This window comes from Scyliorhinus torazame, chromosome 8 (genome assembly GCF_047496885.1).
Source record: "Scyliorhinus torazame isolate Kashiwa2021f chromosome 8, sScyTor2.1, whole genome shotgun sequence".
In the NCBI taxonomy this organism is placed as follows: Eukaryota; Metazoa; Chordata; class Chondrichthyes; order Carcharhiniformes; family Scyliorhinidae; genus Scyliorhinus; species Scyliorhinus torazame.
Genome location: NC_092714.1, coordinates 93576430 through 93720608, shown reverse-complemented (window position 1 = coordinate 93720608; position 144179 = coordinate 93576430).

The window sequence follows — 144179 nt, the reverse complement described above, 5'->3', positions numbered from 1 at the left end:
GAGTGTCAGTCTGTAATATGTCAGTATGTAATGTTGTCAGTGTGTAATGTGTCAGTCTACGATGTGTCAGTCTGTAATGTGTCAGTGTGCAATGTCAGTGTGCCGTGTGTCAATTTGTAACGTATCAGTGTGCAATGTGTCAGTCTGCAATGTTGTCAGTGTGTCAGTGTGTAATGTATCAGTCTGCGATGTGTCAGTCTGCAATGTTGTCAGTGTGCAGTGTGTCAGTGTGTAACGTGTCAGTGTGCAGTGTGTAATGTGTCAGTCCGCAATGTGTCAGCCTGCAATATTTCCAATCTAACTGCTGTCAGTCTATTGTCAAGCTGTAATGCTGTCAGTTTTTTGGTGTATTTAACATTTGAAGACTAAATTGAGGGTGTTGGAAGTGATGTAATGACAGTCCAAGTAAGGAAAACATTCTGAAATTCAGATTTTAACACAAGAAAGGAAGAATACCTTTTTTCTCTGTAACTAGCAAACTTTTAAACTTCTGGCAATGCAAATTTGTTAACAAGCTTGTGATTCAATGAAAGGTATAGCACTTAATGTCTTTCTTTAATATTTGCATTTAAATTGTTGGACATCTTCTTATCCATAATAATGGCATGAGTATACTTGTATTCAGGTAGTACCTGGCACTGGTTATTTTTTTACTGACATTTTCTTTTCAGCTATTTACGGAATCAAATTTTTATGGGTGTGATTTTCTAGAATTAGGTGCTGCACTAGAGGTTAAATTCAGGTAACACTGGTGTCATTGTGGTTACTTCGAGGTGATATGACAATCGTGGTTGAGTTCTTTAGAATGTAAAAAAAAATGCCTCAAGGGCTGCCCAATAACCCGTGTCTTCTGCATTCAGTGATCTTTATTTCAGTCTTATCTTGTTCTGTTTCTTTTCCTCAATCAATGGACTGATGTGCCAGGGCACAATTGAGTTTTGTGGCTAAGAATCATTGAGGCATGGCCTTTATTCCTGTTTCAGTGGTCTTTTCATTCTTACAGTGCAATGCAGCAGAAAATTGTTCATCTTGTACCAGTAAAGAAGTGAATTATAGGATTAGTTAGGTGGGCAAGAAACTTCTTGTGTGACATGCCCTCAGTCAAAAGTTTTTGAATTGCTTTGATTGCTATTTTATTAATATACTGCAAGATTACTTCATTGTAAGATAGTAATTATGGAATAAAATATTGTTTTAAGGTAGCTTATCACATTTTTCAGAAACTCCCCAACATACTTCATTAAGATTGTAGTATTTTGGAGTGCAGTCACCATTGTTGGTGTCAGTGAATTTATGGGATTACATATGCAATGCAAAATTCTGCAGCGACAGCACTGGTACCAATCAGGTCAGTCAGCAGAGGCTATTAATTGGTTGTCCGCATTTTTTTACTGGTGGCTTGCTGGTGGCTACAATTTAAGATACTGTAACTGCAAATCATAACATCTGGATAACCCTGGCTTCTCTTTCTATTTATTTGTTCAGAGAAGGACGAGGAGAAGCTGAAGAACAATAAGAGGAAGCTTTACAGTGCATAGTCTTATCCACTTTATCTACAAATAGCTAATCAACAGAATCATGGAATCAGACAGCACAGAAGGGGATCATTCGCTTCATCATGCCTAAGCGGTCTCTTTAAAAGAGCTGCCCAATTAGTTGCACTCCCCTATCATTTCCCCATAGCAGTGCAAATATTTTCTTTTCAAGTATCTAACCAATTTCCTTTTATAACCTATTATTAATTCTACTCTCACCACCATTTTAGGCAGTGCATTCCAAAGTATAATAACACAGAACACAATTTTTCACTCCTTATCACCCATCGCGTTCTTCTTCGTGTTAAATCTGTGACTTCTCGTCACTGATCCTCCTGCCAGTGGAAATAGTTTCTCCATCTCTATCAAAAACCCCTCATAAATTTAAACACTCCTATTAAATTTCTGCTTAACCTTTTCTGCTCTGAGGAGAACTAATTCCAGCTTATCTAGTCTTTCTGCATTACTGAACTTCCTCATCCATGGTATCATTCCAGTAAATCTCTTCTGCACCCTCCCTAAGACCTTGACATCCTTCCCAAAGTGTATTTCTCAGGATTGAGCACAATGCTCCAGCTCAGGCCTACAGAGTGATTTATAAAGGTTTATAATGTCCTTGTTTTTCTCCTCTGTGCCTCTATTTAAAAAGCAAGGGTCCGATATAATGGCCACATTGTGCCCGACTTGGATCCATGTGTGCCGGTTCGATTGCAGGAGAGGCCGATATCGGGATCCGTGCTGAGCGCCGATCGTTCACAATCTAGCTGGCCCACTCCCGTTGGCGGGTTCTGGATCCAGCCTGGATCTGGCGAGACAACAATTGTCACCAATTAAGGGCAATCTCCATCTCATGAACAAGATGGATGCCCCAACTAACCACCTCCTAGGATCTAACCGTATCTCCACTGAGAGGTCACGCAGGCGCGTTTAGCACTCGTATTTAAAAGGCGGAAGCTAGCGCAATGGCTGCTGAGGGGTTTGGAGGAGGTGAGTAGCCATCTTCGTTTTAGGGCATGCAGCCCAGGGGCACTGGAGCTGCTGCCTCAGTGTTTGCAGGAGTGGGGGTGGGGCGGAGCCCCCGGGGGGACGGGCATAGTTGACAGCGGGCTGGGCACCATCACTCGGGGGTCACCTCTGGGCTGGTGGGGTGAGGCGCTTAGCTCCTGTGCCATCCTCTAAATTGTATAGAACCATAACGGGCAACTACAGCTGCTGTCTGTCCCACCAAACATTGCGGGACAGAGTCCTGTGTGTCGTCATATGGTGAAGGTCACTTTAACTCCCTCTGACTGTGAGCAGCAGCATCTGGCTGCATTGCTGAAAGCTATGGCTAAGAGGGAACTGACATTGTTAGTTATGTGAGCACTTCACAACTCTGAAGTGCATTCTTTTGGGGATGTGCGCCATGTCTCAGATGAGTTTTATTGCCGAGCATTCCAATCAAACGGTGAGGCCTGGACACTTTGCATGAACAATGAGGCCATCCGCACCACAGAGCCAGCAGCCAACAATCAAACACTCTACAGCTAGGCTTCAGCACTGAGGATTTCCCCGCAACCAGAGAGTGAGTCTGTGCATCTGGAGAGGGTACCTGAACTCGGCCCCCTAATGTTCCCAGCATGGCTCTGGGGTCTAGAGGCCCTTGATGCGACTGGCAGTGAGTGTGGAGGACGGGGTCCCCCTGAATAGCCGGCTCGGAGAACGGCACTCTGGAGACAAGGCAGGACATGTAAGGCTGGGGGAGGCTTGGGGGATTTGAGGGTCCTGAGGTGGAAGCTCTAGCTGATTGTGGGTTTCTCTCCTTCCCCAATTTCTTATACATATAAGAATATGGATGGTGTTGTCAACCCCCCAGTTGCAGCCCTCGCGGTGCTGGTGGCAGCCCAGGTGACCAGACACCACAGAAGGCGGCAGCAGCATCAGCGCAGGCTGGAGGCGGCCTCCCACCCTGAAGATGCAGTCACCCATCAGGCCATGGAGAGACCCAGAGGGGGAGGCCAGCGATGGTCGTTCACGGAGATGTCGGACAGCGTCTCAACATGGAGAGGCTCCCGCACCTGTGACATGTCCGTGCGGACTTAGAAAGCCGAGGAGGAGAAGGATACCTACTCCCAGTGGCCGTGAATGTCAGTGAAGCCCAGAACCTTTACGCCACCGATTCATTCCAGGGCTTGAGCAGGTACTTGTGCTGCATTTCCCAACCTATAGCCCTCAAGCATATCCGTGAAGTCACAGATGTCCTGTATGCCCAGGAAGCTGACTAGATTAACTTTGAGCTGGACGAAGCCTATCAAGATGCCCAGGCAGCAGGATTGTCCACCATTGTCAGGATGCCCCAGGTCCAGGGTGTAATTGATGGCAGACATGTCGCCTTGCATGCACCAGGACAAAAGGACACACACTTCATTAACAGGAAGGGGTTCCACTCCCTCAATGTTCAACTTATGTGCGACCACCACCTCCGGTTCATGCACGTGTGCGCTCGCTTCCCAGGGAGGCTGCATGACAGCCACATCCTGGGACACTCAGAGATCCCTGGCATTTTCGAGGACCAGTCCAGGATGACAAGTTGTCACTTGGGAGATAAGGGGTACCCGCCGAGGTCATGGCTGATGACGCCAGTATGGAGGCCGGAGACCAAGTAGAGAAGCGGTATAAGGGGGCCCATGTTACCACCCGTGCTGTCATTGGGCGATGCATCTGACTGCTGAATATGCGGTTCCGATGCCTGGACCGCTCTGGTGGTGCACTGCAGCACACCCCTCAGAGGGTCTCCTGTTTTGTGGTGGCCTGTTGTGCCCTCCACAACCTGGCACACCAGCAGGGCGATGACCTGGAGGGAGAGGAGGAAGAGAGACATATGGCCTTGTCTGAGGAGGATGAGGAGGGGCTGGACCAGGAGGGGCTGGAGGACCCGCAGGAGGGCCAGAGGAGGGAGGACCGGTGGCGCATGTCCGGCATTCCGGAGTGCCAGGAAGGCCCTCACCCTCACCCACTGCTCATAGTCCAGGGGTTCGTCTGTTATCTCACCCTCTCTCCCCCGTCCAATCCATCTAATCCTCCCAGTTCCCCCTTCATTCATCCCTCCTTCCCCATCCCACCTTTCTGCTTCCAACCTCCCCCGATCACCCCCTCCCATCCCCCACCCTCCTACCCATTTTGCCCCTCCTCCCCATTCCCTGACCCATCCTCACATTTCCCTTATTCTCCCACCCTCCCTCATACCTCCCCCACCCCTCCCAGACTACCCTGTTTCATCCACCCAGAGTCTGTGTAACATCACTCCAGGATGATGGGCCTGTTTTGGCACTGTCAGCGGGTCATTACACAAAGCAGGAGGATGATGATAACCCACAGTGAGATAAGCTCTGGCACTTAACAGTCTGTGCTATAGTGCGACTCCTGTCTTTCAGCTGACAGCATGCTCATACCCATCACCTGCATGTGGTATGCATCGGAGGCTCCTGATCCAGGACCACTGTGCCTGTGGGCCAGGGGGTGAGTGGCGTTAGCAGAGGGGACCAGGTGGTGGGGCTGCAGGCGCAGCTTTGATGTATCAATGGTCGCATCCTCTCTGAGGTGTTCCCTTTGATGGCAGGGTGGGGGGATGGGGTGACCCTGGATGGCCCAGCACCATCAGATGGTGATCCTACGAGAGAATAGGCCTGTGAGATGGAAGGATCATTTCATCTGCCATGAACAACTCATTTGAGACAGGTCCTCTGGGTGAAGCGGCAGTGGATCAGTCGGTGACTGCTTTATCCTCATTCAACCCTGCGATCTCCAGGGCCTGCTCCTCATTGTGGCTAAAGGCTCTGATGTCCTGCACCCCGCCGCCCGACTGGGCCCTCTTCCGCCTATTATGTGCTAACTTCTCCTGCAGAGACAAAGAGAGGGCATTGTGAGCCGCATTGTGAGGGGCGGCAAATCCATTTTGGCGCCCAAAACCGGGGCCGGTGCTGCTTCCCCGATTCTCCGGGTCCTGAAAAGCGGTGTATTGGGAGAATATGCCACGTCGCAAAGCACCTACCTGCGGCCACTGCTGGAGGCCCGCCCCGCCATTCTCTGCCCCAACTAGCCAAAGTCCCGACGCCATGGATCTAATATGGTCCTGCTGGTCGGGATACTTGCGTGGCGGTTTCAGACTCAGTTGCATCTAAACTGGAGAGGCACCAATATCCTGGCTGAGAGGTTTGCTGGAGTCACTCGAGAGGATTTAAACTGGTATGGCAGGGGGGTGGGAACCAGAGCATTAGATTTGAAGGTGTAATAACTGAAGGGGGTATAGAGAACAAAAATAAGGGAACAACAACATCACCCTGTCTGCTCAAATGCAGTGGTCTGAAGTCTATTTGTTTCAAGGCCAGAAATATAGTAGGTAAGGCAGATGAATTTAGAGCACTGATTAGTACTATGTGGCTATCACAGAAACATGGTTAAAGGAAGGGCAGGATTGGCAGCTGAACATTGGGGGATATAAATGCTTCAGGAGAGATAGATGGGGATGTAAAAGGGGTGGGGGAGTAGTAACATTACTGGTTAAGGAGAATGTTATAGCCTTACTATGGGAAGACACATCAGAGGGCTCATTTAATGAGGCAGTCTGGGTAGAGCTCAGGAACAAGGGGCAAAATTCTCCCCCAACGGCGCGATGTCTGCCGACTGGCGCCAAAAACGGCGCCAATCAGACGGGCATCGCGCCGGCCCAAAGGTGCGGAATGCTCCGCATCTTTGGGGGCCGAGCCCCAACATTGAGGGGCTAGGCCGGCGCCGGAGGGATTTCCGCCCCGCCAGCTGGCGGAAATGGCGTTTGTTGCCCCGCCAGCTGGCGCGGAAATGCGGTGCATGCGCGGGAGTGTCAGTGACCGCCGACAGTTTCCGCGCATGCGCAGTGGGGAGAGTCTCTTCCGCCTCCGCCATGGTGGAGGCTGTGGTGGAGGCGGAAGGGAAAGAGTGCCCCCACGGCACAGGCCCGCCCGTGGATCGGTGGGCCCCGATCGCGGGCCAGGCCAACGGGGGGGCACCCCCCCAGGTCAGATCGCCCCGCGCCCCCCCCAGGACCCCGGAGCCCGCCCGCCGCCTGGTCCCGCCGGTAAATACCAGCTTTGATTTACGCCGGCGGGACAGACAATTTCTGGGCGGGACTTCGGCCCATCCGGGCCGGAGAATTGAGCGGGGGGGGGGTCCCGCCAACCGGCGCGGCCCGATTCCCGCCCCCGCCCAATCTCCGGTACCGGAGACTTCGGCGGGGGCGGGGGCGGAATTCACGGCGGCCAACGGCCATTCTCCGACCCGGGCAATCACAATGTTGGGAGTTTATTACAGGCCCCTTGACTGCCAGCGAGAGATAGAGGAGCAGATAGGCAGAGGGATTTTGGATAGGTGCAAAAGTAACAGTGTTGCTTTGGTAAGGGATTTTAACTTCCCCTATATTGACTGGGACTCACTGAGTGCTCAGGGCTTGGATGGGGCAGAGTTTGTAAGGTGTATCCAGGAAGGCTTCTTGAAGGCGGCATGTGGCGCAGTGGTTAGCACTGGGAATGCGGCGCTGAGGACCCGGGTTCGAATCTCGGCCCTGGGTCACTGTCCGTGTGGAGTTTGCACAATCTCCCCATGTCTGAGTGGGTTTCACCCCCACAACCCAAAGATATGCTGGTTAGGTGGATTGGCCACGCTAAATTGCCCCTTAATTGGAAAAGAAAAATAATTGGCTACTCCAAATTTATTTTAAAAAAGAAAAAGAAAGGCTTCTTGATGCAATATGTAGATAGTCCAACTAGGGAAGGGGCAGTACTGGACCTGGTATTGGGGAATGAGCCTGGACAGGTGGTTCAGGTTTCAGTAATGGAACATTTTGGGACGTAGTGACCACAATTCCGTAAGTTTTAGGGTAGGGATGAGGGTAACCCTCTCGTTAAGGTGCTAAACTGGGGAAAGGCAAATTACGATAACATTAGACAGTAATTGAAGAATTTGGATTGGGTGCGGCTGTTGGAGGGTAAATCAACATCGGACATGTGGAAGTTTTTCAAGAGACAGTTGATTAGGTTTCAGGAAAGTCACGTTCCTGAGAGAACGAAGGATAAGTACAGCAAGTTTAGGGAGCCTTGGATAACGAGGGATATTGTGAACCTCGTGAAAAAGAAAAAGAAGGCATTTGTATGGCCTAGAGGGGTGAGGACAGTCAAAACCCTTGAGGAGTGTAAAGAAAGTAGGAAGATACTTAAGCAGGAAATTAGGAGAGCTAGGAGGGGCCATGAAAAGTTCTTGGCAAGTAGGATTAAGGTGAATCCCAAAGCATTTTATTCATATGGAAAAAGCAAAAGGATGGCCAGGGAAAGGATTGGACCACTTAAGGACAGTGGGGGGAATCTATGTGTTGAGCCAGAAGAAATGGACGAGGTACTAAATGAGTACTTTGCATCAGTGTTCACCAAAGAAAAGGACTTTGTGGAAGATGATTCTTGGATAGGGTGTGTAGATCGTCTGGGTCATGTTGACATCAAAAAGGAGGAGGTACTGGGTGTTTTAAAAGACATTAAGGTAGATAGGTCTCCTGGGCCTGATGGGATTTACCCCAGAATATTGAGGGAAGCAAGGGAGGAAATTACTGGGGTCTTGACTGATATCTTTGTATCCTCATTGGCTACAGGTGAGGTCCCACAGGACTGGAGAATAGCGATATGATACCCCTGTTTAAGAAAGGAGCAGGGATAATCTAGGAAACTATTGGCTGATGAGCCTCACATTTGCAGTAGGTAAATTATAGGGGAGAATTCTCAGGGACAGGATTTATTTGGAACTCATTTGGAAACAAATGGACTCATTAGCGATAGACGGCATGGTTTTGTGAAGGGCAGGTTGTGTCTCACTAACTTGATCGTGTTTTTTGAAGAGGTGAAAAAGATAATTGATGAGGGGGGGTTGGTGGATGTTGTTTACATGGACTTCAGTAAAGCCTTTGCCAAGTTGCCTCATGGCAGACTGGTACAAAAGGTGAAGTAATATGGGATCAGAGGTGAGGTGATAAGATGAATACATAACTGGCTCGGTCACAGAAGGCAGACGGTAGCAGTAGAAGAGTGTTTTTCTGAATGGAAGGTTGTGACTTGTGGTGTTCCACCAGAATCAGTGCTGGGCCCTCTGTTGTTTGTAGTACACATAAATGATTTGGAGGAAAATGTAGCTGGTTTGATTAGTAAGTTTGCGGATGACACCAGGTTGGTGGAGTGGCAGATAGTGTTGAGGGCTGGGATTCTCCCATACCCGGCGGGGCGGGGGGTCCCGGCGGGATGGATTGGCGGGAACCACTCCAGCGTCAGACCGCCCCAAAGGTGCGGATTTCTCCACACCTTTAGGGGCCAAGCCCTCACCTTGAGGGGCTAGGCCCGCGCCAGAGTGGTTGGCGCGCTGCCGGCCGGCAGGAAAGGCCTTTGGTGCCACGCCAGCCGGGGTCGAAGGAACCTCGCCGGCTGGCGGAAGTCCGCGCATGCGCGGGAGCATCAGCGGCGGAGAATTGGCGGGGGGGGGGGGCGCTGACCGGCGCGGTGCGATTCCCGCCCCCACCAAATTTTCGGTGCCGGAGAATTCGGCGGCTGGCGGGGGCGGGATTCACGCCTCCCCCCGGCAATTCTCCGACCCGGCGGGGGGTCGGAGAATCCCGCCCGAGGACTGTCAGACGATACAGCAGAACATAGATAGGTTGGAGACTTGGGCAGAGCAACGGTAAATGGAGTTTAATCCAGAAAAATATGAGGTAATGGATTTTGGTAGGTCTAACATAGAGGGGAAATATACAGTAAATGGTAAATGTACAGGTCCACAAGTGGAAACACAAGTGGACAAGGTCGTCAAGAAAGTACATGGAATGTTTGCCTTCATTGGACTGGGCCTCGAGTATAAAAATGACCGGTCCAGGTTTGGAGGGCCGAAGGGTCTGTTCCTGTGCTGTGATGTTCTTTGTTCTTTGTTCACTAGGCTTCAAGGCAAGGTGAGCACATACCCCTTGGAATAGAGCAGGAGCAGCAAAACAGTCTGAAGTTTAGGGCTACATATCATAATCTTCAGGCATTGAGAACTGCAAGTCATGGACAACCTTTACAGACAAATGTTTATTACTACAGAACCATAGAAATGTTACAGCACAGAATGCGGCCATTCAGACCATCGAGCCTGTGCAAGTTGAAAAAATACCAGCTGCCCATTCTAATTCCAACCTCCAGTACCTGCTCCATAGCCTTGCAGGTTACAGAACTTCAGGTACTGATCAGGTTCCTTTCAAATGAGTCCAGGGCTTCTACCTCAACCACTAATCCAGACAGCCAATTCCAGACACCTACCAGCCGCTGGCTGAAAACCTGTTTCCTAATATCCCCTCTAATCGTTCTACCAATCGCCTTAAATCAATACTCCTTGGTAATTGATAACTCCGTTAGAGGAAATAAGTCTTCCCTGTACACTCTTTATAGGCCCATAATTACTACTGTACACACTTAAATGACAAACAATAATATAGGTCCAAATAGTATAAAAATATATATACTTTATTAATGTATGTACTTATTTATCTTTATATTTTCTATTATCAATAATTAAAGTGCATATTTCACTGTTTCAAAATCTGAATTGTCATATTTTACCTTTATTCAATATCTCACTATTTTCACAAATAAAATTTCACATTCCAGTAATATCCCTTAAGTAAGATCTAGTTATCGTTACTAGGGATAATCGCTTGCTAGAGGTAGAGGGCTTTATGAGTCGCCATCCTGGATACAAGTCCTTGAAAATCCAGATGATATGTTGTCAAGGTGGTACAAAGGAGATTTGTCAGCTATTGATTTGAGAGGGCTGTACAATGCTTCGACTTTACGAATTTCATTACAGAGTACAGCGAATGCTGTGCCTGAAATCAAGAAAAGTCACAAGTCTCCTTGAGTCGAGGATACTTCACTCCTCACACTTGCTTCCAGAACTCTGTTGTAGATTAGATTTATGCATCACCTTTAAACCATGGTTCTCCTATAATTCCACCAGTTGAATTTCTACAGTAGAGGTTTCTGTAAACCAAGAGTTTGAGAATCCATCCTGGGAAAGAGTACCTGCCCATCCACTCTATCCATGCCCCTCATAATCTTGTAGATCTCTACCAGGTCACCCCTCAACCTCCGTATTTCTAATGAAAACAATCTATTGAACCTGTCCACATAGCCAACATCCTCCAGACCAGGCAACATCCTGGTAAACCTCCTCTGCACCCTCTTCAAAGTCTCCACATCGTTCTGGCAGTGTGGCGACCAGAATTGTGTGCAATATTCCAAGTGCGACCTTATCGTGGTTCTATACAACTGTAGCAGGACTTGCCAGTTTTTATTCCCGATGCTCCGTGCAATGAAGACAAGCATTCCGTATGCTTTCTTTTTTTTTAAAATTTAGATTAGCCAATCATTTTTTCCAATTAAGGGGCAATTTAGCATGGCCAATCCACCTACTCTGCACATTTTTGGGTGTTGGGGGCGAAACCCACGCAAACGGGGAGCATGTGCAAACTCCACACGGACAGTGACCCGGAGCCGGGATCAAACCTGGGACCTCAGTGCCGTGAGGCAGCTGTGCTAACCACTATGCCACCGTGCTGCCCTGCCGTATGCTTTCTTGACTACTTTGTCCACTTGTGTTGCCTTGCCACCTTCAAAGATCTGTGGACCTGCATATTCTTATGAGTTTTGCCATTGACGTTATATTTCCCCTTTATGTTCGACATACCAAAATGCATTTCCTCACATTTGTCCGGATTAAACTTCATTTGCCATTTCTCTGCCCAGGTCTCCAACCTATCTATGTCCTGCTGTATCCTCTGACAATCCTCAACACGATCTGCCACTCCACCAACCTTGGTGTCATCCGCGAACTTACTAATCAGACCAGCTGATGGTGGGGTTTCTCTTCCTGCCATCCAAGGAGTTGGTGGCAAACCCATATATCATTCCATAGTGTTAATTGGTTCAAGGCAGGGCATTTTTCCCCCCTGTCAGGAGTAATTGCAGCCTCAGAGAGCTACCAAGTAATCTGATTAGCTGGCAGCTCTCTAGTCCCAGCAGCGCCAGAAGCTGCAATGGGCAAGATTAGGACAGCAAGCAGGGGCAACACTGTGGCACAGTGATTAGCACTGCTGTATCACTGCATCAGGGACACGGGTTCAATTTGGACCTTGGGTGACTCTCTGAATGGAATATGTATTTTCTCCCAGTATCTGCGTGGGTTTCCTCCACGTGCCCGGTTTCCTCTCACAGACCAAAGATGTGCAAGTTAAGTAGATTGGACATTCTAAATTGTCCCTTAGTGCCCAAAGGTTATGTGGGTTATGGGGTTAGAGGGATAGGGTGGGGGAGTGGGGCTAGGTATTCTGTCCTTTCAGAAGGCCAGTGTAGACTTGATGGGCTGAATGGCCTCCTTCTGCACTGTAGGGATTCTATGATTCTGAGAGCCTATACCACATGCATCTGGAACCAGGAAAGCATGTGGGTCTCATGGTGGGCTGGGGGGATGTAGGCCTAGGGGTTGAGCAGAGGAAGGGATGGGAGTGTAGGTTGCGAGGCCGGGAAGCGTGGGTGCACCCGCAAGGGTCAGACTTTGTTACGGAGGGCACTCGCAATGTTGATAGGAGGCTGTTGATGGAGATGTTTCTCCCTCCCCCTCCAACACCCTGAGCAGGTTGACATTTTGTGCTTCATCACTGCTCATGAACTCATCCCACCAGCCTGCCAATTTTGACAGGGCAGGAAACAACCCTTAAGTGGTCATTAATTGGCCATTTAAGGGCCTCATCTGGGGCAAGGGCTGGCTGACCAGCCTAGCCCTCACCTGCCCCACTCTAAAATTGCAGAGAGGTCATTGTGGGCAGGAGTCTGGTGTGAAGACCATCTGAAGAAATTTATTGCTCTCCCCTCACCCGCCTGTAAACCCACTATCGGGGGAAAATGAAATTCTGTCCCAAATCCTGCACGCATTCATCACCTTGCAGTGTAGATATGGTCATTTCTTTCCTTTCACAAAAGCAATGATAAGCTCCAATAGTTCAACAAACTATTTCAGACATTGCTGTTTGATATCCACCTCACAATGCAGTAGAAAGAAACATCATTAGGCTTGTTTTCAAGATCCAGCTCTTCAATGAAGTTTTTGAACCGTCAGTGTGTTTTCCATTTGAACAGATGAAATTGACAATTTCTAAGATAGTTTTCATTTAATTTTTGTCCTTGAACTACCTGCTTTCTAAATGATCATGGTGAATGATGCACTGACTAGGGAGAAACTGTGGAATTTTGGGGTCAATTTGCAATAGTGCAATCCAACTTTATTCCCCACCATAGCAGTTGCTCCAGTCAAACACTGACGAGTTTATTCAGCTTCTGTCAATATTTTGTCAAGTGTGTTCTTTATGTCAATACCACGGGTGTTTTTTCTTCATGGCATAAATCCAACAGTTCTTCTTTACCATTTGCATTCGCGGAAACATAATGAACAAATATCACTGGTTCTGGGTTATTTTGTGTATCTGAGGATTCATCAAGAGCCAAATTCTTCAGGTCATGTTACACCGTGTTTGCAAGATCAGCATTGACCGGGGTAATATGTCTCTCTGTGGTGTGGCATGAAATTGGAATATTTGCTATTAGTCGCTGAAGTTTTATGGTATTTGGATCAAAAATTGCAACAAAGTCAGCAATATTATTCTTCACACCTTCTCCTTTAGAGTATGAACGCTTAGCATGAGTTATGCTCCATGTCATAGTCAAACGAGCTTCAGTCATTGAGTCAGCTTCCTTATTGAAAGTTGAATGTAGTTGCTGTCTATTAGGGCAATATTTTAACCATAGATAGCTTGTTCCCCTGCAATTCAGACTTGCAAGGATATTCAGAAGAAAAGATTTGTGGTTTGTTTCGGAGTGATGTTTCAAGTTTCTAGCTTTGCAGTGAGTGATGAAACATTGCAGATAAGTCATATTGGTTTCTGGCTTGTTACAGTAAAGACACAAGTTTCCTTTTGTTCCGCTTTGGTTCTCTGCTTCCATACATCCGATTCTTACAATTTGATATTGCCACTTCTATCCATGAAGTTTACGAAGGATTAATGTTCACCTTATACTTTGATCACAAATCTCCCTTTCCATTGCCCCCTAGTGGTTTGAATGCCAGAGGCGGAATAAGCAAGGTTGCTACCCCATTGATTTTATCGCGATGGAGTGGAGACATGGCCTGACCTGGTGTACCAACATATTGAGTCCATTGTCTGATTGCTGCAGTCAGGGATTTGTTACCAAGAGATTACTGGTCAGAAAGGCATGAAAACAGGGGTCCAGGAGAGGGAATAGCAAGTGGAAGAGTCAAGAAGGTTCAGCAAGATGGAAGATCAGTGAGGGGGCGAGTTAGGGAGTGGCAGAAGCTACAAGTTGGAGGGCCGGCAGTGAAAGGGTGGGTTGGGAGCCAGAGGGCTACTCCAAAATTCCATTGATTGAGCCACCCAGCCCTACATCAGACCGGCAGGAAATGACATTAACAGGAATCTTGCAATGCTGAATAGGAATACAGGCCTAATTAACTGACCAACGTTAAAGTGAAACCATATGAAGTGGGGTGACATTAAATGCGGACTTACTGTCTATTACTTTAAGTAAACATATCAAAGACCTCAGCATTTCCCTGAATGAGATGAGTTCGTAACCTAACCATCCTGTATCTCTCTAGCTTGTGGAGGGTACAGTGTGCAGAGTTTAAGGGTGACTTACTCCCATATTTTCCCATGAAACCCCCCTTTATGTATAAAAGAGAGCTGTGAGCCATGGTTTGGCCATTCCTGGAACATGACTGGGAGATTGAACAGGGCACGGACTCGGCTCATTTTACATGAAAAGAGATTTCCTGGAGATCCCTTCCATGGGGGGAAGTGATGTTACCATATACTATTGTGAAGAATTTAATCCAATTGTAGCTTTATACAATGTTAGGCTGGAAAATCATCTGTGAACTGCTCTTGCTCTGGGATCTGGAGGACAGGGAGAAGTTCCACAGGGGATCTGCTTCTATTACTTAGACAGGTGGGGAGGAGAGATCTCCTAACTTTGCCAGTCCTGATGCCTGATCTGCAACCATCTTCTTGGTCTTATTTGCCTCTACCACTGGTTGTGAAAGTCACAGCTGTCTGAAACTGTAACACAACTGCTTCCTTTCAACTATAATATCTTGGTGTGGTCCCATCACCAAGACAGGGGTTTCGAACAGTTGCCAGACAGAATCAGCATCAGTTCATGCAGATGGATGTGAGGTAGCCTGGAAACTACCAAGATATCTTTATCCTCTGTCGGTCTATACTACCCTCAGCTACTTACAGGAGTATTATAGCTCGGTGGATACATCGTGAGACGAGGAAAAAACTCTTGACCCATAGCTCATGATGTTAATCTGCAACCCACAAACCATGTCTGAAACCAGATGAAGAGTATGCCTCCATAAGGATACAAAAACAATATATCATCGCCATACTGATGCAAAGGGAGGAATTCTTCCATTCTTCCCATGACTGTTTTCTTGGCAGACGGGAGTGGAGAATCGAGCAGGAGGTTAAAAATTGGAAACCTGCCGGCCTAAAAACAGTTTACAATTCTCTCAGCAAGTTAGTGGCAGGTTGGGTATTCCGCTAAGCAGTGGCATGAACACCATTTGCATTCATAATCACCTCATGAATGCTCACTACATTAACTTCTTGCTAGAATACGTGCTGCCTTCCAATCTTGCATTGCTCGAGCAGGAAATAATACTAATAATAGCTTATTGTCACAAGTAGGCTTCAATGAAGTTACTGTGAAATGTCATTTGACAAAAGGAAGCATGCACAGATCAAACCTCACTTTTCTGGTGGCTTTGAGGTAAGTACAACATAAATAGCCTACCTTTCACAGTGCTGCACCGATCGTGCTGCAATGCCAACGGAATGCCACACTGCTGGGGCTGTAGGGTTGGTCTGCTCCCTGTGGTTGCCTTCTCCGTCAGAAGGATACTACTATGCAGCAGAACTCATTTAGGGCAGAGCATGCCCAAATCATCTTTTCAACTGGGGAAGCGGTTGTGGGGGGGAGGATGATTTGGGGAAGTAGATACTCAGGGGAAACTGTGGAAGGAAGGTAGGAAAGGAGGGGGATGGGGAAGGAAGGTTTTGTAAGGTGAGGGATAAGGGCCCACGAGTGACGGCAGAGGAGCAGGAATGCTTTGCAAGGAGGTTGACAAGGGTGAACAATGGATGCCAAAGGGTAGACAGAGGGGTGGAAAGCTGGAGGCCAACAAGGATAGATGAAATGCTGACAAATAAACGGGTGAAAGGAGTACCGCAAGAGGGATGCATCACATGCAGACTCACAAGTGTGTGTGTTTTGTGTGTTGTGGGGTGGTGGGGTGGGGGGGGGGGGGGAGGGGGATTGGGAAGGGAGACAGTATAGTCTTCAGTCAAAGAATAATGAGGGAATCTGTGAAAGTCAAAGTCCTTAGTCTGGGGTATGCAGTCAGAGAATAGAGACACTCGAGGGGCTCTGTAGAAAGTAACAAGAGAATAGAGACAGTCCTGGTTTTCTGTGAACCTCAATGTCGAGAGTCACAGGGTGGAGACAGTCATGGGATACTGTGGACATGCTACAGGTGTAATCATAGGGAGCACGGTGTAGTTCCATCAAGGGGCAAGGACTAGGTGCTCAGTAGGAATAATACACAGTTTGATGCGCAGGACTGTCACTGTCTATGGGCTTATCATTGGGAAACAAATGGTATGGTTGTCATGATATTCATATATACATATCATGGTGCAAACACACACACACACACACACTGATGGACAGATCAACGGACCAATCAACACACACGCAACATCACAGCCAATCACCAGTGAGAGCACACACACTATAAAACGGGGAACACCACAGTTCCCGTGCATTCCAGCAGGAGACAGCTCAGGGCACAGAGCTCACAGCGTGCCACTCAGACATACACCATGTGCTGAGTGCCTCTCTAAGATAGTGCAAGGGCTGGGTCCACGGGTTAACGGGTAAAGTATGAACCACAGCCAGAAGTATACAGTCGATGTTATCAAGAATAATAAAACAAAGTTGTACCATCTACAACCGTGTTGGTTCATTTGTATAGCGGGACACCCAACACAACAATGGTGATGGTAATGGGAGGCATTTGCAGCCTGTATCTGGCGAAGATGATAAAAGGGGCAGTATATGAAGCTTCCCGGTGGGGTGTTCTCCTCGACCGTCTACACAGCCTCCAGATAGGGAGGGCAGAGGTCCAGATGGGACAGGGGGCTTCAGTAGTAACGGCCTAGGAGCTGTTGGGCAGTAAGTTTGAAATGTTTTAAAAAATATATATTTTTATTCAATTTTAGCAAATTTTCAATAATTACAGAAAAACGAAAAGCATAAAACACACAGATCAACATCGTACCCTTATATCACGAATTCCCCCAATGTACAAACCCCCTCATGAAACATTAATAAACACATACCCGAACCCCCCCCCCCCCCCCCCCCCCCCCCCCCCCCGCCGGGTTGCTGCTGCTGACCCCCTCCTAATATTCCGCTAGAAAGTCTAGTAACGGTTGCCACCGCCTGAAGAACCCTTGCACAGACCCTCGCAAGGCAAACTTTACCCTCTCCAATTTAATGAACCCTGCCATGTCATTGATCCAGGCTTCTACGCTTGGGGGCTTCGCATCCTTCCACTGTAGCAGAATCCTCCGCCGGGCTACCAGGGACGCAAAGGCCAGAATACCGGCCTCTTTCGCCTCCTGCACTCCCGGCTCGTCTGATACCCCAAATAATGCTGACCCCCAGCTCGGCTTGACCCGGGTGCTCACCACCTTAGACACAGTCCTCGCAAAGCCCCTCCAAAACCCTTGTAAGTTTGAAATGTTGACCACAACATCTATGTGATCCAGTTCTAATGAGGAAGATTGGACAATAATAGGAGTAGCTCTATCTTCACATTGTGAGGTTCCAGCTACATTTCTAGGACACAGACAGTAAGAAAGGGAGCATCAAAGCTCGTTTTGAAATAGTAGCGCATTGGGCAGCATGGTGGCGCAGTGGGTAACACTGCAGCCTCACGGCGCCGAGGTCCCAGGTTCGATCCCGGCTCTGTCACGTGTGGAGTTTGCACATTCTCCACGCGATTGCGTGGGTCTCGCCTGCACAACCCAAAGATGTGCAGGGTAAGTGGATTGGCCACGCTAAATTGCCCTTTAATTGGAAAAAATGAATTGGGCACTCTAAATTTATGTAAAAAAAGAAATAGTAGTGCAGAACAACCATCTTGCTCCACTGGAGTTATGGGACAGTTATAAATCAAAAGTGAAAGAGAGTCTGAATGGGATGGATCTGAAGAGTGTGGGAAGTGCGCACTGCTGGAGTAAGGGGCCCTTTCTGAGGTGCGTTCATACTTATTGGTTCTGCAAAGTAAGATATTGGAAAGCAGCGCCTTTATCAGCACTGTAACAATACTCATAAGTCAATTGTTAACATCATATTTGCTGCATATCAGCATTAACACATTGGAATATAACATTTGGGAATTCACAGTGGGAGACGATCACTGAATGGGAGAATGCTTAAAACTCAAATTAAAAGTATTCAAATGTACATAATCAGAACACCTTTAGTTGACCAACTCATTTACATAAACATCAAATGTATTTACAAAAGTGCAACATTTTTATGGTAGCTCACCTACGACCCAAAAATGAATCAAAAATGTCTTAATTTTTCTAATGCTACCACTATGTCTGGGTGCAGCCCTGATATCCTCAGAGGTGCAAGCAAACTGCTGACTGCTGTGTCCTGAAGTCTGTGATGACTTTGGCAGACAGTCTCTGGTGGTCTGAGGCCTGGAGGGCTTTGGTCATTTAAGGGTCGCCTGCCCGGGGGCAGATAGTCCATAACCTGAGCAGCTGGAATGGATGGGGTCGCAGTAGAGGAATTCTGAACAGCTAGACATCCTTGGATTGTCCTGAGAGGTATCCCCCAATTCGTCTGGCTGGTGCTTATCCTCTCTGTGGGTGTTCGAGGGCAATGCCCTGACTGAGTGAGAAAAATGAGCAACTGGTGGGAGGTCAAAGTGCCTCCCCTCCCTGTCACTTTGATGATGCCGACAGGATGTGTTGTCATGGAGTTCAGGCTGAGTTCAAATCTGGCAAAACCTGGTGGACCAACATGCCCATAGTAGTCGTAAACCTTCCCAGACTGGCCTTGAGGTGCTGGCATGTCGGTACAATGACATCGGATAGAATGCAGAAGGACTCCTCCATCATTTGCTCTAGTCTGCTGACTGTTGAACCTCTGCCTGATGTTCCACCACCTGTTTTTGCATCTCCAGCATTGATTTGGAGGAAGCTCGCAGAGGCTCATCATCTGACTCGGACAGAGCGGGTGTCTGGTTTGCAGCAGCCCTCCGAGTGCCTGACTCCTGAGCTGTCTCTGCCTCTTACTGCTGGCACCTGTGTGTGGTGAGCCCTCTCAAGCAGGTCTGAAGATGGAGAGTGCACAGCATGATGGATGGGATGGCGACGATATGAAACATTCCATTAGCCAATCAGTAGTGATATGTGTCTCCTGCTAATGGCTGTGTGAGATCCCTGAAGAGAGCAACCCTTTTTGTACATAATGTTGAGAGTTTGATATTGAAAGGATTTGACTGATGACTTTCCTGGTGGAGCAGATGGAATCATTCATCCCCTTCCTGCACTGGATCTCATTTTGGGCGCTGTTGCTCGCCAGGTTGCCCCGCTGTGCGATGGCCTCCCAGGCTGGAGAGGTGAAGCTGGTGTGCTTCATGGAACTAGCCCTGGGATACATGACATCCAAATATACTCTGCACTCCTCTGATCAAGGCCTCGAGGACCTGGTGGTGAAACAAAGTGCACATGTCTTCTTTTGGCTCGATGGCATCTCTAGTCTTGGGGTGGGCTGAGAGAGTGAGATATGTGTGCTCCAGTGGTGTTTAAATATAGTGCCTGGACCTTCGACCCCATCAGGTAATGGAGGGGTGGACAAATCCGTTCCTGGGCCACCAGGTGGTTCAGAGATACTCACCTATGTGCAATTAAGCTTCCATGGTGCAATTTCCCATCAAAGCAGTGGGATACATGCCACAAAATTCACCCGGAACCCCTCTTCATTTCAAAAATAGAGAATTCCACCTAAATTTTCTGCTGATTGGACAATTCTGGGAATGCTCTAGGCGCAAATCTGCTATTGGAAAGAGAGTCACCATATAATAAATGAAACGAGAAGGTTAGGTTGTCTTTTATCTTTGATAATGACAATGGCAATCTAAGACTGAAGATCACCTGTTGCAGTGGAACTACAGCTAGGAAGACAGCTGAATCCAACAGATCAATGTTAAATGTCAAAGGAACCTAATACAAGTATTGCTAAAACATTTATCCTATTGTGTTGGCCCTGCAAGAACCATGCCTACTATTATTCCCTATTTGACCTTTTCTCCCATGTAAACTCACCCATTCATCTCCTGCCAAAGAAATCTGCCCTATTGGAAATTAAATGTCAAAACAGAATAGGAATGTAGATTGGATATTACAGTGATCTTTGTTATCCTTTGTGGCTGTGCTGGACAATAATGTAAGGTCGCCAGTTCATGGAATTCAGTGAGCGATCTCTGGTGAGGGGTGGTGCATTAACTGTTTCTCTCAAGTCCTGAGATGGCTCTTGCAAATATTATTGTCACATCTTGAATGGAATTTTTTGTTTCTGTTTTCATCTGGCTGGATCGGCGAAGGGAGCGGAAAATCCCGTGAGAGGCCCAAATCACATTTTAAGCTGATATAAAGGCACACCATGATTGTCCCCACTCCCTGCCAGTGACTTCATGGGAATACCACCGTTCATTGTCAGGAACCACATTACAATAAATTTGCATCTGATTATCAGGTCTCTAAGCATGATAATGCCCTCCCTTTCCATTATCCATTTCCTCACTCCAACGTGAATTACGACAGGTCTCCCGCAGCGTGCACCAGGTGAGCAGAACCCACCAGAGGTGCTCAGGTGAGTGAATCGCTCAGGGGGAGAGGATCATGCCCTGTCACTGCCCTTGCCACAGCTCCCTGGCACTTCCCTTGCCAGGGTGCAGTGCCAAGGGGCAGTGCTGGGGAGGTGGTGCATGGAGGGATGTTCTATTTTTAATTCTTTCTATCAGGGTGATCTTTTAAAATAGCATCCCAATCGTTAAAAAAAACCAAATTGACTGGTGGGGTGGCTCAATCAGAGCCCACCCTGCCAGTGTGATCTCGTGGGACCCACCCCTTTCTGTTTTTGTTTCAGTCAGTCGAGCGATACGGTGGAGAAAGCCACTGTTGGGGTCGGTGGCTTCCACACTGCTTTTCCTGCCCGCTGTGGCACTCTGAACATTTTTGGGAAAACTCCGCCCCTGATTTGCAACACATCAGATAATAAAGCAATGTGTGCCTGCATGCAGCAGGACCAGGACAACATCCAGACTTGGGCTGATAAATGGCAAGTAACATTTTCACTGTACAAGTTCCAGACAATGACCATTTCTAAGAAGAGAGAGCCCACTCACCGCCCCTTGATATTCCAACAGCATCAGTATTGCCAAATCTCCAACCATTAACATTCCGGGTGTTCACCATTTATCAGACTGGACCAGCTGCATAATTACTGTGGCGACAAGAGCAGAGGAGGTTGAGAAGCCTGCAGCGAGTAACTCACCGTTGCAGTGTCAACATCCTGGAACTCACTGAATAACAGCTCTCTGGGTTTACCTACACCACTTGGAAAGCAGTGGTTCAAGAATACAATTTGCTACCACTTCACAGGGTAATTAGTAATGGGTACTAAATGCTTGCTTGTGAATGATATCCCTATCCAATGAATACATTTTTAAAATGATGCTGCGCTGACTACAAAAAGCTACGCTTTTTGGCCCACTAAGTCACTTTCAACAGCGCAGATGCATCCGGCACAGCTGTTTGCCATGACTCTACTTCTGGGTGTTCCTTCAACAAAACTTGGGGGTCTGTACTGGTGACCCATGTCAGAGTATATTTTACTGATTCTCCAACATTAGAGCACAAAATTGAGACTATTTGTGCCTGTTGTTTGGGTGCCATAATCTTAGAGCAGTGGTTCTAAAATTGGGGTCCATGGATCCTTGGGGTCTGTAGGGACTTTCTAGGGCATCCACAAAATAATCTCTCTCACGGACAAGAAAAAGAGAGCTAAACATAATGGAGGGTGGCCAAAGAAGAGAAGGAAAAACAATTAAAAATCTTCCCACATGTATAAATTAATTATAGTGTCAGAGCCTCACAGCTACCATAACTGGCAAGGTGCCCACCCCTGAAACTCCTGAATTCTCACTCTTCTTCATAATGATGGCTGCCTCAGCTGCCATGGTTTTCAGCAGTGAGTTTTGAGGCAGGGAGGGGAGTGGGAGGTTAACTATTGCTGTGATACTTGAATACATTCAATATAGACTCATGCAGTGAGCAAGTGCCATTATAATGTTGCTTGGCTTGCTGTGTATTTCCAGCAGTTTCTGTTTATATTAATTACTTCTTGGTTTGATTCGTGTAATCGTGGTAATGCTGTCAGTTTGACATTCTTAAATCTCTATCATGTTGCAATAATGTAAGTTGTTTCTGTGATTAAATACCACTGATAAATTGGGCTGGCTTTGCATAAGTGTGTAAAATATTCCCAATGAAGTCATGGTCAAGTGCAAATTTGAGAGCTGGAAACTTTTATGTTAACAGGAAGATTTTTCTTTAATTAATTAGTGACCTACTTTTATCCAGTTGAACATCTAAATAGTATGACACTACTGTTGATACTTATTTGGCAATAGCTATTTGTATTGGCTTGTAACCTGTGAACTGAATGTGTATGCCTGCTATTAAGAGGCAACCATTAACCACCATTAAGTTGCCATGCAGTAGAACGTTAGCAAAATTGTACTTATTCATTATCTCTAGTTTAAATGGCCTGTTTCATCACCCGCTATAACAAACAACCCTCAAATTGCTATTCTTAATAATTAGCTTGTTTTTAAAACAAATATTTTAAAACCCTTATACTTGCAGCACTTTGTATTATGAGTATTATATAGTATTATAATTTAGACTGGGGGTCTGTGATTACTAATCCATTTGGAAAGGGGTCCTTCAGCCACAGCCATTTGGGAGATGGTATCCACCATGTGAAATGAGCAATAGCTGAGACGAGTGGGAGTTGGGAGGATATTACAATTGAAGATGCCTGACCTTGACTACTTGAGTGATGTCACTGAGGTATTTTGGTACTGCACCCTGGGGCGAAATTCTCCGTTATCGGCGGAAAGTCCGCCGATCGGCGCAAATCCGACTTGCGTCACGTTGGAAAAATGGGTCGAATGTCTCCGGCCCGAAATGGGCTAGCAGCGACGTAACGGGATCCGCGCTTGCGCAGTGGTTCACGCCGTGCAGCGTCATACACGCTGCACGGCATGACGGCTCATAAGGCTCCCCCCCACCTGACCCGACTGGATGGCTGGCTGCCGCTCAGCCCCGAGGTTCGAGTCACGGGATGTGGAGGCGCTCCTGGACGCGGTGGAGCAGAGGAGGGACGCCCTGTATCCCGGGCACGGCCGCAGAGTTGCCCCACGCCACAGCCGGCGTCTGTGGAGGGAAGTGGCAGAGGCCGTCACCGCTGCGGCCCTGACACCACGGACAGGCACCCAGTGCCACAAGAAGGTGAACGGCATCGTCAGAGCAGGCAGGGTGAGCCTCCCCCATATGCCCCCCTCCCCCATATTCCCCCCTCCCCCATATCCCCCCTTCCCCATATCCCCCCCTCCCCCATATCCCTCCTCCCCCATATCCCCCCTCCCCCATATCCCCCCTCCCCCATATTCCCCCTCCCCATATCCCCCCTCCCCAATATCCCCCCTCCCCCATATCCCCCATGTCCCCCCTCCCCCATATCCCCACTCCCTCATATCCCCCATATCCCCCCTCCCCCATATTCCCCCTCCCCCATATCCCCCCTCCCCATATCCCCCCTCCCCCATATCCCCATAATCCCCCTTCCCCCATATCCCCATATCCCCCCTCCCCCATACCCCCTATAATCCCCCCTCCCCCATATCCCCCTCCCCATACCCCCCTCCCCCATATCCCCCCTCCCCCATATCCCCCCTCCCCATATCCCCCATATCCCCCCTCCCCCATATCCCCCTCCCCCATATCCCCCACAATCCCCCCTCCCCATATCCCCCATATCCCCCCTCCCCCATATCCCCCTCCCCATATCCCCCCTCCCCCATATCCGCCCTCCCCCATATCCCCCCTCCCCCATATCCCCCATATCCCCCTCCCCCATATCCCCATAATCCCCCCTCCCCCTTATCCCCCATATCCCCCCTCCCCATATCCCCCCTCTCCCATATCCCCCCTCCCCCATATCCCCCCTCCCCCATATCCCCCATCCCCATATCCCCCCTCCCCATATCCCCCCTCCCCATATCCCCCCTCCCCCATATCCCCCCTCCCCATATCCCCCCTCCCCCATATCCCCCCTCCCCCATATCCCCCCTCCCCATATCCACCCTCCACCATATCCCCCCTCCCCCATATCCCCCCTCCCCATATCCCCCATATCCCCAAGTGAATCCAGCCCTAACCTTAACCTCTGCAATGCACGCGCAACCGATGGCGTGCATTCATATACCTGCCTAACAGTGTTGCCTTTTAGCCCTGCCGCCCCCCTCCCCCCCCCACAGGATAAGCGCGCACACAACAATAGGGAGCATGTGAGGACTGGAGGAGGCCCCGCTGATGAGAGGCCACTGACCGAACACGAGGAAAGGGCCCTGGAACTGGCTGGCGGACCTGACGACCGGGAGGTTGCTGATGCAGAGGTCGGGGGCGTAGTAGCAAGTGAGCCACCGACAGCCCATCCCCATATCCCCCCCTCCCCTATATCCCCCTCCCCCATATCACCTGATCACTGCCTGATGTCTAACCATGCATGCTTCATTGTGTATCGCAGGACCAAACGTCCAGGCACCCATCCCCGCAGATGCAGACCGCCCGCAGGATGCCCCTCGGAGGCGACGGGAGACGGAGAGACCCGGACCCTCCAGCATGCGACGCCCGCAGGATGCCCCTCGGAGGCCACGGGAGACGGAGAGACCCGGACCCTCCAGCATGCGACGCCCGCAGGATGCCCCTCGGAGGCCACGGGAGACGGAGAGACCCGGACCCTCCAGCATGCGACGCCCGCAGGATGCCCCTCGGAGGCCACGGGAGACGGAGAGACCCGGACCCTCCAGCATGCGACGCCCGCAGGATGCCCCTCGCACACCATGGGAGGCGGAGAGACCCGCACCCTCCAGCATGCGACGCCCGCAGGATGCCCCTCGCACACCACGGGAGACGGAGAGACCTGGAGCAACAGGGAGACGACACCCCCGTCACGTGCGGGAGCGACCACCCAGCGACGAGGGGGGCAGCCACAGGCCCCCGTCACATCCGAGCCAGGACACCACTACCCAGGACACCACTACCCAGGACACCACTACCCAGGACACCACTACCCGGGACACCACTACCCGGGACACCACTACCCGGGACAGCACTGCCCAGGACACCCCTACCCGGGACACCACTACCCAGGAAGACGAAATACCGGACAGTGACTCAGAGTGGATGGGTGGAGACGAACCCCCACCACAAAGTGCCATGGACTCAGAGTGGGACGAAGAGCACGACACAATGCCACTGCTGTCACCAACACCCTCCACCATCGCAGAAACACTCACCTCGGTTGGGCACTTTAGTGATGAGGCGTCTGGTACACTCACTGGTGCGCACAACACAGCCGTCCTGGTACAGCAGGTGGAGGTAGGAGCAGCAGAGGGGCCGAGCGGTCGGAGGGCAGCCCAGCCCAAGCGAACATCTGCCGCCCAGATGGATCCTGGGTTCCTGGAGTTACCACACCCACACATAGATCCGATGCAACCACCGACCCGGAGACGAGCGAAGAGGGTGACGGGCGGCTTGCGGCGGCTGCAGTCGCACGTGGAGGAGTCCACCCGCGTCCAGGAGCTGGGAGTGGTGCCGGTCATGCGTGCCACCCAAGCTGACACCACACGGGTGGCATCCGCGGTGGAGGCAATGGGTGCGACGGTGTCAGACATGGGGAACGGTTTGCGAGGCCTGGGGCTTTCCGTGCAGGCGGCGTCTGTGGCCCAGGAAATGGCTGCCCTCTCACAGGAGGCCATGAGCCAGTGCCAGCGCCAGATGGCAGAGGTGCTCAACGCCATAGCCCAGTCTCTGCAGGCCATGGCCCAGTCTCAGCAGGCCATGGCCCAGTCTCAGCAGGCCATGGCCCAGTCTCTGCAGGCCATCGCTGAGGGCATCGGCGCCAGTGGCCATGTGCGAGCCGGCGTCGCACTGTCACAGACAGGGTTTGCCAACCCCCTGGGCTCCATGGCTGCAAACCTGCAGACCCCTGTCGATACCAGCATGGGCCTCCAGGACTGGCAGCGCCAGATGTCGGGGGGGCGTCGGATGGCCAGTCCGTTCGCATCCCCCACCCATGTAGAGGCCTGGGGGCCATCGGGCACCCCGAGGGAGGAGGAGGTGGTGTGGTCCGTCCCGGCTCCCCCTGTAGGGGAGGTCCCGGTACACCGCGACACCTCGGACTCCGCCCCTTCCGTCCCAGGTGCATTGGGTGGGCAACGGGCAGGACAGGCTGGCAGCTCGCCATCCCAGTCGCCCGGGCCGCAGCCTGGCCCATCTAGGCCAGGACGCCCCAGGAAACGGCCGCCAAAGGGATCCAGTGTCCGAGGGCAGGAATCACAGGAGTCCACCTCCAGTTCTGCTGTACCGTCTGGGGAACCACGTAGACGTAGTCAAAGGGCCCGTAAGGCCAAATAATTAGACACTGAGTAAGTTGGCACGGGTGAAGGGCACAGATGAGTTTTAGGGGCTCGGGCACGTGCATGAACTCCTTTGGTTATTAAAGTCAATGTTACACCTACAGAAGCTGCCTTTGTGCTCTGTCCAAAGCGTGCGGGGGTGTCATGTAGGTTGAGCGCAAGTGTGTGTGTGAGGGGTGGTCTTACCTCAGCCCCAGGTGAGACTGCCCCCTTCCCCCTGGGCCGCCATCAACATCCCCCGGGCAGAGGACGGGACCGTGCGCTGCAGTGTCACAGCCGCATGCAGGGATGGTCCGGGTGGATGGTGGTACTGTGGCCATGGGTCAGACATAGTCCAACGATGTAGAGCCAGGAGCTCACCGCAGGGCGGGTTGTCATCATCCTCCATGGCCTGCAATAGACACGCGTCCACCCGCAACTGTGTGAGCCCGGCCCGTTGTGCCACAGGTGGATCGGCAATGGGGGGGGCTGGTGTGCATGCGGGTGGGGTGAGTGAGGTTGGGGAGGGGGGTGAGGGTGCTGGGTGGGTGGATGGGTGGGGGGTGGGTGGTCGGCTGTTGCCATGGTGTGCGGTCTGTGGCCATACTACCCAATTCCCACGCCCATCTAGTGAAGCGGGCGGCTATCAGTCTGTCCCGTGCCCGCTGGGCCAGCCGGTAACGGTGGACAGCCACCCGCCTGTGTCTACCCCGTCTGCCCTGACCATTACCCCCATCCCCCTCATCTGGGGAGGACTGCGCCTCTTCCTGCTGCTCCTCCACTCCGCCCTCCGCTGCCTGCGGCACATTGCCCCTCTGCTGGGCTATGTTGTGCAGGACGCAGCACACCACAATGATGCGGCCGACCCTATCTGACCGATACTGGAGGGCGCCCCCAGAGAGGTCCAGGCACCTGAAACGCATCTTCAGCACGCCAAAGCACCTCTCTATCACTCCCCTTGTCGCTACATGGGCATCATTGTAGCGGTTCTCCGCCTCATTGCGTGGCCTCCGTATAGGCGTCATCAGCCACGATCGCAATGGGTAGCCCCTGTCGCCCAGCAACCAGCCCCTCAGCCGGGGATGGCGTCCCTCGTACATGCCGGGGATGGATGACCGCGACAACACGTATGAGTCGTGTACACAGCCTGGGTAACGGGCGCAGACGTGCAGGATCATCATGCGGTGGTCGCAGACCACCTGTATGTTCATCGAATAGGTCCCCTTCCTATTGGTGAACACGGCCCTGTTATCTGCAGGTGGCCGCACGGCGACGTACATCCCATCGATTGCGCCCTGGACCATGGGGAACCCGTCCACGGCAGAGAGGCCCACGGCCCGGGCATCTTGGCTGGCCCGGTCCATGGGGAAGCGGATGTAGCGGTGCGCCATGGCATATAGGGCATCTGTCACTGCCCGGATGCACCGATGCACCGATGTCTGCGATATGCCGGACAGGTGCCACTCGGTGCCTGGAATGACCCCGTTGCTAAAAGTTCAGGGCCACCGTAACCTTGACGGACACGGGGAGAGGGTGTCCCCCGCCAGTGCCACGCGGTGACAGGTGTGCCAGCAGGTGGCAGATGTGTACCATGGTTTCCCGCCTCATCCGGAGTCTCCTCCTGCATTCCCGGTCCGTGAGGTCCTGGTATGACTGCCGGGGCCAGTACACACGGGGCGCCCTCGGGTGCCTCCGTTGCCGTGGGGCCGCGACGTCCTCCTCCCCCTCCTCGTCCTGTCGGTCAGGTGTCCCTCCAGCCTGGGCGGCTGCCGCCTGTCCCTCTGCGGCAGCCTGCGCCGCCTCTCTGGCACGCTCCTCCTCCTCCTCCTCCTCATCCAAGGCAACATAGACATGAGCGGCTGCCGCCACGGCGGCCAACATCGCTGGATGATCGGAAAACATGACGGCCTGGTGGGGGGGAGGGGAACGACGACATGTCATCATTGCCCATATCCCCTCCTCCCCCCAGCCAGGTGGCATGGACCGCATGGGTCCAACTGTTGGAGGCTGGCACCTGGCCAGGTGGACCAACACACTTGCCCTCGCATCCCCCTCCCCGGCACGGACCCGCCCCCACCCCCCCCCAACCTCCACCCCGGCACGGACCCCCCCCCCCCCCCCCAACCTCCACCCCGGAACGGACCCCCCATCCCCCTCCCCGGCACGGACACCCCCCCCAATCTCCACCCCGGCACAGACCCCCCCATCCCCGGCACGGACCCCCCCCAACCTCCACCCCGGCACGGACGCCCCCCCCAACCTCCACCCCGGCACGGACCCAACCTCCACCCCGGCACGGACCCCCCCCCCCAATCTCCACCCCAGCACGGACCCCCCATCCCCCTCCCCGGCACGGACCCCACCCAACCTCCACTCCGGCACGGACCCCCCATCCCCCTCCCCGGCACGGACCCCCCCCCCCCAACCTCCACCCCGGCAAGGACCCCCCATCCCCCTCCCCGGCACGGACCCCCCCCCCAACCTTCACCCCGGCACGGACCCCCCCCCAACCTCCACCCCGGCACGGACCCCCCATCCCCCTCCCCGGCACGGCCCCCCCCCCCATCCCCCTCCCCGGCACAGACCCCCCTCCCAGCACTCCCCCGGAGCCCAGCCTACTCTAACCACCCCCCTCCCCCGCCGCACACACACACACACACAACCCGAGACACACCTCTCCTCACGCATTCAGACTGCGGCCACGCCATCGCCTGCCCAGAGCCAACCCCCCAGGCCGTCACTCACCTCCACGCTGGTCGGCGTGAACCTGGAGCACAGGGTCACGCCGATGAAAAGGAGGTTTAATTTACGTCGACGTGAACGGTCATCACGTCGACGGGACTTCGGCCCATCCGGAAGGGAGAATTTCGGCAGGCCGAAAATCGGCTGCCTTGCGAAGACCCGTGACATTCTCCGGCGGCAGCGGCGACATTAACGTCCCGCCGACTTTTCTCCCTTCGGAGACTTCGGCAACCGGCGGGGGCGGGATTCACGGCGGCCAACGGCCATTCTCCGACCCTCTGGGGGGGTCGGAGAATGACGCCCCAGGTCCTTGCAATTTTGCATTCAACCCCATAGCTATCTGCTCCCACTGCATTCTGCTTCTGCTCACCCTTTGCTGATACTGGATATCCACCTCCAACAATAAGACCTCCAATGCAGCATTTGAAAATCAAAGCCAGCTCTGCCCTATGTTGTGCCATTCTTGGCTGTTTCCAGGGCAGATTGATCTCACGCATGAGTTCCAGCATCCACTCCTGCTTCAATGCACCTGCCTTTAAGAGTTGCAGGTTAGCTTTAACCAGTGCAAGCTACCTGGAACTGGTGCCAATAAGTTACAATTTTGGGCACCCTGCTGATACCTGCAGCCACTAACTGGTAGAGTCGGTGCTCAAACTTGGCATGGCGCCTGCATTTCTATCAACAGGCAAGGTTCAAGTGAGCATCGTGATCCCAGTGCCTGTTTTCAGGAGCAACATCATGTACCCATGTAATAACATCTTAAGTGCAAAGAAAGCCAACCAAAGGGCAAATTAATTAAACTGCAGAACTGATTCTGCAAATGGTTTAAAAAAAACAGTAAAGTGCAAAGTGAACAGATGATCAAACAGTTCTTGAGAAACTCCTAAAATTACTGATTATAGAACATAGAACATAGAACAATACAGCGCAGTACAGGCCCTTCGGCCCACGATGTTGCACCGAAACAAAAGCCATCTTACCTACACTATGCCATTATCATCCATATGTTTATCCAATAAACTTTTAAATGCCCTCAATGTTGGCGAGTTCACTACTGTAGCAGGTAGGGCATTCCACGGCCTCACTACTCTTTGCGTAAAGAACCTACCTCTGACCTCTGTCCTATATCTATTACCCCTCAGTTTAAAGTTATGTCCCCTCGTGCCAGCCATATCCATCCGCGGGAGAAGGCTCTCACTGTCCACCCTATCCAACCCCCTGATCATTTTGTATGCCTCTATTAAGTCTCCTCTTAACCTTCTTCTCTCCAACGAAAACAACCTCAAGTCCGCCAGCCTTTCTGAGATTTGTTCAACAAACACCGCCAGTGACAATGACAAATCGAAAATATGCTGCATCAAAAATATTGAATAGAACATAAAAATTAAATTCTAACTTGTGTTACGTCAAACAATTTTGATTCAAATAACTTGAAGGTGACTATGAAAGCTTTCAAAATAGCAATGATTTTTTGTTCCAAAAGAATGGGAATGTAAAGTTCCAGAAGAACGCTTTAGGTGTGGCAGTACTTGGAATAGAATTCTAGAATTCCTGCAGTGCAGAAGGAGGCCATTTGGCACCGACCCTTCGACAGAGCACCCAACTCATGTCCACTCACCCATCCACCCACCCAGCATTTGTGGTAGTATAGTGAATACTATACTAGTAGTATAGTTGTAGTATAGTGAATACGTCCGCCATAGTGAAGGCAGCAGGGGCATGGGAACCTGGATTGTAGTTTTAGGGTAAGGGAGAATGAGAGTATAGAGGTCAGGAGCACAGATTTGACGTCGCAGGAGGGGGCCAGTGTTCAGGTAGGTGGTTTGAAGTGTGTCTACATCAATGCCAGGAGTATACGAAATAAGGTAGGGGAACTGGCAGCATGGGTTGGTACCTGGGACTTCGATGTTGTGGCTATTTCGGAGACATGGACAGAGCAGGACAGGAATGGATGTTGCAGGTTCCGGGGTTTAGGTGTTTTAGTAAGCTCAGAGAAGGAGGCAAAAGAGGGGGAGGTGTGGCGCTGCTAGTCAAGAGCAGTATTACGGTGGCGGAGAGGATGCTAGATGGGGACTCATCTTCCGAGTTAGTATGGGCTGAGGTTAGAAACAGGAAAGGAGAGGTCACCCTGTTGGGAGTCTTCTATAGGCCTCCAAATAGTTCTAGGGATGTAGAGGAAAGGATGGCGAGGATGATCCTGGATAAGAGCGAAAGTAACAGGGTAGTTATTATGGGAGACTTTAACTTTCCAAATATTGACTGGAAAAGATATAGTTCGAGTACATTAGATGGGTCGTTTTTTGTACAGTGTGTGCAGGAGGGTTTCCTGACACAATATGTTGACAGGCCAACAAGAGGCGAGGCCATGTTGGATTTGGTTTTGGGTAATGAACCAGGCCAGGTGTAGGATTTGGAGGTAGGAGAGCACTTTGGGGACAGTGACCACAATTCGGTGACGTTTACGTTAATGATGGAAAGGGATAAGTATACACCGCAGGGCAAGAGTTATAGCTGGGGGAAGGGCAATTATGATGCCATTAGACGTGACTTGGGGGGGATAAGGTGGAGAAGTAGGCTGCAAGTGTTGGGCACACTGGATAAGTGGAGCTTGTTCAAGGATCAGCTACTGCGTGTTCTTGATAAGTATGTACCGGTCAGGCAAGGAGGAAGGCGTCGAGCGAGGGAACCGTGGTTTACCAAAGAAGTGGAATCTCTTGTTAAGAGGAAGAAGGAGGCCTATGTGAAGATGAGGTGTGACGTTTCAGTTGGGGCAATGGATAGTACAAGGTAGCGAGGAAGGATCTAAAGAGAGAGCTAAGACGAGCAAGAAGGGGACATGAGAAGTATTTGGCAGGTAGGATCAAGGAAAACCCAAAAGCTTTCTATAGGTATGTCAGGAATAAGCGAATGACGAGGGAAAGAGTAGGACCAGTCAAGGGCAGGGATGGGAAGTTGTGTGTGGAGTCTGAAGAGATAGGCGAGATACTAAATGAATATTTTTCGTCAGTATTCACTCAGGAAAAAGATAATGTTGTGGAGGAGAATGCTGAGACCCAGGCTAATAGAATAGATGGCATTGAGGTACGTAGGGAAGAGGTGTTGGCAATTCTGGACAGGCTGAAAATAGATAAGTCCCCGGGTCCTGATGGGATTTATCCTAGGATTCTCTGGGAGGCCAGGGAAGAGATTGCTGGACCTTTGGCTTTGATTTTTATGTCATCATTGGCTACAGGAATAGTGCCAGAGGACTGGAGGATAGCAAATGTGGTCCCTTTGTTCAGAAAGGGGAGCAGAGACAACCCCGGCAACTATAGACCGGTGTGCCTCACGTCTGTAGTGGGTAAAGTCTTGGAGGGGATTATAAGAGACAAGGTTTATAATCATCTAGATAGGAATAATATGATCAGGGATAGTCAGCATGGCTTTGTGAAGGGTAGGTCATGCCTCACAAACCTTATTGAGTTCTTTGAGAAGGTGACTGAACAGGTAGACGAGGGTAGAGCAGTTGTTGTGGTGTATATGGATTTCAGCAAAGCGTTTGATAAGGTTCCCCACGGTAGTCTATTGCAGAAAATACGGAGGCTGGGGATTGAGGGTGATTTAGAGATGTGGATCAGAAATTGGCTAGCTGAAAGAAGACAGAGGGTGGTGGTTGATGGGAAATGTTCAGAATGGAGTTCAATTACAAGTGGAGTACCACAAGGATCTGTTCTGGGGCCGTTGCTGTTTGTCATTTTTATCAATGACCTAGAGGAAGGCGCAGAAGGGTGGGTGAGTAAATTTGCAGACGATACTAAAGTCGGTGGTGTTGTCGATAGTGTGGAAGGATGTAGCAGGTTACAGAGGGATATAGATAAGCTGCAGAGCTGGGCTGAGAGGTGGCAAATGGAGTTTAATGTAGAGAAGTGTGAGGTGATACACTTTGGAAGGAATAACAGGAATGCGGAATATTTGGCCAATGGTAAAGTTCTTGGAAGTGTGGATGAGCAGAGGGATCTAGGTGTCCATGTACATAGATCCTTGAAAGTTGCCACCCAGGTTGATAGGGTTGTGAAGAAGGCCTATGGAGTGTTGGCCTTTATTGGTAGAGGGATTGAGTTCCGGAGTCAGGAGGTCATGTTGCAGCTGTACAGAACTCTGATACGGCCGCATTTGGAGTATTGCGTACAGTTCTGGTCACCGCATTATAGGAAGGACGTGGAAGCTTTGGAGCGGGTGCAGAGGAGATTTACCAGGATGTTGCCTGGTATGGAGGGAAAATCTTATGAGGAAAGGCTGATGGTCTTGAGGTTGTTTTCGTTGGAGAGAAGAAGATTAAGAGGAGACTTAATAGAGGCATACAAAATGATCAGGGGGTTAGATAGGGTGGACAGTGAGAGCCTTCTCCCGCGGATGGAAATGGCTGGCACGAGGGGACATAGCTTTAAACTGAGGGGTAATAGATATGGGACAGAGGTCAGAGGTAGGTTCTTTACGCAAAGAGTAGTGAGGCCGTGGAATGCCCTACCTGCTACAGTAGTGAACTCGCCAACATTGAGGGCATTTAAAAGTTTATTGGATAAACATATGGATGATCATGGCATAGTGTAGGTTAGATGGCTTTTGTTTCGGTGCAACATCGTGGGCCGAAGGGCCTGTACTGCGCTGTATCGTTCTATGTTCTATGTTCTATGACTGGGGGTATTACGGTACCTTCAGAGGTGAGCTGCCATTGGTGCAGAGGACTCGCTGCCCATTGGCCCAGGTAAGTCATGTGCCTCTCAGGATATAAGAACCCGTGTTCCCCGGCAGTCGGCCATTCTTCTGTACGTCTGCTGTCAGGCACACATCCTGGGCGGGATTCTCCCCTACCCGGCGGGTGGGGTTTCCGGCGTAATGGAGTGTCGGGAACCACTCCGGCGTCAGTGAGCCCCAAAGGTGCGGAATTCTCCGCACCTTTAGGGGCCAAGCCCTCACCTTGAGGGGCTAGGCCCGCGCCGGAGTGGTTTCCGCTCCGCTGGCTGGCGGAAAATGCCTTTGGCGCCACGCCAGCCGGCGCCGAAAGGTCTTCACCGGGCGACTCATGTGCGGGAGCATCAGCGGGGAGGGGGTCTCTTCCACGTCCGCCATAGTGAAGACCATGGCGAAGGCGGAAGAAAAAGAGTGCCCCCATGGCACAGGCCCGCCCGCGGATCGGTGGACCCCGATCGCGAGCCAGGCCACAGTGGGGGCACCCCCCGGGGCCAGATCGCCCCGCGTCCCCCACAGGACCCCGGAGCCTGCCCGCGCCGCCTTGTCCTGCCGGTAAGGTAGGTGGTTTAATCCACGCCGGCAGGAGAGGGTTGACAGCGGCGGGACTTTGGCCCATCACGGGCCGGATAATCGCCGGGGGTGGGCCCGCCGACCGGCGCGATTCCTGCCGACCGGCACGATTCCTGCCCCCGCCGAATCTCTGGTGGCGGAGAATTCGGGACACGGCGGGGGCGGGATTCACGCCAGCCCCCGGCGATTCTCCGACCCGGTGGGGGGTCGGAGAATCACGCCCCTTGTGGGTGAAAGCCTTTTGTTTGGATCGCATCTTCGCCTCGTGTCCAATTGATGGTGCATCACCATTTTTGCATATAGTCATTTCACCATGATATTTGAGTTCTGTATGTCTTTTAGTGATGCCAAAGTATGTGCTTCTTTTGATTAACCAAATAAACTAAATCAATAAAACTGTGGGACAAATGAAAATGCAATTCCTTGAACGGATACTGCATCAAAGTAAATTAAAATTCAAAGGAAACTTTAAACATTAGAAAAAATGTGAATGAAGGGGTCAGTCAATAATGCACCCCAGTGGCCATTGAGCATCAAGGCCTCAATGATGCCGGCAGACACTGCAACCTCTCTTTCCACGGTCGCACAGTGGTTAGCCCTGTGGCTTCACAGAGCCAGGGTCCCAGGTTCGATTCCCGGCTGGGTCACTGTCTATGCGGACCTGCACGTTCTCCCAGTGTCTGCGTGGGTTTCCTCTGGGTCCACCAGTTTCCTCCCACAACTCCCGAACGACTTGCTGTTAGGTAATTTGGACATTCTGAATTCTCCCTCCGTGTACCCAAACAGGCGCCGGAATGTGGCGATTAGGGGCTTTTCACAGTAACTTCATTGCAGTGTTAATATCAGCCTACTTGTGAAAATAAAGATTATTATTATTTTCAGGGACACCCAACAGTACACAGAGCCGCAAATGAAGGGCAAACAGTCGGGACGGGCGAGTCCCTCATCTGTCTGACAAATGCAAGCCATGGGACTTGTGATAAGATCCTCTATTACAGGTTAGGTTGGGGCACCTTTTGTTGAGGAGGAAGAAATCACTACTCATAAGCCAGGTGTATGCCATTGACAAGTTGTGAGTTGGTTCAGATCTTCAATGCAAAAGAGTTTGATTATGATGGAGTAAACGTTATAAATGATGACACTGAACAGGCATGCCATCAGTAGACCATCAGTTTGGTGAGGGGCAGTGGAGAGGGGGAGTGGGAAAATGAAAGTGGAATGGCGAGAAGGTTTTTCAGTTTTCAAGTATTGAGTTATCTCGAAGCAGCACATTGTAAGAGAACAAGTGATGGATGCTTTGATGCAGCAGGGAATACCAAGGTTGGAGCAGAACGAGGTTACATGCTCATCTAAAAGAGTACCCAGCCTCTGAAGGCGAAAGGAGAAGTGGTTGTTTGGGACGTAAAATTGGAAGAGGCATGGGGTCAAGAGTGAAGCGTAAAGAGAGTAACTGGAGGTAACGAGAGTGGAACAGGAGTATTGGAGAAGTTGATGTTTAATTCCTTCCCAATTTGATGTCCTTTTCTGACTCAGAGATTTTCCTGCAGCTCTCCACAGATGTGAAAAAGCTACCATGGAATTGCACAGATTGTTCTGTAAAAATATCTGGGGCGGGATTCTGTTTCTGGGACTAAGGTTTGAATTCTCCGATTTTGCAGCTACATCCGGCGGAAGTGTCTGGTCTTACGATTGAAAAGTTAGCGCCGCTCCCATACCAATGCTCCGCCCCGTGGGGGGCTAGCAGCCGCACCACGTAAAGCCCTTCCTGCAGATATGGATGGAGAATGGCCGAGTCCATGGCCACGCATATGCATGACGGTGACCTGTGGAGGCCGCGCTGTACAACATGGCGTCGGCTGCGCATGGACCTGGCCAGCCAGATTTTGCCCCCCGTAACACCCCTCACCACCACCAGACCACACCCACCAGTCCCCCCAGCCCCCATCGAAGCCCCCCCTGCCAGTGGAACGGCTCCCCCCCACCCCGACTGTGGCGGCGCTGGACACAGTCCGCAGCCGCCACGCGAGGCCCCGGAAAACTGAGAGGACACGTGACCGTCGCCGGGATATCAGCCCATCGGGAGAAGAGCATCGGGGGAGGGCCTCAGGTGACGTCCTGAGGCTGTCCCAATGGCATGCGGCATACTCAGCGATTATGCCGTTTTTGAGGGGTTGGAGCATAAAAACGGATTCTCCAGCCAATCGCCGAACGCAATTGGAGAATCTAGCCCTAAGTGTTGACGCCAATGCAGAATTCATGGATTTACACGACAACTAAACTGGTGCCACACCTGGACCGATTCTGCTACTGTTAAGGGGCTAGAACCAGCACCGGCTGGAACACAATCAATTTCAATGAAAAACAGTGTGGTGTTCACTAGGTCCATGATTGACACTCGGAAGGCTGACAAGCTGTAGCTGCATTTACACATTACAATCCCCACACACCCACACACACCATCCCAGACAAAAAAGATGGCAGTGGTTTTAGAATACTCATGGGCAAAGACGAGAGTGGTCCGAAAGGAAGAGTGCTAAATTGGGGAAAGGCCAAGTCCAACAAAATTCGTCAGGATCGAGGGAATGTGGATTGGGAGCAGCTGTTTAAGGGTAAATCCACATTTGAAATGTGGAAGTCTTTTCAGGAAAGGTTGATTAGAGTGCAGGACAAACATGTCCCTGTGAAAATGAGGGATAGAAATGGCAAGATTAGGGAACTATGGATGATGGGTGGAATTGTGAGACCAGCTAAGATGAAAAAGGAAGCATACATAAGATCTAGGCGACTTAAAACTGATGAAGCTTCGGAGGAATATCGGGAAAGTAGGACAAATCTCAAACGCGCAATGAAGAGGGCCAAAAGGGGTCATGAAATATCTTTGGCTAACAGGGTTAAGGAAAATCCCAAAGCCTTTTATTCGTATATAAGGAGCAAGAGGGTAACTAGAGAAAGGATTGGCCCAGTCAAAGACAAAAGAGAGAATTTATGCGTGGAGTCAGAGGAAATGGGTGTGATTCTTAATGAGTACTTTGCATCGGTATTCACCAAGGAGAGGGACATGACGGATGTTGAGGTTAGGGATGGATGTTTAAATAATCTAGGTCAAGTCGGCAAAAGGAAGGGGGAAGTTTTGGGTATTCTAAAAGGCTTTAAGGTGGACAAGTCCCCAGGTCCGGATGGGATCTATCCCAGGTTGCTGATGGAAGCGAGGGACGAAGTAGCTGGGGCCTTAACAGATATCTTCGCAGTATCCTTGAGCACGGGTGAGGTCCCGGAGGACTGGAGAATTGCTAATGTTGTCCCTTTGTTTAAGAAGGGTATTAGGGATAATCCAGGGAATTATAGATCTGTGAGCTTGACGTCAGTGGTAGGCAAACTGTTGGAGAAGATACTGAGGGAAAGGATCTATTCACATTTGGAAGAAAATAGACTTATCAGTGATAGGTAGCATGGTTTTGTGCAGGGAAGGTCATGTCTTACAAACCTAATAGAATTCTTTGAGGAAGTGACAAAGTTAATTGATGAGGGAAGGGCTGTAGATGTCATATACATGGACTTCAGTAAGGCGTTTGATAAGGTTTCCCATGGCAGGTTGATGGAAAAAGTGAAGTCGCATGGGGCTCAGGGTGTACTAGCTAGATGGATAAAGAACTGGCTGGGCAACAGGAGACAGAGAGTAGTGGTGGAAGGGAGTGTCTCAAAATGGAGAAGAGTGACTAGTGGTGTTCCACAGGGATCCGTGCTCGGACCACTGTTGTTTGTGATATACATAAATGATCTGGACAAAGGTATAGGTGGTCTGATTATCAAGTTTACAGATTATACTAAGATTGGTGGAGTTGCAGATAAATAGGGGGACTGTCAGAGAATACAACAAAATGTAGATAGATTGGAGAGTTGGGCAGAGAAATGGCAGATGGAGTTCAATCCAGGCAAATACGAGGTGATGCATTTGGAAGATCTAATTCAAGAGTGGACTATATGGTCAATGGAAGAGTCCTGTGGAAAATTGATGTACAGAGAGATCTGGGAGTTCAGGTCCATTGTTCCCTGAAGGTGGCAACGCAGATCGATAGAGTGGTCAAGAAGGCATACAGCATGCTTGCCTTCATCGTAAGGGGTATTGAGTATAAGAGTCGGCAGGTCATGTTACAGTTGTATAGGACTTTGGTTAGGCCACATTTGGAATACTGTGTGCAGTTCTGTTCACCACATTACCAGAAGGATGTGGATGCTTTAGAGAGCGTGCAGAGGAGGTTCACCAGGATGTTGCCTGGCATGGAGGGTGCTAGATATGAAGAAAGGTTGAGTAGATTAGGATTGTTTCGTTGGAAAGACGGAGGTTGAGGGGGGACCTGATTGAGATCTACATAATTATGAGAGGTATGGACAGGGTGGATAGCAACAAGCTTTTTCCAAGAGTGGGGGTGTCAATTACAAGGGGTCACGATTTCAAGGTGAGAGCGGGAAAGTTTAAGGGAGATGTGCGTAGAAAGTCTTTTCCACAGAGGGTGGTGGGTGCCTGGAATGCTTTGCCAGCAGAGGTGGTGGAGGCGGGCACGATAGCATCATTTAAGATGCATCTGGACAGATATATGAACGGGCGGGAAACAGAGGGAAGTGGATCCTTGGAAAATAGGCAACAGGTTTAGATAAACGATCTGGATCGACGCAGGCTAGGAGGGCCGAAGGGCCTGTTCCTGAGCTGTAGTTTTCTTTGTTCATTGGTTGTGTTGGAGCGTGCTCATACATACAGTTGATGGATCAGCTTGGGCCAGAGGGATCTTAGGGTGGTGCCCGGGGGGACACCAATATGACCCCTGGCACTAGGTTCAAAGTGGGCTTTTAGCTGCATGCGCAACTGCATGACTGCCTTGCTGGCTGCAGCAATGGTGTTCCATGTCCGTCTATCTCCACCCCACAGCCCACCTACTGTCACCTCCCGCTACTCCCCCCGGCCCCGGCAGATGCCCCGCGGCCAACGACACAACTGTCAGCAAACAATGTCCGTTGGACAATTTCCGTACCCCCTCACTTTCCCTCAACAGCTGACACACCGGTTTCACAATTGTTAAAATCACGAGTGAATCGCGCTGTCGGGAACTTGGCCCATTGGAGGTGGAGAATCGCAGCGGCCCTGGAGTATACCGGGTCGGGCCCCGTAATAATATACAAATGGTGTTTACTGTACGTGCATTCCGGAATGCATTGACGCCATCGTTCTGCTGATGGAGAACTGCGATTTGGTGTCAAATCAGCGCCCGCTGCAATTTTGGCGTCGGATCCTATTCTCCACCCAATCGCCTTTCCCGATTTAGGCGTGGCCAACGGAGAATCTTGCCCCAGATCTCTTCCTCTTTTGTTATGTAAATACTCTTGTACTGATTTCAGAAGAAGTAATGGGGAACTGAACTTATCATTCGACATCCTTCAAACTATACAATTTCTAATGCCAATATCTTTCTGAAAGAGGTTGAGACATTCCAGTAGGATGATATCGAAGCAGATGCATTTTTAAATTAGTTTTCTCACCAAATTGCAGGAGATTCCATTTAATTTCAGCACAATTAGTTATTATCAATTTTCTCACTAATGGGGATCAACTGCAACCAATATGGTGGATATGTTGATTTTAATCAGAGTTTAATATGGGTATAACATACTAGTTAGCAAAAACATATGGCCCTGGCAATAGCAAGCCCTGGTCCAGAATGGGCAGGACAGCTGGCATGTGCAAACAGCTCTCTCCTCTTCTTTCTCTTTCCTTCTCAGTACATCACAGCTTCATGACATCTAAAACTACCCAAGAGTGTTAGCACAGATCTACTTATAGGAGGTTTTTCTCCACCGATTACAATGCCTTCCTTCACAAACTTATTCTTTAGACTTTTATTCCAATTGTGGGCCTGGGTATTGTATTGTTATTGTCTCCAAAGGTTCCCCTGAATACAAAATGCCCAATAGCATGTCACGTTCTTTGTTTAAGTTATGGGCGAAAGCTCGCCCTTATATTGTCCTCCTGCCATGAGATTCTGGAGCCTTTGCAAATACTTTCTGTCCTAATTAACCAGCTTTTTCATAATCTCCCCATCTCTTTATTTCGGTTGATTCCCATGATTAGTTCGACAGATCCCTCAGAATATTCCATCTATGACCTTCAAACTACCTTTCAGGTCCTTCATTTTTTATGCATGAACTGTTCACAACACCTGTTAATAAGCTGTTCATAATGGTTATCCAGTCCAACAATTCTCATTTCTTATCAGACTATTGGTCAATAGTGGTTTACTAAAGTAATTCCTACATGCTAACTAATTTTCACATTTCAGCAAGAATCTTATTTGATTCATAGATTCATAGAATTTACAGTGCAGAAGGAGGCCATTCGGCCCATCGAGTCTGCACCGGCTCTTGGAAAGAGCACCCCACCCAAGGTCCACACCTCCACCCTATCCCCATAACCCCATAACCCCGTAACCCAGTAACCCCACCCAACAATTTTGGACATTATGGCCAATTTAGCATGGCCAATCCACCTAACCTGCACATCTTTGGACTTGTGGGAGGAAACCGGAGCACCCGGAGGAAACCCACGCAGACACGGGGAGAACGTGCAGACTCCGCACAGACAGTGACCCAAGCCGGGAATCGCACCTGGGACCCTGGAGCTGTGAAGCAACTGTGCTAACCACTGTGCTACTGGGCTGGATACAGCAATCATCACCAAAGAATTTCATTAGCTTTTGTTTCCTGTCAATCAAAACTCTAAACAGTTTCCAGTAAAATAAAACCTGCTGACTACAAAATATATATGTTCACATTTACAATTTCTAACAATGTATGGAGAATTATTAAACATTGTTGTATATTTGGTTTCAGATTTAAGAATTGGCCTCCCACTAGATGCCATCTGAAACCACAGTTGTACAAAGCAAGCATCTGGAACGACAATTCACCTGAGATACTAATGATGATCATGAAAAATCTGATAATTTGTCTGACCTGAATATCTATTTCAGTTCATTTGGCAAATTTAAATGATTTATGAGAAAAGTCAATTATTGTTGATATATATATAATACAGATATAAAACACTAGATAAATACTTACTAGGTTTTAAATGTGGTTAATGTTGGTAACAGTGGTAATTACAAGGTACTGGTGATGCAAATGATAGTGACTAATGGTGCTCGTGAAGATTAACTGTGTTCCCTTCGGAGTGTCAGTAGAACTACAATATGTCACGCAAGGTCAACTCATTTTTATAATAAAAATAGAAAAAGCTGGAAAACGCTCAACAATTCAAGCAGAACCTGTGGAGAAACACGTTCTGCAGAAAGCAGCTAATTTCTAGATTTGGTTTACATTCCCAATGCACATTTGCCCAAGCAAGTATATTTAATGCATGGACAGCATATTCATACCATAAAGGGCTTCTGGGAAAATTTAACAGAATGTCGTTAAAAATGTATTTCTGTCTTTCCCAAGGTTTGTATTATTTTCCAGTCATAGAATCACAGAATCATTATAATGCAGGTGGAGGCCATTCAGTCCATTGTCTCTGAATGAGCATTGCACCTCAGTGCCATTCTCCTGCCTTCTCACCTTAACCCTCAACTTTCTTTCTTTTCAAATAATCATCTAATTCCCTCTTGAATGTCTTGATTGAACCTGCCTTCACACACTCACAGACAGTGCATTCCAGACCCTAACAACTTGCTTTAGCTTCATTTAAGAATTTCCTTAAATCTGTGCCCTTTGGTTCTTGATACTTCTGTCAATGGCAAGAGTTTTTATCTGTCCAGGCCCCTTATAATTTTCTATCAGATGTCCTTTCAGCCTTCTGCTCTCCAAGGAAAAGAGTTCCAACTTCTCCAAGCTATTTGCAGAACTGAAGTTTCTCATCCCTGGAATAATTCTCGTAAACATTTTCTCCACTCTCTCCACTGCCTTTACATCTTATCTAAAATGCGGTGTCCAGAACAGTATACAGTGCTGCAGCTGAGGTCTAACTAGTGTCTTATACAAACCAAACATAACCTTCTTTCTCTTGTACTCCAAACCCTATTATTATATCCTTGGACACTGTATGTTTTATTAACCGTGCTTTCAACCTGTCTTTCCAAAGGTGAATGGAAAGGGGATAAATGGCAGGGAAAAAGCAAGGCAAGGATAAACCAATGTTGAGGCATAAAATAGAGTTTTGGAACAATGATGGAGTGATGCAGGACTTAACCTTTAGATCGTTTGCTTTCAAAATGGATCTATGTTACATTAGGTGGGTGTTACAACAATTGCACTATTTAGCACTTCTTGAACAATACGTACGTGACCTGGACACAAACATGTGAGAAGAAAGCAAATTTTATGGAGATTGACAGGGATAGACGACCTAATGCTAGTGTATACCAAGGTAAATCAGAGTCCGCACGTTCTCCCTGTGCTTGTGTGGGTTTCCTCCGGGTGCTCTGGTTTCCTCCTAAACTGCAAAGATGTGCAGATTAGGTGGACTGACTATGCTAAATTGCCCTTAGTGTCCAAAAAAAAGTTAGGTGGGGTTACTGGGTTATGGAGATAGGGTGGAGGTGTGGGCTTAGATAGGGTGCTCTTTCCAAGGGCCGGTGCAGACTCGATGGACCGAATGGCCTCCTTCTGCACTGTAAATTCTATGAAATGTCTTGTCACAATTATTACCAACTGAACCGTTCCAATTTTTGTATTCTTTCATGTTAAGGTCTCATACAACCTTTCAACTCCTTTATTGCATTTCATATTTCAGCAGAGCATACAGTAAAGCTGCAAAATATAGCATTAAAATGATGCCTTGCTTATGTTGCAATTGAAGTATATGAAAACAATTACATTTTTTCTGTTATGCATAGATCCTGGTTTCCAATTTTGCTTTCGAACATTTTCCTTCTTGGCTTATCCTGCTATCAAATTCAGCTAACACAGTAGGTGCGATCTTCCGATCTTGTTACGCTCTCTCTCAAGCAAAAAGAGGCTGGTGAAGCAGGACAGACCAAAATGGGATCCGCGGCAGACACCAAACAGTTTGTGATGCAACCGGCCTGCTCCTCTAGGGGAAATTGGAATCTCGCCGTAGCGAGGCGAGAAACCAATTATCACCACTTAAGCCCCATTTCTATACAATTAACGAGAGCCACCCCTTATCCAACAACCTCCTGTCATTCAGCAACCTCACGCTGGCGCTGATTAGTACTTCTTTTTAAAAACGTGAACCTGGCAGAAGGGCTTCTGTAGGGAGCCAAGGGGTGAGTTGCCATCTTTGCTCATGGCAACGAATCCAGGGCCGCTAGGCTTGCTACCCCTGTGCTCAGTGGGGGATGGGGGACCCTCGGCTGGGCTAGGGGGACCGTCCTTAGAGGTGGGCTGCCATGGGAGGTTGGGGGGGTCCTTTGGGGGAAACCGGGGTGGGAGGGTGTGGTAGTATGCATTAGGGGTCATGTGGGACTGTGAAGCCGTGATGTCATTGGCTGACAGATCCCGGGTCCTGGTTGGCTGTTGACCTCTAGCTCCGCCCTGAAGGCGGAGTATAAGAACCAGGAATTCTCCCCCGCAGGCCAGTCTGTTACTGAACTGCGGGGAACAAGTCACGCTTAATAAAGCCTCATCGACTTCATCTCTATTTGTCTCTCGTGAGTCTTTGTGCGCTACAATTTATTAAGAGTGCTTAAAGGACTATGGAGCTCAGGATCATCCCGGAATGCCTGAGGATCAGCCCCAACGCAGTGAACTCAGCAGCAGTTTTCAAACACTGGCAGACTTGTTTCGAGGCCTACCTCCGAACGGCCCCTGGCCGGGTCACAGAAGACCAGAAACTACAGGTCCTGCACTCGAGGGTAAGCCCGGAAATTTTCCCTCTCATCGAAGACGCAGAGGATTTCCAGACGGCGTTCGCAGCACTAAAAAGCATCTATATTCGCCCAGTGAACCATATCTACGCACGCTACCAACTCGCAATGAGACGGCAAAGTCCCGGAGAATCGCTGGACGAATTCTACGCCGCGCTCCTAATTTTGGGACGGGCCTGCAGCTGCCCGCCGGTAAACGCGATTGAACACATGGACATGTTGATGCGCGTGGCTTTTGTCGCAGGTATGAACTCTCCCCAAATCCGCCAAAGACTTTTGGAAAAAGAGTCGCTGGGACTCTCAGAGGCACGGGCCCTTGCAGCCTCCCTGGATGTAGCCGCGTGAAACGCCCGCGCGTACGACCCCGACCGCGCGGCAGCCCCTTGGGCTCCTTGGACCCCTGTCGCGACAAACCCCCCCCCACCCCACAGGCTTGCACGGTCCAGACTCCAAGTCGTCCCGGGGGAGCCCGCTGCTATTTCTGCGGCCAGGCGAAACACCCCGGCAGCGCTGCCCGGCCCGTGCAGCGATTTGCAAAAGCTGCGGGAAAAAGGGCCATTTCGCGGCTGTGTGCCGGTCCCGGGAGGTCGCTGCTGTCCCAGGAGAAGAAGCAGTCCTGCGCGTTTCTAAAGCTCCCCAACCCCCCCAGTGCCCTATGTACGACCCGCAAGCGCAGCAATTTTGGGTCCCGGCCACCGCTGTCCCCGGAGAACAAGGAGTCCTGCGCGTTTCAAACGCTCCCCAACCCCCCCCAGCGCCCCATGTGCGACCCGCAGGCGCCGCCATTTTGGGTCCCAGCCACCACGAGGGGAGGAGAGGCGCCGCCACCTTGGGACCCCCCAGCCCTGTGCGACGCATGGGGGCGGCCATTTTGTCCACCCCCGCCGCCATCTTGTGACCCCCCAGCCATGTGCGATGCATGGGGGCGGCCATTTTGTTCACCCCCGCCGCCATCTTGGACGGCAACAACGGACCCCAGTGTCGACGGCTCCACGGGGTTCGAGGAAGATGCTCAAGCACTACGATCACGTCTGGCCTCAATGACGCTGGACCAAGCACGGCCCTGGACGCTCCAGACGACGACAACAACGGTGCTGATAAACGGCCACGAGACACCATGCCTGCTCGACGCCGGGAGCACAGAAAGCTTCATCCACCCCGACACGGTAAGACGCTGTTTTTTGACCATCCGTCCCAGTGCGCAAAAGATTTCCCTAGCTGCCGGATCCCACTCCGTACAGATTAAAGGCTTCTGCATAGTACCCCTAACGGTGCAAGGGAGGGAGTTTAAAAACTACAGGCTCTACGTCCTCCCCCAACTCTGTGCGCCCACATTACTGGGATTAGACTTCCAGTGCAATCTGCAGAGCCTAACCTTCCAATTCGGCGCCCCAATACCCCCACTCACTATCTGCGGCCTCGCAACCCTCAAGGTTGAGCCCCCATCCTTGTTTGCAAACCTCACCCCGGATTGCAAACCCGTCGCCACTAGGAGCAGACGGTACAGCGCCCAGAACCGGACATTCATTCGGTCCGAAGTCCAGCGGCTACTGAAGGAAGGCATAATCCAGGCCAGAAATAGTCCCTGGAGAGCACAGGTGGTAGTAGTAAAGACAGGGGAGAAGCAAAGGATGGTCATAGACTATAGCCAGACCATCAACAGGTACACACAACTAGATGCGTACCCTCTCCCCCGCATATCCGACATGGTCAATCGGATTGCCCAATATAAGGTCTTCTCCACCGTGGACCTCAAGTCCGCCTACTACAGGGGGCAACCGCTCGCTGCACCACTATGCCAACCCCTGGATCATGGGTACCCATTCCAGGGGCAACTCCTGTTCCTAACCATTTGCCCTACAGACCATCCATAACCCCCCACCGATTGCTGAGGCCTCTGGCCATGGGGCTGAAGGCAATAGCCTCTCGGGAATAGGCAATCGTGGTTAAGTGACCACTTCATATAACCCAAGTGTATTCCCGTGGGTGGGTGGGCCATGTAGCATATGGGAGTCTTGCATCCCAATCAGACTGCGATGCCTAGATAGTGTGTCAGAACACTGCGGGTGGCAACACCACACATGCAACAGCCAACATCTGAACACCCAGGGGATGGGGCACAGCTCTGGGGACAGGTCCATGGCTGGAGGGTGGGTGAATGACACGGGGAGGGGTCCAATGCCCGGTCCAGTTGAACTTGTGAGCGGGTGTCCGGGGTCCGGTGAGGGGGGCCCGCTGCAGCCGGGTGTGCCTGGGCAGGATGTTCTGGGTAGGGGAAGGGGTGGGGGGGTGGGGGGGGGGGGAGGGGTGGGGGCGGGGGCGGGGAGTGTATCATTGGGGGAATGGATGGTCCGGTGTGGGAACCACTGCTGTTTGTCAGTCTAACACCCTCTTCTAATTCTTTACAGACATTGAACGCTATGGCAGGGTTGTTGGACGCAGAGGTTGCCCTCATGCTGGTGCTACACGATGCGGCCAGACGCTGGAGAAGGCAGCAGCAACAATGTCTTCAGATGCTTGAGGCAGCCGCCCAGGTGCCGGACCCCGCCCCACCCCAGAGGAGGGGGTTCCACGATGGTTCAGGCAGCATTGGTCATTTGAATAGTTGTCAGACAGCGTGTGCCTCAGGAGGCTCCATGTCAACAAAGAGACAGTGCGGTACCTGTGCCATATCCTCGTGGACTTGGCACCACATGTAGGAGGAGGACACCCGGTCCCGGTGGCCGTCAAGGTCACTGCTGCCTTGAACTTTTATGCTGCGGGATCATTCCCAGGCTCGAGTGGGGACCTATGTGCTCACAGGCCACAACCCAAAGGTGCATCCGGCAGGTCACGAATGCCCCATAAGCCCAGACGAAAGATTACATCCACTTTGACATGGAACAAGCCCAACAGGATGCCCGGCCAGCAGGTTTCTCCGCCATCACCGGGATGCACCAGGTCCAGGGATGCCAAGCATGTTGCCCTGCATTCACCGGGGGCCATCTAGGGTGCCCTATGTTAACCAAAAGGGATTCCACTCCCTAAACATACAGCTCGTTTGTAACCACCAGATGAAGATAATTCATGTGTGTGCCCGCTTCCTGAGAAGTGTGCACGCCAGCTACATCTTGGGAGAGGTGGGCATCCCTGCCCTCTTCGAGGAGCTCACCAGGATGGGTGACTGGCTCTGGGGGATAAGCGATACCTGCTGAGGACCGGCTCATGACGCCAGTGTGGAGGCCGGAGACCGAAGCGAAGATCCGGTACAACGAGGCCCAGGTGGCCACCCGCAGTTCCGATGCCTCGACCGCTGCGATGGTTCCCTGCAGTAAACTGCCCGGAGGGTCGCCCACTTTGTTGTGATCTGCTGTGTCCTCCACAACCTCGCACAGCAGCGGGGCGATGAGCTGGATGTTGGTGGTGAGGAACATGTGACCACCTCGCAGGAGGAGGGGGACTGGGACGAGGATGATGAGGAGGCGCCGGACCAGCAGGGGCTGGAGGACGAGGCCAGGGAGGAACCGGAGGCCCAACCAGAGGCTGCAGGACAGGCGGCAGTGGTGAGTGTCCGGCAAGCCCGGAGAGCCACGGTGGCCCTCTTACTCACCCGATTCACTTAGGATGTGGCCTCGTCCATTGTCGTAACCTTCCCCACCCACTACTCCCATTTCCCATCCTCTCAGCGTATGTGTCACATCACTTCAGGGTGCTGGGACTGTGTCGGCACTGTCAGCGGGTCACTGTCGAGGGCAGGGGTGGGTGATGACAACCAGCATAGAGCTGGGCACTGGTGCTCCTCAATCTATGCCACGGTCTGACCCCTGCCTGTCTGCTGAGTGCTCGCTCACACCCATCACTTGCACGTGGTGATGCACTGCGGAAGAAAGTGACAGAGGTTTCCTACTGGTTGTGCACAAGGGTATTTATTGTTCAATATAAGTCCCCACTTTCCCGATGATGCAGCTTCCCCATCCCCCCAACCTAACCCATCCCCACTCCCTCTACCTAACCCCTCCCCACTCCCCCGGTGCCCTCAGTGATCTTCGCTATGCTTTGTCCTCTTAGCCCTACCACTACATCTAGGTGTTTCCCAGGATGCACATCTGAGGTGGAGGCAGCCAGCTGCTTATCTCATCCCGTGGCCTTCGATGCCCCTAGCGGGCATCCTCTGGGGTGTTTGGGGCCGGAGGGCCCCGGCTCACCAGCTGACGGCACGTACACAGCCGTGCCGCCCTGCCTCGTGTGCTGATTACGAGACGTGACCTCATCATAAGGGTGGAACTTGGGAGAGCAGGTGACCACCATCACTGCGCATGGGACGGGTCCGGGTTGGCACCCAGCGCCCCCTCCCCCAGGTCGGTGCCCTTAGGGACCCTGGGGTTCACCGTGGGAGGGAGGGGCAGCTGATTCGAGCCCGGCTGCCCCTGCATCATCTGGCTCTGCCAGCCCTGGCTGTTCCCCATGGTCCGCACCATCGTATCGACACCCTCGGCGATGCTCCTCAGTGACCGGGACATGCTCTGCACTGCCTCAGCAATGCCCGTCAGCAACTGGGACAAGCCCCGCAGTGCCTTGGCTATGCCCATCTGAGAGCAGGACATGTGCCGCTGAACCTCATCAAGGTCGGCCTGGTACTGGGTGACATCTCCCAGTGAGGCAGACATACTGCCGAGACCTCAGCCATGGCCGTCACCGACTGTGTGATGCCTTGGACACCTTCACTCACGGTGCCGACATCGTGCATCAGGCTCTCTACTGCGGTCACCCCGCTAGCAGTGTTGGCCTCAGTGCCACTCATTGCCGGCACCATCTCCTGCACCCGTCGTCTCTGGGACTCCTCCAAGCTGCTATGGATCCGCTGGAGTGACATCTCATCAGAATGTCCCAGCCACTCCTTATCATCTCCATCAACTCCGGGTAACCCTGTTCCAGAGGCTCAGCATCAAGCTGCGACCCAGCTGGGTCCTGGGATCCAGCAGACCTTTGACTACTGTATTGCCTGGGGGTTCTTACCTCCACCTGATGTACAACTGCAGCAGTGTGGTGCTCATCAGATTGTGACCCAGAAGCCTGACCACTCGTATTTCCCAGCGAGGTGTGTGTATCTGCGCTGGTGGAGGATGGGGATGGCAGCTGTGCCGCGACTATAACAGTTGCATCCTCGGAGCTCTCCTCAGAGGTGTTCTGCTCGTAGTCAGGAGAGGGTGCCTCCCGAGATGGGCTGTCGCGGTCGGCTGGTGGACCTGCGGGAGAATGGTTATGTGGTCAGTGGGAGGGATGGGTCAGTCAGTAAGACCATTAGTACTCACGTTTGACAGGTCCTCCGGGTGAAACCTGGTGGCTCCTCACCTCTGCGGTGTCCGCCAGCCTCCCCATTGGTGACCGCCCTATCCTCGGCCACACCATTCACGTCCAGGGCACGCTGCTCGAAGGAAGTGAGGATTATTAAGTCTGGTACCCCACCGACAGCCTGGGCCCTCTCGCTTCGATTATGGGAGAGCATTTCCTGAGGTGACACAGAGAGGGCATCGTTAGCCACACGCATGGTTCACAGTTTTTTTTGGGGGGGTGAAGGGAGGGTTGGGGTGGAGGGTGGGTTGAAGTGGTGGGTGGAAGGAGTGCTGAAGGGGATGGACGGAGGATTGGGGTCACCTGGGGAATGTTCCCTTGGGGGGTGGGATGGGTGGCACGTTGGTATCTACTCACTCTGGCTGCCCGGTGTAGGTCGTTGCCCTTCTTCCAACACTGGAGGCCAGTCCTCCTGGTCACACTGCCCGAGCTGACTGCTGCCGCCATCTCATCCCAGGCAGCATTGGCTGCCCTGTGGCTCACCCTCCGGGACCCTCAGGGGAACAGCACATCCCTCCTGGCCTCAACCGTGTCCAGGATCCTCCCCAGGTCATAGCCCCGAATCTTGGGGCCGGTCTCCTTGGCACCATTGTTGAGAGCTGGCTGTGGTTGGCCCAGCAAGTGCAGCATAAATGCTGCTCGACCTTGTTCGCGGGCGGCTGGCAAGCGCAGTCCCAGCAAGTCAGTTGGTGAGCGGCATTGGGGGTGAAAAGCCCGTGAGGCCTAATTAAATGGGCTAATTGTGGTAGTCGGTATTAGGGGTATTACGGTACCTAGGTTGAGGCTGTAAGATCATTGGTGTGGGAGGTACCTGAGACAGGAAGATCATTGGTGAAGCCTGCCTGCTGGTTCCGCCCAGTAAGGCGGAGTATATGAGTCTGTGTCTCCCTAGCAGCCGCATTCTGTACGTGCGCTGCTGGGGGAAACATCTAGTCCAATAAAGCCTTCAACTGTCAACCAATCTCACTTCTGGAATTATAGATCGAGCATCAATTTAATGGACTAGATTTTAAAGAATGGAGCTCCGAATCAAGCCGGAGTGTCTGCAACTCAGCCCCCACACGGCAAACTCAGCGGCAACCTTCAAACAATGGCTGGTGTGCTTCAAAGGGTACCTCAGGACGGCCATGACTGCACCCACGGAGGACCAGAAACTGCAAGTTCTCCACTCGAGGATGAGCCCAGAGATCTACATCCTCATCGAGGATGCGGACGATTTTGAGGCTGCGATGGCCCTGTTGAAAGGACATTACAGGTTTACGCCTGACATCTGCTAGCGACAAGGCTACAAATCCCGGGGGAATCGCTGGATGAATTCTACCGCGCGCTCCTGGTACTGGGTAGGAACTGTGACTGCCCGCAAGTTTCAGTCAGCGACCACACAGAAATTTTAATCCGGGACGCATTCGTTGCAGCTATGCTGTCCTCCCAAATCCGTCAGCGGCTGCTAGAAAAGAGACACTAGGCCTCAAGGAGGCACGGGCCCTTGCTAGCTCCCTGGATGTGGCCTCCCGAAGTGCCTGCACGTACGTCCTCGGCCGCGCGGCAGCCCCTTGGGCAGCGTGGAACCCACCCGTGGCCGGCCCCGATGCATCCCCCATCCCACCACAAGCTTGTGCCACGCGGCTACCAGGCAACTCCGGGGGACCCCGCTGTTATTTTTGCGGGCAAGCCAAGCACCCCCGGCAGCGCTGCCCGGGCCGCTCCTCCACCTGCAAAGGTTGCGGCAGAAAGGGCCATTTTGTGGCGGTATGCCAGGCCCAGGCGGTCGCCGCTGTCTCTGGGGGCGAACCGGGGCTGCCACCATAATTCTCTCCACGGGCCATTTTCCCGAGCCATGTGCGGACCCCGAGCACCGCCATCTTGTTCCATGTGCGATGCGTGGGCACCGCCATCTTGCCCACCCCCAGCCATGTGCAACCCGTGGCTGCTGCCATCTTGGCTGGAGTCTCAGGACTCTGATTTGGATAACCACACACCGCCCGAGGAAAATCTGCAACTTTTTCCACGACTCGCCTCGGTGACCCTGGACCAGTCTCGGCCCCAAACGCTTTCGACCACGACGACGACCGTGCTCATCAACGGGCGCAAAACGTCCTGCCAAATCGACTCCGGGAGCACAGAGAGCTTCATATACCCCAACACAGTAAGGCGCTGTTCTCTTCCCATACACCCAGATCACCAAAGAATCTCCCTGGCTTGCGGGTCTCACTCTGTAGAGATCAAGGGGTTCTGCGTAGCGAACCTCACAGTCCAGGGAAGCGAATTAAAAAATTTCCGACTCTACGTCCTCCCTCACCTCCTGGGATTGGACAGAGCTTAACCTTTAAATTCGGCGGCCCTATACGCCCCCTCACTGTCTGTAGCCTCGCGACACTCAAGGTCGACCCGCCTTCCCTTTTTGCGAACCTCACCCCGGATTGCAAACCCGTCCCCACCAGGAGCAGACGGTACAGTGCCCAGGACCGGACCTTCATTAGGTTGGAAGTCCAGCGGCTACTGAAGGAAGATATTATCGAGGCTAGCAACAGCCCCTGGAGAGCTCAAGTAGTGGTTGTAAAGACCGGGGACATGACAGGATGGTCATCGATTATAGTCAGACCATCAACAGGTATACGCTGCTCGACGCGTACCCTCTCCCCCGCATATCTGATTTGGTCAATCAGATTGCACAATACAAGGTCTTTTCCACGGTGGACCTCAAATCCGCCTACCACCAGCTCCCCATCCGCCCGGGCGACTGCATGTACACTGCATTCGAAGCAGATGGGCTGCTCTACCACTTCCACTTCCTAAGGGTTCCCTTCGATGTCACAAATGGAGTCTCGGTCTTCCAACGGGAGATGGATCGAATGGTTGACTGGTACAGTTTGCGGACCACATTTCAGTACCTCGACAACGTCACCATCTTCGGCCACGACCAGCAGGACCACGACACCAACCTCCGCAAATTCTTCCATACCACAAAAACCCTTAACTTAACATACAACAAGGACAAATGCGTGTTCAGCACCGAACATCTAGCCATCCTCGGCTACGTAGTGCATGATGGAGTCATAAGCCCAGATCCCGAATGCATGCGCCCCCTCATGGAGTTTCCCCTCCCCCACTGCTCCAAGGCCCTGAAACACTGCCTGGGATTTTTTTCATATTACACCCAGTGGGTCCCCAATTATGTGGACAAGGCCCACCCACTAATCCAATCCTCAGTTTTCCCCCTGTCGGCAGAGGCCCACGAGGCCTTCAGCCGCATAAAGGCGGACATCGCAAAGGCCACGATGCATGCAGTCGACGAATCCCTTCCTTTCCAAGTCGAAAGCGACGTGTCCGATGTAGCTCTGGCGGCCACCCTCAACCAAGCGGGCAGGCCCGTGGCCTTCTTCTCACGCACCCTCCATGCTTCAGAAATGCGTCATTCCTCCGTTGAAAAGGAGGCCCAGGCCATAGTAGAAGCTGTGCGGCACTGGAGGCATTACCTGGCCGGCAGGTGATTCACGCTCCTCACTGACCAACGATCGGTAGCTTTCATGTTCGATAATGTACAGCAGGGCAAGATAAAGAACGATAAGATCTTACGCTGGTGGATCGAGATCTCCACCTACAACTATGAGATCTTGTATCGTCCTGGGAAGCTAAACGAGCCTCCTGATGCCCTATCCCGCAGCACATGTGCCAGCGCACAAGTGGACCGACTCCGGGCCCTCCATGAGGACCTCTGCCACCCGGGGGTCACTCGATCCTTCCATTTTATCAAGACCCACAACCTGCCCTACTCCCTCGAGGAGGTCAGGACCGCCACCAGGAACTGCCAAATCTGCGCGGAGTGCAAACCGCACTTTTACAGGCCAGAGAAAGCGCACCGGATAAAGGCTTCCCGTCCCTTTGACCGCCTCAGTTTGGACTTCAAAGGGCCCCTCCCCTCCACTGACTGCAACACGTACTTCCTGAACGTGATTGACGAGTACTCCATGTTCCCATTCGCCATCCCCTGCCCCGACATGACCGCAGCCACTGTCATAAAAGCCCTCCACAGTATCTTTACCCTGATCAGTTTCCCCGCCTACATAATGTGGTAGTATGTATTCGGGGTCATGTGGGACTGTGAAGCCGTGATGCTATTGGCTGACAGATCCCGGGTCCTGGTTGGCTTTTGATCCCTAGCTCCGCCCTGAAGGCGGAGTATAAGAACACGGGCTTCTCCCCGCAGCTCCAGTCTGTTGCTGAACTGCGGGGAACAAGCCACGCTTAATAAAGCCTCATCGACTTCATCTCTATTCGTCTCTCTCGTAAGTCATTGTGCGCTACAATTTATTAAGCGTGCTTAAAGGACTATGGAGCTCAGGATCGCCCCGGAATGCCTGCGGATCAGCCCCCACGCAGTGAACTCAGCAGCAGTTTTTAAACACTGGCAGGCTTGTTTCGAAGGCTACCTCTGAACGGCCCCCGGCCGGATCACAGAAGACCAGAAACTACAGGTCCTGCACTCAAGGGTAAGCCCGGAAATTTACCCTCTCATAGAAGACGCAGAGCATTTCCCGACGGGGCTCGCAGCACTAAAGAGCGTCTACGTTCGCCCAGTGAGCCAGGTCTACGCACGCTACCAACTCGCAACGAGACGGCAAAGTCCCGGAGAATCGCTAGAGGAGTTCTACACCGCGCTGCTAATTTTGGGACGGGGCTGCGGCTGCCCGCCAGTAAATGCGACTGAACACACGGACATGTTAATTCGCGATGCGTTTGTGGCAGGTATGAACTCTCCCCAAATCCGCCAAAGACTTTTAGAAAAAGAGTCGCTAGGTCTCTCAGAGGCACGGGCCATCGCAGCTTCCCTAGATGTGGCCTCGTAAAACGCCCACGCCTACGGCCCCGACCGCGCGGCAGCCCCTTGGGCTCCGTGGACCCCTGTCGCGACAAATCCCCCCCCCCTCCCTCACAGGCTTGCGCGGTTAAAGCGCCGGATCATCCCGGGGGGGCCCGCTGCTATTTCTGCGGGCAGGCGAAACAACCCCGGCAGCGCTGCCCGGCCCGCGCAGCGAGTTGCAAGAGCTGCGGCAAAAAGTGCCATTTCGCGGCTGTGTGCCGGTCCCGGGGGGTCGCCGCGATCCCCGGAGAAGAAAGAGTCCAGCACATCCCAGACGCTCCCCAACCCCCCCAGCGCCCCAGGTGCGACCCGCGGGCGCCGCCATTTTGGGTCCCGGCCACCACGAGGGGAGGATGGGTGCCGCCATCTTCTGACCCCCTAGCCATGTGCGATGCATGGGGGTGGCCATTTTGTCCACCCCCAACCACGTGCGATCCGTGGGGGCGGCCATTTTGTCCACCCCCGGCCGCGTGCGATTCATGGACGCCGCCATCTTGGATGACAACAATGGACCCCAGCATCGACGGCTCCACGGGGTCCAAAGAAGACGCTGAGACACTACGACCACATCTGGCCTCGGTGACGCTGGATCAAGCACGGCCCCGGACGCTCCAGACGACGACAACAACGGTGCTGATCAACGGACACGAGACACCATGCCTGATCGACTCCGGGAGCACCGAAAGCTTCATCCACCCCGACACGGTAAGGCGCTGTTTTTTGACCATCCGTCCCAGTACGCAAAAGATTTCCCTAGCTGCAGGATCCCACTCCGTAGAGATCAAAGGGTTCTGCATAGTGACCCTAACGGTGCAAGGAAGGGAGTTCAAAAACTACAGGCTCTACGTCCTTCCCCAACTCTGCGCGCCCACATTACTGGGATTAGATTTCCAGTGCAACCTGCAGAGCCTAACGTTTCAATTCGGCGGCCCAATACCCCCACTCACTATCTGTGGCCTCGCAACCCTCAAAGTTGAACCGCCATCCTTGTTTGCAAACCTCACCCCGGATTGCAAACCCGTCGCCACTAGGAGCAGACGGTACAGCGCCCAGGACCGGACATTTATCCGGTCCGAAGTCCAGCGGTTGCTGAAGGAAGGCATAATCCAGGCCAGCAATAGTCCCTGGAGAGCACAGGTGGTAGTAGTAAAGACCGGGGAGAAGCAAAGGATGGTCATAGACTATAGCCAGACCATCAACAGGTACACACAGCTAGATGCGTACCCTCTCCCCCGCATATCCGACATGGTAAATCGGATTGCCCAATATAAAGTCTTCTCCACCGTGGACCTCAAGTCCGCCTACCACCAGCTCCCCATTCGCCCAAGTAAGTACACAGCCTTCGAGGCAGATGGGCGACTACACCACTTCCTAAGGGTCCCATTCGGCATCACAAACGGGGTCTCGGTCTTCCAACGGGAGATGGACCGAATGGTTGATCAACACGGGTTACAGGCCACGTTCCCGTATCTCGACAACGTAACCATCTGCGGCCACGACCAGCAGGACCACGACGCCAACCTCCAAAAATTCCTCCAGACCGCAAACGCCTTGAACCTCACATACAACGAGGACAAGTGTGTGTTTAGCACAAACCGGCTGGCCATCCTGGGATACGTAGTGCGCAATGGGATAATAGGCCCCGACCCCGAATGCATGCGCCCCCTTATGGAATTCCCCCTCCCCCACTGCTCCAAAGCCCTGAAACGCTGCCTGGGGTTTTTCTCATATTACGCCCAGTGGGTCCCCCAATACGCAGACAAGGCCCGCCCGCTAATACAGTCTACTACCTTCCCCCTGTCGACGAAGGCTCGCCAGGCCTTCAGCCGCATCAAAGCGGACATCGCAAAGGCCACGATGCGCGCCATCGACGAGTCCCTCCCCTTCCAGGTCGAGAGCGACGCCTCCGATGTAGCTCTAGCGGCCATCCTTAACCAAGCGGGCAGACCCGTGGCCTTCTTCTCCCGAACCCTCCACGCCTCAGAAATCCGCCACTCCTCAGTGGAAAAGGAAGCCCAAGCCATAGTGGAAGCTGTGCGACATTGGAGGCATTACCTGGCCGGCAGGAGATTCACTCTCCTCACTGACCAACGGTCGGTAGCTTTCATGTTCGATAATGCACAGCGGGGCAAAATTAAAAACGACAAGATCTTAAGGTGGAGGATCGAGCTCTCCACCTTCAACTACGAGATCTTGTACCGTCCCGGAAAGCTGAACGAGCCGTCCGATGCCCTATCCCGCGGCACATGAGCCAACGCACAAATAGACCGTCTCCAAACCCTCCACGAGGACCTCTGCCACCCGGGGGTCACTCGGTTCTACCATTTTATAAAGTCCCGCAACCTCCCCTACTCTGTGGAGGAGGTCCGTACAGTCACCAGGAACTGCCACATCTGCGCAGAGTGCAAACCGCACTTTTTCAGGCCAGATAGAGCGCACCTGATCAAGGCTTCCCGCCCCTTTGAACGCCTCAGTCTGGATTTCAAAGGGCCCCTCCCCTCCACCGATCGCAACACATACTTCCTGAACGTGGTGGACGAGTACTCCCGTTTCCCTTTCGCCATCCCCTGCCCCGACATGACAGCGGCCACAGTTATTAAAGCCCTTAGCACCATATTCACACTGTTCGGTTGCCCCGCATATATCCATAGCGACAGGGGGTCCTCCTTCATGAGTGACGAGCTGCGCCAGTTCCTGCTCAGCAAGGGCATAGCCTCGAGCAGGACGACCAGCTACATCCCCCGGGGGAATGGGCAAGTAGAGAGGGAGAACGGCACGGTCTGGAAGACCGTCCTACTGGCCCTACGGTCCAGGGATCTCCCAGTTTCACGGTGGCAGGAGGTCCTCCCGGGCGCTCTCCACTCCATCCGGTCGCTGCTGTGTACCACCACTAACCAAATGCCTCATGAGCGCCTCCTTGTCTTCCCCAGGAAGTCCTCCTCCGGAACGTCGCTGCCGACCTGGCTGGCAGCCCCAGGACCCATCTTGCTCCGGAAACATGTGCGAGCGCACAAGTCGGACCCGTTAGTCGAGAGGGTTCATCTCCTCCACGCGAACTCGCAGTACGCCTACGTGGCGTACCCCGACGGCCGACAGAACACGGTCTCCCTGCGAGACCTGACGCCCGCCGGCAACACGCACACCCCCCCGACACCGATCACCCCCTCCCTGCCACCGGCGCACCCCGCAACCGCCCCCTTCCCGGGAGGATCGGTCCTCCTCCCATGGCCGACCAGGAGTGAAACAGAAGCAGACACCGAAAAGCTCCCGGAGACGACAACGCTGGAACAAGCACCTGCACCACCACCGGGGCTGAGGCGATCGACAAGGAAGACCAGACCACCCGCTCGACTCGTGGCATCAGTGTAACACAAGAATGTTGTTGGACTGTAACGAGAATGTTCTTTTTCCTCTTACGAATATTGTAAATAGTTCACAAACCCTGTACATAGCCCAATGTGGGGCAAAGTGTAGGGCATTGAAACGACATGCCAAAATTTTTTTTCCTCCCAGGACCAGCCTTGTAAACCCCTACCACCATGCGAAGCACCACCCCGCCGGGTTCATTTTTAACAAGGGGTGAATGTGGTAGTATGTATTAGGGGTCATGTGGGACTGTGAAGCCGTGATGCTATTGGCTGACAGGTCCCGGGTCCTGGTTGGCTGTTGATCCCTAGCTCCGCCCTGAAGGCGGAGTATAAGAACACGGGCTTCTCCCTGCAGCTCCAGTCTGTTGCTGAACTGTGGGGAACAAGTCACGCTTAATAAAGCCTCATCGACTTCATCTCTATTCGTCTCTCTCGTAAGTCATTGTGCGCTACACATATGCAGCGATAGGGGGTCCTCCTTCATGAGTGACGAACTGCGTCAATTCCTGCTCAGCAACAGCATCGCCTCAAGCAGGACGACCAGTTATAACCCCTGGGGAAACGGACAGGTAGAGAGGGAGAACGGAACGGTCTGGAAGACCGTCCTACTGGCCCTACGGTCCAGGAATCTCCCAGTCTCCTGCTGGCAGGAGGTCCTTCCCGGTGCACTCCACTCCATCCGATCACTACTGTGTACCACAACAAACAAAACACCTCATGAATGTCTCCTTGTCTTCCCTCGGAAGTCCTGCTCTGGGACCTCGCTCCCAACCTGGCTGGCAGCTCCTGGACCCATTCTGCTCTGCAAACACGTGCGGGTGCACAAGTCGGACCCATTGGTAGAGAGGGTCCACCTCCTTCACGCTAACCCTCAGTACGCCTACTGGCAGGATACGGTCTCCCTACGGGATCTGCCACCCGCTGGAACCCCACCCACACCCCCACCACCACCCCCACCCTCCCTCCCAGTAAGGCGGAGTATAAGAGTCTGTGCCTCCCGAGCAGCTGCATTCTGTACCTGCGCTGCTGGGAGAAACATCTAGTCCAATAAAGCCTTCAACTGTCATCCAATCTCACTTCTGGAGTTATTGATCAAGCATCACCAATTAACGTTGAAAAGCGTTACCGGCCTCGCCGGACCGGGCACTGGGATACTCGCGACAATTTACAATCGCTAGCACACTTTGAAATTTTTAAGGAGAATCGCGCCCCTTGTACACCTTATGTTATAGTAGTACTTTTATCTTAGCATGTCACTGAAACTGCCAGACTACTCGTTGAACTGTGTCATAAACACAACCTAAGGCTATTCATGCACAGGCACTTAACCATTATTGCTCCAATATTCCTCTGATTTCTCAATTCAAAAGGAACAGATTGCAATGGGACAGCACACGCATCAGCTTTCCAGTCTGACAAATGTTCTTTTCCACTAGCCTTTGCTCCCCCAGCCATCGCTCAATCCATTTGGCTATCTTTCTCATTAATTGCATTTATGCTTTTCTACAAATTTATTTGTGCGGTTTCTTATCAAACGCATTTTGAAAATCTAATAAACCACAAACCACTTATCTAACATCCCTGTTTTCCCTTCAAACAATTCTACGATATTTTAGAGATTTATGCCAACTGGCCCTGAATAGCTAATATTTCTCTGATTTTTTTTTTGTTGTAGTTTCATTTGTATTTTGTATTTTATCTGGCCAGGTTTACCACTTCTGTGCTCGCTCCCCACCAATTTCCATTCCATTTATTTTAATGAAGGCTGGCGACTGCAGGGAAAGAAAATCTCAATCTTGGGAATTTAACAGCAATTCGAGACTGACTGACTACAATTTCTTGGCCTATCACTGTCTCCTTTTCTGAAGACGGCAAGTTTTGCCACCCTCCAGTCCTTAATGTCGATTAACTCACGGGCAGACCTGAGGGCTGTCTGGCAAGTGGGAGGAGGATGTTGTGTGCAGTGTGATGTTTGTCTTATTACATCAATTGGTTTGCTTTTGGCAATGTTTCGTAGCTTCATGATTTGCCACAACCAGTTGGATTTGACTTTGGTTCCATATGAACAAATGCCTCCGCTACACAAAAAAAATTGCAATTCTGTAGAAGTAGGAACCAGATTTTCGGGGATTTTTCCAAGTTGATGATTCATCCAGTACTGATGAGGCTTTGGGAGGAGGTTTTCTGGGGCAGGGGTTGGGGGGGGGACTTCTTGCCATTACATCAGTGACCAGTACTTCAACTAAACTTTGCACCTCTCCTCGTCTCTCACAATACAGCCCTGTCCTGAGTTTGTTTCATTCCAACTCCCTCTGTTTTTACTTCCTTTGTACTTCGGCCATGTTTTCTTTCTTCTTCATCCTTCCAGTCTGTTACCCTGCTTATATAACTATCATTATTCCAATCAGTTTGACTAGCCTGCTGCCAGGACTCAGCAAATCTGCACTTTATAATTTCAGTTCTGCAACCTTTCTTTATGGCAACCTGCCACACTACTCTCCAAGGGTCTGAGGCGAACTGCCATGCACTAACCCTTTTATAGACCATCTGTGCTTTCATTGCCACAGCCATTACCTAGGCTGTTGGTTCCTGTCACCCAGAAGTAAATTCTGAGATAATGAAGCAGAATCATCAGGATAGAATCTGGCATAATCTCACTTTGTGCCCTGACAGGAAACTCAAGAAAACATCTTTCCATCAGACCAGAAATTGAAACTTGGGAGATGTTTCACCATTTCAATGTCTTACAAAGCAATGGATTTACTTGATCACTTGTTGGCTGCGTTGCCTTTGTCTTGTGGGACGATTTTTCTTACAAATCATACTTAATTTTTTAACCGGGAAAATTGATCTGACAAAGGATGCAATTAGAATGGAATATATTGATTTTTTTTCTGGTTCTGATAGAAAATTGTAATTTTTTAGAAAGAAAGTAAAAAATGTTTTAGAAACAAACATTGTCATAAATTAACAGATAAGAAAGACTTGCATGCATAAAGTGGTTTCACAACCACAGGATGTTCAAAAGCATTTTACAGATAACTTCTGAAGTGTAGTCTGTAATATAGAAACACAGTAGCCAATGAGTGCACAGCAATCTCCCACAAACAACAACCTGATAATCAAAAGATAACCTGTTTATGTGATGTTGATTGAAGGATAAATATTTGCCAGAAGACTATGGAAAGCTCCACTGCACTTCTTTGAAATAAAGCAATGGAACCTTTTACAGCTGCCTGAGAGGGCAAATAACTTAACTCTTTATCCAAAAGAAAGGCCAGAAATTCTGACGATTGGCAATCAGAGTGGCATTGCGACTCTGCTCCTTGTTTACTACCTCAAATTTCTTTTGATCCTATCTCGCCTGACTGCTCGATTTAGGCCCCGGAGCATTGAGGACAGTTCAGTTGGATGTAAAGAGGCCAAGCCAAGGGGCGGCATGGTGGTGCAGTGGTTAACACTGCTGCCTAAGGCGCTGAGGACCCGGGTTCGATCCCGGCCCTGGGTCACTGTCAGCGTGGAGTTTGCTCATTCTCTCTGTGTCTGTGTGGGTTTCACTCCCACAACCCAAAGATGTGTAGGGTAGATGAATTGGCCACGGTAAATTGCCCCTTAATTGGAAAAAAAAATAATTCGGTACTCTAAATTATTTTTTAAAGAAGAGGCCATGCCACCTTTTTAAAGAAATCAGCTGCTGTAAACCAGGTAAGTTAAAGGTCCAGCCAAGTTTAAAGGCCCTTGACAGGCCATGGATAAGTTAAGTGTACATAGGGGAGGGGGGTCAAGTTGGTTTGTGCCTTGGGAGGGAATGTGATGGGATGGGTTGCGCCACGTGGGGAAGGTTGGGTTGAGTTGAGTTGTGGAGGGCCTTGTGAGGAGTTGAGTTCAGCCTTGGAAGGGGGTCAGAACTGGGTGGTGCTGGTCAGGTCTCAGGGGAAGTGGGGTTGGGTCAGGTCAGGTTAGGCCCCAAGGGGATGTTGGGTCGGGTCTCGGGAGGGAGGAGTGTCGGGCTATGCCTGGGGTTGAGGGATGTGGGAGGTGATTGGATTGTGTCCGGAATGCGGCTTCAGTGCAGCCTCAGGCCTTGGGTAGGGAAGGTGGGGGGGGGGGGGGGTGTCAGATTGGCCTTTGGCGGTGGGGGAGGACGTCATGTTGGCCCTTGAGGGTGGTCAGGTCTTTTCAGTCTTTCGGTTGCATTGAAAGACGGATGTCAGGCCTTGGAGGGGGTCGTAATCAGTCGGTGTGCGAATCCTGGGGGGAATTGCTTGGAAGCATGTGTTATCCCAAGAGGGAGATTTCTCTGGGGGTGGGGAGTCTTTGTGAGGGTGTGGAGTCCTGTTGGGGTGGGAGGAGTTCCGTGAGGGTTCATCAATTTTGGGGGAGCTCTGTGGGGAGCTCAGTATGGTCCTGTACAATGGTTACCCAGTGGTTAGATGTGGTTTTAATCCTTCAAACATTTTCTTTTTTTAAATAATCTTTATTGTCACAAGTAGGCTTACATTAACACTGCAATGAAGTTATTGTGAAAAGCCCCTAGTCGCTACATTCTGGCACCTGTTCGGGTACAATGAGGGAGAATTCCGAATGTCCAAATCACCTGACAAGTACGTCTTTCGGGACTTGTGGGAGGAAACCGGAGCACAAAGAGGAAACCGACGCAGACACAGGGAGAACGTGCAGACTCTGTACAGACAGTGACCCAAGCCGGGAATCAAACCTGGGACCCTGGCGCTGTGGAGCTACAGTGCTAACCACTGTGCTACCATTCCTCCCACCGGGTAACTATTGATGTAACACAATTGGAACCATCTGAATTTGATGATTTAAATGGAATTTTTGGATGATTCCAAATGCAGCGCAATTGCCGAAGAGAAGCTTTTGGGTCAGTGACAGTGAAGGTAACAATATAGATCCAAGTCAGTAATACAATAAAACATCAGCACAGCATCACAAAATCTACAGTGCAGAAGGAGGCCGTTCGGCCCATTGATTCTGCACCATCCCTTGGAAAGAGCACCTTACTTAAGCCCACACCTCCACCCTATCCCCGTAACCAAGTAAACCCACCTAACCGTTTTGGACACTAAGGGCAATTTAGCATGGCCAATCTACCTAGCCTGCACATCTTTGGACTGTGGGAGGAAACTGGAGCATCCGGAGGAAACCCACGCAGACACGGGGAGAACTTGCAGACTCCGCACAGACAGTGAACCAATCCAGGAATTGAACCTGGCACCCTGTAGCTGTGCAGCAACAGTGCTAACCATTGTGCTACCGTGCCACCTATAGAATACAACCTTTTGGCTCAGAGGTGTGAGTGCCACCAACTGAATCACAGCTGACATTGGGCGTTTACATTGTGGCAGAGATTAAGGGAGGATAGGAGGGTCATGGGGCAAAATTCTCCTACCCGCCCCGCCACATTTCTGCCCCGACCGGCAGGCGGGAGTCTCCGTAACACCGGCCGGTCAATGGGGTTTCCCATTGTGGGGCAGCCCCACGCCGTCGGGAAACCCCCAGGCGCCGGTAAAACGGAGACTCCCGCCGGCGGAGAATGACGCCCATGAAGTCAGGGGAGAAAAAATGAGTACTTAAGAAGTAGGAGCAAGAATAGCCATACAACCATTCAAGCCTGCTTTGCCAATCCAAATGATCATGGCTGACCTACTGCCTTAACTCCACTTTCCCGCCCTCTCCCCATATCCACCAAGTTGTGATGGAGTTTCAAATCGCCAATCATGCAAAGCCAGTCTGTGCTGAGGCTGAGAGAGAAAAGCAATGAGGTTAGCTTGGTGAGACAATTTTTATGGTACATTCATGCCACACAAGTCCAGGGAATGACCAGCTCCAAGAAAAGAGAATCCAACCATCTCCCCATGACATATAACTACATTACCATCACTGAATGCCCCACTATCAACATCCTGGTGGTTACAATTGAGCAGAAAATGAACTGGCATATAAATACTGAGGCTACAAGAGCAAGTCAGAGTCTGGGACTTAAGAGGGGAATAGCTCATCTCCTATCTTCCCAAAGCCTGTTCATGAATGAGTGCAGATCGAAATACACTCAAGAAGCTCAACACAAGCAACTGCTTGGTTGGCACCACATCCACCACTTGAACAATTACTCCCTCCACCACCAACACAGTGCAGCAGTGTGTACCGCATACAAATGCACTGCAAGCCTCCGTCAACAGCACCTTCGAAACCCCCAACCCCCACTATCTCAAATGACAAGGGCAACAGATACATGGGAACACTGCAACCTGCAAGTTCCCCTCCAAACCACACAATATCCTGTCTTGGAACTATAGCACTGTTCTTTCACTGTTGTTGGGTCAAACACCTGGAACTCTCTCCCCAGCAACTGTGAGGGTACCTGCATCTCATGGACTGCAGTGGTTCAAGAAGATGCCCACCACCACCTTCTCAAGGGCAATTAGCAATGGGAAACAAATGCTGGTCTAGTCATGCAGCGATGCCCCCATCCCAGGGAAGAATAACAGAAAATTAGGTGGACAGTGGAAAATTAGGTTTTTAAATGAGACAAGGGGCGGGATTCTCCCCTACCCGGCGGGGCGGGGGGTTCCGGCGTAACGGAGTGGCGGGAACCACTCCGGTGTCGGGCCGCCCCAAAGGTGCGGACGTCTCCGCCTGCGCCGGAGAGGTTTGCGCTCCGCCGGCTGGCGGGAAAGGCCTTTGGTGCCACGCCAGCCGGAGCCGAAAGGTCTTCGCCGGGCGACGCATGCGCGGGAGCTTCAGCGGCTGCTGACGTAATCCCCTCGCATTTGCAGTGGAGGGGGTCTCTTCCGTCTCTGCCATAGTGAAGACCATGGCGAAGGCGGAGGAAATAGAGTGCCCTCACGTCACAGGCCCGCCCGCGGATCAGTGGGCCCCGATCGTGGGCCAGGCCAATGTAGGGGCACCCCCCCGGGGCCAGATCACCCCGCGCCCTCCCCAGGACCCCGGAGCCTGCCCGCACCGCCTTGTCCCGCCGTTCAAAAGGTGGTTTAATCCACGCTGGCGGGACAGGCATTCCAGTAGCGGGACTTCAGCCCATCGCGGGCCGGAGAATCGGCGGGGGTGTGCCTGCCGACCGGCGCGGCGCAATTCCCGCACCCGCCCCCGCCGAATCTCTGGTGGCGGAGTCCTCTGGACACGGCGGGGGCGGGATTCACGCCAGCCCCCTGCGATTCTCCGACCTGGCGTGGGGTTGGAGAATCCCGCCCAAGATCGGTGGAATAAGGCAAGATGCTTAACAGCAAAAAGGTGGCAGAGGCATGGGGGTAGAATTAAGTATGATTTGGTGATAAAATCCACACTGTCACAATTATGGTGCAAAGAAAAATGTGAGGTAATCCACTTTGGTAAAAGGACTAGATGTGCAGTGTACTTCCTAAACAGTAATAAATTAGAAAATGTAGGTATACAAAGGGACCTTGTCCATAAGTCACTGAAGGCTAACGTGCAGGTGCAACAATCTATTAGGAAGGCGAGTGGAACATAAGCCTTTATCACAAGAGGATGTGAGTACAGGAGTAGTGAGGTCTTACTTCAATTGTATAGAGGCTTGGTTAGACCGCACCTGGTGTACTGTGTGCAGTTTTGGTCCTCTACCTCAGAAAGGATATTATTGCCATAGAGGGAGTGCAACAAAGGTTCACCAGACTTGTTCCAAGGATGGAGAGACTGTCCTATGAAGTGTAATTGGAAAAACTGGGCCTGTATTCTATAGAGTTTCGAAGAATGAGGGGTGATCTCTGTGAAACTAAAAAAATACTTAAAATAATGGACAAGATGTTTCCCTTGGTTGTGGAGTCTAGAACCAGGGGACACAATTTCAAAATAAGGCAGATGCCACTGAGGATGCTGATGAGGAGGACAGTTCTTTACACAAGAGGGTTGTGAATTTTTGGAATCCTCTACCCCCGATGGCTGTGGAAGCTGTTATTATGTATGTTTAAGATATAGACTGGGAGATTTCTGATTAACAATAACGTGAAGGGTTATGGGAATAGTGAGTATAAAAGGCACTTAATTGTCCATTCAGTCATGATCATATTGAATGGTGGAGTAGGCTAGATGGTCTGAACGGCCTGCTCCTGTGTTCTTATAGTAAGGCATGGTGCTTCCTTTGGGGGAATTGTGCCATTACCCTTGGCTAGTTTCCTGTCAAGGCATACTGTTCATAATTAGATCATGAATTGTAAGTGCCTCATCCAAAAGTCACCACCCATTCTACCGGGAGATGTAGAGAGGGACAGATGATAGCTGATTCAGTGGAAGAGTCCACAAATCCAACACTAGTTGGGCATGTTTGGCAAGAAGGAGACTGGCAAGATTAGGCTTAAGCAGGTGCACCGGGAAGGAAGTTAAACAAGAGTGCAGAATGGGATAATCAGGGTTGCAGCTCGTAAGGACGCAGCGATAAGTGGATGCTGGCTCCTTCCAAGGAGGCTAATAAAAACAGAGGGAAGCTCTGGGTTTACCTAAAGATGCAGCCAAGCAGCGACAGCAGAAGAGTAAGGAGGTTAAGGAGTGCTAAACGGCTGGGGTAGCCATTTGGGAGGACAATGTATCCAAGAGGGAAGAAAGGAAAGGAGGCATCATGACAGAAGAGAGGGTTCCATGAGGGGTAAACAGAAGATAAGTTTTTTAAAAAGGAGAAAGGAGTACAGGTGGAAGTGATGGACTCAGGTCCAAAACGGCAGCTAAAACGCACACGGAAATGGACAGTTACAAGTTGTACAGGCCTGGTTACCTCACAATTATTAGCATTCATATATTGTGGTAGCAAACAGGGAATAGATAGAAAATGATGAGAGGGCCGCTTAATTTATTCTGCAGACACAGTAGCAAATCGTACCTCTGTTACTTCATAACACATCAATCCAACCAAATATAATGTCATGACTCTAAAATTAATCTGTCAAGAATTCTCCCACTATTAAGTTGACGTGAATGCCCCCTTTACCCTACAACAATGTTAATGACAGTCCAACTGCAGTAACATTAGGGTAAGCTAAATAATGCAAACTGTTGCCTCCAGAGGTGCTGACACCTACCAAAAGAGGTGGGCTCAAGTGCCAGTATTGTTCCCAATGGTAATATAAACATCTCTGCTTGAGGCAGAGGCTGGTATTTTTTTCTCGCTGCTATAGAAACACTTTTGTTCTCACTGATCTGTATGCGGTGTGCATAAACAGTCATGAATTACAACTTTTAAACAATCATGGACAAATTGTCCACACCATTTGCACCTCTGCTATTATAGTGCAGTGTATTTAATTCCGTAATGTTCTTTGTTCTGAATAATTAAGACACAAACTTAAATCTTTCAAAACAATTGCCGATTAATGTTACTGAGTGGTGATGGCGACAGAGCAAATGACTCAAATGCAGTTCTGTATGTCCTAAGTAAACAATACATTGGCCTAGATATTTCATGCCAGACTCTACCGCGGCCAACACAGAGTCGACCCTATGACCTCAGATGACTTTCCGGCACCAAACCGGTTTAGGTACAGGAGGGAACCTCCATGTTTTTTTACTGGGCAGTCATGCCAGACGTGGGGTAGAATCTTGTGGCACAGCTCAGAGAAAGAAATCAGCTGCCGAGCTGCCTGAAGAATGTAAAATTATTCCTGCAGCTATTGGGACGTGTGTACGGTCACACTATTGAGAGCACTTGCACGGGCTCGATGATGATTGAACCTCTGGGGCAGGATCTTTGTCTCCAATGGAGGGGCGAATCAGATGGCAAAATGTTGAGCTTAGTTTTATTTTGCAGAAAAAACTATTTTCATGATCCTCCCCAATCTCACACCATTTACCTGAGCTTCTTAGCATGTCACAAAGGCCTTGGGTGCAAACCACACACACACACCTCTTCTGAGGTCAGGATCCCTACCATGAGAATCACTGGAAAATGGTATTTCCTCCCAAGTACAATTTTTGTGTGCTGGTGTGGCCTGAGTTTCTGAAACCTTGCCCCACAGTTTGTGACTGTGGGGGCAGTCTGCTGAGGAGTTGGAACATTCAAGGCAAGTGTAAAATGTTTTGACACCTTCAAATGTTACTATTAGATGCTGTATTGCAATGCATCTGTGTTTTTAACACTCTGATTCGTCATTAGAATCAGTCCTGCAAAGATAAATTGACCATTACATTAACTAACGTTCTGTAATTTTTGTAATGCATTTCAGTAAGTTTCCATTTTTATTCTTTTCACATCGGGGTGCCCTTCAGTATGGTGACAGGGCGGGCTCATTCAGAGCCCATCTTACCAGTGTGGCAGTGTGGGACCCACCTCCAGGATTTGTTTTCATTCAGTGTCAAAACATATGGCGGGAAATGTTGGCAATGCAGCTACTGAGCTACATCCTGATTTTCCCTCCTGAGTTGACACTTAGTCAAAAAATGAGAAAATTCCACCCAGTCTGTTTGAATTCAAGGTTTTATTATTGTTAGAGACTTAATTTCTTTCCGTTTAATCTTGAAACATTTCCCATTGATATTGCATGGCATCTGAGGACTGTGTATGGTGCATACTGGGTGACTGACTTTGGAGGATACATGGAGGTGGCTTGAGATGGCATGGGGCGGTACGCATAGGCAATCTGAGGTGGCATGAGGTAGCATGGTCGATTTGAGGAGGAATGGAGTGGATGAACCATCAAGGTGGCACAGGCTGTCTGAGAGGGCATGTGGTAGGGTTAGGGATGAATGGCTATGGATGTGGCATGGACGATATGAGGGGACATAGAGAGTGTGAAGGGGGTGAGGTATTGGGGGCATTTAAATGATTTTGGGAGCTGAGCTGATGTGTAGGAGAACTGAGGCAAGCTTTCTCACTGGCCTGCTCTGCTTACACATTCCATTGCTTACACACTCCATTGTGGCTCCCAAAATGCATTGTGGACCTGACCGCTATGTGAATCGATAAAAATGCAGGGCAAAGTCACAAATGGGTTGGATAGGCATTTCAGAAGCCGCAAAACTGCACGGGTCGATTTTTTCTGAGCCGACAGGAAAATCCAGGACCCGATTTAATATGAACATTAGGCATAATAGTTATGGTACCATTGTAGTTCAGAAAGTGACTCTTTGACCTCTGAGTCAGTAGGTTGTGACAAATCTTGAGCAGATTTTCTATACTGACACTTCAGTGCAATACAGAAGCAGCACTGTATCCTGAGGAATCACTGGGAGCAATGAATTCAAATACAAAATGAATGGATTTCCTGGAAAAATAGTATCTTTACCCATAACTCAAGCAAGCATTAAACCCTTTGCATTTGCAAGTAAAGGGCTAACACCAGCTTGAGGTATTTTTCCAAGGTTGATTTACTCAGAGATAGCCTGTAATATCATGGACTACACTCATGGAAGCCAGTCATGCAGAAGAAAACAAACAATGTTGGAAATGCTTTGCAGGTCTAGCAGCATATGTGGAGAGACTAAAAAAGTGAATGTTTCAGGTCTGTGATCTTTCATCACAACTGGGAATCCTTAGAAATTGCTTGAAGCACGTTTAAAAAAAAAATTATGGTTTGTGGGTGACCCTGGTTAGGCCAGCATTTATTGCCCATCCCTAGTTGCTCTTCAGAAGGAAGTGGTGAGTTGCCTTCTTGAGCCGCTGCAGTCCCCAAGGTGCAGATACACCCATTGTGCTGTTAGGGAGGAAGTTCCAGGATTTTGCCACAGCGACACCAAATGAATGCCGATATATTTCCAAGTCAGAGGGAACCTCCAGGTGGTGATGTTCCGAGGTATCTGCTGCTCCTGTCCTTCTAGATGGTAATGGCTGTGGGTTTGGAGTGAAAGGGGGAAGGGTTAAAAGAACAAAAGTGGAGGTCTGGAATATGGTGGAGGACAGGGGAGATGAAATGACAAAACATTTCATGGTGCAAGGCAATAGGGCAAGAAAGAAAAAAAAGATGTGTCTATAAGAGATGTGAATGGTGGGATCCTGAATAATTGTCCCTCAATTGCACAACACAAGGGAAATAAAAGACAAATAAGAGAGAAAAAAAAGCAAAGAAAAATAGATGAAATGAATGGCTGCTTTAAACAAGGGCGTAATTTGGGTACCATCAAGGTACTGTTACGGCGCCCTGGGCACCTGCGTGGTCAATTCCAGCCCCATAGACTCTGGAGTCCCAACATAAGTGTATTAACCAATAATTCAGATATTTTCCTGAGATATTTAACCCTTGACTGCTCCAATGAGTTACAGGCACCAGATTTATAAGTAAAACATTTTTTTAAATGTTTATTTATAACAAAAGTAAAATATGCACATATAATGGAAATAATGGAACAATGGTTTACTAGTCTAACTATTCCTAAAACCTCATCCCAACCTCCACCCAGACATACACAAGACAGACACATGGTGGAGAGGGTAGGAAAGATTACAACATAACAGGGTTTAAGAGGATGAGAGATTTTAGGGCCTTTACTGCTGAGGTTGAGGTCTTTGTAGGCGGTGATCTCTTCAGAATGCGAGGTGTTTAAAACTGTGGATTGGTTTGGATCTTCAAGCTGTGTCACTCAGGCCGGATTCTCAGGCTGTGTGATCCCCTCCAGGAACATGCTTCAACTTGTGTTGAGCTGAGGAAGATGAACTTCAGGTCTGCTTAGTTTCTGATATGTGGGCTGCTTCGGTAGACTCACCAACAGCTTGTCTTAGTTAAACAGGAGATCAGAGCAGCAGTTTTTGTGAGGCTTTCAAGTGGTCTGGTAACTTTAGTGGGAGAGGAATCTGGAAAGTTTGCGCTCCTCAGCTCTACCTTCAGGCTTTTAGCACTCACTAACTGCTCTGTTCACCTGAAGGGAGTTCCAGCTAAGATTTGAGCTTAGCTCTGTGTGTCCCAAAACAAAACTGAAAGCAAATACACAGAAAATCACCCAGCAGGGCATTCTAGAAAAAAAACATCAATCCACATCCAGGATCTGCTTTGTCCCGGGATTGCAATGGAGCTGATTGGTTGCTAACCAAGTCCATCAACATGACATCATAGGCTTTTCCGAAGAGCATACTGAATCAAAGGGATCTGCCGGATCAGTCCAAATAGCAGCTTGCAGCGGGGGAGTTTGAGGTCTAAACAAAAGACTGTTATGTTGTTCAGGACAGGAGCTAAAAGGATGCAAGGATTAGTCAAGGAGGCACAAGAGGATCCTGACAGAACCCAAGGTATCATTAAAAAAAAGTTGATCCCATCTCCCAAGAGCTCGTGGGAGTCAGGATGAAGAAAACAGGTAAGTGGATGTTTGTAAAGGTAGTATTTCAAAGAAGTTAGATGAAAACGTATAGCTTTTTTTCAAACGGGTTAAACAAATTACAAATAAAACTAGAACCTAAAAGAAAGTGAGAAAGAATAGGAAAAAACATGTAGCAGTGAAAGCAGAATGTTGTTTTGAGTTCAATCAAATTAAATTTTGAAGTAAATTTCTGTAGTTGATAGATGATACTGCTGTAAAGAAAAAGCTGCAACAGACATTTAAGATGTGTTATTGTTGTATTTATTGTTTTTCCAAAATCAGGATGCAGAAACAGCAAAATAATCACAGTGCAAAATCCAAAACTGTAGAATTGCTCCTGGCAATAGAAAACTATTTTCCACGCTCTGCTGAAATAAAGGTTAATACTGACTACACAAAGAAAATTTAATGCAGTACTGATACTCTTCCATTAGATGTGACTAGTGGCTCTATAAATATGTGAAGGACACTGGGCGTTCCTCAATGAGTTACAGCACAACAATCAAATGAAAAATGCAGTAAATCATAAGAGCAAAACGCAAGCTGTTCAAAATTCTGATACAAGCTCCTTCATTAGATTACAGTTTATACTACCCTGAGAGGGATTGCCATTATTTCTAATGTGCAGTGAAAAGTGAATTTTTAATATAAAATGGATTTCTGTTTGTTTTCCATTGACAGTTAATTTCTTTGTGTTATAAATGTAAAAGAGGAAGGCATGATGTAAATCTCATGTAATGACTTTCCGGTATAACTCTGGCATTTTGGGCATAAAAATCAACCGACACTACTGTCTGACAAAGTATTTAAAAGTCATGTCCTTGGCATAACATAACTATGATAAACGTAACATTCAATCTTCTGAACAGGTCAATCCACAGCCATTGGCATGAATGGAAATATTTCTGTAATTGGAAAATGAACTAAAGCTGATTTTAGTTGCACGTGAGTTGATAGAAATGGACAAAAGGTTGCTGGATCAGCTCAATTGATAAGATAGAAATTGATAATTGCAAAATTTTTGAAGATAATTCCCTGGATTCATTTCATAAATTGTTATTACATCTATCACATGCACCCCATTTATGTTACATCTTACACTTGATCTCTTCCAGCACTCAGGGAGCTCTGGCTTTGGTTTCCGTGTCTTACCCTCCCGTTTACTCCCACCACCTCCCACCCCCCAGCCCATGTTGAATGACTGCACTGAACTATCTAATTGTGAAGGCAGCCTATTGTCCCAGCACCGTTTTGCCTGCCGATTTTGTATTCCAAATCCAAGAACTGAAATGTTAATTGTTTTTCTCTCCATGCATACTGCCTGACCTGCTGAGAATTTCCAGCATTTTCTGTTTTTATTTCAGATTTCCAGCATCTGTAGTATTTTGCTTTTGATTCCAAATTTACCTGAGCCAGATCTGCTGTTCTCACCCCAGTGAAATTAGATCTCCAATTCATTTTTTTTACTAGATTTGCGGTGATTCCTTTTTCATAGCCAATGTAAACTATATGACGTAATGACCACTATTCTTTAAATATTGATGAAAAGAAAGACACATTGCCAAAGTTTTTGTCTCGCAATCATCAAGGCAAACAGCAGAACCAGCAGGGGCTGGTTTAGCACGGTGGGCTAAACAGTTGGCTTGTAATGCAGAACAAGGTCAGCAGCACGGGTTTAATTCCCGTACCGGCCTCCCCAAACAGACGCCGGAATGTGGCGACTAGGGGCTTTTCATTGTCACTTCATTGAAGCCTACTTGTGACAATAAGCAATTATTATTATTATTGGAATGGCAAATTTCACATGATCACAAGTTATACCACAGGAACAAGAGGTGAAGTGTTTGATTGGTTGGAAAGTCAACTCTAATCGGCTGAGGCAATGGCATGCCGAAAGCATTTGAAAAATATCGGGTCACAATCGGTCTGGGTAATTCTAAAAAGGTGCAAAACATGAACATGTTCCTTTCCTTTACAGACAATTGGTCCGAGCATATGAATGTATGTTACTTCTGGAAAGTGCAAATGATCCTGTGGCCCATTTGCAAGTTTCTCTGATACAAGATGAACAATGGTCTGATCAGGATAGCCATTGTCCTGCACGAACGCTTTCATGCACTGTACATTTGTATTGAGCTTGCAAGGTGAGCAAATGGACCAAAGGCTGCTAAATTCAGACATGTAAAGTGCCCGGGTCTACGTCAAATTACCCTGGAAAGGAAAAGGACTTCAAAAATGTGAACAACAGGTTAGGCAAGCTGCTTCGCATTGCTACTTTCCAACGGCAACAAGACTGATATTTTTCAGAAATAGGGGGCGAAATTCTCCGGAAACGGCGCGATGTCCGCCGACTGGCGCCCAAAATGGCGCCAATCAGACGGGCATCGCGCCGCCCCAAAGTGGCGGAATGCTCCGCATCTTTGGGGGCCGAGCCCCAACATTGAGGGGCTAGGCCGACACCGGACGGATTTCCGCCCCGCCAGCTGGCGGAAACGGCCTTTGTTGCCCCGCCAGCTGGTGCGGAAATGACATTTCCGGGTGGTGCATGCGCGGGAGCGTCAGCGGCCGCTGACAGTTTCCCACGCCTGCACAGTGGAGGGAGTCTCTTCCACCTCCGCCATGGTGGAGAACGTGGCGGAGTGGAAGGGAAAGAGTGCCCCCACGGCACAGGCCCGCCCGCGGATCGGTGGGCCCCGATCGCGGGCCAGGCCACCGTGGGGGCATCCCCCGGGGCCAGATCGCCCCGCGCCCCCCCAGGACCCCGGAGCCCGCCCACGCCGCCTTGTCCCGCCGGTAAGGTAGGTGGTTTAATTTACGCCGGCGGGACAGGCAATTTATCGGCGGGACTTCGGCCCATCAAGGCCGGAGAATCGAGCGGGGGGGCCCGCCAACCGGCGCGGCCCGATTCGAGGAATCGAGGAATATGTGGGGTTCAATTGTGCGGGAGTGGTTTGGGAAGCTCCAAAGGCAGTGGTGAGGGGGGAGGTGATCTCATTTCAGGCAAAGGTGGATAAGGAGGAGAGGGTGAAGCGCCAAAGGATAATAGATGAGATGTTGTACACCACTAGACATATCCTGCCAATTAGAATATTTGCCCATTAACCTCATTCTCTGTCACCTGCTACACAACCAATTTCCGAACCATGTCAATGATCTGATGACAACTCTGTGAGCTTCCACCTTGGTTAACTGTTTCTTATGTGGGACTTTAACAAATGCCTTCTGGAGGTCCGTATAAATATCATCCATAGACATTCCCCTGTCCACTACCTCTTCAAAAAATTCAATGAGATTCATCCCGTCACAAATCCATGCTGGCTCTCCCTGATTGACCAACATTTTTTGAGATGTTCAGTTCCTCTGGACGAGATTCTCCGACCCCCCCCGCCGGGTCGGAGAATCGTCGGGGGCTGGCGTGAATCCCGCCCCCGCCGGTTGCCGAAGTCTCCGGCACCGGATATTCGGCGGGGGCGGGAATCGCGCCGCGCCGGTTAGCGGGCCCCCCCGCGCGATTCTCCAGCCCGGATGGGCCGAAATCCCGCCGCTAAAATGCCTGTCCCGCCGGCGTAGATTAAACCACCTACCTTACCGGCGAGACAAGGCGGCGCGGGCAGGCTCCGGGGTCCTGGGGGGGGCACGGTGCGATCTGGCCCCGGGGGTTGCCCCCACGGTGGCCTGGCCCGCGATCGAGGCCCACCGATCCGCGGGCGGGCCTGTGCGGTGGGGGCACTCTTTCCCTTCCGCCTTCGCCACGGTCTCCACCATGGCAGAGGCAGAAGAGACTCCCTCCACTGCGCATGCGCGGGAATGGCTTCAGCGGCTGCTAACCCTCCCGCGCATGCGCCGCCCGGAGATGTCATTTCCGCGCCAGCTGGCGGGGCACCAAAGGCCTTTTCCGCCAGCTGGCGGGGCGGAAATTCGTCCGGCGCCGACCTAGCCCCTTAAGGTTGGGACTCGGCCCCCAAAGATGCGGAGCATTCCCCACCTTTGGGGCGACGCGATGCCTGACTGATTTGCGCCATTTTGGGCGCCAGTCGGTGGACATCGCGCCGTTTCTGGAGAATTTCACCCTCTATCTCTGATCAGAGACTCCAGCAATTTCCCCAGCAGTAACCTGCTCATCTTTGGACTGTGGGAGGAAACCGGAGCATCCAGAGGAAACCCAGACACGGGGAGAACGTGCAGACTCTGCACAGACAGTGACCCAAGCCGGGAATTGAACCTGGGACCCTGGAGCTGTGAAGCAACTGTGCTAACCACTGTGCTACCGTGCTTCCCAGGTTTGAACCCGGTGTACGGACTGAGTCCAGTGCCACCATAGTTGGGTGGGAGCCGTTCCATGGGCAAAGGGGGGGGGGCTTTGGCGAAGGCTGGGATGGTCCGGGGGTGGCGAGCCTGGTCAAAGGGGGGCAGTTTTTGGCAGGCCGGGTCCGTGCCCGGCCGGCGCCATGATGCACTGCGTGGCTGCTGCAGGCCGCCACCGTGCGCATGCGCGGCATGGTCCCGGTAATTCTCCGGCCGTATCCGCAGCTAAACCTGGGGACTTTACACTGCAAACCTGATAGCCCCGCACCAGACGGAGCATCAGTGCAGCTTTTGAGCCATTTTTCCGGGCGTAAATTGCCAATGTTCCCACGGCGGCGTCAGCACTTAGTCTTCAAATCGGAGAATCCAGCCCCCATCTTTATCTCTCTCCCATTTGTCCAGATCTGTGCTGTGTTTTACATTTTGATAAGCCCTTGCTTTTAGTTTTATGCTGTCCTAAACCTCTTTACTTGCCAATAGCTGTTTTATTTTCTGTGAAGTGGAGCTTTTTCCTCTCAGGGGTACATATTCACGCTGTATCTCGTTAAATGTTTCTTTAAATATTCTCCAGTGATCTTCAATCATTTGACCCATTAAAAGATCTTTCCAGTTTACTGTGGACAGTCTCTGTCTCATCTCGTTAAAGTCAGCCTTACCTAAGTCTAAAATTCTAATCGCTGATTCATGCTTTTCACCTTCAAACACCACTTGAATTTGAACATGCTGTGATCACTATTTGATAAATATTCGGGCACAATTAGGCTGCTAATTAAATTTGTCTCATTACTCATAACTAAATCTAATATTACCTGTCTTCTTGTTGCATCTAGAACATATTGCTACAGCTAACTATCTCAGACACAATCCAGAAATTCACGACCTTTCTGACAGGTGCTCATCTGCCTCTCCCAATCTCCGTGTATGTTAAAATCCCCCATCAATACTACTCTGCCTTTGCTACACACTTGCTTAATTTTTGCATTTTTACTATCTAACACCTCAGAATGCTGCCAGGAGGTCTATACTCAATACCCATTACAGTTTTAGATCCTTTTCTGTTCTTCAGTTCCATCCATATGGTCGCCACTGGATGCTTTCCCCTCATTGTATCCTCCCACACCATTGAGGTGATAGTATTTCTAATCAGTAAGGCTACTCCACCCCCTCTTCCATCTTCCCTGTCCCTCCTGTAAACTTTATAACCTGGTATAATTAGTTCCCAGTCCTGACCATCCTGCAGCCATGTCTCTGTAATAGCCACTACATCATAATCTTCAATTTAAATGTTTGCCTGCAGTTTATCTAGTTTATTGCATACACTCCATGCACTAGTTAGGCAGTTGGTCAACCTGAAAATTATCCATTTATTCTGACTTTCTGTTTCTTGTTAGTTTGCCAGTCCCCTATGCACATTCATATTATCCACAATATCATGAGCTCTTTTATTGTGCAGTAATCTCTTGTGTGGCATCTTATTGAATGCCTATTGGAAATCCAAATACATGGCATTTGCTGGTTTTGATTTATCCATCACACTTGTCATATCCTTAAAGAACTAAAATCAATTTGCCAAACACAATTCCCCTTTGACAAAACCACGTTTACTCCACCATTTTGAAAACAAAAATATTTCTGTGTATTTTGTGAAGTCATAGGGCTGAATTTTCCTGTAGGTGAGGGGATTCCATACATGTCGTCATGCTGCTAACCGGCTTCCTAATTGGCTGTCTCTGACTCCACTAACCAATTATGGATGACAGAAGGGTTCGCAAGGTGGGAGATCCAGTTAGAGGGCTCAGAATAGAGGCCAGCCAGCAACAGGGAGAGTTAAGTACGGTTAAGGGTAAGATCCTGGCATGGATGGAGGATTGGCTGACTGGCAGAAGGCAGAGAGTGGGGATAAAGGGGTCTTTTTCAGGGTGGCAGCTGGTGACTAGTGGTGTGCCTCAGGGATCGGTGCTGGGACCACAACTTTTCACAATATACATTAATGATCTGGAGGAAGGAACTGAAGGCACTGTTGCTACGTTTGTAGATGATACAAAGATCTGTAGAGGGGCAGGTAATATTGAGGAAGCAGGCAAGCTGCAGAAGGACTTGGACAGGCTAGGAGAGTGGGCAAAGAAGTGGCAGATGGAATACAATGTGGAAAAGTGTGAGGTTATGCACTTTGGAAGGAGAAATGGAGGCATAGACTATTTTCTAAATGGGAAGATACTTAGGACATCAGAAGCACAAAGGGACTTGGGAGTCCTTGTCCATGATTCTCTTAAGGTTAACATGCAGGTTCAGTCGGCAGTTAGGAAGGCAAATGCAATGTTAGCATTAATGTTGAGAGGGATGTATATCTGAGGTTATATAAGACTCTGATCTGACCCCATTTGGAATATTGTGATCAGTTTGGGCTCCGTATCTCAGGAAGGATGTGCTGGCCTTGGAAAGAGTCCAGAGGTGGTTCACAAGAATGATCCCTGGAATTAAGAGCTTGTCGTATGAGGAACGGTTGAGGATTCTGGGTCTGTACTCGTTGGAGTTTAGAAGGATAAGGGGGGATCTTATTGAAACTTAAAGGATACTGCGTGGCTTGGATAGAGTGGACGTGGAGATAATGTTTCCACTTGTAGAAAAAAGTAGAACCAGGGGACACCATCTCAGACTAAAGGGACGATCCTTTAAAACAGAGATGAGGAGGAATTTCTTCAGCCAGATGGTAGTGAATCTGTGCAACTAACTGCCGCAGAAGGTTGTGGAGGCCAGATCACTAAGTGTCTTTAAGACAGGGATAGATAGGTTTTTGATCAATAACGGGATCAGGGGTTATGGGGGGAAGGCAGGAGAATGGGGATGAGAAACATATCAGCCATGATTGAATGGCGGAGCAGACTCGATGGGCCGAGTGGCCTAATTCTGGCCACTTAATGTAATAAGCAGACTCCATGATAACGTGCTCTGTATAAAATTGCCATCTCACCCCACGAGACTCAATAAAAGGTTTTGGTTTGGACAAGTCAAAGTGTTTGGTGGATTCCTTCGTGAGGTATAAAAGTGTGGAATCTTCCTTCACTGACAACTACATTCATTACCACCTCAACTGAGTTTTATTTTAAACCAGCTGCTTTACAGGATCTCAAATCCTCATATAATTTACTCTCAAGGATAAACTAAAGTAAAAATGTAATGACTCATCATTTATTTGTCTTCAGTGATTTAGCCTGCCCTTCTCATCTTTTAGAGGATCAAGTGGCTCTTTAACGGTCTGCTAACTACAAATAAAATTGAAATATTGCTTTTCATATACTTGATTTATCTCACGATGTTTTATATTTTCCCCTTGTCATTCTTAATTTTCCACTGTGAGGCCCTCAGCAGCGTTTACAGCCAGTCTTGCCTTCATCATTTCCCAATAAAACCTATCTATTAAAACTATTACTTTACTTGGAAGCCACCTTTGTCTTCATTATTCAACTAGGCTCTAGATGTTAATCTCTTGTTTTCCATTTGTTGATATTTTAGCTTTTTCATTTTCCACATTTTCCTGGGGATAGCCCTTGATCTGACCACTTAATTGCTGGGAATTTGAATCTTATTCGCAGTGACTTCTTTCATATGTGGTAAAATAATTCAATTTTAACCTTTCTCATGTCGATGGGGCAGTCTGTAACACTTGCCTATTACTAATTTACTTCCTTTAGTATCCTGAGACACACTCAAATTGAATCTGCCAGTCTATTGCTAATGATATGTCAGCTCTTGCATTGAATGTTATACTATCCCCTGGCTGGGATGCTACACCATCCTCACCTTTGGGCCTTGATTTTGCAAGTTTTATCTACCATTCCACTTGCATTTCATGCTCAGCCTCCAATTTTAGCAATGCAAATTATAAACTTGTCGCATCACTGTTTTTCTCACACTTCACAAATTGTTATGAAAATATTGTAATTTGCATGTGCTTTTAAAATCTTTTTTAAACATTTTTTTTACTTGCATGTTCATATCTCTTGTTGTTTTCCTACTGCTCTTGCCTCCCATGCTTCACTTTTTTCAATTCTCTGCTCAATTGCCTGCTGTAACCTCCCAACAACTTCACATCTTGTACCACTTGTGCCACTGGTCCCAACTCTAATAAAATGCCACCTATATTTATGTAAAACAATTACATCTGTTCCAAATCTTCTCAGTTAACAAAAATAAAAAATCTTCTTTACTGTGCTGATTGTAATCAATGATGCTTTGAAGTTTTTCCATGTTACCTTTCACCATCAAAGGACACACTAGTTTACACCAACCCAAAATTTACTTTGTCTATCTGTGTACCTCCTCCTCAATACCTTTAACAGTCTACTCAGAAAATAATTTAACCCAATTGCCTCCTTTGTCCTTTCAACATTCTATCCACTTATGACCTTACCTCACCTCAGAGAAATAAGAAGTCATCTTAGAATTGTTACCATCTTAGAAACATTAACCATAATGCCTTTGCCCTTCCAATGAACTGCATGACTTGAATGCTCTGACCACACTGTCATCTGCATTAATAACCTGTCTGGCAATGTTTAATTGTCATCTAATACTTGATATTTAAATCTGTGCTAACTTTCCTTTATATCTGCCTTTGATTTTCTTCCCTTATCTCACAATTCACACTTGGATATAATTGGCAGTAAGCAACTGTGAGCGGACATTGAATGCCAGTAGGTTATTAAAACACAACAGACATCATAACAAAGCCATTCTTGATTGAAACATAAAAGATCCTGAGGGGTCTTTATAGGGGATGGGCACGATTCAACGGCCACACTGTGCCTAAAAGTGCAGCATGGCCGACAAAAGCCAAGAGACCCCGCTCCTGGGATTTACCCGGCTTGCAACACCTCGCGAGATCCAATGTGATCTCGTGGGATGTTGCGATGTAAATCCTGCCCAGGAAGTCTCGCTCTAATGTGAAGATTCCCGAGGTCCCTGAGGCTTTGGGATTCATCCCCCTCACCTTGGAGAACGTGGGCGAGCGCCGTTCAGCACTGGTCCCCATAAATGGGGACAAGACAAAACGGCACTCATAGGGGTCTCCCAGGGGATTGATGGCACCCAGGTGCATGCCCTTTGGGCAGGTTCATCCCCTGACACTGTCAGCTGGCATAGGTACTGCCAGGTTAGCATTGCCAAGGTGCCAACCTGGCATTTTTTGCGCGTGCATGATCAGACCGTGGTGCTTGCGTGGGTGTTGGGGGGTGCCGGGGACCCTCCCATAGTGCGTTTGGGCTGTGTGGGACTGTGGGGGATTGCATTGGGGGGGGGGGGGAAATCAGAGCACCATTTTTAAACAGCGTTCCAATCACTCGCTAAACGGATTCAAAACGGCTATGTGCGGCCTTGGCTGCATGTTCCCCGCTGAGGCTCCCTATGCAATACAAGTCATGTTGAATAGCCATGTGTTTCTTGGCGCTGTGAGCACCGGGAATTACACGGCTAAACGCGCAATGGGACTTTGTTCCCATTTAGTTGAATCAAACCTAATGATTCCTCTTGTGCGAGAATCTGGAACTAGGGGTTACTGTTTAAAAATAAAGGGTCACCTATTTAAAACAGAGATGAGGTGAAATTCGTTCAGCCAAAGGATGGTGAGTCTTTGAAACCCTTTCTGAAAAGATAGTGGAAGTAGTCTTTGAATATATTTGAGGCAGAGGTAGGTAAATTCTTGTTTAACAAGGGAGTTATCAGGAGTAGGCGGAGTAGGGATTTGAGGTTGCTATCTGGTGAGCCATGATCTTATGGAATAACAGAGCAGTCTCAAAGGCCTACTCTTGCTCCTTGTTTGTATGTTTGTATGTTCATTCCCATTCTAACCTGAACACTGTGCACACTATGAGCAGTATATTCTGGGATAATTGTAGTTTTCAAGCCTGATATCAAAATATTTCTTCGAGTGAGGGTGAGGGCATGAAGAGATATGGCACAAAGATGGGCAAGAAAAATTGTTTTTATCGCATCTTTTATGATCTCAGGACATCCCGAAGTATTTTACAGCCAATTAAGTCTTCTGAAGTGCAATCGTAAGCTAGGTTCCATAAATGACAACAAAACGGTCCAGTGAAATACTGCCCAGATAATTTGGTTTGTTTTAACGAGTATAGTCGAGAGATAAATATTGATCAGATCAACATGGCTCTTCTTCAAAATAATTCCAATCACCTGAGAGAGAAATCAGAAAGACAGTAGCTCCATCACGGGAACCTTTCATCCACACTATATCGGCTATCATCCTAGATTATGTGCAAAAGAATCTGGGTTGGGACTTAAACCCATAACTTACATGATTCAGAGGCAAGAATGCTCTCAGTGTGTTAACACTGACTGTCACTTTGCAAAGGTATTTGAACTTGGGATCCATTGCCTCGTTTTTCTCCTTGCTGACCCAGATACCCAGAAAATCTGATGTACAAGCCAAGTGATTATTTTGGTTAATAGAGAACAAAGATCAAAGGCGTGCCTTATTTGCAAGTATCTGTTGATCCAATGGGAATGTAAATTCATGACAATGCGTTATTACGCTTGAGAACATCAAAAGGCGCACCGAATAATTATATAACTGCAGATCAGTTAATATCAAAAATCAGAGCAAAATACTGGGGATGCTAAAATAAAAACAGACAGTGAGGATCCAAAGATTTCTGTCAAGGCCTCATCAATTTCCTCTCTAGCCTCCTTCAGTATTCTGGGGTAGATCCCATCAGGCCCTGGAGACTTATCTACCTTAATATTTTTCAAGACGCCCAACACCTCGATTTTTTGGATCTCAATGTGACCCAGGCTATCTACACACCCTTCTCCAGACTCAACATCTACCAATTCCTTCTCTTTGGTGAATACTGATGCAAAGTATTCATTTAGTACCTCACCCATTTCCTCTGGCTCCACACATAGATAGATTCCCTTGCCTATCCTTCAGTGGGCCAACCCTTTCCCTGGCTACCCTCTTGCTTTTTATGTACGTGTAAAAAGCCTTGGGATTTTCCTTAACCCTATTTGTCAATGACTTTTCGTGACCCCCTTCTAGCCCTCCTGACTTCTTGCTTAAGTTCCTTCCTACTTTCCTTATATTCCACACAGGCTTCCTCTGTTCCCAGCCTTTTAGCCCTGACAAATGCCTCCTTTTTCTTTTTGACAAGGCCTACAATATCTCTCGTTATCCGTGGTTCCCGAAAATTGCCGTATTTATCCTTCTTCCTCACAGGAACATGCCTGTCCTGAATTCTTTTCAACTGACACTTGAAAGCCTCCCACATGTCAGATGTTGATTTACCCTCAAACATCCGCCCCCAATCTAGGTTCTTCAGTTCCCGCCTAATATTGTTATAATTATCCTTCCCCCAATTTTGCACATTCATCCTTGGATCACTCTTATCCTTGTCCACCAGCACTTTAAAACTTAGTGAATTGTGGTCACTGTTCCCGAAATGCTCCCCTACTGAAACTTCTACCCCCTGGCGGTACCCCCAATACCAGGTCCAGTACCGCCCCTTCCATCGTTGGACTGTCTACATATTGTTTTAAGAAGCCCTCCTGGATGCTCCTTACAAACTCTGCCCCGTCTAAGCCCCTGGCACTAAGTGAGTCCCAGTCAGTATTGGGGAAGTTGAAGTCTCCCATCACCACAACCCTGTTGTTTTTACTCTTTTCCAAAATCTGTCTACCTATCTGCTCCTCTATCTCCCACTGGCTGTTGGAAGGCCTGTAGTAAACCCCCAACATTGTGACTGCACCCTTCTTATTCCTGATCTCTACCCACATAGCCTCACTGCCCTCTGAGGTGTCCTCCCGTAGTACAGCTGTGATATCCTCCCTAACCAGTAGCGCAACTCCGCCACCCCTTTTACATCCCCCTCTATCCCGCCTGAAACATCTAAATCCTGGAACGTTTTGCTGCCAATCTGTCCTTCCCTCAACCAGGTCTCTATAATGGCAACAACATCATAGTTCCAAGTACTAATCCAAGTTCTAAGTTCATCTTGCTTACCCGTAATATTTCTTGCATTAAAACATATGCACTTCAGGCCACCAGACCCGCTGTGTTCAGCAACTTCTCCCTGCCTGCTCTGCCTCAGAGCCATACTGTCCCTATTCCCTAGTTCTCCCTCAATGCTCTCACCTTCTGACCTATTGCTCCCGTACCCACCCCCCTGCCATACTAGTTTAAACCCATTCGTGTGACACTAGCAAACCTCGCGGCCAGGATATTTATGCCTCTCCAGTTTAGATGCAACCCGTCCTTCTTAATATAGGTCACCCCTGACGTGGAAGAGCTCCCAGTGGTCCAGATAACAGAAACCCTCCCTCCTACACCAGCTGTTTAGCCACGTGTTTAGCTGCTCTACCTTCCTATTTCTAGCCTCATTGGCACGTGGCACAGGTAGTAATCCCGTGATTACACCCCTAGAGGTCCTGCCTTTTAACTTTCTGCCTAGGTCCCTGAACTCCTGCTGCAGGACCTCATGTCCCTTCCTGCCTATGTCGTTAGTACCAATATGTACAATGACATCTGCCTGTTTACCCTCCCCCTTTAGGATGCCCTCTACCCGTTTGGAGGCATCCTGGACCCTGGCACCAGGGAGGCAACATACCATCCTGGAGTCTCTTTCACGTCCACAGAAGCGCCTATCTGTGCCCATGACTATAGAGTTCCCTATGACTATTGCTCTTCTGCGCTTTGACCCTCCCTTCTGAACATCAGAGCCAGCCGTGGTGCCACTGCTCTGGCTGCTGCTGTTTTCCCCTGATAGGCTATCCCCCCCGACAGTATCCAAAGGGGTATGCCTGTTCGAGAGGGGGACAACCACAAGGGATTCCTACACTGACTGCCTGTCCTTTCTGGTGGTCACCCATTTATCTGCCTGCACCTTGGGTGTGACCACATTTATATAACTGCTATCTATGATGCTTTCCGCATCTGCATGCTCCTAAGTGCATCCACTTGCTGCTCCAACCGAACCGAACCAAGTCTCTGGATCAGGAAGAATATGTGGCAGATGCACCTGCCTCAGGCAAGGAAAGTGACATTGACACAGTCCTAGGCAGCCAGAACGCGAGGGCAAGCAGGTAGTAGGGACACAAAGGAAGCCCCGATTTAGCACTTATTTGGGTAGCCTGATCTGCCCTGCCCTCCCACAGTGTCATTGGGCATCACCCCTACCTCAAACACCTCACAGTGAACCATTCCATGAGACCAAATGCCTGTCTAATAAAGGTTTATACACTGAACATCCACAGCCATTTATGAGGTTGAAGCCATTCAAGCATATAGGACACTGATGGTTTGTGAGCGATAAGAATTTCGTGGTGACAACAATCACATAACTCAAAGCGATAATATTTTGCTGGATAATCTACAGAAAACAGTGTGCGCAAACCCCTGGTTGTGCTTATGTGACTTAAGTTTATGTTTTCAGGGCAGCACGGTGACGCAGTGGTAGCACTGCAGTCTCACGGCGCCGAGGTTCCAGGTTCGATCCCGGCTCTGGGTCACTGTCCATGTGGTGTTTGCACATTCTCCTCCTGTTTGCGTGGGTTTCGGCCCCACAACCCAAAAATGTGCAAGGTAGGTGGATTGAACACGCTAAATTGCCCCTTAATTGGAAAAAATGAATTGGGTACTCTAAATGTTTTTTTTTTAAATGTTTGCATGTGCAATGTTAAATCCAACAGGCTGTAAGCTATCAAAATGGAAGATAAGGTGCTGTTCCTCCAGTTTGCGTTGGGCTCACTGGAATGTTACAGCATGCTTCATACTCACCTCGCCAGCCTTGAGATGCATAGCAGATGTGTGATCTGAGACGCCCTGAAACCCACACACTTCATTACAACAACAAATGGACACCCTTCTTGATGACGTGGGTGGCCTCCTCCTTCCACCCATGGGCATAAATATGTCCTCCCTGACTGTGACTGCCTTAGCCAGGGTTCTGAGGCAGTTGTCCAGAAAATGAGGAGCTAACAGGCTGCCGGAACTCACCTCCTGCCTGCTGTACCCACCAGTGCTGGCCATTCTGCCTCACCAACCTCTGCATGACACCTTTACACTTCGTGACAGGTGCCATTGGGCAAAAATCCCATCACGCGCCTTGCAGCCAGCATGATATCACGATTCCCAGTTGAATGGGTGGGATTGGGAATTGTGGCTGCTTCCATTTCTGCCCTCTAAGCACACAGGTCACATGTGAAATTCTGCCCATAACTTTTTCCTGGTCCAGAAGCAGGCATGAAGTAGAACCGATACAATCATCGATATAGATAGGAGATTCTGTGGTCGCGAGCGAGACTCCCGGAAGGTATGTTGCCTCCCGGGTGCCAGGGCCAGGGATGTCTCGGATCGTGTCTTCAGGATCCTTAAGGGGGAGGGCGAGCAGCCAGAAGTCGTGGTGCACATTGGTACCAACGACATAGGTAGGAAAAGGGGTGTGGAGGTAATAAACAAGTTTAGGGAGTTAGGCTGGAAGTTAAAAGCCAGGACAGACAGAGTTGTCATCTCTGGTTTGTTGCCAGTGCCACGTGATGGCGAGGCTAGGAATAGGGAGAGAGTGCAGTTGAACACGTGGCTGTAGGAATGGTGTAGGAGGGAGGGTTTCAGGTACTTAGATAATTGGAGCGCATTCTGGGGAAGGTGGGACCTGTACAAGCAGGACGGGTTGCATCTGAACCAGAGGGGCACCAATATCCTGGGAGGGAGGTTTTCTAGTACTCTTCGGGAGGGTTTAAACTAATTTGGCAGGGGAATGGGAACCGGATTTGTAGTCCAGAAACTAAGGTAGCCGATATTCAGGACGCCAAAGCGTGTAATGAGGCAGTGGGGAAGGGAACACTGACAAAGGAGGGTACTTGCAGGCACGGAGATGGGTTGAAGTGTGTATACTTCAACGCAAGAAGCATCAGGAATAAGGTGGGTGAACTTAAGGCATGGATCGGTACTTGGGACTACAATGTGGTGGCCATCACGGAAACTTGGATAGAAGAGGGGCAGAAATGGTTGTTGGAGGTCCCTGGTTATAGATGTTTCAATAAGATTAGGGAGGGGGGTAAAAGAGGTGGGGGTGGCATTGTTAATTAGAGATAGTATAACAGCTGCAGAAAGGCAGTTCGAGGAGTATCACCCTAATGAGGTAGTATGGGTTGAAGTCAGAAATAGGAAAGGAGCAGTCACCTTGTTAGGAGTTTTCTATAGGCCCCCCAATAGTAGCAGAGATGTGGAGGAACAGATTGGGAAACAGATTTTGGAAAGGTGCAGAAGTCACAGGGTAGTCGTCATGGGTGACTTTAACTTCCCAAATATTGAGTGGAAACTCTTTAGATCAAATAGTTTGGATGGGGTGGTGTTTGTGCAGTGTGTCCAGGAAGCTTTTCTAACACAGTATGTAGATTGTCTGACCAGAGGAGGGGCAATATTGGATTTAGTACTTGGTAATGAACCAGGGGAAGTGATAGATTTGTTAGTGGGGGAGCATTTTGGAGATAGTGACCACAATTCTGTGACTTTCACTTTAGTAATGGAGAGGGATAGGTGCGTGCAACAGGGCAAGGTTTACAATTGGGGGAAGGGTAAATACAATGTTGTCAGACAAGAATTGAAGTGCATAAGTTGGGAACATAGGCTGTCAGGGAAGGACACAAGTGAAATGTGGAACTTGTTCAAGGAACAGGTACTACGTGTCCTTGATATGTATGTCCCTGTCAGACAGGGAAGAGATGGTCGAGTGAGGGAACCATGGTTGACAAGAGAGGTTGAATGTCTTGTTTAGAGGAAAAAGGAGACTTATGTAAGGCTGAGGAAACAAGGTTCAGACAGGGCATTGGAGGGATACAAGATAGCCAGGAGGGAACTGAAGAAAGGGATTAGGAGAGCTAAGAGAGGGCATGAACAATCTTTGGCAGGTAGGATCAAGGAAAACCCCAAGGCCTTTTACACATATGTGAGAAATATGAGAATGACTAGAGCGAGGGTAGGTCCGATCAAGGACCGTAGCGGGAGATTGTGTATTGAGTCTGAAGAGATAGGAGAGGTCTTGAACGAGTACTTTTCTTCTGTATTTACAAATGAGAGGGGCGATATTGTTGGAGAGGACAGTGTGAAACAGACTGGTAAGCTCGAGGAAATACTTGTTAGGAAGGAAGATGTGTTGGGCATTTTGAAAAACTTGAGGATAGACAAGTCCCCCCGGGCCTGACGGGATATATCCAAGGATTCTATGGGAAGCAAGAGATGAAATTGCAGAGCCGTTGGCAATGATCTTTTCGTCCTCACTGTCAACAGGGGTGGCACCAGGGGATTGGAGAGTGGCGAATGTCGTGCCCCTGTTCAAAAAAGGGACTAGGGATAACCCTAGGAATTACAGGCCAGTTAGTCTTACTTCGGTGGTAGGCAAAGTAATGGAAAGGGTACTGAAGGATAGGATTTCTGAGCATCTGGAAAGACACTGCTTGATTAGGGATAGTCAGCACGGATTTGTGAGGGGTAGGTCTTGCCTTACAAATCTTATTGAATTCTTTGAGGAGGTGACCAAGCATGTGGATGAAGGTAAAGCAGTGGATGTAGTGTACATGGATTTTAGTAAGGCATTTGATAAGGTTCCCCATGGTAGGCTTCTGCAGAAAGTAAGGAGGCATGGGATAGTGGGAAATTTGGCCAGTTGGATAACGAACTGGCTAACCGATAGAGGTCAGAGAGTGGTGGTGGATGGCAAATATTCAGCCTGGATCCCAGTTACCAGTGGCGTACCGCAGGGATCAGTTCTGGGTCCTCTGCTGTTTGTGATTTTCATTAATGACTTGGATGAGGGAGTTGAAGGGTGGGTCAGTAAATTTGCAGACAATACGAAGATTGGTGGAGTTGTGGATAGTAACGAGGGCTGTTGTCGGCTGCAAAGAGACATAGATAGGATGCAGAGCTGGGCTGAGAAGTGGCAGATGGAATTTAACCCTGAAAAGTGTGAGGTTGTCCATTTTGGAAGGACAAATATGAATGCGGAATACAGGGTTAACGGTAGCGTTCTTGGCAATGTGGAGGAGCAGAGAGATCTTGGGGTCTACGTTCATACATCTTTGAAAGTTGCCACTCAAGTGGATAGAGCTGTGAAGAAGGCCTATGGTGTGCTCGCGTTCATTAACAGAGGGATTGAGTTTAAGAGCCGTGAGGTGACGATGCAGCTGTACAAAACTTTGGTAAGGCCACATTTGGAGTACTGTGTACAGTTCTGGTCACCTCATTTTAGGAAGGATGTGGAAGCTTTGGAAAAGGTGCAAAGAAGATTTACCAGGATGTTACCTGGAATGGAGAGTAGGTCTTACGAGGAAAGGTTGAGGGTGCTAGGCCTTTTCTCATTAGAACGGAGAAGGATGAGGGGCGACTTGATAGAGGTTTATAAGATGATCAGGGGAATAGATAGAGTAGACAGTCAGAGACTTTTTCCCCGGGTGGAACAAACCATTACAAGGGAACATAAATTTAAGGTGAAAGGTGGAAGATATAGGAGGGATATCAGAGGTAGGTTCTTTACCCAGAGAGTAGTGGGGGCATGGAATGCACTGCCTGTGGAAGTAGTTGAGTCGGAAACATTAGGGACCTTCAAGGAGCTATTGGATAGGTACATGGATTACAGTAAAATGATATAGTGTAGATTTATTTGTTCTTAAGGGCAGCACGGTAGCATTGTGGATAGCACAATTGCTTCACAGCTCCAGGGTCCCAGGTTCGATTCCGGCTTGGGTCACTGTCTGTGCGGAGTCTGCACGTCCTCCCCGTGTCTGCGTGGGTTTCCTCCGGGTGCTCCGGTTTCCTCCCACAGTCCAAAGATGTGCAGGGTAGGTGCATTGGCCATGATAAATTGCCCTTAGTGTCCAAAATTGCCATTGGTGTTGGGTGGAGGTGTTGAGTTTGGGTGGGGTGCTCTTTCCAAGAGCCGGTGCAGACTCAGGGGGCCGAATGGCCTCCTTTTGCACTGTAAATTCAATGATAATCTATGATTAATCTTGGACAAATGTTCGGCACACCATCGTGGGCCGAAGGGCCTGTTCTGTGCTGTATTTTCTATGTTCTATGTACCAAATAAAGAGTTCGGAATGGGCACCTGGGTAGGACTGGAACAAGGAATGGTCAACATACCCCACAATAAGACAGGCATAGCTGGGCCCATGTGGGTACCCATAGTCACCCTTTTTATTTGCAGGAAGTGTGACAAGTTAAAGCTAAATTGTTAATTAAGAGAACAAGTTCAGCCAGGAGGAGGGATCAGGTGGGGATTGTTCAGGCCACTGCTCAAGGAAGAAAGAGCGAGCAGTCGGACCGTCCTGTTTGGGGATGGAGGTGCAGAGGGTTTGGACATCATAGTGAAGAGGGAGCAATTAGGGCTGGGGAACTAGAAATTATTGATATGACGCAGGGCATCAAATGAAATGCAAATATAGATGGGAAGAGGCTGAACAAAAGGAGGGGATGGAGTCAGGATAGGAAGAAATGGGTTCGGTGGGGCAGGAACAGGTTAACATCTGGGTCTATCGGGACAGTCCTGTTTGTGGATTTTGGGAAGGAAGTAGTGGTGAACTGTATGGGCTGGGGGCCTTTGAGGTTGGAAGCTGTGGAGGGACGATCACCAGAGGATCGGAGTTTAGTGACAGTCCTGGAAACAACGGTTTGATGTTTGGTGATTCTGGTTCAGGGAGAGGTAGGGAGGAGTTTCTGAGAGTTGTTGCCCAGCCTCCGCAAGATAGAGGTCAGTATGCCAGCCAATAGCAGCAGCACCCTTGTCAACAGCTTTGATCACAGAGTCAGGGTTGGGCCTAAGAGAACATAATGTCAGATAGTTTATTCACAAAAGTCTTCAAACGTGATGATGTTTGTGATAACCGGAGAAACAGCAGTGACTAGAAGCAAAAAGAAATTGGATCTCAGTTGGCAGAAGCAAGCTTCTAATTGAAAGGGGCATCAACCCTGTGGAGAATTGCTCAGTAAAAGTCAAAATGCATTTTTAATACAGTTATGTCACAGATTGAAGTGTACTAAGGAAAATAACATTGATTGCCTTGTCTTAAGTATTGTTGATTTTTCGGTGTGTACTTTGTTCCATATATATTTGAAGAATAAGAACAGAAATATATTATTATCAATTCTGTTGAAAAGGTTATAATGGTAATGTAGGTAATAGTCAGTGTACTAATTTGCTTTGCTTGATTAGATAATAAATGTTTCCCAGTTGTTTTAAAATAAGGACATTTCATTGCATTGTGCCATTGTTACCTTTTGCATTTTACATTACCTTCAGGTCCACTCATTCTCAACAAATAAATTGTTGTGTACTTTTCTTGCAAAACAGTGTCTGCTTGAACAATGCACTATGAATCATTCACAACAGCCTTGGTCATGACGTTTCTGTTTGCTTTTTCTGTAATTTTTAAAAATTAGTATCTAGGCACAATGTTTCCATTGGGCCAGATGAAAATAACTGTAACATTGGGTATTTAAAGAATACTCCTCCAGTGATGCAAACTGATAGGAAAAGCATTTAATTAATTTTAGTTCATAAAGCAGGGAGATATGGGTCTTGAGTTATTGGAGAGCATGTTTTTAATTAAATGAAGCATTCTATGCAAAATAAGCTTAATTTGCATAATGCATTACTTATTATTCCTAATAGCAAAGAGATTATATATTCCAAGTCTCGCAAAGCTCTGAATTTTATGGTTTGGGAAAGTCCATTATCCAATAAATCAAATCAAATGTAATTAGCGCAACTAATTAATATGTTACCCGATTTGCACAATTCTCAACAGAATTGCTTAAGATTGGATTTGTGAAGTTTTTGTTTCTGATAAATATGTGACACACCATACCAATCACCCACACTAATGTCAATGGCAATTTTGCTTCTTTTCCCCATTTGGCCTACTAAATTACTATATTAAAACTTTAATCTGTCCCAAAGACAACTGACAGTGATTATAAGGAAAGAAACTAATTATTCAGAGCAACACATTTCCAGAATTAAATGGGAGCCACTGCATTTTAACAGGAAAAAGTGTCACCAACTAATTTCAACCAACAGCTGGGACACAAATGAAAATTATTCCAATTTTTAAAAGGGTTTGGGATGTGCGTTACCTGATCAGAAGGTGGGAGCAGCAGATCACAGGCAAGAGGCCACAGCCAGGGACCGCCAGGACCATTCCCCACCATTTTGTTAAATGATAAGGCGGAGGGGAGTCTTTTTGATTTTGATTTGATTTGATTTATTATTGTCACATGTATTGGTATACAGTGAAAAGTATTGTTTCTTGCATGCTGTACAAACAATGCATACCGTACATAGGGAAGGAAGGAGAGACTACAGAATATAATGTCACAGTTATAGCAAGGTGTAGAGAAAAGATCAACTTAATACGAGGTAGGTCCTTTCAAAAGTCTGATGGCAGTAGGGAAGAAGCTGTTTTTGAGTCAGTTGGTACGTGACCTCAAACTTTGGTATCTTTTTCCTGACGGAAGAAGGTGGAAGAGAGTATATCCGGGGTGCGTGGGGTCCTTAATTATGCTGGCTGCCTTTCGGAGGCAGCGGGAATTGTAGACAGAGTCGATGGATGGGAGGCTGGTTTGCGTGATGGATTGGGCTACATTCACAACCATTTGTAATTTCCGGCACTCTTGGGCAGAGCAGGATCCATACCAGGCTGTGATACAACCAGAAAGAATGCTTTCTATAGTGCATCTGTAGAAGTTGGTGAGAGTTGTAGGTGACATTCCAAATTTCCTTAGTAGAGACGTTGGTGGGCTTTCTTAACTATAGTGTCGGCATGGGGGGACCAGGACAGGTTGTTGGTGATCTGGACACCTAAAAGCTTGAAGCTCTTGACCCTTTCTACTTCGTTCCCATTGATGTATACAGGGCTTGTTCTCCACTACGCTTCCTGAAGTCGATGACAATCTCCTTCGTTTTGTTAACATTGAGGGAGAGATTATTGTCGTCTCACCAGTTCACCAGATTCTCTATCTCATTCCTGTACTCTGTCTCGTCATTGTTTGAAATCCGACCCACTACTGTGGTGTCATCAGCAAATTTGAAAATCGAGTTGGAGAGGAATTTGGCCACACAGTCATAGGTGTACAACGAGTATAGTAGGGGGCTGAGGATACAGCCTTGTGAGGCATCGGTGTTGAGGATGATCGTGGAGGAGGTGTTGTTGCCTATCCTTACTGATTGTGGCCTGTGGGTTAGAAAGTTCAGGATCCAGTCGCAGATGGAGGAGCCGAGGTCAAGGCCACGGAGTTTGGAGATGAGTTTCGCAGGAATGATAGTGTTGAAGGCTGAGCTGTAGTCGATAAATAGTAATCTGACATAGGTGTCTTTGTTATCTTGGTGTTCCAGGGTAGAGTGCAGGGCAATGGAAATGGCGTCTGCTGTGGACCTGTTGCTGCGGTAGGCGAAATGTAGTGGATCAAGGCAATCCGGGAGGCTAGAGTTGATTTGTGCCATGACTAACCTTTCGAAGCATTTCATGATGCTGGATGTCAGAGCCACTGGACGCTAATCATTAAGGCACGCTGCTTGGCTTTTTTTTGGCATAGGGATGATGGTCGTCTTCTTGAAGCAGATAGGGACCTCAGATTGTTGTAAAGAGAGGTTGAAGATGTCTGTGAATACCCCCGCCAGCTGATCCGTGCGAGACCTGAGTGCTTGTCTGGGTACCCCATCCGGGCCAGTGGCTTTCCGAGGGTTAACTCTCGAGAAGGCTGCTCTGACGTCTGCAATGGTGATCTCAGATACAAGTTCATCCGAGGCTTCTGGGGTGGAGGGCTTGCTCTCGCTGACCTCTTGTTCAAAGTGTGCATAGAATGCGTTGAGCTCATCAGAGAGGGGTGCATTGGAGCCGGTGATTCGAGTCAAGTCATGAAGGTGATGGAGGAACAGGAGGAAGAGTCGGTAAAATTTTAGAACATAAGAAATAGGAGCAGGTGTTGAGGCATTTGGCCCAACACATTTGAATTGACATGGCCTTAACTCCACTTTCCTGCCTTCTCCACCAAATCTAGATTCCTTTGTAGATCTGGGGCGTCATTCTCCGACCCCCCGCTGGGTCGGAGAATGGCCGTTGGCCGCCGTGAATCCCGCCCCCGCCCCCGCCGAAGTCTTCGAAGGGAGAAAAGTCGGCGGGGCGTTAATGGCGCCGCTGCCGCGGAGAGTGTCACGGGTCTGCGCAAGGCAGCCGATTTTCGGCCTGCCAATATTCTCCCTTCCGGATGGGCCGAAGTTCCGTCGACGTGATGACCGTTCACGTCGACGTGAATCAAACCTCCTTTTCATCGGCGTGACCCGGTGCTCCAGGCTCACGCCGACCAGCGAGGAGGTGAGTGACGGCCTGGAGGGTTGGCTCTGGGCAGGAAATGGCGTGGCCGCAGACTGATTGCGTGAGGAGAGCTGTGTCTCGGCTTGTGTGTGTGTGTGTGCGGCGGGGGGGGGGGTGGTTAGAGTAGGCTGGGCTCCGGGGGAGTGCCGGGAGGGGGTCCGTGCCGGGGTGGAGGTTGGGGGGGGGGGTCCGTGCCGGGGTGGAGGTTGGGGGGGAGGGTCCGTGCCGGGGTGGAGGTTGGGGGTTGGGGAGGGGGTCCGTGCCGGGGTGGAAGTTGGGGAGGGTGTCCGTGCCGGGGTGGAGGTTGGGGAGGGGGCCCGTGCCGGGGTGGAGGTTGGGGGGGGGGGTCCGTGCCGGGGTGGAGGTTGGGGGGGGGGGTCCGTGCCGGGGTGGAGGTTGGGGGTTGGGGGGGGTCCGTGCTGGGGTGGAGGTTGGGGAGGGGGTCCGTGCCGGGGTGGAGGTTGGGGGGGGGGGGTCCATGCCGGGGTGGAGGTTGGGGGGGGGGGTCCGTGCCGGGGTGGAGGTTGGGGGGGGTCCGTGCCGGGGTGGAGGTTGGGGGGGGGTCCGTGCCGGGGTGGAGGTTGGGGGTTGGGGTCCGTGCCGGGGTGGAGGTTGGGGGTTGGGGAGGGGGTCCGTGCCGGGGTGGAGGTTGGGGAGGGGGTCCGTGCCGGGGTGGAGGTTGGGGAGGGGGTCCGTGCCGGGGTGGAGGTTGGGGGTTGGGGGGGGGGTCCGTGCTGGGGTGGAGGTTGGGGAGGGGGTCCGTGCCGGGGTGGAGGTTGGGGAGGGGGTCCGTGCCGGGGTGGAGGTTGGGGAGGGGGTCCGTGCCGGGGTGGAGGTTGGGGGGGGGGGGTCCGTGCCGGGGTGGAGGTTCGGGAGGGGGTCCGTGCCGGGGTGGGTGATGGGAGGGCAAATGAGTTGGTCCACCTGGCCAGGTGCCAGCCTCCAACAGTTGGACCCATGCGGTCCATGCCACCTGGCTGGGGGGAGGAGGGGATATGGGCAATGATGACATGTCGTCGTTCCCCTCCCCCCCACCAGGCCGTCATGTTTTCAGACCATCCAGCGATGTTGGCCGCCGTGGTGGCAGCCGCTCATGTCTATGTTGCCCTGGATGAGGAGGAGGAGGAGGAGGAGCGTGCCAGAGAGGCGGCGCAGGCTGCCGCAGAGGGGCAGGCGGCAGCCGCCCAGGCTGGAGGGACACCTGACCGACAGGACGAGGAGGGGGAGGAGGACGTCGCGGCCCCATGGCAACGGAGGCACCCGAGGGCGCCCCGTGTGTACCGGCCCCGGCAGTCATACCAGGACCTCACGGACCGGGAATGCAGGAGGAGACTCCGGATGAGCCGGGAAACCGTGGCACACATCTGCCACCTGCTGGCACACCTGTCACCGCGTGGCACTGGCGGGGGACACCCTCTCCCCGTGTCCGTTAAGGTTACGGTGGCCCTGAACTTTTATGCAACGGGGTCATTCCAGGCACCGAGTGGGGACCTGTCCGGCATATCGCAGACATCGGTGCATCGGTGCATCCGGGCAGTGACAGATGCCCTTTATGCCATGGCGCACCGCTACATCCGCTTCCCCGTGGACCGGGCCAGCCAAGATGCCCGGGCCGTGGGCTTCTCTGCCGTTGCCGGGTTCCCCATGGTCCAGGGCGCGATCGATGAGATGCACGTCGCCGTGCGGCCACCTGCAGAGAACAGGGCCGTGTTCACTAATAGGAAGGGGACCTATTCAATGAACGTACAGGTGGTCTGCGACCACCGCATGATGATCCTGCACGTCTGCGCCCGTCACCCAGGCAGTGTACACGACTCATTCGTGTTGTCGCGGTCATCCATCCCCGGCATGTAGGAGGGACGCCATCCCCGGCTGAGGGGCTGGTTGCTGGGCGACAGGGGCTACCCATTGCGATCGTGGCTGATGACGCCTATACGGAGGCCACGCAATGAGGCGGAGAACCGCTACAATGATGCCCATGTAGCGACAAGGGGAGTGATCGAGAGGTGCTTTGGCGTGCTGAAGATGCGTTTCAGGTGCCTGGACCTCTCTGGGGGCGCCCTCCAGTATCGGTCAGATAGGGTCGGCCGCATCATTGTGGTGTGCTGCATCCTGCACAACATAGCCCAGCAGAGGGGCGATGTGCCGCAGGCAGAGGAGGGCGGAGTGGAGGAGCAGCAGGAAGAGGCCCAGTCCTCACCAGATGAGGGGGATGGGGGCAATGGTCAGGGCAGACGGGGTAGACACAGGCGGGTGGCTGTCCACCGTTACCGGCTGGCCCAGCGGGCACGGGACAGACTGATAGACGCCCGCTTCACTGACTAGATGGGCGTGGGAATCGGGTAGTATGGCCACAGACCGCACACCATGACAACAGCCGTCCACCCACACCCCCCACCCATCCACCCACCCAGCACCCTCACAACCCTCCCCAACCCCACACACCCCACCCGCATGCACACCACCCCCCCACCCCCAATTGCCGATCCACCGGCGGCACAACGGGCCGGGCTCACCCAGTTGCGGGTGGACGCGTGTCTATCGCAGGCCATGGAGAATGATGACAACCCGCCTCCGATGAGCTCCTGGCTCTACATCGTTGGACTATGTCTGACCCATGGCCACAGTACCACCATCCACCCGGACCATCCCTGCATGCGGCTGTGACACTGCAGCGCACGGTCCCGTCCTCTGCCCGGGGGATGTTGATGGCGGCCCAGGGGGAAGGGGGCAGACTCACCTGGGGCTGAGGTAAGACCACCCCTCACACACACACTTGCGCTCAACGTACATGACACCCCCGCACACTTTGGACAGAGCACAAAGGCAGCTTTGGTAGGTGTAACATTGACTTTAATAACCAAAGGAGTTCATGCACGTGCCCTAGCCCCTAAAACTCATCTGTGCCCTGCACCCATGCCAACTTACTCAGTGTCTAATTGTTTGGCCTTACGGGCCCTTTGACTACGTCTACGTGGTTCCCCAGACGGTACAGCAGAACTGGAGGTGGACTCCTGTGATTCCTGCCCTCTGACACTGGATCCCTTTGGCGGCCGTTTCCTGGGGCGTCCTGGCCTAGATGGGCCAGGCTGCGGCCCGGGCGACTGGGATGGCGAGCTGCCAGCCTGTCCTGCCCGTTGCCCACCCGATGCACCTGGGACGGAAGGGGGGGAGTCCGAGTTGTCGCGGTGTACCGGGACCTCCCCTACAGATGGAGCCGGGACGGACCACACCACCTCCTCCCCCCTCGGGGTGCCCGATGGCCCCCAGGCCTCTACATGGGTGGGGGATGCGAACGGACTAGCCATCCGGCGCGCCCCCGACATCTGGCGCTGCCAGTCCTGGAGGCCCGTGCTGGTATCGACAGGGGTCTGCAGGTTTGCAGCCATGGAGCCCAAGGGGTTGTCGAACCCTGTCTGCGACAGTGCGACGCCAGCTCGCACATGGCCACTGGCGCCGATGCCCTCAGCGATGGCCTGCTGAGACTGGGCCATGGCCTGCTGAGACTGGGCCATGGCCTGCTGAGACTGGGCTATGGCGTTGAGCGCCTCTGCCATCTGGCGCTGGCACTGGCTCATGGCCTCCTGTGAGTGGGCAGCCATTTCCTGGGCCATAGACGCCGCCTGCACGGAAGGCCCCAGGCCTCGCAAACAGTTCCCCATGTCTGACACCGTCGCACCCATTGCCTCCACCGCGGACGCCACCCGTGCGGTGTCAGCCTGGGTGGCACGCATGACCGGGACCACTCCCAGCTCCTGGACGCGGGTGGACTCCTCCACCTGCGACCGCAGCCGCCGCAAGCCACCCGTCACCCTATTCGCTCGTCTCCGTGTCGGTGGTTGCATCGGATCTATGTGTGGGTGTGGTAACTGCAGGAACCCGGGATCCATCTGGGCGGCAGATGTTCGCTTGGCCTGGGCTGCCCTCCGACTGCCCGGTCCCTCTGCTGCTCCTACCTCCACCTGCTGTACCGGGACGGCTGTGTTGTGCGCACCAGTGAGTGTACTAGACGCCTCATCACTAAAGTGCCCAACCGTGGTGAGTGTTTCTGCGATGGTGGAGGGTGTTGGTGACAGCAGTGGCGTTGTGTCGTGCTCTTCGTCCCACTCTGAGTCCATGGCACTTTGGGGTGGGGGTTCGTCTCCACCCATCCACTCTGAGTCACTGTCCGGTATTTCGTCTTCCCGGGTAGGGGTGTCCTGGGTAGTGCTGTCCCGGGTAGTGCTGTCCCGGGTAGTGCTGTCCCGGGTAGTGCTGTCCCGGGTAGTGGTGTCCCGGGTAGGGGTGTCCTGGGTAGTGGTGTCCCGGGTAGGGGTGTCCTGGGTAGTGGTGTCCTGGCTCGGATGTGACGGGGGCCTGTGGCTGCCCCCCTCATCGCTGGGTGGTCGTTCCCGCACGTGACGGGGGTGTCGTCTCCCTGTTGCTCCAGGTCTCTCCGTCTCCCGTGGTCTCCGAGGGGCATCCTGCGGGCGTCGCATGCTGGAGGGTGCGGGTCTCTCCGTCTCCTGTGGTCTCCGAGGGGCATCCTGCGGGCGTCGCATGCTGGAGGGTGCGGGTCTCTCCGTCTCCTGTGGTATCCGAGGGGCATCCTGCGGGCGGTCTGCATCTGCGGGGATGGGTGCCTGGACGTTTGGTCCTGCGATACACAATGAAGCATGCATGGTTAGACATCAGGCAGTGATCAGGTGATACGGGGGAGGGGGATATAGGGGAGGGGGGATATGGGGACGGGCTGTTGGTGGCTCACTTGCTCGTGGGGCCCCGACCTCTGCATCAGCAACCTTCCGGTCCTCAGGTCCGCCAGCCAGTTCCAGGGCCCTTTCCTCGTGTACGGTCAGTGGCCTCTCATCAGCGGGCCCTCCTCCAGTCCTCACATGCTCCCTATTGTTGTGTGCGCGCTTCTCCTGGGGGGGGGGGGGGTGGTGGCAGGGGTAAAAGGCAACAGTGTTAGGCAGGTATATGAATGCACGCCATCGGTTGCGCGTGCATTGCAGAGGTTAAGGTTAGGGCTGGATTCACTTGGGGATATGGGGGATATGGGGGAGGGGGGATATGGGGGATATGGGGGAGGGGGGATATGGGGGAGGGGGGATATGGGGGATATGGGGGAGGGGGGATATGGGGGAGGGGGGATATGGGGGAGGGGGGATATGGGGGATATGGGGGAGGGGGGATATGGGGAGGGGGGAATATGGGGGATATGGGGGAGCGGGGATATGGGGGATCTGGGGGAGGGGGGATATGGGGGATATGGGGGAGGGGGGATATGGGGGATATGGGGGAGGGGGGATATGGGGGATATGGGGGATATGGGGGAGGGGGGATATGGGGGAGGGGGGAATATGGGGGATATGGGGAGGGGGGATATATGGGAGGGGGGAATATGGGGGATATGGGGGATATGGGGGAGGGGGGATATGGGGGAGGGGGGATATGGGGAGGGGATATGGGGGAGGGGGGGATATGGGGGATATGGGGAGGGGGGATATGGGGGAGGGGGAATATGGGGGATATGGGGGAGGGGGGATATGGGGGATATAGGGGAGGGGGGATATGGGGGATATGGGGGAGGGGGGATATGGGGGAGGGGGGGATATGGGGGAGGGGGGATATGGGGGATATGGGGAGGGGGGATATGGGGAGGGGGGATATGGGGGAGGGCGGATATGGGGAATATGGGGGAGGGGGGACATGGGGGAGGGGGGATATGGGGGAGGGGGGATATGGGGGAGGGGGGATATGGGGAGGGGGGATATGGGGGAGGGGGGAATATGGGGGATATGGGGGAGGGGGATATGGGGGAGGGGGATATGGGGGATATGGGGGAGGAGGGATATGGGGGAGGGGGAATATGGGGGATATGGGGGAGGGGGGGATATGGGGGAGGGGGGATATGGGGGAGGGGGGGATATGGGGATATGGGGGAGGGGGGATATGGGGGATATGGGGGAGAGGGGGATATGGGGGAGGGGGGATATGGGGGAGGGGGGATATGGGGGAGGGGGGATATGGGGGATATGGGGGAGGGGGGATATGGGGAATATGGGGGAGGGGGGATATGGGGGATATGGGGGAGGGGGGATATGGGGGAGGGGGAATATGGGGGATATGGGGGAGGGGGGATATGGGGGAGGGGGGATATGGGGGAGGGGGGGATTTGGGGGAGGGGGGATATGGGGGATATGGGGGAGGCTCACCCTGCCTGCTCTGACGAGGTCGTTCACCTTCTTGTGGCACTGGATGCCTGTCCGTGGTGTTAGGGCCACAGCGGTGACGGCCTCTGCCACCTCCCTCCACAGACGCCGGCTGTGGCGTGGGGCAACTCTGCGGCCGTGCCCGGGATACAGGGCGCTCCTCCTCTGTTCCACCGCGTCCAGGAGCGCCTCCACATCGCGTGACTCGAACCTCGGGGCTGAGCGACGGCCAGCCATCAAGTCGGGTGTTGCGGTCGGCTGTTCCGGTCGGGTGGGGGGGAGCTGCGCGGCCTTATGAGCCGTCACGCCATGCAGCGCGTATGACGCTGCACGGCGTGAACCACTGCGCAAGCGCGGATCCCGTTACGTCGCTGCTAGCCCATTTCGGGCCGCAGACTATCGGCCCATTTTTATGACGTGACGCAAGTGGGATTTGCGCCGTTTTTTGCGCCGATCGGCGGACTTTCCGCCGATAATGGAGAATTTCGCCCCAAAAGTCTGTCTAACTCAGCCTTGAATATATTCAATGAAAAAACATCCATTACTGTCTGGGTAGAGAATTCCAAAGGTTAATGGTCCTCTGTTAGAATAAAGTCCTCCTCATCTCTTTCTAAAATTGTTTATTTTGAAAATGTACCACCTAATTCTAGATTTTCTCCCGAGGGGAACCATTAAGAAGTATTTTCCACTCCATAGACTCAGTGTGGTGGGAGGTGAGAAAAGTTGTATTTTTCCTGCTGGTCACAAAAGTGGGTCTCTGCACCTGATTGTTTGCCTCTTGCGTTATTAAATATGCTCAAAGGATAACACATCCCATCATGGGTAGATGGGCGGTCTGTGGGTTGCCTGCCTTACCGTGACCTAAGCGGATCATTTATACCGCAGCTGTGCACAGCCTTCCCAGAGATCAGTCATTAGGAAGAGGATGAATGATTTCATCTGTTCGTAAGTCAAACATCTCATCATTCTCAACTCATACCTCCACAAGCCCATTAGACATTTGCAGGATGATACTCTGCAGGGATCTCACACATTTCCAGCTCAAGGGAGATCACTATTCATTCTCTTAAACACACCTTGACATCTCCATCTGAGCTCACATCCTGTTCACCGTCCGTATACTCACCTTGTGCACAGCTCCACTCAGCACCCACACAAGACAGGCATCCTTATCATCTGCCTTGTCAAGTGTCCTGGTCACACTCTCTCCATCTGTCTTTATGCAGGACGAGTTCACCCACAATAGGAATGATGGGTCCCTGGTGGTATGCCTAAGATAAAGGGCTTCTTTCCCCTGTTCACTAGCCGGAGAGGACCGAGACCATGCCTGTGATGACGGTGACGTCTGCAGTGCAAACAGAAGTGAGGATCCTGTGCCAGCTGCACCTCAGCGGAACTGTGAGTGCATTGTTATGCTTTGAGGTCTGCTGCAATGCAATAATTATCTCTACTCTCCTGTTTAGGCACAGCAGTCAAACGCCCAGGGACAACAGGAGCCAGCCCCTTGTATCCAGAATGTGGCAGATGTGATCCACCAGATTCTGGACAGGCAGAGGCGTCGATGACACCAATTCTCGCTCCTCTGGAAGAATGACTTGTCTCTTCTGTACTCTTCCAGCCTTGCGAGCCGGATTTGCTCAGTGAATCTGTGAGCTTTATCTTCTGGGTCTGGTGGGGACCCTTCTGCCTGTTGCTCATCTGCGTGAACCACCTCCCTTTGCCTTGCCTGGTGCCAACATTGCACTCTTCTCCGCCTGCCTCTTACCTGCATGCAATGTTGAAGGCAGCATTAATTACACCATCCATCAGGAACATTGAAGAAAAACATGAGTGAACATCAGCCTCAAATGTTCCTTTACATGTCGTTGACGAGTGAGTGACTGTGTTTCAAGAGGTTCATTTCAGTTGAGGTTCCTCATTTCTTGGCAGTGCTATGACAGTTCCCAAGATCACAGTAGTTTCAGGTTGAAAGATGGTGGTGCTGAGGTTTTACTGTGTGACTGCAAATTCCTCCCATCACCATGGAGGAACAGAATGTACAGGGGCGTCATTCTCCGACCCCCCGCCGGGTTGGAGAATGGCCGTTGGCCGCCGTGAATCCCGCCCCCGCCCCCGCCGAAGTCTCCGGTGCCGGAGATTGGGCGGGGGCGGGAATCAGGCCGCGCCGGTTGGCGGGACCCCCCCGTTCAATTCTCCGGCCCGGATGGGCCGAAGTCCCGCCCAGAAATTGCCTGTCCCGCCGGCGTAAAACAAACCTGGTATTTACCGGCGGGACCAGGCGGCGTGGGCGGGCTCCGGGGTCCTGGGGGGGGGCGCGGGGCGATCTGACCCCGGGGGTGCCCCCACGGTGGGCTGGCCCGCGATCGGGGCCCACCGATCCGCGGGCGGGCCTGTGCCGTGGGTGCACTCTTTCCCTTCCGCCTCCGCCACGGCCTCCACCATGGCGGAGGAGGAAGAGACTCTCCCCACTGCGCATGCGCGGGAAACTGACAGCGGCCGCTGACGCTCCCGCGCATGCGCCGGGAAACTGACAGCGGCCGCTGACGCTCCCGCGCATGCGCCGCATTTCTGCGCCAGTTGGCGGGGCAACAAACGCCATTTCCGCCAGCTGGCGGGGCGGAAATCCCTCCGGCGTCGGCCTAGCCCCTCAATGTTGGGTCTAGGCCACCAAAGACGCGGAGCATTCCGCACCTTTGGGCCGGCGCGATGCCCGTCTGATTGGCGCCGTCTTTGGCGCCAGTCGGCGGACATCCCGCCGTTGGGGGAGAATTTCGCCCCAGGTTTGCCGACCTCCAAGAGTTATCAGTTATCCTCCTTGCCTTACCCTCTGATTGCTATGGATGTGCCTATGCCCAATGTGGATCTTACCCCTCTCCATCTTGAGGCCTATATCACAGGGACACCCCTCCCCTCCCCCCTCCATGAGACCATTGAGCGCCCAACAAACTTTTTGGTAGTAAATGCTGCCCCTGACTATAACTGTGCCATCTGCAGTTCAATATTATGCCTGAAACCTCCTGGACTTCACATTCATGAGGTGGTGACCAGGCCCTTCATACCTTGCTGGCACAACCAACAATGGATGAACATGCCCCCATCCTCCTTGGACAGGGACAAGGACAGTCTTTGTAAGTTCTGTGATCTAAGCTGAAGCCCTTCTTTACTCAGCTCTCTGCCCATTCTGCCACTGATTCTGCGCTGATTCACTTCCCATTCTGGCCTTGAGGACTTCTCACTCCCAGCCCACCCAGTCAAGTCTTTGCCTTCCAGTCCGTTCCGTTGCCTCTGTCTTGTCTTCCCCTTCCTGGTCTCAACCCCACTGTCTGCTCTACCTTACCACTGGTCTGGTACGTAGACGCTTTGCTCTGAGGCCATTCTGAGATTAATGTCTGTTACTTGCGCAGCCTGGCCTGGAGCTGGAGGAGCAGAGATTAAGCAGGCCTCGAAATGACGAGTGAAATGCAGCCCACCAGGTGCATGCCACTTATACAGCTTGTGAATGGTACGGGTCTATTCAGACAATGGCATAGCCTTTTGATCCAATGTGGGTGTGATTACAGTGAGCTTCCTTCATCATAAGAATTTGTGATATTAAAATAAATGAAAATATAATTTCTAACATGGCACGGCAGTAAGTGGGCGCTGCTATTGAAGTCTGCAGTGGACGATTCCAAAAGCTATCAGCTTTTGGAGCGTAGCTCCTTCATCAGGTGAGTGGCTAATAAATTTCACTCATCTTATGAAGAAGCTACGCTAAAAAGCTTGTGATTCCAAATAAACCTGTTGGACTTTAACCTGATGTTGTAAGACTTCTTACTCAGTTCAAATTGCAACATTTCCAGTCAGTTAAAAGTTGAAAAATCATATTTTTCATAAATAAAGGGGCATAGACTTGTGCTGATTTAAATAATCTGTTTTTCTGTTCTTCCCAACAAAGTGGACAAGCTGACATTTTTCCCATTATATCCCATCTGCCAAATTTCTGCTTCTCTCGTAAGCCAGTGTTTTTCAGACTTTTATTCCCAGCACCCACTTTTACCAACCGTCCGACTTTCGTGACCCACACCGGCTGTCCTTCATGACACACCATTTTCATTTATCTTTAATGTGGCAAGTGAGCCTGCTTGGTTTTCACGATAACACTTGCTTTCTCATTCAATGTTACATTTCTGCTAAGGACTTCAGCTGACGATTTAATTTCTTGCTGCATCCTTTGAAAAAGATCAAGAGGTTTGTCCTCGAACTCGCCATGTTCGAATGCCTTCGAAACTTTGAGGGTTTTAAACTTTCACTTGCCAGTACTTCCTTACATGTAACACACATGGGCTTTACATCCTGAATTACATTGGCACAATTAAAGCCATACCCCAAAAAATCATCTTTATCCTGCTTTTTTCCCGATTTAAGTTTCTTCTTAATTGTTTGTTCACCAGGGGCCCTGGAGCTCTGGATCAACTCACATCAGCACTACTTTGTCCTGCCATGGACTCTCCAGGGAAGCTCTCTCCAGCAAATTCAGTTGTGAGATCCTGGCCTGTTTGTGTCTCTGGCCCTCTCTTCCTTATTACAAAAGAATCCATCTTTAGTTCTTCACACAGTCCTGTTGCTTGCTTGCTGGCAGCTACAAAATGGAGGAATCTCTCCTCCATGGCTTTCCGAGGGTTAACCTTCGAGAAGGCTGCTCTGACGTTTGCAATGGTGATCTCAGATACAAGTTCATCCGAGGCTTCTGGGGTGGAGGGCTTGCTCTCGCTGACTTCTTGTTCAAAGTGTGCATCGAATGCGTTGAGCTCATCAGGGAGGGGTGTATTGGAGCTGGTGATTCAAGAGTCAGGTCATGAAGGTGATGGAGGAACAGGAGGAAGAGTCGGTAAAATTTTAGAACATAAGAAATAGGAGCAGCTGTTAAGGCATTTGGCCCATCGAGCATGATCCACCATTCAACACAATTGAATTGACCATGGCCTTAACTCCACTTTCCTGCCTTCTCCCCCAAATCTAAAAATCTGTCTAACTCAGCCTGCGTGAAGTCAGTGTATGTGCCGGTGTGTGACCTGCTCTCTGCGCCACTTCTGGCGGTTCGACTCCATCGTTTGTATTTAAAGGCCAGTTGAAGCCTGCTTTCTCAACTTAAAAGCTGGTCGCGGCCGGCATTCTTAAAAGTCGGTTGCGGCCATTGGGTGACTCTCTCGCGATTGGGAACACCGCGACCGATCGCTCTACGACCCTCCTGAGACTGCCCGTGACCCACCCACGGGTCACGACCCTGAGTTTGAAAAGTCCGAACGTAAGCTATCCCTTTGCAGATTCTTTGATTCCTCTTGTCAACTTATTTTTCTACCTATCAAAGTGCAAAGAAAAGTACAGCACTGGAACAGGCCCGTTGGCCCACCACGCCTGTGCCGAATATGCTGCCCGTCTAACCTAAAACCTTCTACACTTCCGGGGTCCGTATCCCACTATTCCCATCTTATTCTTGTATTTGTCAAGATGCCCCTTTAACGTCACTATCGTACCAGCTTCCACCACTACTCCAGCAGTGAGTTCCAGGCACCCACTACCCTCTGTGTAAAAAAACTTCCCTCGCACATCACCTCTAAACTTTGCCCCTCCAACCTTAAACATACGTCCCCTAGTAATTGACTCTTCCATCCTGGGAAAAAGCTTTGAACTATCCACTCTATCCATGCCTCTCAGAATTTTGTTAACTTCTATCAGGTCGCCCCTCAACCTTGTCCTACTATTGTCAGCAAATTTGGCTACAATATAAGACCATAAGACATAGGAGCGGAAGGAAGGCCATTCGGCCCATCGAGTCCACTCCACCATTCAATCATGGCTGATTTCAACTCCATTTACCCGCTCTCTCTCCATAGCCCTTAATTCCTCGAGAAATCAAGAATTTATCAACTTCTGTCTTAAAGACACTCAACGTCCCGGCCTCCACCGCCCTCTGTGGCAAGGAATTCCACAGACCCACCACTCTCTGGCTGAAGAAATTTCTCCTCATCTCTGTTCTAAAGTGACTCCCTTTTATTCTAAGGCTGTGCCCCCGGGACCTAGTCTCCCCTGCTAATGGAAACAACTTCCCTACATCCACCCTATCTAAGCCATTCATTATCTTGTAAGTTTCTATTAGATCTCCCCTCAACCTCCTAAACTCCAATGAATATAATCCCAGGATCCTCAGACGTTCATCGTATGTTAGGCCTACCATTCCTGGGATCATCCGTGTGAATCTCCGCTGGACCTGCTCCAGTGCCAGTATGTCCTTCCTGAGGTGTGGGGCCCAAAATTGATCACAGTATTCTAAATGGGGCCTAACTAATGCTTTATAAAGCTTCAGAAGTACATCCCTGCTTTTATATTCCAAGCCTCTTGAGATGAATGACAACATTGCATTTGCTTTCTTAATTACGGACTCAACCTGCAAGTTTACCTTTAGAGAATCCTGGACTAGGACTCCCAAGTCCCTCAATCTCTTCGTCAAAGTCATTGATAAAGATTGAATATAGTTGAGGCCCCAGAATTGATCCCTGATTGCAGTTTGCAACCTGGAAATAACCCATTTATCCCAACTCTCTGTCTGTCCTGTAGTAGTTTAACTAATTGCCCCAGTTTAGAGAAAAAACAATGTTAAAATACACCATCCAATCACCTACCTGTTCATCTATCTAATGCCTCTGGGCTTCGGCTCTCAGATCTTGATGTGTCTCTCTCCCTCCCTTAGACTAGCCATGTTCTGCAAAAGACCAGAGCAGTACCTATTCCTTCACTGTGCCGAATTCTCTCACTCATCACATTCCATGAATCAAGTAAGTACTCGACCTGGCAGTACTCTGTCTAGCTGGATTTAGTACTTGCTTTGTGCATTATACTTTCTTTATACTAGTTGAAATTCCAAAGTGAGCCCCTGTTGACAAGGAAACAAATTCAAACCAGCCACCCAATTAATTAACTGTGTGCTGCCACTCACGTGCAGCTTATTTATCAATGGCTAAGATTGAATAAAATTACAATTTAATGTTAATGTTAAAGTTGAATGCTAATTGCAAAGTTAACCAGATTTTATAAATCGACTGACCGTTAAAATTCCCTCACTCACCAAATTCTCCAACTTAAGTAAGCATTTGGTCCAGCAGCACTTCATCAAGCTGGATTTCTTGTGGTTTACTTCTCAAGGATACTCAAGTCTTCCTCCAGGACACAGAGGAGAACTCCTTCTTAATCGCTTGAAAGGACCCTTCCATTTGTTTCTCTTATTTTTCATATCTTTTACTTTCTCGTTATCATTTTGATCTATGGATATTTAATGGATATATACCTTTAAGTCAAGCAGAGGAAGTGAGGACCTTGCACAACAATACACTGTGCTATGACGATTTATATTTTTAACAAAAGAATTCAGACTTTCTGGCATCTGAGAGATCAGAGGGATTTGGTTCGAATGGTTGACTGGTGGTCAACGGATTGGCCAAAGACTGTATTCTACCCGGCAACAGACCGTGATTGGCTTCAGTCAGGTGGGAGGTTTTCAGAGGACCCAGGAAACAGAACTCTCCTGGGCATTGAGAGAAGAAGCTGTGAGTTGCTCTCTCTTTCTCCAAAAAGGTTTCCTGCTTGCTGGTTTCTGAATCTGCAGAGAGGTCTTGAGACCCTGCTGACTCTGCAGTGAAAACCATTACAGATGGAAAGCAAAAACCTCTAATAGAAGGCATATGCTAAAAGATGTACTGGAAGACATCTATCTGAAACAGAGACTTTTATCCTTTTTACTTTTTGTATTATTTTCCTTCACACCTCTCTTTCCCCTCTGTGTTTGTCTGTTTTGTATGTGAAGAGGGTGGAGTGAGTTAAAGAGTTGGGGGGTGGGTTAGGAATTGGATGATAGTTAACCAGTTGTATTTGCTGCCTATTTAGTTATATTCATTATTATTAATGAAAATTAAATTTATAAACCAGGTGACGGTAGTTATTGGGCAGCCAGAGACCAAGAACTTTGGTTATTTGGAGTTGACCGTGCACTTGGGAGCAGATGGACGCCAATGGGTCCATGTCTGCAGTATGTGTGTGCAGCTCTTAGAACCTTGGTCATTGAACTGGAGGACAAGTTACAGACACTGTAATACATCAAGGAGGGGCTAAGCTAACTGGAAACTTTGTTACAGGAGGCAGTCACACACACCCCTGAGGATAGGGTCTTCTGATGTGATTTGTGGTCAGGTTAGGAAGATGTGACTGTGAGTGAGTCAAGTGAGGGGACCCAGAAGATAAAAGTGAAGAGCCTCAGCCTTTGCAATTGTCGAGTAGCTTTGAGGTTCTTGCAAACCGAATGGACAAAAGGAAAGGCTGCAGAATAGATAAGAAAACAGGCACTGTGCTACGGGAAACTATTCTAGCAGGGGCTAGGTGCTGGTAGTTGGGGGTGGGAGGAGGTGGTGGAATTAATAGGATTATAGTGGTAGCAGGGAACAGTATAGTCAGGAGAAAGATACAGAGGAAGGATTCTCTGCCCCAGGACGCTAGGAATGCGTTCCCCGGTGGGACGGTGAATCGGGCATTGGGGGTAAATCGGGATTGGCACTGGGCGCTGATCCGAACGCGATGCCCCGACCCCCTGCTGGCGGTGTAAATGAGGTCCATGATGCTTCCGGGGAAACATTAAATAAATCTAGCGGGCCCAGTGCCTTATGCTCTGGTCTCCGGTGATTCTCTGAGCCCCGCGGCCAGGAATCACATGGACACAAATCACATGTGATCTCCACCAGTGTGGCTCTTCCCCCTTGGCCCACAGTGAGGTCCACGCCAGGGCGACACTGGTAGAGACCATCCAAGCCTATCTGAGGGTCACCCCCCTCTCCCAACAATGCACTGCCAGCCCAGGCTTCCTCTACCAGATCCCCCCTCCCACACACCCCCACAGGGACTCCTGAAAGAGACCACCCCATAGAGACCCCTGTAATCGGGGACTTACGCAGGGAACCCCCCAGAGACACACAGGGGGTCTCCCAATACAGGGATCTCTGTGGGGGCGTCTCTTTGGTCAGGGTGTCGCTGTGGGGGTCTCCCTATCACATGTGCCCCTGTGTGGGTCTCCCTATTACAGGGGTCCTTGGGGGGGGTAGCAGGTGAGGTCACCCCTGTATTTGGGATCGTAAAACTGGTGCAATTCAGCTGCAATGGGAGACATAGGGTGGGAATCTCCATAGGCCAACGCCAGAATCGGGAAACGTGTTTGGGCGGGGAATTACATGTCAGCCGAAAATCGAGGCCGATGCCCTAGGGAATGCCATGCTACGGTACCTCGACAGCAGCGTGAAATCATTCTACGTCGCACGTAGAGTAAATGCCATTTTCATATCATTAACAGGCCCGTTCTGGTATTCTCCGGGGCTTTTGCGATGCGCCGCCTCTGCCACGAGGAATTACCGACACCGAGTATCAATGTATGGTTTTAACAGGCGCAGTGGCTGCTAAGGGAGAGAGAGGCGTGACCGTGGGCTGCCAGTCCTGCTGCTGGCAGGGCTGGTTAGGAAGAGGGGGGGGCCATCTGCCAGGGCCAGGGGGAGTAGCTAAGGGATGACCAGGGGTGTCGGATGACCCCTGGAACTGGGGTGCCCAGGCATGGCCTGCCATTTCCGTGGCCTGCAATGTAGCCGCCTTGCTACACACCCCACTGACTGCACACCATGGCCTGTAGTTGCATAGAGCGACACCGAACATATGGGTGCACCCACCCAACCCTCCACCCCAACCCACCTACACCCCACCAACACCCAGCCAACCACGACAGGGCACCACCGCCTGCCGGGGCATCACGTAGCACACCCAAGGGCAACACCCACGGTAGCCCCAACAGAAGCTACCGGTACAGGTGCTGTGCCAGCCACTAATGGGCCAGGGGGGAGGAGTGGAGGGCAGAGGGACGGGGGAATGGTCAGAGGTGGGTGTGGGGATGGGGGAGAATGTGGGGGGAGCATAGGCTAGAAGTACATGCGGATGCAGGGACTGAAGTGCAGGCCGGGGCCATCGTGCAGCCCTTTGGACATGGCTGGGCACAGAGGTACACAACATCCGAATATGTCAGCCTTTCAATCCCTGCAGACAATGAGGGCGGGATTCTCTTAGCCTAGGCCGGGCCGGAGAATCGCCGGGACGGGCGCGAATTGCACAACGTCGCCCCGACGCCCGTCCGCCGATTCTCTGGAGAGTGGAGAATTGTTCATTGGTGCCAACGCGGTCAGCGTGGTGCCGGTCGGGGGCCGCTCTGGTGATTCTCTGCCCGGGATGGGCCGAGCGCCGCGCAAAAAATCTGAGTCCTGCCAGCACCGTCCACGTTTTGTCTTACCCGGCGGGACCTCGGCATGCATGCATCCGGGGGCGGCCTGGTGGGGGTGGGGGGGGGGGAGTCCGACCCTGGGGGGGCTTCCGCTGTGGGTTGGCCCGCGATTGGGGCCTACCGATCAGCGGGCCGGACTCTCAGGCAGGGGCCTCTTTTGTTTCGCGCCGGCCCCTGTAGCCCTACGCTATGTTGCCTCGTGGCTGGCGTGGAGAAGGGAGCCACCGCGGGCGCAATCACGCCAGTCCCACTGCGCATGCACGCATTGGTGCCGGATCACAGCTGGAGCGGCATGCTCCAGTGCTGTGCTGGGCCCCTGTAGGGTCAGAATCGCTGATCCTTTTTAAAAATAAATTTAGTGTACCCAATTCACTTTTTTCCAATTAAGGGGCAATTTAGTGTCTTCAATCCACCTACCTTGCACATCTTTGGGTTGTGGGGGCGAAACCCACGCAAACAGGGGGAGAATGTGCAAACACCACACAGAGAGTGATCCAGAGCTGGGATCGAATCTGGGACCTCGGCGCCGTGAGGCAACAGGACTAACCCACTGCACCACCGTGCTGCTCTGAATCGCTGATCCTGAGGGCATGTTGACGGCGTCAACACTTAGCCTTAGGATCAGAGAATCCCGCCCTGGATTTTGCAATCCAGCCAGGAATGGTTGCCATCATCCCAGTGTCATGTGAGAGTACCTTTACGAAATGGATGTTTAAGCAATGTACCTTTAAGAAATGGAGCTGATCATATTACTGAAGTGATGTCAGAGGTGGGGGGAGCTGAGCTCACTTCTGCTTTTTTGAGTTTCAGTTTGAGAATGCAGCTGGGAGTGTCTGTGTGTTTTGCTGTGAGCTGCAGGAAGAAACACAGAGCTTATCTGTTGATTTCTGCAATCCAAAGACTATAAATATATTGAATATAACCTCATGTGCTCCTATTTTTGAAGGTTTGAAGTCTTTTGGATGTTTAAAGGAACAGTTTGAAGGATTATTTAGTGTTGTAGTCTTTTGGGGTTATCTTTGAAGTAATGGGTGTTAAGATATTCAAGTTTGTTTTAAAAGGGTTAATTTGAGTTCATAGAATAAACATTGTTTTGCTTTAAAAACCACTTGTCCATTTCTGCTGTATCACACTTGGAGAGTACGCCGTGTGCTTCCCACACCACAATCTATTACAAGTTGTGGGTCGGTTGAACGCCATGAAGCACTTTGGGGTTCTGTAAACCAGGACCCATAACACCAGCCACTGCAGCCTTGGGGGATTGTGGTGTTCTTTGTGTTGCTAAATTCAGGATGGTTGGCGTAGTGTTCACAAAGACCACAAAATAGCTTTAACTTGAACAAATTTATCATTACTACTAATTTGGATTCAACACGTACTCCTAAATAATACAGTTGATAATTAACGTATAATCTATACTCACAACTAATCTTTATAAACTGTTATAAAATATGATCTGCTCTTACTCACACTATCTTTCCTTCAGTCTGTACTCTAGCTATCTCCTTCACTTCACTCCCCACAAGGCTTAGCATCAATGTCATACATAGTTGTAACACTAGCTCCCTCTAGTGGCTAGTGGCTTATCTAGACACTTCATTAGCCCTTGCATTTCTTACATTTATGATAATACCACAGGTGTGTGACCACGAGATGTACATCATGCACATGTGCGCCGGATAACCGGGCAATGAGCAGGATGCCTTCATCCTGGCACATTTGACAGTTCCCAACACCATCGCGATGCACCCCCGAGTGAGGGGCAGGAGCCCAGGCAGCAGGTGTTGTCTGCTGCGATCATGGCTGATGATGCCTATCTTCAGGCCACAGACTGAAACGGAAACATTTCAGTCTGTGGCCTGAAGATAGGCATCATCAGCCAATTATGCCCATGAAGCAACCAGGGGTGTGATCAAGCGGTGCATCGGAGTCCTGAAGATACGGTTCTGATGCCTGGACCGTTCTGGAGGGGCCTCCAGTATAGCACTAGGAGAGTCTCCCATATCGTTGTGCCCTGCTGCGTCCTCTAAAACACAGCAGAGAGGTGACATGCTGGAGGAGGGGGGTGAACGCCAGGCCTCGTCTGACGAGGAGAAGTGGGGCAAGGCCAGGATGGGCAGGGCATCGTGTCCAGACAGGCACAGGAGGCCGCACAATGTGTGTGCCAGGGCTGGCACGCACGGGATGGTCTAATCACCTCTCGGTTCACCGACTAAGGGGGCTGGCCAATGGCAGCACGAACATCCCGTCCCACCTCCACACCCTCCCCACCCACCTCCCCGTACCTACAACCCCCTCCGCGATTCCTACCTGCCTCACTACGAGGTGCGGGTCCTGTGTTTTCAGTAATAGTGGGTTTGATCCATGGGATGGAGAATGATATCAACCCGCTCTGCGATGAGCTCTGGTGCTCTGCATCGTTTGACAATGTCTGACTCCTGTGAACGGTAGCACTTTCCAATGTCCATCTCATGATCCCTGCATGCGAACTGGCCATTCCATCACACAATTCCACTGAACACTTGGGGTGGCAGAGTTGGGATGGGTCATTGGGGTACAGATGGATGGAGTGGCTCTGGGTATTGGGGCTATGAGCAGTGGCTGACCTCGGGCCCTGGCCCCTGCCCCTCTCCAAGGCTGCCCTACACCCATCCCCCCACCCCAGCAGCCATCCCTCACACCCTTTAGACAGAGCACCAAGGCAGGCATTGTGAACCGTTCAACATATATCTCCACAGCCCTTGCCCCTAACGCTATCCTGTGTGCTGTACCCGTGCCAAATTAACTGGTGTCTAACTTTCTGACCTTAAGTACTCTAACGCTACTTCTAAGGATCCCCAGGCGATATATCAGGGTTGGATGGGTGGCCTGCTGCGTTTCCCACCCTGTGACCTGGGTCCCCTTTGGTGGCCGTTCTCTGAGCTGACTGGGCCGGGATGGGCCCAGCATTATCTCTGGTGCACCAGGTGACCTCTAGGACTCGTCCAATCGGCTATGGAGTTGCTGGAGTGACGCTGGCATCATGTTCCGACCGCTCCTTAACATCTCCATCAGCTCCAGGATGATTGCTTCCTAAGGCTCAGCGACAGGTGGGACCCACCTGTATCCTGGGATCCTGGGATCCAGCAGCTCTCTGACTGCTGTCTCGCCTGGGGGTTCCTGCCTCCACCTGATGTGCATCAGCAGCTGTGTGGTGTTCACCAGATTGTGCCCCCGAAGCCTGTCCACTAACAATTCCCACCGAGGTGCGTGTATCTGCGCTGGTGGAGGGTGGAGATGACAACTGTGTTGCTACTATTATGGTGGCATTCTCGGAGCTCTACTCCGGGGTGTTTTCCTGGGACGCTGGAGAGGGGGACACCCGGGATGGACCGGCGCTGTTGGCTGGAGGACGTGCGGGAGAATGGACATGTGGTCAGTGGGAGGCATGGGTCAGTCAGCAAGACAATAACAACTCACATTTGACAGGTCCTTTGGCTGGGGCCCGGTGGATTCTCACTTCTGTGGCATCTGCCAGCCTCCGCGTTGGTGACCGATCTGTCCTCGGCCACCCCGTCACCTCCAGGGAACGCGCCTTGAAGGAGGTAAGGATTCTTATGTCCGGCACACCACCGCCAGTATGGGCAATTGTGGGAGAGATTTCCCTGAGGAAATACAGAGAGAGCATCGTTAGCCACATGCATGGTTCACAGTGGTAGGGGGCTTGGGGTGTGAACAGAGTGTTGGAGGGGTGAAGGGAGAGAGGGGGTGGAGGGAGGGTTGGGGGTCGCATGGAGAGTTGGGGGGTGGATGCTCGCATGGGGGCAGAAAGATCTTGGGGTGGGAGGTGGTGCATCCACTCACTCATGCTGCCTGGTAAAGGTCGTTGATCTTTTTCCGGCATTGGAGGCCAGTCCTCCTATTCACATTCCCGGCGCTCACAGCCACCGCCACCTCTTCTCAGGCAGCACTGGCTGCCCTATTGCTGACCCACCGGGACCCTCAGGGAAACAGATGGGCTCACTGCATCTAGGAGTCTCCCCAGATATCTTCATTCCTGCATCTTGGGGCTGGTCTCCTGGGCGCCATTGTTGTGAGCTGGCTGGGGTTGACTGAGCAGGTGCCGCGTAAGTGCTGTTCGATCTTGTTTGCGGAGGGCTGGCAAGCGCGGCCCCGGCAAATTGACTGGCGAGCCTTCATTTGGGACGAGAAGCCCATCGGGCCTGTTTAAGATGACCAATTAACATTGAATAGCGTTGCCAGCCTTACTGGACTGAGTGCCGGGAAGCTCGCAGGAGTTCCTGCTCGCTGAAACACTGAGAAATCTTTCTGGAGAATCGCTCCCCTAGCCTCCTAAATGGAGAATTTTGCCTCTTGTCTCAGAGTTAGTGGGCGGGGTTCTCTGTCCCACCGCTTTTCTGGTGCGACGCACCCGCACCGGCAGCGGGATTCTCCGTCCCGCTAGCTGGCCATTGGGATTTGCCATTGTGGTCATTGCCACGCTATTGGGAAATACGTAGGCGTGAATGCCGGCGAAACGGAGGATCCCTCCGACAGAGAATCCAGTCTGAGCTTCAGCCTGAGCTGTCGACAATAGGGTGAATTCTCCGCCTCCCCAGCTGCATGTTTCTCGGCAGCGTGCAGTCGCTGGCAGTGGCATTGTCCGTTTCCCATTGTAGCCACCCCACGCCACTGGAAAACCCATGGGCGGGGGTCTGCTCCTGGCAGAACGGAGAATCCCGCCTTTGGGGAATTCACCCGAATATGAGGCATCAGTGGGGTGGAGAATTACTTGGACACTTTCTTCCAGGAGAGTTTTTTATTTATTCATGGCTGTGGGTGTCATTGGCTGGGCTAACATTTATTGCCATTGTAAATGAGGAGGTGAGCTGCCTTCTTTAACTGCTGCAGACCATGTGGTGAAGGTACCCACAGTGCTGTCAGGGAGGGAGTTCTTGGATTTTGACCCATTAACACTGAAGAAACGGCAATATATTTCCAGTAAGAAGTCTTACAACACCAGGTTAAAGTCCAACAGGTTTGTTTCGATGTCACTAGCTTTCGGAGCGCTGCTCCTTCCTCAGGTGAATGAAGAGGTATGTTCCAGAAACATATATATAGACAGATTCAAAGTTGCCAGACAATGCTTGGAATACGAGCATCAGCAGGTGATTAAATCTTTAAAGATTCAGAGATGGGGTAACCCCAGGTTAAAGAGGTGTGAATTGTGTCAAGCCAGGACAGTTGGTAGGATTTTGCAGGCCAGATGGTGGGGGAATGAATGTAATGCGACATGAATCCCAGGTCTCGGTTGAGGCCGCACTCATGTGTGCGGAACTTGGCTATAAGTTTCTGCCCAGCGATTCTGCGTTGCCGCGCGTCCTGAAGGCCGCCTTGGAGAACACTTACCCGGAGGTCAGCGGCTGAATGCCCTTGACTGCTGAAGTGTTCCCCGACTGGAAGGGAACATTGTCGCGCGATGTCCGTTCATTCGTTGTCGCAGCGCCTGCATGGTCTCGCCAATGTACCATGCTTCGGGACATCCTTTCCTGCAGCGTATGAGGTAGACAACGTTGGCCAAGTCGCACGAGTATGTACCGCATACCTGGTGGGTGGTGTTCTCACGTGTAATGGTGGTATCCATGTCGATGATCTGGCACGTCTTGCAGAGATTGCCATGGCAGGGTTGTGTGGTGTCGTGGTCACTGTTCTGAAGGCTGGGTAGGTTTGCTGCAAACAATGGTTTGTTTGAGGTTGCGCGGTTGTTTGAAGGCAAGTAGTGGGGGTGTGGGGATGACCTTGGCAAGATGTTCATCTTCATCGATGAAGTGTTGAAGGCTGTGAAGAAGATGTCATAGTTTCTCCGCTCTGGGGATGTACTGGACGACGAAGGGTATTCTGTCGGTTGTGTCCCATGTTTGTCTTCTGAGGAGGTTGGTGCAGTTTTTTGCTGTGGTGCGTTGGAACTGTCGATCGATGAGTCGAGCGCCATATCCCGTTCGTACAAGGGCATCTTTCAACATCTGTAGATGTCTGTTACGTTCCTCCTCGTCTGAGCATATCCTGTGTATACGGAGAGCTTGTCCATAGGGGATGGCTTCTTTAATGTGGAAGCTGGAGAAGTGGAGCATTGTGAGGTTATCCGTGGGTTTGCGGTAAAGCGAAGTGCTGAGGTGACCGTCCTTGATGGAGACGAGTGTGTCCAAGAATGCAACTGATTTTGGAGAGTAGTCCATGGTGAGTCTGATGGTTGGATGGAACTTATTAATGTCATCATGTAGTCGTTTCAGTGATTCTTCACCGTGGGTCCAAAGGAAAAAAATATCATCGATGTATCTGGTGTATAACGTCGGTTGAAGGTCCTGTGCGGTTAGTAGGTCTTGTTCAAACTTATGCATGAAGATGTTGGCGTATTGGGGTGCAAATCTGGTCCCCATGGCTGTTCCGTGCGTCTGGATGAAGAACTTGTTGTCGAAGGTGAAGACGTTGTGATGCAGAATGAAGCGGATGACTTGCAGAATTGCGTCTGGAGATTGGCAGTTGTCGGTGTTGAGTACTGAGGCTGTTGCAGCAATGCCGTCGTCATGGGGGATGCTGGTGTAGAGTGCCGAGATGTCCATTGTGACGAGGAATGTTCCTGGTTCAACTGGTCCATGGGTGCTGAGTTTCTGTAGGAAGTCCGTCGTGTCGCGACAGAAGCTGGGCGTACCTTGTACGATGGGTTTCAAGATGCCCTCAATGTAGCCAGAGAGGTTCTCACACAGGGTCCCATTGCCTGAAACGATAGGACGGCCTGGTGTGTTGGCCTTGTGTATTTTCGGGAGGCAGTAGAGATCTCCAATGCGGGGAGTATGTGGGATGAGAACACGGCGGGTGCTCTGAAGAACTGGATCCAAGGTCTTGATCAGTCTGTTAAGTTGGCGGATGTGTTCCTTGGTCGGATCTGCGGGTAACTGTCTGTAGTGTTCTTGGTTGTTCAGTTGTCGGTATACTTCTTTGCAGTAGTCCGTTCTGTTCAGTATGACAGTGGCCCCTCCTTTGTCTGCTGGTTTGATGACGATGCTGCGGTTGGTATTGAGAGCGCGGATGGCATTGCGTTGTGCTTGGGTGACGTTCGGGGCTGTCCTGTGAATGCGACTGATGAATCTGCGACTCCTGACGGCTTGAGCATACATGTCGAGTCGAGGGCAGCGGCCTTCCGGAGGGGTCCAATTCGACTCTTTCCTCTTCAGTTGCCGCACTGCAGATCTCTCGGTCTGCTGTTCCGGTTCATTGGTAGTCTGCTTGGGTTCGCTGTTGGCCTCTTGGGGTCTATGGAAGAATTCGCGGAGCCTCATTCGCCTGATGAATTCCTCCGTGTCTGTCGCGAGACTGATGGGGTCCATTTTTGTGGTGGTGCAGAAATTGAGCCCTGTGCTGAGGACTTTGATTTTGTCTGGTTGAAGGGTGTAGTCTGACAAGTTGACAATGGATTTCCCTGTATTGTTTTCTACTGGGTACCGGGGGTGGCTTGGTTGCTGCTGGTGGTGATACCGAGTTTCTCAAGCTTCCTGTTCTTGGTGTGCATAGAGGTGGCATAGTATTGTTGTCTCATCTGTTTGGCGGTGTTCCGCAGCTGGTCTGCTGCGTCCTGAGCGCAAGTAGAGAATATGGCCTCTATCTTGGTTTCCAGGTTGCGTCGTCTGCTGTAGAGCTGGCGTATGAGGTGGAGTGTGAGAGAGGTGCGACGGCAGAGTCTCTCAGCGTAGTCTGTGTTGTAGGTCGACTTGAGTGGGTTTGTGATCTGTAACCCCTTCGGGATCTTGTCTGCTTTCTTGCATCTTTGTAGAAACTTAAGGTCAGTGTCTATATGCGCGATCTTCCTAGAGATCCTCTCCACTTTGAGCCGGCAGTTTACGGTGTCGATGGTAGCCATGATGTGGAGATGCCGGCGTTGGAGTGGGGTGAGCACAGTACGAAGTCTTACAACACGAGGTTAAAGTCCAACAGGTTTGTTTCGATGTCACTAGCTTTTGGAGCACTGCTCCTTCCTCAGGTGAATATATTTCCAAGTCAGGATGGTGTGTGGATTGGAGCAAAATTCCAAGTGGTGGTGTTCCCATATGTCTGCTGCCCTTGTCCAAAATGATCGCAGTAGTGTGTTGGAAGGTGCTGCCTAAGGAGCCATGGTGTGCAGGGTTCCTGCACTTCAGTGCAGCTTATAGAGGTACACGTTGCTGCGACTGTGCATTGGTGGCAGAGGGAGAGAATGTTTATTGTGATGGTTTGACTATCAATCAAGCGGATTGCTTTGTTCTGGATGGTGTCGAGCTTCTTGAGTGCTGCTAGAGCTGCACTCATCCATGCAAGTGGAGATTATTCCATCAAATTCCTGACTTGTACCTTTTCATTTCATTTCCTTCTAAAGGACAAGGATATTCCAAGATCTATTGTAATCATTGTTCGCTGTTGTGGCCAAAATTGCTGGCAAGGTACATAATTAACCAAACAGGTGTAAAAACCATTGATGCCACATGATTACAATGATATTTTGTTTTTAACTCAAGAAAAGTGATTTCGAACAAATACGTGTTGGGTGGATGACACTCTTATTTGTTTTGTTGATAAATCTGATTTCACATTCCCCATGCTTATTCAGCGCTCTGATGTTAAATCAAGAGACCTTCAAAAATAAGTTACTTATTGGGAGCAATTTCAAACACAAAGAAATTAAAATTATGCTATTGTATGCAGCCTGCTTAATTTTGGCACTATTTTTCCAAAGCATAAGTAAGCACTCAGCACTTATTTAAAAATATAGCTTGTAGAATTATGACGATGTTGAGATAATAATAAAAACATCATTACATGCTCTGTAGAGATCTGAAGCAGCAGAATCAATTATTAATCACACAAAGTTTCCCTGGTGTAGCTTATTTGTTCTCTCATAGCAAACCTGAAAGTGGATAAAGCACCTAATGATACTCGGAAGATAATCAGTAAAAACAGTGTCGAGGGAATTTTATAAAATGCACTGCTGCTCAGCTGAATAGATTTGAACAAGAAACACAAATACTTTTCTAAGGTTGGCATGTCAGCTCATCTATAAAGGCCAGTGTTAAGACCAAACCTTTTAGTTGATTGTCAGTCACAAGATATGAGAGCGGTTGTCAATGAAATCAATATCTGCATTTACGTTTTGTGCCAATCATCATAAAATTAGAGAATCATACAGAAGAGGACCTTGGGCCCATCATACCTACAATGACAAAATCTGCGATAGATGTTCTCTGATCCCACTTCCCACCACTTGGCCCATAGCCTTGAATGTTGTGGCATTCTGACATATGTGAGACTTTCTGCCTCAGCTGCACTCCCAGGCAGTGCATTCCAGATTTCCACTACTCTCTGGATGAAAATAGAAGCATAGAATCATCATGGAATCCCTACAGTGCATAGGAAGTCATGGTGGTGCAGTGGTTAGCACTGCTGCCTCATGGCGCTGAGGACCCGGGTTCGATCCTGGTCCCGGGTCACTGTGTGGAGTTTGCACATTCTCCCCGTGTCTGTGTGGGTCTCATCCCCACAAATCCAAAGATGTGCAGGGTAGGTAGATTGGCCACGCCAAATTGCCCCTTAATTGGAAAAAACAAATTGGGTACTCTAAACTTTAAAAAAAAGAATCTCTACGGTGCAGAAGGAGGCCATTCGGCCCATTGGATCTGCACCCAACAAAGAGGACTTCCCTTAGAAGATAAAATAAGAATTGAATATAAATTGTAGAGTGTTGTAACCTACATGAGATCCATGGGGCTAGACCGTTCAGGTTCCCTCTGCATTATGTGGAGTATGAGTTTCCCAGCTAAGGGCGAGACCTCCCTGACCAGCAGGAGAGGAAACCAGACTATAAAAACCAAGTTCAAGTGTGAGCTGGGTGTGAGTATTCCATTCTGGGACCTGTATACATAATAGTTCCATACCTCTGGTAAATAAACCATTTGTTCCCAATGCTTCCCATGTGGCTGCTTCTGTGAACACAACACTGGCGATGAGGATTAAGTGGAGCTGCAGACTATGCCATTTTCGCTGTACCCAGCTGCCTCTTCACAGACCTTTGTGCATTTGATGCAGGTATTGAAGATTGATCATAATATGTTGAGCGAATGTGCTATTTTCAGCGGGCCAGCGCCATTAACGGAGATGAGCATCAGACCTTGAACTTCTTGAGGTCTTGTGGGGAACCCACCTTTAGTGTGGTTAAGAGCCTAACACGCCCCTCTGCCCTGGATTCAAAGTTGTTTGTGTCTCTAGTAGCACTTGTGGCGGATTATTTCAACCATAAGCCATCAGCCATCGGCCAGTGCTACCGCTTCAAAATGGCCGATCGGTCTCCTGGGGAGTCCATAACAGAATTCTTGGCATGTCTCAGGAAGCTTGCTGAATTCTGCGAATATGGCACCACCCTCTTTTAGATGCTGCCGGATAGATTAGTCTGCGGAATGTGTAATGTGGCGACCCAGTGGAAATTAATCACAGAGCCTCAACTGGACGTCAAACGGGCCGTGGAAATCGCTCTATCGTCGGAAAGTGCAGCGCACTCCCTCGGCCAGGTAACTCTGGTTCTCCGCCCTGGGCAGCAGCGCACTGGGGTTCAGGCACTGGCTGAGGACCCAGATGACAGGATGGAACCCCTCTTCAGATCCGGATAAGGAAGATCCCAGACATCGTGGTCGGGGAGGCTGCAGGGAGCAGCGATTGGGGGCTGGTCCACCCATCCACTACTCTGCAAGGGCTGGCCGTCTGCTTTGGTTCCACACTTTATTTGTGGAAGACCACCGATGATTGTCTGCAGTTGAACTGCATTGGCCAAAGTCACCCCCATTAGAGTCACAGTTCAAATCAATGGTCACCCATCACTAATGGAGTTGGACACAAGTGCCACCTGACGTCTCTGTTGTGGGTCGACCCACTTTTGAGAAACTCCGGATGGGAGTGCAGCTCCTGTTACTACAGGACAAGGAAGCTCGGTTAATCATAATAATTGCTTATTGTCACAAGTAGGGTTCAATGAAGTTACGGTGAAAACCCCTAGTCGCCACATTCCGGTGCCTGTTCGGGGAGGCCGGTACAGGAATTGAACTCGTGTTGCTGGCATTGTTCTGCATTACAAGCCAGCTATTTAGTCCACTGTGCTAAACCAACCCCCAGCCATGCACTTAGCCATGTACACCAGAGAACCGCTGGCCATAGCAGCAATCATGATGGCCCAGTAGTCTCCGGACAGGCATCTGCTTGTCTGTCCCTGATTATGGTGAAAATTGACGGCCCCAGTCCTAAACATGATGTGTCTAAATACCCCAAGGTCTTCAAGACCGGGCTGGTGATGATCTGCAGTGCCATGCCGAAGATCCACATGAACTCGATGGTGTATTGTCGTACCCGCCTGGTTCCCTACATGCTACTGCCCCAGATAGAGGCAGAGCTCGGTTGGTTTGAAGGCCTGAGGATCATCCGTTGGTGAAGTTTTCAGATTGGGCAGCACCGGTCATCCCCATCATGAAGCCCGATGGCACAGTTCACCTCTGTGGTAATTATAAATTGACGGTGAATAGAGCCTCCATGCTGTACCAATATTCCATGCCACGGATTGTGGACCTGTATGCCAAGTTGGCTAGCAATCACTGATTCACCAAGCTCAATGCCAGCCACTTGTCCATCCAGCCGGTCCAGGACCCGGAGTCTCGCCAGTGCATGACAGTGAACACATATCGGGTATTGTACGAGTAAACAAGGTTGCCTTTTGGTGTATCATAGGCCTGTGCGATTTTCCAGCGTATGATGGAGATTCATTAGGGGTTGCCACTCACGTTAGTCTATCTGGATGACATCATGGTTGCGGGAACATCAGAACAGGACCACCTGAATACCCTGGACGAGGTGCTCTATCGCTTTGAAGAGTCCAGCGTTCGCCTCCACAGAGATAAGTGCATTTTTCATACGCAAGTGATGACCAATCTGGGTTATCGCATGGCCTGGGAGGGCCTCCACCCGGTTGGAGCTGAATTAGGGGCGATCTGACAGGCGCCCGTGCTGAGAAGCGCGACAGAGCTCCATTTGTTCCTGGGGCTCATAAATTATTATGGGAAATTCATCTCAGGCCTTGCGACTATAATGACTCCCCCCCCATGCACAATTCACCAAAAAACAAAAGGAGTCGATGTAGGGGTTCCCACAGAAGCCGGCATTCATTGCGGTAAAAAGGCAACGCAGATCACAATGCTGATGAGTTGAGTAGGCTCCCGCTTCCGTTGTGACCGCTGACACTGCCCAGCGGCAATGAGGTCATCACTGCAATGCATTTTATGGACACATTGCTGGTCATGGTTATCCGACACGTGCATTGACACAGACTGACCCTTGTTATCCAAGGTTCGTCATATGGTGTTGTATGGGGCCCAGCATCGCACCCTTCCTAGTGAACCGAGAGCTTTTACCTCGAATGTCACTGAGTTTAGCGTGGAAGATGGTATGCTCTTTGAGAGCCACATGTGATGGTTCCGCACAAGGGACAAGGCCCCATCTTGGCAGACTCCATAATGGAGACCCCAGCATGTCAAAGATGAAGATGCTCACCCGAAGTTGCATGTGGTGGCCGGTGTTGGACACGGAGGTTCACCCAACAGTGCATAGTGTGCTAGGAGCAGTGGAAGCTCCCACCTGTGGCACTGCTTCATTCCTGGGAATGGCATGGTCGTGCATGGGTGCATCTCCATGCCGATTCTGCTGGCCCTTTTCAGGGGTCCATGTTCCTTCTCCTCATCAACGCATGTTCACAGGATGTCATCAATGACTTTGAAAGTGACTGACGAGAAGCTCAGGCTTGCATTTAGCACTCATGGCATACCAGAGGTTCAGGTCTCCGGCAACGGGACATCGTTTATCAGTGCAGAGTTTAGAAATTTCATGCAGATGAATGGAGTGTGCCACATGCGCACTGCCCCATGTCACCCTGCTTCAAATGGTTTGGCCGAAAGAGCGGTCCAGACATTCAAGCACGGCATGAACAAACAGTCCTCATGGGGTCACTTGACAGTGTAGGCGCACTTCCTTTTCTGCTACTGCTCCACACTGCACATTGCTACCAGTGTGGCACCAGCAGATGTTCCCATGGGACATCGGCTTTCAATTTGCCTCATCCTGGGTCTGCCTGACATCGGCGGGAAGGTACTCCATGGGCAGGAGCCAATGGGGTGTCATCCTGTCGATCATACCCCACCTCGATGACTCATGCCAAGCGATACAGTCCACGTGTGCAACTTCGGAGATGGGGCCAAGTGGCATCCTGGCACTATCATTCCGCAGACCAGGCCGGTGTTGCACCGGGTTTGTGTGCAGGACCGGGAATTGAAAAGGCACCTCGATCATCTGCGCAATAGGAGTCCTATGTTGTGCGACACCCTTTTTGGAGGAGCCAGGATGACCCCTGGCCACCTTGGAGAAGGCGACTCTGCAAGTGCTGTCCCATGGGTGTCTTGACGCTGAGATGCAAGATGCCGAGGAATCCGACTCTGCCATGGAGGCTCGGTCACCGGACATTTCTGCCGTTGAGTCTCTCACCAACCAGCTGCCCACGGCAATCCAGACTAAAAATCCATCCTGAGTGTGAGCTGGCCGTGGGTAGTCCCTTCTGTGACCTGGATACATTCCATGCCTCTGTAAATAAACCTTTCGTTCAGAATGATTCCCGTGTGGCTGCTTCTATGAACTCAACATAGAGTTAGGTTGGAATGAATAGTGTCTGCTCATTCCAAGATCATACCTTGATGTTTCATATGTTCCAATCTTTGCCAGTTTCTCAACACATTAATAAGAATAATCATTATTATTGCCACAAGTAGGCTTACTAACACTGCAATGAAGTTATTATGAAAAGCCCCTCGTCGCCACACTCAGGTGCCTGTTCGAGTACAAAAGGGAGAATTCAGCATGCCCAATTCTCCTAACAAGCACATCTATCGGGACTTGTGGGTGAAAACCGGAGCACCCGGAGGAAACCCATGCAGAGAATGTGCAGACTCCACACAGACAGTAAGCCAACCTGGGTCCTTGGCGCTGTGAAGCAACAATGCTAACCATTGTGCTACCATGCCGCCCATGCACACTGTTGTACATGTGTATTGACCCAAATGCTTGTTCAGGTATTAGGCATAACTGGGACAGCTTGTCCCATAGGAGACAGGAAGATTGAAGAGTACCTTGTCTGTCAGGATTTCAAACTGTGTTTTCCATCTGCCACTTTCCATTTGGAAACGGGGAGGATTGGTGGATGGGCAGAACTTCGACAGGCCTACCCTTTATCAAGAGAACCCATCTGGAGCAATTTCTGGGCTACCTCTGAATTTCCACTCATGGAGGTCTCCAGGACCTGCTAAGACATGCAATTAAGGCCCCTGGCCTTTTGTAGGGGAAGGTAATTGTTTCTAAAGGAGATTTTTAACAAGACACTCTCCTATATCTCTTGGAATAGATGGGCTTCATCAGTCCTCTTCTCTTCTGTTAGAGAAGCATGGTGTCTCCTAACATATCAATGGATGAGAGTGACCATCAAAGATGTGTACAAGCAGGCATAGATTACCTGCACAGCTGATACATCCGTGGGCTGAAATCTCTGATTCTGAGGCTTTGTCCCCATGCCGGCGTGGGAACGGTGGCACTTTACGACTGAAAATTTGCCGTAAAATAGCCCCCAAACCTCCGTTTGGCTGAGGGCCAGCAGCCGAGTAGCGTAGAGCACCCGGCCCTAGCTGCCGATGCGGCTCGGAGAATTGCCGGCTCCGTGGCTGCGCTGTGCAACATGGCTCCAGCCGCTCACAGACCCGGACTGCAAAATAGTGCCCCCCCTTCGGCCGGCTCACGCGCCCCGGACCACCTCCCAACAGTGCCCCCAGCCTCGGCCAACATCCCCTCTGCCCACATTTCGGCCCTCCCCAGACTGTGGCGGTGCTGGACTGAGTCCTCAGCCACCACGCCGAGTTCCCAACGGATGATACCACACGCGACTGATGCCGTCGGGAACTCAGCCAGTTGGGGGTAGAGCATTGGGGGGTGGGCCTCAGGCATCCGCTTTGGAGGGGGCGGAGCATTGCGGAAGCGACGTCGCTTCCCATTTGGTCGGAAGCGAGTTTTCATCGCCGATCGCGATTTCGGAGTCGGCAACCGGAGAATCCCGCCCTCTATTCCTTGACATTTGGGAACAGTGGGCGTGATTCTCCGTCGAACGACGCCGAGATCAGGGGCGTCATTCTCCGACCCCCCAGAGGGTCGGAGAATGGCCGTTGGTCGCCGTGAATCCCGCCCCCGCCTGTTGCCGAAGTCTCCGAAGGGAGAAAAGTCGGCGGGGTGTTAATGTCGGCGCTGCCGTCGGAGAATGTCATTGGTCTGCGCAAGGCAGCCGATTTTCAGCCTGTCGATATTCTCCCTTCCGGATGGGCCGAAGTCCCGTCGACGTGATGACCGTTCACGTCGACGTGAATCAAACCTCCTTTTCATCGGCGTGACCCTGTGCTCCAGGTTCACGCCGACCAGCGTGGAGGTGAGTGCCGGCCTGGGGGGTTGGCTCTGGGCAGGCGATGGCGTGGCCGCAGTCTGAATGCGTGAGGAGAAGTGTGTCTCGGGTTGTGTGTGTGTGTGTGCGGCGGGGGGGCGGGGGGTGGTTAGAATAGGCTGGGCTCCGGGGGAGTGCCGGGAGGGGGTCCGTGCCGGGGAAGGGGATGGGGGGTCCGTGCCGGGGTGGAGGTTGGGGGGTGTCCGTGCCGGGGAGGGGGATGGGGGATCCGTGCCGGGGTGGAGGTTGGGGGGGGGTCCGTGCCGGGGAGGGGGATGGGGTGGGGGTCCGTGCCGGGGTGGAGGTTGGGGCGGTCCGTGCCGGGGGGGGGATCCGTGCCGGGGTGGAGGTTGGGGGGGGGATCCGTGCCGGGGAGGGGGATGGGGGTGGGTCCGTGCCGGGGTGGAGGTTGGGGGGGGTCCGTGCCGGGGAGGGGGATGGGGGTCCGTGCCGGGGTGGAGGTTGGGGGGGGTCCGTGCCGGGAAGGGGGATGGGGTGGGGGTCCGTGCCGGGGTGGAGGTTGGGGGGGGTCCGTGCCGGGGGGGGGATCCGTGCCGGGGTGGAGGTTGGGGGGGGGATCCGTGCCGGGGAGGGGGATGGGGGTGGGTCCGTGCCGGGGTGGAGGTTGGGGGGGGTCCGTGCCGGGGAGGGGGATGGGGGTCCGTGCCGGGGTGGAGGTTGGGGGGGGGTCCGTGCCGGGGAGGGGGATGGGGTGTCCGTGCCGGGGTGGAGGTTGGGGGGGGGTCCGTGCCGGGGTGGAGGTTGGGGGGTGTCCATGCCGGGGTGGAGGTTGGGGAGGGGTCCGTGCCGGGGAGGGGGATGGGGGGTCCGTGCCGGGGTGGAGGTTGGGGGGGGGGCGTGCCGGTGTGGAGGTTGGGGGGGGTCCGTGCCGGGGAGGGGGATGGGGGGTCCGTGCCGGGGTGGAGGTTGGGGGGGTGTCCGTGCCAGGGTGGAGGTTGGGGGGGTGTCTGTGCCGGGGTGGAGGTTGGGAGGGGGTCCGTGCAGGGGAGGGGGATGGGGGGTCCGTGCCGGGGTGGAGGTTGGGGGGGGTCCGTGCCGCGGTGGAGTTTGGGGGGGGTCCGTGCCGGGGAGAGGTTGGGGGGGGGGGTCCGTGCCGGGGTGGAGGTTTGGGGGGGTCTGTGTCGGGGAGGGGGATGGGGGGTCCGTGCCGGGGAGGGGGATGGGGGGTCCGTGCCGGGGAGGGGGATGCGAGGGCAAGTGAGTTGGTCCACCTGGCCAGGTGCCAGCCTCCAACAGTTGGACCCATGCGATCCATGCCACCTGGCTGGAGGGAAGATGGGGATATGGGCAATGATGACATGTCGTCGTTCCCCTCCCCCCCACCAGGCCGTCATGTTTTCCGATCATCCAGCGATGTTGGCCGCCGTGGCGGCAGCCGCTCATGTCTATGTTGCCCTGGATGAGGAGGAGGAGGAGGAGGAGCGTGCCAGAGAGGCGGCGCAGGCTGCCGCAGAGGGACAGGCGGCAGCCGCCCAGGCTGGAGGGACACCTGACCGACAGGACGAGGAGGGGGAGGAGGACGTTGCGGCCCCACGGCAACGGAGGCACCCGAGGGCGCCCCGTGTGTACCGGCCCCGGCAGTCATACCAGGACCTCACGGACCGGGAATGCAGGAGGAGACTCCGGATGAGGCGGGAAACCGTCTGCCACCTGCTGGCACACCTGTCGCCGCGTGGCACTGGCGGGGGACACCCTCTCCCCGTGTCCGTCAAGGTTACGGTGGCCCTGAACTCTTATGCAACGGGGTCATTCCAGGCACCTAGTGGGGACCTGTCCGGCATATCGCAGACATTGGTGCATCGGTGCATCCGGGCAGTGACAGATGCCCTATATGCCATGACGCACCGTTACATCCGCTTCCCCGTGGACCGGGCCAGCCAAGATGCCCGGGCCGTGGGCTTCTCTGCCGTGGCTGGATTCCCCATGGTCCAGTGCGCGATCGATGGGATGCACGTCGCCGTGCGGCCACCTGCAGATAATAGGGCCGTGTTCACCAATAGGAAGGGGTCCTATTCGATGAACATACAGGTGGTCTGCGACCACCGCATGGTAATCCTGCACGTCTGCGCCCGTTACCCAGGCAGTGTACACGACTCATACGTGTTGTCGCGGTCATCCATCCCCGGCATGTACGAGGGACGCCATCCCCGGCTGAGGGGCTGGTTGCTGGGCGACAGGGGCTACCCATTGCGATCGTGGCTGATGACGCCTATACGGAGGCCATGCAATGAGGCGGAGAACCGCTACAATGATGCCCATGTAGCGATAAGGGGAGTGATAGAGAGGTGCTTTGGCATGCTGAAGATGCGTTCCCCAGGCCTCTACATGGGTGGGGGATGCGAACGGACTAGCCATCCGACGCCCCCCCGACATCTGGCGCTGCCAGTCCTGGAGGCCCGTGCTGGTATCGACAGGGGTCTGCAGGTTTGCAGCCATGGAGCCCAGGGGGTTGGCAAACCCTGTCTGTGACTGTGCGATGCCGGCTCGCACATGGCCACTGGCGCCGATGCCCTCAGCGATGGCCTGCAGAGACTGGGCCATGGCCTGCTGAGACTGGGCCATGGCCTGCAGAGACTGGGCTATGGCGTTGAGCGCCTCTGCCATCTGCCGCTGGCACTGGCTCATGGCCTCCTGTGAGAGGGCAGCCATTTCCTGGGCCACAGACGCCGCCTGCACGGAAAGCCCCAGGCCTCGCAAACCGTTCCCCATGTCTGACACCATCGCACCCATTGCCTCCACCGCGGACGCCACCCGTGCGGTGTCAGCTTGGGTGGCACGCATGACCGGCACCACTCCCAGCTCCTGGACGCGGGTGGACTCCTCCACCTGCGACTGCAGCCGCCGCAAGCCACCCGTCACCCTCTTCGCTCGTCTCCGGGTCGGTGGTTGCATCAGATCTATGTGTGGGTGTGGTAACTCCAGGAACCCAGGATCCATCTGGGCGGCAGATGTTCGTTTGGGCTGGGCTACCCTCCGACCGCCCCGCCCCTCTGCTGCTCCTACCTCCACCTGCTGCACCGGGACGGCTGTGTTGTGCGCACCAGTGAGTGTACCAGACGCCTCATCACTAAAGTGCCCAACCGAGGTGAGTGTTTCTGCGATGGTGGAGGGTGTTGGTGACAGCAGTGGCGTTGTGTCGTGCTCTTCGTCCCACTCTGAGTCCATGGCACTTTGGGGTGGGGGATCGTCTCCACCCATCCACTCTGAGTCACTGTCCGGTATTTCGTCTTCCTGGGCAGTGCTGTCCCGGGTAGTGGTGTCCCGGCTAGTGGTGTCCCGGGTAGTGGTGTCCCGGGTAGTGGTGTCCCGGGTAGTGGTGTCCTGGGTAGTGGTGTCCTGGGTAGTGGTGTCCTGGGTAGTGGTGTCCTGGGTAGTGGTGTCCTGGCTCGGATGTGACGGGGGCCTGTGGCTGCCCCCCTCATCGCTGGGTGGTCGCTCCCGCACGTGATGGGGGTGTCGTCTCTCTGTTGCTCCAGGTCTCTCCGTCTCCGGTGGCCTCCGAGGGGCATCCTGCGGGCGTCGCATGCTGGAGGGTGCGGGTCTCTCCGTCTCCCGTGGCCTCCGAGGGGCATCCTGCGGGCGTCGCATGCTGGAGGGTCCGGGTCTCTCCGTCTCCCGTGGCCTCCGAGGGGCATCCTGCGGGCGGTCTGCATCTGCGGGGATGGGTGCCTGGACGTTTGGTCCTGCGATACACAATGAAGCATGCATGGTTAGACATCAGGCAGTGATCAGGTGATATGGGGGAGGGGGATATAGGGGAGGGAGGATATGTGGATGGGCTGTCGGTGGCTCACTTGCTACTACGCCCCCGAACTCTGCATCAGCAACCTCCCGGTCGTCAGGTCCGCCAACCAGTTCCAGGACCCTTTCCTCGTGTTCGGTCAGTGGTCTCTCATCAGCGGGGCCTCCTCCAGTCCTCACATGCTCCCTATTGTTGTTTGCGCGTTTATCCTGTGGGGGGGGGGGGGTGGCAGGGTTAAAAGGCAACACTATTAGGCAGGTATATGAATGCACGCCATCGGTTGCGCGTGCATTGCAGAGGTTAAGGTTCGGGCTGGATTCACTTGGGGATATGGGGGATATGGGGGAGGGGGGATATGGGGAGGGGGATATGGGGGAGGGGGGATATGGGGGAGGGGGGATATGGGGGATATGGTGGAGGGGTATATCGGGAGGGGGGATATGGGGGAGGGGGGATATGGGCGAGGGGGATATGGGGGGATATGGGGGGGATATGGGGGATGGGGGAGGGAGGGATATGGGGAGGGGGGATATGGGGATATGGGGGAGGGGGGATATGGGGAGGGGGGATATGGGGGATATGGGGAGGCGGAGATATGGGGGATATGGGAAAGGGGGGATATGGGGAGGGGGGATATGGGGGAGGGGGGATATGGGGGATATTGGGGAGGGGGGATATGGGGGATATGGGGGAGGGGGGAAATGGGGAGGGGGGATATGTGGGAGGGGGTATATGGGGGAGGGGGGATATGGGGGATATGGGGGAGGGGGGATATGGGGGATATGGGGGAGGGGGGATATGGGGGAGGGGGGATATGGGGGAGGGGGGGATATGTGGGAGGCTCACCCTGCCTGCTCTGGCGAGGTCGTTCACGTTCTTGTGGCACTGGGTGCCTGTCCGTGGTGTCAGGGCCGCAGTGGTGACGGCCTCTGCCACTTCCCTCCACAGACGCCGGCTGTGGCGTGGGGCAACTCTGCGGCCGTGCCCGGGATACAGGGCGCCCCTCCTCTGCTCCACTGCGTCCAGGAGCGCCTCCACATCCCGTGACTCGAACCTCGGGGCTGAGCGGCGGCCAGCCATCCAGTCGGGTGTTGCGGTCGGGTGTTCCGGTCGGGTGGGGGGGAGCAGCGCGGCCTTATGAGCCGTCACACCGTGCGGTGCGTATGACGCTGCACGGCGTGAACCACTGCGCAAGCGCGGATCCCGTTACGTCGCTGCCAGCCCATTTCGGGCCGGAGACTTTCGACCCATTTTTCCGACGTGACGCAAGTCGGATTTGCGCCGTTTTTTGCGCCGATCGGCGGACTTTCCGCCGATAACGGAGAATTTCGCCCCAGGAAAGGTGATTGGGCGGAGAATTGGTTTTGATGCCAAAATCACGGCAGGCGCCGATTTGACGCCAAATCACGATACTCCATCACCTCGACAGCAGCATTAATGTGTCACGGAACGCAAATACAGTAGACACCGTTTGCATGTCATTAGCCGGTCCGACCCGGTATTCTCCGGGGCCTCTGCAATTCTCTGCCTTCGATGGACCGAATTCCCGATGGTGCAGTTCACTTGTGCTTTTAAAAGTCACTGAAACAAAATGGTTATTGAGTAAAATATAATAAACTAGTGAGTTCTTTCACTTCAATACTAAACTGGTAAAACATGCCAGCACCCATACCAGTCGCCATCTCCGGGTGAGCTGGCCACTGAGGCCATCAGCTATCCATCACTTGGGCTGCATGTGTCAGATTATTTAACATTGTTGCCTTCTGTGTCTTCCCTCCCCCCCTCTCCCAAGAGAAGTGGGAGAAGGCAGGAGGGGTCCACTTGACCTGCGGCTCTTCACCATGGCAGGACGGAAGGTCCTGGACATGGCCGGTGGCCCGGAGGAAAGGAGGTCGCCGAGGTGGAGGTCGGTGAGGAAGTGAGACCCCGTTTAGCTGTGGTTCCCCATGACACGTGTGTGGACACCACCCCCAATGCCACTCCTTAATGTTAGTGGAATCTCTCCAGGTGCAGCGGCAGTTTTTCTGTCGTAAAAGTCCATGATTCTCCATTGGCATCAACACTTAGGGCGCGTTACTTCGCTGCCTGATGCCAATATCGTAATCGGCGATCGGGTGAATATTCCCTTCCGATGCCCAATTCGGGGGTGGCACTGGTTTGACACTGGTTTGATGCTGGTTTTCGAGTCTCTGCCCCCTCCAAAATGGCATCAGCGCGTCACATGCCATTGAAAGAGCGTTTCCATATCATCACAAGGTCCTCCCGGTATGCTTCGCCCCCGATGTGCCGAGTTCCCAAATGCGCGGTTGACGTGAGGTCTGAGTGGGAATCCAACGTGGCGGCTGCGGACTGTGTCCAGCACTGCCACACTCGGCCGGGAGCCGTGCTGCTGGCCGGGGCAGGGAGGGGCTTCCACGAGAGCTGAGGGGACTGGTGGAAGGTGGCCAGAAGGTGGCCAGTGGGGACATATTTGGCAGGTCAGGTCCCCGCAGGGCCGGCGCCATGTTGTACGGCGTGACCGCTGCAGCCGTCTCCATATGCATACGTGGCCAGGGACCTGGCCATTCTCCGGCCGTTTATGGCGCAGGAGCCAGAAGTTTTACCCGGCGTGCTGCCAGCCCTTCCCAGTCCCAGAATTGGTGAGCATTCGGCACTGATTTTGGCTTCGTAAATCGCCCACAAATTCACCGTTTCAGCTGGTACTTAGCCACTGAGAATCCAGCCCTGGGATTCACCGACCCCCCACTGGGTCGGAGAATCGCCGCGGGCGGTGTGAATTCAGCCCTGCCGCTCCGACGCTGGCTGCCGAATTCTGCCGGTTTTCGGGCGTGGGCGGGCATCGGGCCATGCCGGTCGGGGGGCTGTCGGCAGGGACCCCCCCGGCAAGTCTACGGTCCCCGATGCGCCTAGCAGCCGCCTGTTTTCTGCCAGTCCCACCGGCGTGGATTAGACATGGCCCATATCGACGGGACCTGGCTTGGAGGGCGGTTAGCGGGGTCCTCGGGGGGGCGTGGGGGGATCTGGCCCCCTGGGGGGCCCCCACGGTGGCTTGGCCCACGATTGAGGCCCACCGATCTGCGGGTGGGCATGTGCCGTGGGGGCACTCTGTCCCTCCGGGCCGGCATCTGTAATGCTCCGCCATGGCCGGCGCGGAGAAGAAACATGTGCCAGAACACGCAGGCGGTCCTGCGCCGGCCCACAGCGGCCCTTCGGCACCAGTGCCAGCCCCTCCAGCGCCGGCCTAGCCCCCGGAAATGCGGAGGATTCCGCAACTTCTGGGCGGCCCGACGCCGGAGTGGTTCACGCCGCTCTTGGCGCTGGGACGGGCCGTCCCACCGATTGCGGGAGAATCCCGCATATATGGAAAATAAACCTGCATGTATTTAGTAATAGCAGCATATTGAGATAACAAGCTAATGCTATTTAAATCATTTACGCAATATGAATAATTTAGATCACAAATTTACTAGATTTAATTGTTCATATTATGCTACAGCCTTAAGATGGCTTAGACAGTTAATGCATTTGATGTGTGCCTTTTTAAAAACTTGAAACTTTAAATTCTTATTTCAGGTTCAGTGTTACTGGGAGTGATATTCCTGGAGAATAGCGGGAGAGCGCTGAAGCGGGATTCATGCCAGATGCCAAATGGAACTCGGTGCTCCTGGCCTGCAGCATCCAACACAATCGGGTTCACTCTGGAGAACCAGACTAGCAATGAAAATGAGTCTTTAAACTCATTTAAATATGCTCTGTTGTGTTGGGTGCTCTGGATCCGTGGAACACAGACAGGTCACCAACACTTGAAATAGAGCAACACTATTTTATTGAGTAATTTGCTGTTGAACATACTCTCACTGTGGGTTAACACAATATTAGCTTTAACTAAAGACCTTTGCCTTGTCCTAACCAGTCTATGCACTCAGCACATGGTGAATGTCTGTGTTGCAGGCTGTGATCTCTGTCCTACTAGGAAGCTGCAGCTCGAATGAATGGGAACTCTGATGCCCCTGTCTTTATAGTGCGTGTGCTCTAACTGGTGATTGGCTGCGGTGTTGTGTGTGTTGATTGATCCCACTGTGTGTCCATCAGTGTGTGTGTCTGCACCATGATATACTGGTGTATATTATGACAGGCTCAGCCTGTTGAAATCTGGGATCTCCCTGCTCCTGGGATTCTCACCCCTATCGTCACAGCTGAGGCCAGCAGGAATCACTACTGGTCTCTATGAATGGAGCACAGACATGATGACAATGCTGTGGGGGCTCAGAGGCCGTTGGAAACACGGGTGGTCAAAGACAGGGCAGGACATCCTGGCCAGATTGGCTCTGCCTGGGTTCCAAGGGGAGCTGCCAGGCTGCTTGGCAACAGTGCCAGTGGAGGGGCCTGAGATGGGCATGGCCATGAAAGGGGGGCATGACAGGGGGCATGACGGAGGAGCTGAAAGGAGGACCTGGAGGGGAGGCATGAATAGGGGGGGGTGAAGGTAGGGGCTTGAAGGGGAGGTGTATGATGTGGGTGGCATGAAGGAGGCCCATAACGGATTGGATTGGATTTATTTTATTGGAACATGTACTGAGAAACAGTGAAAAGTATTGTTCTGTGTGCAGTCCAGACAGATCATTTCATACATGAAAAAATATTGAGCATACATAAATGCACAATGTAAATACACAGGCATCAGGTGAAGCATACAGGAGTGTAGTACTACTCAGTGGAGAAGATGTGTGAAGAGATGAGATCAGTCCATGTGAGGGTCATTCAGGAGTTTGGTTACAGCGGGGAAGAAACTGTTCTTGAACCTGTTAGTGCATGTTCTCAGACTTTTGTATCTTCTCCCAGATGGAAGAAGTTGGAAGAGTGAATACCCCTGGCGGGAGTGGTTTTTGATTATGCTGCCCGCATTCCCAGGGCAGCGGGAGGTGTAGTCAAAATCAATGGATGGGAGGTGGGTTCGCGTGATGGATTGGGTTGTGTTCACAACTCACTATAGTTTCTTACGGTCTTGGGCTGAGCAGTTGCCATACCAGGCTGTGATGCAGCCAGATCGGATGTTTTCTATGGTGCATCTGTAAGTATGGTGAGAGCCAATGTGGACATGTTGAATTTCCTTAGTTTCCTGAGGAAGTATAAGCACTATTGTGCTTTCTTGGTCGTAGCGCCGACATGAGTGGACCAGGACAGATTGTTGGTGATGTGCATACCAAGGAATTTGAAGCTGTCAAACATCTCAGCTGAGCAACATTGATGCAGACAATGGTGTGTATGAAACTTTGCTTCCTGAAGTCAATGACCAGCTCTTCAGTTTTGCTGGCATTGAGAGAGAGATTGTTGTCGTTACGCACTCCACTATGTTCTTTATCTCCCTCATCTAGTCAATGAATTGGAGTCTGACATAGGATTTCTTGTTGTCGGGGTGCTCTGGGGTTGAGTGTATGGCCAGGGAGATGGAGTCTGCTGTGGACCGGTTGTGGCGTTATGCAAATTGCAGTGGATCAAGGCATTCTGGGAGTATGGAGTTGATGTGTCTCATGATCAAACCTCTAGAAACACTTCAAAATGATCAATGTGATTGAGGCACGTTACCTGGTTCTTCTTAGGCACTGGTATGATGGTGGACCTCTTGAAGCAGGTGGGAACCTTGAAACGGAGCAGGGAGAAGTTGAAGACATCCGCGAATGCATCTGCCAGTTGGTCCGCACAGGATCTAAGTGCACGACCAGGGACCCCGTCATAACACATTGCTTTCCGAGGGTTCACTTTCAAGAAGGCCGATCTGACTTCGGAAGCTGTGACAGTGCGTCCGAGGCTGATGGGGCAGTTGACAACGGTTTGATGGTTTCCTGTTTGCACCGAGCATAGAATTCATTGAGTTCATCGGGAGGGGTGCGTTGCTGCCGGAGATTTTATTCAGCTTTGCTTTGTAGCCCGTTATGGTATTTAAGCCTTGCCACAACCAACAGGAGTCCGTGACGTTAGTCTTGGACTCTAGCTTAATCTGGTATTGTCTCTTGGCATCCCAAATAACTTTGCGGAGTTCGTACCTGGATTTCTTGATCAGGGTCACCTGTCTTGAATGCCTCAGACTTGGCCTTTAGTAGGGAGTTAATCTTCCGATTAAAGTGGGGGAAGTCGTACTCTGCAAGGCTCACAGGGAGATTAACCGGGTTGTCCCCGTGAGTCTCATGGGGGTTATAACAATTGCATAAAGTCAGCTCCCACTATAATGAAACTCAGGTAGAATCATAGAGTTTTATTTTCTACCTTATTCTCATCATCTAAATCTAAGTTAGAAGGCAAGCATTAGTTAATTTTAAGCAATTTGTATTAGTCAAGGAACTAAAAGCCTTCAGTAGGCAGTTCTCCTGCCTGTCAATGTGAAGGCCCTGGGTTCAAATCCCACTCCAGGATTTGATGGCTATGAAGAACTTCAGCTACTTGTGCAGGCAAGCCAACATGTATTGGCGCTAGTCTCCAAGCTTGGATAAATGGGAGGGTTGGCAGCAGGAAAGGCATCCAGCTGTTAAACCACTGCCAATTTTTTTTTCAAAAGATAGTTGAAATGAAGGCAATTAACCAGCATGGTGGTGACCCATGTAACATGGGAAAAGCTGAAAGAGAAAGCAGGTTTGCTTAATGGTTGTCATTGCTGGAATTCTTGAACATGATCAACATACATGCCTCTGATAATGTCTCCCTCTGAATTCCAATTCCCGATGGCTCTCAAGAACCCTTTGCACTCTGTTCCTTTCCTCACTTCCTTTCCTTTCTCAGTTTCTCCATTTTGTAAGCCTCTTCAATTATTCTATTTAGTTTTCTGGCATGTGGTATTTATTTGCATGAGTTATGAGTGATTTAATACACTGAATACAATTTGGGTTTTCAGCACATCATTGAAAACAATTATTTTGTCCACACTGAATAAAATCACAGGTAGTATTACTTATAAATGCAGTAGCCTGACAAAACAGCCAAATTATGAATATAAAGAAGTGCATTCTTTAAGATGAAGTGTGAAATTGAAATATATGGAACATCTGAACTTCTATTTAAAGATTAAAGATGGGCCTTCTACCAAATCAATTTCTAAGTGTTCCTTGCAATTGTAATTCATTTTTAATGACAACAAACAATGTTAAAAGGTGAATGCGACGAAAAATGAAAGTTTTATTCAATTCAATTTTATTCTATTCCAGCACACTCCTGGCCAGCTTTTCATATTCTACTCTCCTTTAACCTGAGGTAATTTGGGGACCACGTGATGCAAGCATGGGAATAGTCGCTTTTCTGCGGGTTCTGGCGCTGCTCACTTATAAACCATCATTTATCTTGTTTATTTGGCTCTCACCTGCTTATTCCTTGAATTAGAAATTGATAGTATGTCCCTGCAAGACTTCTGGATGAGTATTGGTAAGAATTTGCCGAAAAATGTCAAGCCATTTAATGATAAAGGGGTGCAGGCAGATTCAGCAGAGGTGAAGCCGCCATTTCAATATGGCAGCCTGATCCCTGAGAGGTCTCTCGACTCAGCGCTCTCCCTGGCTTTCTCAGATTCAGTCGGACCATCTGGACCTGTAAAGACTTAATTATCTGCAAAGGCTTGCATTGAAAGTATCCCCTTGCATCATTGGCTTTCTCTATATATGCTGTATTTGTGTAACTTACCTCTTCACTCACCTGATGAAGGAGCTAATCTATGAAAGTTTGTGATTCCAAATAAACCTGTTGGACTTTAACCTGGTGTTGTAAGACTTCTTAAAGGTGAGGTGGCATTAAGGAGCTTCAGCTGTGCAAGGTCCTGTGATTGGATAGTTTTGGGTGCGAGCTGCATAGGGTGCTTAAAGATCTGTTGTTGGAACCATTGGTGGGCATGTGTTATCATTTTTTTGAGGAATGGCTGTTGCTGCCAACACTTAGTGAGGATAATATTTCTTTAATTTGGAAAGCAGATAAAGATCGGAAGGAATGTGTCTCATTCAGGACAATTTCGCTCCTGTAGTTGTTGTCTAAGGTCTGGCAAGAAGGTTGGAAGGTCCTTTCGACGATTATCCAGGAAGGCCAGAATGGGGTTATTATCGTTAGATTTTTCAGTGACAATGTTAGAAGACTGCAGATTGTGATTCGGGCTTTTCAGAAGTGGGCCTCTGTTCCCTTTGTTGTTTTCATTGCATACTGAGTCATAGCAAACACTATCAGAAAATATCTTGGATATCAGCACTAGAATGGCAGGGGAGGCAACACAAGATCACACTTTATGCAGATGACGCACTGCTATTTGTGTCAAACCTGGGTGTCTCGCCATTATTGGTGTGGTGAATAGATTTAATGCCTTCTCTGGTTATAAGATCAACTTTACTAAATCTGAGGCTCTGTCGGTGAGTGAGTGAGTTGAGAGGTAAACCTCCTCCTCTCACTAATTTGCCTTTTAGATTGTCCTTCTTGGGATTTAATTATCTGGGTGTTTCAATTACCCCTTCCTTCAGGCAGATATACGAGGCCAATTTCCCTTGTTTGGATTAAGTCTATTAGGTGGGATTTAACACGTTGGTCAGCCCTGCTGGTGCCTGGGCTGGGAAGGATTCCCTGTTTAGAAATGAACGTGTTACCCATATTGTTGTATACCCTGCAGATGTTGCCTATACTACTGTCGGCTAGAGTTGTTAAGGAAATCAACGGAATGATTAATTCATTTATCTGGAAAAAGAAAAAGCCTCACCTGGGGCGAAATTCTCCTACCCGCCCCGCCACATTTCTGCCCCGACCGGCCGGCGGGAGTCTCCGTAACACCGGCCGGTCAATGGGGTTTCCCATTGTGGGGCAGCCCCACGCCGTCGGGAAACCCCCGGGCGCCGGCAAAACGGAGACTCCCGCCGGCGGAGAATGACGCCCCTTAAGTTTGTTACGCTCCAGCTCCTGGGGGCTAAGGGAGATTTGGATGTCCCAAATATTTGGCTATATCAGTTGGACTCTTATTTAATGTTTGTAAGAGATTAGGTGAGAAAGGACCCTTCATCTATTTGGCTCGATATTGAAGCAGACCAGTCAGTTTACCCTTTACAGGTCTAATTGTGCAATGCTGACGTTAAGGCAGGTTCTGCTGAGTGTGGTAATCCAATTATCATTAATACTCTTAGAGTGCGGATATTGGTCCGTTGATTAGAAGGAAGATCGAATGACTTCCGCTCTCTCTCTCTCCTATCCAGGGCAGTGGAGACTTTCCACGCGGTCTAATCGACCATGGGTTTGATACTTGGAGAGATAGAGACATTTGTTGGCTGGGAGACGTGTTCAGAGAAGTTTCCTTGTCATCCATCGAGCAGATCCCAAGATGTTCCTTTTTTAAGTATTTACAACTTTGTGGCTTTATCCGGAATAATACAACTTTGCATCTTGATTCCTCATTTCTCCTGTGGAAAAAATTCTTAAATTCTGTGGAGCCTAAACAATTAAATAGGAAGTTCGATGATACTTTAAGTTCTAAGATCCTGGGTGAGATTCTCCACTCCCGCGCCAGTTGGCCGCCAAAATTTCCCGGGATGCCGGTCCGACGCCCTCCCACGATTCTCCCAAGCGGTGGGAACGGGCCGGTCGAGTTCCGCGGGCCGCAGGCCGTAGAATTGCCGGAGACACCCAAAATGGCGATTCACCTGCACCCCTGCTATTCTCAGGCCCGGATGGGCCGAGCGACCAGGCCAAAACGGCGGGTTCCCCCCGGCGCCGTCCACACCTGGTCGCTGCCGTCGTGAATGGTGCGTGAACGCTGGGGGGGGCGGCCTGCGGGGGGGTGAGGGGGGATCCTGCACCAGGGGGTACCTCAAATGTGGGGTGGCCCGCGATCGGTTCCCACCGATCATCGGGCCATCCTCTCCTTCCTTCCGCGGCCTCGCAAGATCCGTCCGCCATCTTCTTGCGGGGCGGACTTAGAGAGGACAGCAACCACGCATGCGCGGGTTGGCGCATGCACGGATGACGCCCGTTATGCGGCGCTGGCCGCGCCATCTATGCGGCGCCGCTTTTATGTGGACGACAAGGCCTGGCGCGTGTGGATGACGCGGCCCCGATCCTGGCCCATTGTCAGGGCCTGAATCGGCCGGGATCGGGGCCGACGGCGTTCACGACGGCGCGGCCACTTCGGCGCGGGAGTGGAGAATCCCGCCCAATGTGTTTGCATGCCAGGTGTTTTTCATTCTTGGGCAAAGGATTTGCCAATCAATATTGATGAGGCGACATGGGGTGATACAAGGGACTATGTTGGTAACATTTCAGTTTTCAATAAATGAAGGAGACCCAGTTCAAGATGCTAGGCCGTCCTCATTTAACGCCTTGTCTTAGACACAGGTTTGATCCTGCTATATCCTGTTGTGCCTAAAGTGCCTGGTAGTCGAGGGTGATTATAAACATGAATCTGTGTTAAGAGTCTGGGGCCTCTATCTTAAATTGATATGCTGCATCTTGGCTGACTTACTCCTGTTATAATTTCCGTGGGCTAATTAATTTTGTTTCATTTTGTTAGTCTTGACATCGCAATACATAAAGGCATGTATCCTAAATTGTTCTTCCTTATCATGCTCAATTTGTTCATCTGTTGTTGAAATAATCTGTCATATAAATACAAGGTGCTGGTTCCTTAAGCATACAATTCTGAATTTATCCTGTCTTGCTTGTTCCTATGTTTTCTGCAACCCTTGTTCATTACCTGTTTTGTATTGATATTCTTTTGTTACTTTGTTGCATTTATTGTAAAAAATATTAAAAATCTAATGAAACATTTTTTTTTAAAGATTGAGGTGATTCAAACTCTGTTGCAAATGTCCTAACTCACAGCAATTCCCATTCACGCTGATTGATGTCATAATTTTCTTGCTCTACATATTCCAGTGGCTCATCCTAATTTTGTGACATTGATGTTTATACTGATAGTGTTTTTGTGTATCAGCTGAAAAGTTGGAGCAGCATTAGAAATGAATCAATGAAGTGTTAAAATGTCTCAATTCTTTTATCAATGTACTTTCTCAATATATTTTTCACCAGAAGGTGAAATGTAGCCAGGTCAACATAAAATATGACATCAGCATTTTTTGAGATTGCAAACCACAGGGTAAAGTTTTTTTTTCAAATGCCAAACTATGATAACCATACAGTCTTCCTTCTGAGTATATTCCACTCTGGAGAAAATGAATTATTCTAGCATTTTTTAAAAAAGGCATTCGCGTGTATCCTTATAAACACCTCATCCAGGGATTCTGAGTCAGAATTTCGCTGCTGTTCCAGTTTTGGGTCTTCGCACAGCATGACGTATACCAGAAGTGCTCATCCAGATTTTCAAAGGTCATGCCAATTAATGAATGGCAGGTAGCGTCCAATCAAGTCAAGGTAAGTATTTCTACAAGTTTTTTAAAAAAGCCACAGCTGCCTGGCCATGAAATTGAGGCAATCCTTCCGGAAACTTACTTGGAGGCCAGCGATGCCAAATTGTGCACCATGCCCAGCTCTATTCTTGACCCCGATCCATTTGAGACCTTTGGGAAAACCAGCTTAGTTCAATTAGCCTTTTCTGTACCTCATAAAAGTTTCCTAAAATGGCTGATGTGAACGGCGGAGGTCCACATCCCTTTTTACTTGTTGGGTTCAAAAGAAAATTAACTCACCAATGATAACAACATAATTTTCTTTCAGATAATACGTTAAATGTACTATCAGCTTTTGCTCAATTGATAACACTCATGCCTTTAAGTAGCAACATTCTGGGTTCAAGTTCCGCTCCAGGGGTTAAGTACAAATATTACCCCTGGCATGGGAGGGAGTGCTGCAGTGTTGGAAGTGCTGCATTTTAAATGGAATGTCAAACCAAAGCCCCATCTGCCTGCGCTCATGGATGTAAATGATCCATTGGCAATAGTTTGACTAAGAGCTGGAGATTTATCCCTGATATCCTGGCTGATGTTTATCCCTTAAGCAACATCTCAAAAACAGATTATCTGGTCATTATCACCTGGTTATCTGTGGCTGCTCTGTTTCTTACATTACAACAGTGACTACATTTTAAAAATACTTCATTAAATGTTAATTGCTTTGAGACATGCAGTAGCGGTGGAAAGTGCTAAAAGTGCTATATAAATACAAGTCTTCTTTTTATTTTAATGAAACACTCCAAGAGATTCACAATATTAGGGCAGATGATCAAAAGTTTGCTCTAGAAGGTATTTTAAGTAGGGAAAGTCTTTAACGAGAAAAGAGAGGGGCAGAACTGCAGAAGTGTAAGGAAGGAATTCCAGAAATAGGAGTAGGTAGATTAAGCCATTGCCACAAATCCTGAGCAAATAAAATTGGCAATGTTCAAAATGCCACAATTGTGTGACATGGCACAGCACCATAAAGAATAAGAAGGTTCTATATTCAAACACTGGTCTGCGAAGTAAGCCAATCGCAATGAGGCATTTTTGTTTATTTATTCATCCTTCCGATGTGAACATGATTGGCAAGGCCAGCATTTGTTGCCCATCAATAATTGTCCGAGAGAAGATGGGTGTGTGGTAATTGCCCCTTTAAGGGCAACACAGCAGATTAAGGGTCACCTGACTTGGGGGAATCAATTGAAACTCAGAGTGGGTAGTCACCCCAGGGGGTGGAGCCCTTGTTAAAAATTGATTTACGGGATGCGGGCGTCACTGGTTCGGCCAGCATTTATTGCCCATCCCTAGATGCCCTTCAGTCAAAAGTTTGCTCTAGGAGGTATTTTAAGTAGGGAAAGTCTTTAACGAGAAAAGAGAGGGGCAGAACTGCAGAAGTGTAAGGAAGGAATTCCAGAAATAGGAGTAGGTAGATTAAGCCATTGCCACAAATCCTGAGCAAATAAAATTGGCAATGTTCAAAATGCCACAATTGTGTGACATGGCACAGCACCATAAAGAATAAGAAGGTTCTATATTCAAACACTGGTCTGCGAAGTAAGCCAATCGCAATGAGGCATTTTTGTTTATTTATTCATCCTTCCGATGTGAACATGATTGGCAAGGCCAGCATTTGTTGCCCATCAATAATTTGAACCACTGCAGTCCATGAGTTGAAGGTACACCCATGGTGCTGTTAGGGAGAAAGTGCCAGGATTTTGACCCAGCGACAGTGAAGGAACGGTGATATATTTCCAAGTCGGGATGGTGGGTGACTTGGAGGGGACCCTACAGGTGGTGGGTTTCCCAGCTATCTGCTGCTCCTGTCTTTCTAGATGGTAGTGGTCGTGGGTTTCGAAGGTGCTGTCTAAGGAGAGTCTTGGTGAGTTACTACAGTGCATCTTGTAGATGGTCCACACAGCTGCCACTGTTTGGTGGTGGTGTGGGGGGTTGAATGCTTGTGGAAGTGGTAGTAATCAAGCTGCTTTGTCCTGGATGGCGTGGAGCTTCTTGAGTGTTGTTGGGCAGGAGACATGAAGGGAGCTAGGTGCAGCCATGAGGTCACTGTTCTCTTATTAATAAATCATTTTGTATTCACACCTGTGAAAGTGCATCTTTACAGGTGGTGAGCCACGTTCTTGAAGCCCTGCAGTCCATGAAGTGTTGCTACTCCCACAGTGCTTTTTGAAAGTGGGCTTCAGGAGTTTTACTCAGTGACAGTGGGCAGCACGGTAGCATGGTGGTTAGCACAATTGCTTCACAGCTCCAGGGTCCCAGGTTCGATTCCCGGCTTGGTTCACTGTCTGTGCAGAGTCTGCACGTTCTCCCCGTGTGTGCGTGGGTTTCCTCCGGGTGCTCCGGTTTCCTCCCACAGTCCAAAGATGTGCAGGTTAGGTGGATTGGCCATGCTAAATTGCCCTTAGTGTCTAAAATTGCCCTTAGTGTTGGGTGGGGTTACTGAGTTATGGGGATAGGGTGGAGGTGTGGGCTTGGGTAGGGTGCTCTTTCAAAGAGCCGGTGCAGACTCGATGGGCCGAATGGCCTCCTTCTGCACTGTAAATTCTAAAAATGATATCGTTCCAAGTCCGGATAATGTGTGGCTTGAAGGGGAACATGCAGGTGGCATTGTTCCCATTAATCAGCTGCCCTTTTCCTTCTAGGTAGTGGAGGTTGTAGGTCTGAAAAGTACTGTTGAATGAGGCTTCACGAGTTTCAGCTGTGCATCTTGTAGATGGTACTCACTGCTGCCACTGTGTGCTGATGGTGGAAAGAGTGAATGTTTAAGGTGGTGGTTTGTGTGCCAACAGAGTGGATGTGTACTGGATGAAGTTCAGAATTTTTGAGTGTTGTTGAAGCTATACTCATTCAGGTAATGTAGAGTATTCCATCACTCTCCTGACATGTGCCTTGTAGATGGTGGAAACTATTTGACAAGTGAGAAGGTGAGTTATTTGCCACAGAATTCCTAGCTTCTGACCT